Source organism: Heloderma suspectum, chromosome 4 (assembly GCF_057233095.1).
Source record: "Heloderma suspectum isolate Gila_16-S chromosome 4, 16-S_ref, whole genome shotgun sequence".
Lineage (NCBI taxonomy): Eukaryota > Metazoa > Chordata > Lepidosauria > Squamata > Helodermatidae > Heloderma > Heloderma suspectum.
Window position 1 is genome coordinate 200,499,863 of NC_139461.1, and position 137,638 is coordinate 200,637,500.

General features: G+C 41.9%; 1 protein-coding gene across 17 annotated transcripts; it reads left to right on the forward strand.

The window, feature by feature from the left end:
• Positions 1-1,076: 1,076 nt before the first annotated feature.
• ZNF644 (zinc finger protein 644) lies at positions 1,077-71,975 on the forward strand. 17 transcript variants are annotated; one of them, XM_084851958.1, is made up of 8 exons: positions 1,077-1,233; positions 2,591-2,654; positions 44,624-46,672; positions 47,102-47,648; positions 47,844-48,449; positions 51,327-51,449; positions 69,725-69,827; positions 71,062-71,975. In XM_084851958.1, exons 3-8 carry the CDS (start codon positions 44,660-44,662, stop codon positions 71,252-71,254), a joined length of 3,585 nt encoding a protein of 1,194 aa, XP_084708084.1. In that variant the 5' UTR covers positions 1,077-1,233; positions 2,591-2,654; positions 44,624-44,659; the 3' UTR covers positions 71,255-71,975. The 17 variants fall into 17 exon arrangements, with proteins under 17 accessions (XP_084708084.1, XP_084708074.1, XP_084708087.1 ...); XM_084851965.1 differs by lacking the exon at positions 51,327-51,449 and adding an exon at positions 2,796-2,892 and having other exon boundaries at positions 1,106-1,233; XM_084851952.1 differs by adding an exon at positions 11,999-12,058 and having other exon boundaries at positions 1,106-1,233; positions 44,624-47,648.
• Positions 71,976-137,638: the final 65,663 nt, after the last annotated feature.

The window sequence follows — 137,638 nt, forward strand, 5'->3', positions numbered from 1 at the left end:
CATGGATCACTGCCTTGTTGTGGCGAAGGGGCTTGCGTAACTCAGTGAAGCCATAAACTATGCCGTGCAGGGTCACCCAAGACGGACAGGTCATGGTGGAGAGTTCTGACAAAATGTGGTCCACTGGAGAAGGAAATGGCAACCCACTCCTGTATACTTGCCAAGAAAACCCCATGGAACCTAACACAAGGCTAAAAGAGATGACGCCGGAAGATGAGCCCCTCAGGTCGGAAGGTGTCCAATATACTACTGGGGAAGAGCAGAGGGAGTTTCCAAGTAGCGCCAGAAAGAGTGAAGCGGCTGGGCCAAAGCCGAAAGGACACTCAGCTGTGGATGTGTCTGGTGGTGAAAAGAAAATCCGATGCTGTAAAGAACAATATTGTTTAGGCACCTGGAATGTAAGATCAATGAATCAAGGTAAGCTGGAGGTGGTCAAACATGAGATGGCAAGACTGAACATCGACATCTTGGGAATCAGTGAACTCAAATGGACAAGCATGGGCGAATTTAATTCAGGTGACCATCATATCTACTACTATGGGCAAGAATCCCTTAGAAGAAATGGAGTAGCACTCGCCCACCCAGTGAACTTCACAATTGATCCACTGGTATTGACTCATCACTTACTCATTGTGACAATTGCCACAGGGTAGCTGTGTTAGACTAAAACAACAGAGTGTTGAGGCGCCTTACAGTACATATGAAAGATCGCTGTTAATAATATGATTGTTACTTTTTGCATTTAATGTCCTTGTAACCTCACTGTTCACAATTCTCTCCCCCCCCCCCGTAGTAGTGAATATAAACCTCAAACTCTCCACAATAGTCCATGCATCTGAAGAAGTGGGCTCTGCAGTCCAGGAAAGTTTATGCCAGAATAAATTTGTTAGTCTCTGAGGTGCCACAGGACTCTTCATCATTTATCCGATAAAGTGAGGAGTACAAGGAGTGTGTGTGTGTGTGTGTGTTTTGGAATGGGGGTGGGGGCTTGCGTGACACCTACTTGAACTGGGAGGAGAGGGCAGGAATTGGGCAGTCGAGAAAGGGGAGCAGGCAGATTAGAAGGCTACGCACATGCGCCGAACGGGGCGGAGGGTGTGGATGTGTGTGTGTATATGTGTGTGTGGGGGAGAGAGAGTGAGAGAGTCGGGATCCGAACGAGAGGTGGCGTGATGTCGTCATGACGCTTCACGCAGCCCCCCCCCTTGGTATGACGCACGCCCTGGCGAGCCTGTGAGTTTTCCGTTATGGTTATTATTATTATTATTATGGGGGGGGGCGCGTGTGTGCGTGTGCGGGAGTGACGGGGGGGAGGGGAAGGAGAATTCCGCGCGGCCTCGGGCGCGAGGACGGCCGAAAAGAGGCTGGAGCGGAGCGCGCGCGCGAAAGGGAGGAGGCAGAGCGGGGGGGTCTTTGCTCCATCCTGTCGCATCAGGGAACATGGCGGCTGCCGCTGGTGCGGCAAAGGGGCTCGACCAGGCCGGGCCGCGTCCGCCCGGGGTGAGTGGCAAAGCCGGGGCTGTGCGGGGGAAAGGGTGGTTTCGCAGCCCGGCAGCGCTCGCTTCCCTCAGTCCTCGGCACGGGGGAGCGGCCGGCCTCGTCCTCCTCCTCCGAGCATACTGCAGGTCCGACTGGGCCGGGCACAAAGAGCTGCTGCGTTGAGGAGGGTTTTGTTCGGTCACATGAAACGGCCTAGCCAGTGAACGCGGAGCGGGGAGACGCTGCTGGCCGCTGAGGAGGAACTTCGGGTGGAGGACGAGGGGAAGCCCGGAGGAGGAATAGTCGCGGCGACCCCGGCAAGGCCGCGCAGTGAATGAGGTCACCCTGGCAGCGGGTGGGTGACCACTGCTGTAAAGTAGTACGGGGAGCGAAGCGCGGGCCAGCTTGGGAGGTCTGCCCTCTCCTTCCTTATTTTTTAAGCCCCGGCGAAAGTATTTGGGTCTTGTTCGCTTGGACATGGTTGTATACTCATCCTTCGCAAGCCACCCCGAATATTGTCACCAAGACTTCAGCCCTCTCTACGCTTTAGGTTCGCGCTGCACGATTGTCAGTTCTGAGGCTTTTTATGGAGTTACAAGTGCTTTTTAAATAATGCAGCTCAGCCTCTTCGATGCCTGGAACGGAATGGTCTTTGCTGCTTTTCCCCCCCTCTTTTTTTTTTGCAGTTCCCAAACTTTCCATTCTGGTCACTATTGATCAGCAAGGCGGGCCTTGTGTATCGCCTGTTAGTTTTGCAACTTCCAAAAACGTGCCAGAGAGGTTCGTTCTTGTACATGCAAAATGCAGGAAGAAATACAAAATATGGTAATCGGTGGTAGGAACAATTACTATAGCCTCCAGATTGCCTAGGGAAGCATGTTGTGTTATTATGTACTGAAATGTTTTTAAGCTCATACACCTGTTGCCTTTCTCTTTGTCTGGTAGTTTACTTGCATAGTAAGAGGAGAACCGAAATACATTAGCACACACATCTTACCCAGGCTTTTGTGATATAACTTATGTTACAGGAATTCATAAGAATGTAACTACGTACAGTATGTTTGGATGGGTGAACTAATGTTTGGCATTCCTTACTGTATGTTTTTCCTAGATAGATGAACGATTCAAGATGTGAAAAAAAATTGGGACAGAAGAATTTTGCTGCTATAGCATAGGTAAGACTTCAGGAGATCACAAGTCTAATTAATTGCTTAGTATGGAAACAAAGAGGATTTGAACACGCTTGACATGAAATACTCTTGAATATAAGAAAAAAGCTGTCAGTTCACCAAAACAATTCAATTTTTTTCTTATAGGATAACAGTGCAAAGAAAAGTTCAGTGTGACAACCCTTTTATACCACCAGAGACGGTATTAGTGGCTCACTAAAGAGCTTTGGAACTAAGAGATATGGTTCGTGTCCAGGTCTCTTCATGAACTTGGGGGTGTAGGGCAAGTCACTATCCTCTTCAGATGTTACTTTTCTCTTAAGTTTATGTGTGTGTATGGTGCAGGCTGTGAAGTGTAGAGGAAAAAAGGGCTGAGAATGTGAGCCTGCATAGTGTCATAATAATCAGATGTGAATCTGACATTTGAAATTTGCCTGTCTTCTGAAGCTTGGAAAGGAAAAATACGTTTCTAGGTAGCCTTCAGTTCTCTGTTGGTAAAATGGAGCAGTAATGATTATTTCTCTCAGTTGTATTTTAAGGACGAATCTAATTATTATTGTAAAGCAACTAAGAGAGCAATCCTGTGGCCCATAGACAGCATCTGAGGCACCATATGAAGTGGTGAATCTCCTCTCCATGCCTGTAGACAGAACTATGAGAATGGAGGAGGAGATCTGATCATGGATCTTCCCTCTCCCACCCCCTTCTCCCTCCTAGCCCCTGCTCATATAAAGTCACAACAAAGTCTGAGAGAGAGAAAAGGGGGCATGCTAGTGGGCAGGCTGTGATATGCAATATCCTATGGGTTCTCCAGTCCCCTCCCCATCCACTGAAAGGTAAGTCAGTTAGACAGGCTTAGAGGCCCATCTGGCTACTTTCTGCATGTTAAACAGAGGAGTGGGTGTTGGATTTAAACTAGTCCAACATAGGGAGGCCTGGATTTGAACCCCACTTGGCCACATAGCTCAGTGGATCATCAGTCATTCTTTCAACCTACCCAACCTCACAGGGTTGTTTGAGAATAAAATAGGATAAGCCATGTATGTCTTGGGCTCCTTGATGAAGCAGATGGAAAAAGAAATAACTTTTAAAATGTGATAGATTCAGAAAAAAAAATTGAACTAGTGAAGGCAGTGGTCTGATGGGATTTGTTACTGATGACAGTAATGTCTCTGGAAGGTAACTGAAGCTGTTTAAGAATTGTAGAGATATGGCACAAATTCTCAGACATTTGGTTTACTGGTACAGTAGTGCATATTTGAAGTACTAAATAATTCAGTTAATGAGTAAAACGTCTCCAATAGTATGCTGCTTGCTAACTAGAAAAGCCTTTAAAGGAGGCCAAATTCCATGTAATGACAGCAGAAAAATACTTATGCCTTGAGGTGTAAGGACGAATCATTTAGGAATTAGCATTATTTAAATGTTTTTACACTTTTGGTATGCTTATGTGCCCAATGTGATGTGTCCCTCAAAACAGAAAACATGTGAATGCTTGCTTTTGTTATACATAAATTATCAATATTTATCAATAGTATATCAGAACATTGTAACAGTTTATACATGTACATTATTTACATTCAAGAAACTTGAATCCAAAGCTTCTGTTTCACTAATTCACGATTTGTTAAATTCATATATGGTGGTTTCTTATAATTCATATATGGTAGTGTCCAGACATCAGTTGTTTAGGATGCACTTTCATATTATTAGCATGTCTTTTAAAAATAAAACCTACATTTTTAACATAAGAATTGTTGTAGCTTTGGTAATAACAGTGTTTTTAGTACTGGTGCATATGTACTTAACTTGAAAACTGATAGTACACATGCAGAGGGAGCAATCCTGTGGCCGCTAGACAGCAGCTAGACAGCCATAGGGTATGTTGTTTTCTGGGAACCAACCTCAGAACCCGCACTCCGAGGTCAGTTCCCGGAGAACCAAGCTCCTCCCACTTCTGCGCTGCCTCCGAGGCAGCGCGGAACAGCCCCATCCTCCGCACTCACAAGAGGAGCACAGAGCGGCTGAAAAAGGGCGTGGCTGGGGGCTGTCTAGCCAAAAAAGCAGAGCAGGAGAAGCGCGGCGGGAACAATCCCCTCCGCGCTTCTCCTGCTCTGCTTCGGACAGGTGGTCGCCTCCGAGTTTGGAGGGGGCCGCCTACCTAGATAGGATTGCTCCCGTAAGTATTCCATTACTTTGAAGAATAAAGATAATTATTTTTCTTGATTATTTCATTTTAGAGAAGGATTATTAAAAAAAACTTTTAAGACATGGTATATAATTTTTGACAATGTTAAATTGTGTCAGTTTACTTAAATTTTCCTTAGTGAAATTAAGATAATACTTTACAAGTTGACATAGCTAGGAAATCAGTGGAAGCTCTTCAGAATGCCATTTAAAAAACTCCATCTAGAAACAGTTATTTACAGTTATATACAGATATTTACTGTATACTGTTGGTTGACTAGTTTTATTCAGTATGGCCAGGTTAGGTAAACAATGGGGCCAGAAGGCAAAGTTGTGGAGGAATGTTGCAAGAACCATTTCCTCAGGGAAGTACTGCAACACCTTGGTCCCTCTGCGGCCATCTGAATGCCTTGTTGTGCACTTTATTTTATTTATTTATTTATTATTAAATTTAATAATCGCCCATCTGGCTGGTCACCCAGCCACTCTGGGCGATGTACAGCATACAATAAAACAGTTTAAATAAAAACATTTTCTAAAATACCCTAACCCACCCCAAATGCCTGCCTGAACAACCACGTTTTTAATGCACGACGGAAGCTCATTAAAGAGGGGGCATAACGGAGTTCCCTAGGGAGGGAGTTCCACAGAGTGGGGGCCACCACAGAAAAGGCCCTCTCCCTCGTCCCCACCAGTCTACCTGTCCTGGCTGATGGGACAGAGAGAAGGCCATCCGAGGCTGATCTTGTTAAGTGGCCTGTCTGGTGCTGCTGGAGGCGCTCCTTAAGATAGGCTGGGCCGGAACCATATAGGGTTTTAAAGGTCAAAACCAACACCTTGAATTTGGCCCGGAAAACAACTGGTAACCAGTGCAACTCCTTCAGCACTGGAGTGATGTGATCTCGCCGGCGGCTGCCTTTAATCAGGCGAGCTGCCGCGTTCTGTACCAGCTGCAGCTTCTGAACCGTCTTCAAGGGTAACCCCAGGTAGAGCGCATTACAGTAGTCTAAATGAGAGGAGCCCAGGGCATGTACTACCGATGGGAGCAGATGGTCGGGAAGGAAGGGGCGCAGCCGCCGTATCAGATGGAGTTGATACAGTGGTGTCTGGCTCACAGCTGACACCTGAGCCTCCATGGACAGCTGGGAGTCCAAAATGACCCCCAGGCTGCGGACCTGGTCTTTCAAGGGTAGCCGTACCCCATTCGACACCAGGTCAACATCCCCCAGCCTCCTCTTGTCTCCCACCAAAAGTACCTCGGTCTTGTATGGGTTCAGCTTCAGCTTATTCCTCCCCATCCAGCCACTCACGGTCTCCAGACATTTGGACAGGGATTCTATGGCCAACCTTGGTGAAGATTTGAATGAGAGGTAGAGCTGTGTGTCATCCGCATGTTGATGACACTGCACCCCAAACCTCCTGATGATAGCCCCCAGCAGCTTCACATAGATATTAAATAGCATCGGGGAGAGGATGGAACCCTGTGGCACTACCACCTTCCTTGTTTTCCAGTTGTCTTTTTCCTCTATCTGTAGACTGGGAAAGTCTGGCTGTGTAGATTGGGAAAGGATGGCCCTGAAGTGCCCTGTCGGGCACTCTCCAGACATCTGCACGCACCATACTGCCATGTTAAGGGTAGAAGACACGGAGAGGAGAAAAGGATAGCTGTAGAATACACACAGCAGGCCATCTTCCTCCCAGTCTCCCAGGATAGAGAGGAAGAGATGCCAGCCAGACACCCAACCACCTTTCCTGTTTCCTAGTTCAGAATCACAGGAGGGTGCCTGGGCAGCTGCAAACCTCCATGTTCTCCCTTTCTGTTCCTCTGCCAGAAAATGCGTGTGATGCTGCCATTTACTTCCAGGCTTAGGTTTGTAGTGAACCCCTGTACAAGTCTCCAGAATGTATTTGCCTTTAGTACAAGGGTGCATTCGGGAGGCAGGGCCCTGGATAATTTCTCTCTTCCAGGAAGAGAGAATGCGGTCTTATGGTGTTGGAGTGCTAGTAGCTCTTCAGAGCTAGAAGGAAGAAGGAGGACTCAGCTGATGGCCTGGGGGCAATTCTTACTCACTATTGACAAGTGATTGTTACAAAGCTGTGATAAGGCAGTAGCAGCCACGGTACCTCTGACAAATCTGCAAAGCATCCATGCCATCAAAGCAGATCAGATTTTGATTTAAAAAAATCCCACTCTCTTTTGGGTATGGGGATTCATCAGCTCTCTCCTTCCAACAGCAGCTCCCTTCACTTTCTGACAAGCGCTCCCTGAATAAAAGTCAAGATAATCTGGAGGAGTGTCCCATGAAGGGCTGTTGCCAGAAAGGAAATAGGCAACCTGTGTCCATGCACGTGGAAGTTTGTATCTTGTGTACACAGGCTTCTGGATCTGTTCCACAGACTTTAAAGTGCAGAGGTGGTTCAGGTGCTGGGCACTTAACTAGTTCATCGCAAAACTTAATGTTTAAGCTTGTTTGTTTTAAAAGGTTTGGCTGTTTAAAATGAAGTAAATAAATTGTTCAGGGACATCCCGTTGTCAGTGGCAAACTGCTTTAAATTGCTAGGATTTCCTTCTAAGAAATGTCAAGCTTTATTAGGCAGAAGAGCTGGTCTCCACACTTATTTTTTCTTTGCTGTTGAGTTGTTGAAGCTTCAAGTTTCCTCCTGTCGGGGGGCTGGAAGGGAGCTTTTTACCCTTTTTTCTGTCTCCCAGCTGCTGCTAATGGATAGCAAGTGAAAATACATACATCTCTCAATTTGCAGATGACTGATTTGTGGAGGGAGAATGAATCTTTCTTGTCTCAGTTTCTGTCTTTTATGTAAATATCTGTGCTCTGAATAGCTCTAATATCAGCGGATGTTTCTCATAGTACTTGTAGTGGTTGTCTAACTGTGTCTGGATTCTTGAAAGTTTCAGTCAACAAAAATAAGGCATAACAGGTGCTTCTAGGCTAAGATGAGAGGGCTTGGAAAAAATGGGAAAAAGTTTTCCCCAATTTTTCAAAAAATATGGAAAAAGCAGGAAAAATGTTTTCCCCAATTTTCTGGTTTTTTTTTTTTTTAGCCCTTCACACCTGTATTCCAGACAAGGCTTTTATTGTCTAATCACCCTGCATCATTCACAGAATTTTACAGGTGGTCCAGATATCGTTGCCTTCAATTTGTAGCCCTCCTCTGTTTTCCCACTGCTTCTTCCAAATTTTTCTTATCAGAAAAAATCTGTTGAAGAAAAAAGCACGTGCCTTTTGATTGGTAGCATTAGGAACCCTCCATCTGGAAGCAAGCACGTAAAGTGTATAATGACTACTACAATCAGATGTAGTGATGACTTATGACACAATATTTTTGTTTATGAATGTAGACTTTAAATCATAGGATGGCTCAGGAATATGTGTTGCTGATTATGTATTTATTACAATTATTTATATCCTGCCTTTCAGGATAAAATCCTACCAAAGCGGTTTACAAGTGAAATTGTTGTTGTTGTTTATTCGATCAGTCGCTTCTGACTCTTAGTGACTTCATGGACCAGCCCACGCCAGAGCTTCGTGTCGGCCGTTGCCACCCCCAGCTCCCCCAAGGTCGAGTTCGTCACCTCCAGAATATCATCCATCCATCTTGCCCTTGGTCGGCCCTCTCTTCCTTTTGCCTTCCACTTTCCCTAGCATCAGCATCTTCTCCAGGGTGTCCTGTCTTCTCATTATGTGGCCAAAGTACTTCAGTTTTGCCTTTAATATCATTCCCTCAAGTGAGCAGTCTGGCTTTATTTCCTGGAGTATGGACTGGTTTGATCTTCTTGCAGGCCAAGGCACTCTCAGAATTTTCCTCCAGCACCACAGTTCAAAAGCATCTATTTTCCTTCGCTCAGCCTTCCTTATGGTCCAGCTCTTGCAGCCATAGGTTACTACGGGGAATACCATTGCTTGAACTATGCGGACCTTTGTTGTCAGTGTGATGTCTCTGCTCTTAACTATTTTATCAAGATTTGTCATTGCTGTCCTCCCCAGAAGTAAACGTCTTCTGATTTCCTGGCTGCAGTCAGCATCTGCAGTCATCTTTGCGCCTAGAAAGACAAAGTCTGTCACTGCCTCCACGTTTTCTCCCTCTATTTGCCAGTTCTCAATCAAGCTGGTTGCCATAATCTTGGTTTTTTTGAGGTTTAACTGCAACCCAGCTTTTGCACTTCCTTCTTTCACCTTCGTCATGAGGTTCCTCAGCTCCTCCTCACTTTCAGTCATCAAAGTGGTATCATCTGCATATCTGAGATTGTTAATGCTTCTTCCAGCGATTTTAACTCCAGCCTTGGCTTCATCAAGCCCAGCACGTCGCATGATGTGTTCTGCGTACAGGTTGAATAGGTAGGGTGAGCGTATACAATCCTGTCGTACTCCTTTCCCAATCTTAAACCAGTCCGTTGTTCCGTGGTATGTTCTTACCATTGCTACTTGGTCGTTATACAGATTCCTCAGGAGGCAGACAAGATGACTTGGTATCCCCATACCACCAAGAACTTGCCACAATTTGTTATGATCCACACAGTCGAAGGCTTTAGAATAGTCAATAAAACAGAAATAGATGTTTTTCTGAAACTCCCTGGCTTTCTCCATTATCCAGCGGATATTGGCAATTTGGTCTCTAGTTCCTCTGCCTTGTCTAAACCCAGCTTGTACATCTGGCAATTCTCGTTCCATGAATTTCTGGAGTCTACCTTGCAAGATCTTGAGCATTACCTTACTGGCATGTGAAAGAAGTGCCACTGTTCGATAGTTGGAACATTCTTTGGTGCTTCCCTTTTTTGGTATGGGGATATAAGGTGATCTTTTCCAATCTGTTGGCCATTCTTGTGTTTTCCAAATTCGCTGGCATATGGCATGCATCACCTTGACAGCATCATCTTGCAAGATTTTAAACAGTTCAGCTGGGATACCGTCATCTCCTGCTGCCTCGTTATTAGCAATGCTTCTTAAGGCCCATTCAACCTCACTCTTCATGATGTCTGGCTCTAGCTCACTGACCACACCATCAAATCTATCCCCGACATTATTATCCTTCCTATACAGATCTTCCGTATATTCTTGCCACCTTTTCTTGATCTCTTCTGCTTCTGTTAGGTCCTTGCCATCTTTGTTTTTGATCATACCCATTTTTGCCTGGAATTTACCTCCGATGTTTCTAATTTTCTGGAAGAGGTCTCTTGTCCTTCCTATTCTATTATCTTCTTCCGCTTCCGCACATTGCTTGTTTAAAAATAATTCCTTATCTCTTCTGGCTAACCTCTGGAATTTTGCATTTAATTGGGCATATCTCCCCCTATCACTGTTGCCTTTTGCTTTCCTTCTTTCTTGGGCTGCTTCCCATCTCTCAGCAGACAGCCATCTTGCCTTCTTGGGTTTCTTTTTCTTTGGGACGTTTTTTGTTGCCGCCTCCTGATCAATATTGCGAACTTCTGTCCATAGTTCTTCCAGGACCCTATCTACTAAATCTAGTCCCTTAAATCTATTCTTCACCTCCACTGCATATTCATGAGGAATATTAGTGAGCTCATATCTAACTGATCTGTGGGTCTTCTCTCTTCTCTTTAGTCTGATTCTAAATGGTGCAATAAGAAGTTTGTGATCTGAACTACGATCAGCTCCAGGTCTTGTTTTTACCAACTGCATAGATGTCCGCCACCTTTGGCTACAAAGGATGTAGTCAATCTGATTTCGGTGTCGACCATCTGGTGAAGTCCATGTATAAAGTCGTCTCTTAGGTTGTTGGAAGAGAGTGTTTGTTATGCACAGTGAGTTGTCTTGGCAAAATTCTATCAGCCTATGTCCCGCTTCATTTTGTTCTCCCAGACCATGCTTGCCTGTAATTCCAGGTGTCGTTTGACTACCCACCTTAGCATTCCAGTCTCCTGTAATGAAAATAACATTTTTTTTGGCGTACTATCCAGTAGGTGCTGCAGATCCTCCTAGAACTGATCTACTTCTGCTTCTTCAGCATCTGTGGTTGGGGCATATATTTGGATCACTGTGATGTTAAATGGCTTACCTTGAATTCGAATTGAGATCATTCTGTCATTTTTTGGATTGTATCCAAGCACTGCTTTAGCCATTTTATTATTAATTATGAAGGCTACTCCATTTCTTCTGTGGTCCTCTTGTCCACAGTAGTAGATCTGGTGGTCATCTGATGTGAAGTGGCCCATTCCAGTCCATTTCAGTTCACTGACACCCAAAATGTCTATATTTAATCTTGACATCTCCCCAGTAACCACATCCATTTTGCCCTGGCTCATAGATCTTACATTCCAGGGTCCTATGGTGTGTTGATCTTTAGAACATCGGATTCGTCGTTCACCACCAGCACCATCGGCTGCTAGCCATCCTTTCAGCTTTGAGCTAGCTGCGTCATCACATTTGGGGCTACTCTGTTCCTCCCCAGTAGCATTTTGACCATCTTCCGACCTGGGAGTCCCATCTTCCGATGGTATACCGAGATATCTCTGGTTGTACTGATCCATTTAGTTTTCATGGCAAGAATACTGGGGTGGGTTGCCGTTTCCTTCCCCAGGGATCGTATTTAGTCTGACCTCTCTGCCATGACCTTCCCTTCTTGGGTGTCCCTTCACAGTTTAGCTCATGATGTCATTGAGGTGCTCAACAATACATTAATAAAAACCATTTCAAACAATATGGAAAATAACTCATAAAGATCTTTCCCAAGGGCAGATAATAGTGGGAAGCCCTGTGGGTAAAGGCAGGGACAGTCTAGCTGGAGCAGGGGTCTGAGGTGGTCTTCACCTGCCTCTCTCTTTCTTCTGGGATCCTTCTCACAGGGCAGTTGGTGGTAATGGTGATTATGGGATGCAAAAAAGAGTAGGTTTTGAGTTGGTTTCTACTGTGTGGTAGAGTATTATTTAATGCTTTAGCTGTAGCAAATGTTTTCTATACAAACCATGAATCTTCATTGCTTGTTTCTAAAATGTAGATGGTTTGTAGCTTCAATCCTAAAGCTTTAGGGAACATTTAGATGTGGGTGTACCATTGATACAGGTGAATTATTTACCTCTCAAATGGCCAGATCATATGTAGTCCTGTTAATGACCAAATATGAAAAAACACGTGCCCATCTGCCTATTTTATTTATTTATTTAACAATATGTATTGTTTATATTAAAGGCATTTCTAAGCAATGTCCAGAGGACAAGATTACCTTCCTGGGAATGCCTGTTGGTAAAGGTATGTTTTTAGTAGGTGCCAAAAACCCAGAAGAGTTGGTGCCTGCCTAATTTGTAGTGGTAGGGAGTTCCAGACAGTGGGCGCTATGACACTAAAGGCACTATTCCAAGCCACAATGGACTGAACCTCTGAAATCTTGGCTATCCCCAGGGGGGTATCTCCTGATAAGTGCAGCAGCTGAGCAGGCTTGTAGGGGATCAGGAGAACTCTTAAGTTGTTTAGGGCTTTATAAATAAATACCAGAACTTTAAGCCTGACCCAGCAGCATGTAGGCAGCCAGTGCAGTTCCCTCAGCATAGGTGTAATATGCTGGTGATAAGCCACTTCTGTTACCAACCTGGCTGTGGCATTCTGTAACAACTGCAGCTTCTGGACTAACCCTAAGGGCAACCCTACATAAAGCACATTGTGGTAATCCAATTTTGACCACTCCATTACCACTCCATGGGCCACAGTGGTCAAACTATCCCTGTCCAGGAATGACTGTAACTGTCTTAAACCTGTCGGAACTGGTAAAAGGCACTCTTAGCCATTGAAGACACTTGGGCCTCCAGTGACAATGCTGGATCAATGAGCACCCCCAGGTTATGCACCTGCTCCTTCAAGGGGAGTGTAACCCCATCCAGAGCATGCAGCTGACCCAATTCCCAGACATGGGAGCCACTCATCCACAGTGCCTCCATCTTATCAGAATTCAGGCTCTATTTATTGGCTCTCATCCAGGCAATTGCATCCAGGAACCAGTCTGAGGCTTGCATAGCCTCCCCTGATTCAGATATTACAGAGAAATAGATCAGGGTATCATCAACTTACTGATGGCACCTCGCTCAAAATCTCCTCATGTCCACTTCCAACAGCTTCATATTGATGTTAAATAGCACTGGGGGCAAATAGTGCCCCAAAAGTACTTTCTAAGACTGACACTGCAGATAAGACTGGAACCACCTGAGAAAATTGCCTTCGATACCCATCTCATAAAGTCAGTCCAGGAGGATACTATGGTCAGTGGTATCAAAAGCTGCTGAAAGTATCCTCCCTCAGTAAAAGTCATCCCTTAGGATGACCAAGGTTGATTCATCCCCAAACCAGGCCTGAACCCAGACTGGAATGGGTCAAGTTAATTAGTATCCTCCAACAATGTCTGCAGTTGCCCCATCATGACTCTCTCAAGAACCAAAAAGGGGATATTTGTGACGGGGTAGTAGTTGTCAAGTGCCATAGAGTCCAGAGTGACTGAGCATTTGGAACACTGCCTCTTCCAAGGCAGCAGGTACCACCCCCCTCTCAGAAGGATACATTCACTACACCCAGGACCCACCCGGTCAAATCTGTGTCTCCAGTGACAATGCTGTATCGATGAGCACCCAGCACAGTCAGCTGGTTTTAATCAGTCATCATTATACTGATTTCTGGAAGGAAGGAGAGAGCTTCCTTTCAGTGGTGGCCAATGTAGGCGGTAATGGCTAGAGATGGCACTTGCTTGCCAGTCATCTTGATGTGTGTGAGGTTCTCTAATTTTTGCCATTGTAGCCTGCCTCTAGCTTTTAGCAGCAGCAGTACTCCACCTGCTCTGATGGGAATGGGTCTTTCTGAATGAATGAGTTGAGTTCCAGTATTCCCCTGCACTTCTGAAGCTTCTCTCAAGCCATTGGGAGAAGAGGAATCTTCTTGGAGGAGAGCAGCTACTGCCAGAGTAAGCATGGGACACTGCTGGTGTAGGATAGATATATGGCAGAAACAGAGTTGAAGTATCTGTCTTTGCCAGGAGTGCAGGACATGGTGATGGATAGGTGAGAACTGGAGGTGAATTCCAGCTTCTGCTATCTGGGAGGGAGCTTTCTTTCTTCTTCTAAAGTTGGTAATCCTTTATACTGAAGGTCAGTATGAAAAATCTGATGGATAAATAAATGTAATTCAGCAATTGTTCAGTAAAATTGAGGGTTATTGAATTTGCACTAGCAATGTGGTTAGATACATGTGCTTCCTCCACCCCAATTCATTTTCTATAGATTATTAGCAGCCAGAGCTAAATGACATTTCAAAAAGTATTATTAATTTCAGAATTTAGATTTTGATTGCAGAATTTCAAAATTTAACTGGGTGAAACGTAAATCTGCTTGATCTGGGGTAAAGGTGAAATCAGTCCCTTACTGATATGTCTCAGGAGATATTTCTGATACACAGAAACCAGTATTTGGCTTCATGATGCGTTAATTATGACATAGATTACTATACAGGAAAAACTATTAAATCTGGCTCTGTGAAGTGGGTTGATTTATTTTACCCTTTTCACTCTTAGAAGTTACTCATATGGATGTATTAAACTTATGCACTGGTCATTTATGGGTCTTCATTTCAGAAATCTGTTTTCTCTGAGATAAATGTTGGGTTTTGGAAATCACAGAAATTACTGCAGTGGAGATTAGGAGTATCATATGAAGGATAACAGTGCTCCAGGGTGAACTGATTGACCATGCTGGATGTAACACTAAAGTGTGGTTAATCTAAAATATAAGTGAAATGTCCCAAACTTCTTGCAGCTATGGTGGAGGAGGAGGAAGGAGCATGCGAGTCCAAGCTCATTCTCATCATCCTAAACTATGGTTTGGCAGGACATCAGAATGTAACCACTGAGTGGCGTTTGCTGGATAGATAGCTAGTTTTTGGTCCTTCAGTCTTGTTTCATAGCTTACAAGTAAGACGGTAAGTGCTTGAGAAGTATGGAATCTCCTTTTGCATTAATAATTTGGCCCTTTTCATGTTCAACTAGCAGTGTTGACATCCCTTGGAGTGAGGGGGGTCATTACAACAAAGAGCCTCTTGCTTTCAGCTACACAAAAAAGCACAAAGTACATGCACGTCTGTGTAGCATACAAGTTCTTCTGTTTTCAAGTAGTTACCACAAAGCTAGTATAATGTATCAGTCCTTTTGTTTTTCTTCATTGGGAGAGAGAGCAGTAGGCAAGGGTCGAACTACAGCAGCAGAGCTGTAGCTCTGCTCAGACTATCACGTAACCTACATGATAGTCTACCCATCGATAGCCTTATCTTTCATGAATTTGTTTAATCCCCTTTTAAAGTGACCCAAATTGGTGGCCATCATTGCATCTTGAGAAGCAAATTCCATAATTTTAACTGTGTACTGTGTGAGGAAGTACATCTTCTTATCTGTCATGAATCTCCCCATTCAGCTTCATTGGATAACTGAGTGTTAGCATTATGAAAGAGGTCTTCAACCGGTACATTTTCTCCACACCATGCATAACTTTATATACCTCTGTCATAATTTTATACCTCCTTTTCTCACATTTTATTTAAGCTAAAAAGTCCCAAACATAACATAGGGGTCTGTAAGTAAGGTTAAATGATTGTTAAAAATAGCACACATTTGGGAAGGGATAAACATCAAAGTGGGATGAAGTTTATTAGAACACAAATGCTAGTGATGGAATTCATTGCAGAACAATATCTGAGCTAGAGCGTCTTACTGTCTTTGGAAAATATGAAATAAAAGTATTTTCGTAGTGGTTTTTAAATGGCTCAAGTTGATAATTTAAGTCACAGAAGCTGGGCTTTTAGTCTTGTGTTGATAATATTTAGAACTAAATAAATTATATAAATATAAATGCTTTCCTGTAGTACAACTAGCACATTAGTTATTCTTAGGCTTTTCCTTCCTAATCATCTCCTCCTCTATTCTACTCTCCTTTCCTAATTTATGTTTATTTTAGATTTTGAGTCTGCCTGGTTTTTGTTTTGTTTTGTTGTAACTTAACTGCTTAGGGTTTTTTCCCTGAAGTGCTTTCCAAATAATAATAATAATAATAATAATAATAATAATAATTTTATTATTTATTTATTACTGCACTTTATAGCGTATTTAAAGCACTCCATATACATTACTTTAAAATTTGGGTAGATTTCTATCTTGTGTTAATTATCTGATAATACAAAATTCAGGATTTTTGTGCTCTTTTAGGGCACATTGTAGCATGCATTATGGCTGTAAGCCAATGACTGAGGTAATAAAAAAAGATTGTATAGACTTGTTAAAATAGTGCTTGCCCCTGTTCCCACTATTTTGGTGGGCTTGGAGGTGCTCCCATGTGCTTCCACAGCTAGTGCTATAGGGATGAGACCTTCTCCACAGCTTGGAACTAGGAAGAAGGGGTCGGGCCTCAACCTTGCAGTCATGCTGGGAATGTATGTACTTTAAGCACTTTGAAAGCTCAGTGTAACATCTGGTATAAGACCCTTCCTTGAAGAGGGAGAGAGAAGATTTTCAGTGAGCATGTTTAACTGGCTACTGAAGGTAGCTGAATTTGCATACCCCTGTTTTTGCTAGTTTCCTTAGCCAAAGAAACATGAACAAATTATAAAACTTGACATAAATATCTCAGTTTGTCATCCCTACTTAGCGACTGGCTGAACTGCCATGAACTCATGGAAGCCTGGAGGAGGAGGGAAATGAAGGTGTAGGATGGAGGTCTGTGTGGACTGGACGAAAGAAAGAGAAAGGTGTCTGACTGTAGAACCCTCCCCATACCTTCAAGACATTGGTTAAACTGAACATTTTGGAGGAGACCTCCCACACTGCTTAGAGGTTGATGGGCAGTTTGTTGCTGGTGGAAAGGTATTTGGAAACGCAAGGAGGCCTGAACTTAGAGGAAACTTTTCTGTTGACTTTTCCAGGCTTCCACTTGAAACATATTAAGATTTTTGTTGTATTTATGGGGACATATTGTAGCCTGCCCTAATATTTGGGGATGGATAAGGTAAATGGTTACCGCCATGTTTCTTCATTCGCTAGAAGGAAGAAAACTGATTTAATTTAAAAGCCAGAATAATCTTGTTCTGTAGTAGTGTGTAATTGAAATGCCAATGGAAGTTGCGTTAGACAGCAGTCTTTTTCAGTGTAAGCTATAAAAATGGGAAAGAGCATAAGTTAATCATTGCCACCTTCAGGTTTAAAGAGAGAGTGCAGTAAGAAATGCAGAATTGTCAGTGTTCGATAGAAAAAGAAAATGGCTACCAGAAATCAGTGCTAGTACAGTGACAATGCTTGCTGCAGTGTTTTCATGTGCTACTTTCCTATCTTTCTGATGTTTCTGTTGTAAATATTGAAAGAATTTGAGAAGCATCACATATTTTTATTTCAGTTATATATTGTAATAAAAATGACTTTGATTCTCCTGGTCTAGAAATATTTATGATGATGACAGAATCTCTGATTCAAATCCATTAATACATATGAAGTGCAAGGAATCGGTCCCCGCTCTAAAAGAAGCTGGATATCTGCACTTAATCCATCGTTCCAAAGTAAGCGCTAGATTCTGATCTGTTGGTCAGATTTAAACTTTCTAAGCATATTAGAAACACTAAATGTTTTTGGCACTATGTTAAGGCATTTCAAATGTATTGTTCAGCTTAGAAAATGGGGATGGTGAAAAATGAAGCCTATGGACATTATTATAACCCTTGAAGTATCCTCTTCCCTACTTGCACATGTCCTAAGCTACTCTTCAGTGCTTTTCCCTTGCTGGTTCCTCAGCCCAGCTGTTAGTCCAGGTATCACATTTTGTAGGGCCTGGGTGATAGAATATCTCCTTATCCTGAGTTAATCTGTTTCTTGGAGGTATTTACCTAATTTACTCATTCAAACAACCCCTTTTAATCTGTCCACACCCCCTTCAAAAACAACTGTATTTTATGATACTTTACATTCATTATTATGAAAGTAATTGGATCATGTAAAGTTATTTGCAATCTGAATTTTCCAGCATTGAGGCAACAAAGCATACATTAAGAAGGAAGGCGACACTGAGAATTATATGCCACTTTTTCATGGGGATTTTAAGCACAAATGTACAGAGCTGCATTCTGTACAGCTTTTGCCCTTTTCAGGTCAAATTTTGGGCAAAAGCTATAGTTTCTATGGTTGAGTTACCTAAATTGACCTGTGATGGATTGTTTTCAGTAATAGTCAGGAGGAAGCAGTGCTCCTTCAATGGGCATAATGAGATGATAGACAAACTACACTAAATGTTCTTTCCACATGTGCATCTATAACTTCACTCTATATCCTCTTTTTGCAGGAGTTCTGCGCCAAGTAGGATTATTTCTGATTCTCAGGATAAAGCTTTGAAGGGATTTTAATTCTGCTGTGGCCACTGATATCTTGGCTATTTTGTTATATTCTGAAATGTTTCACTGGGCCAGATCACATGTCCTGACAAGCCATTGTGGGTTAATTAACCCCTGGGGCACCACATTGTGTGCTGGCCACCATTTTGAATGCAAACCTTGGCTGGCGGTTGCTGTGGCTTGTCTTGTTGTGCAAACCTGGGCAGTGGGGATTGTGTGAGTGTTAAACAACTGTCACATAACCCTAGAACAGACCATGGGTTATGTGAGGGTTGTTTAATCCTTGCACAACCTGCACCACCCAGGTTCACGTGACATGACAAACAAGCCACGACAACTGCCGGCCAGCATTTGCATATTCAAAATGGTGGCTGGCACATGCTGTGGCGGCCCCAAGCATTAATTAACCCACGGTGGTTTGTCATGATGTGCAAATCAAGTCACTGTGTTTTCATGCCTAGCATTTGAGCGACTATAATTCTGTTCTAGTAATGGATTTCAATTTCAGAAAAACTGTTGAAAAGTAGTACTAATGTTTGTAAAGAAACGTGTATTTCTGTGAAGCAGAAGATAGGCAGGTTCTCAGGATATTTGAACACTCTCTTAATTACCACATTTCTCTTTAAAATCTAGCCATTGGAGATCTTGGGAGCAAAAATGCCTATATGGGGTTTATCATTAATGTAATAAATAAATGCTTAGGTATAAATAAACAAAACACATTATATGGTGGTTTGTTAATAAGAACAAATTGTTGTCTTATCTCCTTGTACAACCTGGCTACTAATCAAGAGTATAACAAATTGGCTTTATAGAATTTTTTTATTTACTGTTTGTAGGTTTGTCTTGGTGTTGGATGCAAACTTGCAGCTTGAAGGGGTGGGGTGGGGTGGGGTGGGGTGGGGTGGGGTGGGGAGCAAACTTAGGTAAGTAGCAAAAACTTCCATAGATTTGAATCTTAGTTGTAGTAATAACCAGTAACAATTATTCACAATGAAATACGTCATGTAGGACTGTAATTGCTCTTCTCCCTTATGAATACCTGAAGGAGCACCTCTTCCCATACCAGCCTGCCCATGTCTTAAGATCTTCTGCTGAGGCCCCTCTCCAAGTATCTTCCTTATTAGAAGTGTGTTATGCAATTGCAAAGGAGAGGGCTTTTTTCTGTAGTGGCACACCAGCTTTGGAATGTCCTCCTTAAAGAGGTGTGCTTAGCACCCACATTACAATTTTTTGGGTGCCAGGTTAAGACATTTTTATTTGCCAGGCTTTTAAATTTGTAATATCGTCTACTTTATGTTTTTTAGGGCGCAATCCTATCGGAGGCAACCGCCTATCCAATGCAGGGCAGGAGAAGCGCAGAGGAAATCTTCTCCTCTGTGCTTCAGCCACCCTGCATTTGTGGCTAGATAAATGATTTTGGCTGTCTAGCCGCAGGAAGTCGAAGCGGGGGCAGATGCCGGATGATGTATAGGAAGCGTCGGGAAGGCACTTCCGCCCTCCCCACCCTGCCTGCCCCCAAGAACGCCCCGTTTTCGCTGCTCCGCGCTTCTCTTCTGAGCCTGGGGCTGATTGCGCTGCCTATGAGGCAGCGCAGGAAGGGGGTGGAGGTTGGTTCCTAGGAACCAACCTATCCCATAGCCGTCTAACCGCTGACCAGTGGCCATGGGATTGCACCCTTAGTAGCTGTTGTTAACGTTATTGTATTATTGTATTCAGCCTTTGCCAGCTTGGTGCCACAAATGTTTTGGGCTACAACTCCCATCATCCCTGACATTGCCTATGCTGGCTGGGGCTGATAGGCATTATAATCCAAAACATCTGAAGGGCACCAGGTTGGGGAATGCTGTGTTATTGTACTGTGGTATAATTAAGTTACTTATACGGTGGTGCGCACCACTGTGAAATCCAAATTGAATGAAAGATGGTATATAAATGTGTTAAGCAAGTACATAATATATTCTACTGTAGATGTATACATTTCTCCCCATAAATAATCCTCAATGGAGAAATTAATTTACACAATTGAAAAGTCGATACATATGAAGTTTTCATTAAAATGAGTGTCCTTGCATCTGTCTTAATAAAAAGGTTTGTAATATAACTTGATCTACCTTCAGTTATTTATGTAGATTTTTATTTCTTCAGAAGCAGCTTTACATTACATTAACTTTGCAGATAAGTGCAAAACACTTCACCAGCCTGCAGCGTATCTGTGCATCACTGTAGCTTAAGGTGTGGGTTTGGTTAGCTACTTGGCTGGAAGAGATAGTTGATTTTCCTGCGTTGGCTGGTGAACTTTAAGGACCTATTAGTGATAAAGTTGTGCAAAGCATGCCTGAATTGCTAGGAAGAGCTATGTTTTTGTATGGTATTTCATTTCCAGACACCTAGCGTGCTGAAAAAGGCTGTTCTGTCTTAAGAGATGTCTCTAGTTGGAACATGCTGTGGAACTAACAATTTTACTATTGTTGCTATCCAGAAAAGCTATCCTGGGTGATTCTGCTATATTATGAGGATAAGGAAAGAAAATGGTTGGCAGTAACAATTTCTGGGCAGAAGGGAAGAAAAGGAGTTTAGGGAATAAATACCAGCCTGTCCATTGTGGAGTAGAGGTTGTATCTCCTAAAAGCAAGGCAGAGTTGGGTATGTAGTAACATGGGTTATGTGGGGCAGGTTTGAATGTTGGATTTGGGGCCAAATGAAAATGCGTAAGGGAACTAAGTTAGAAAAGAGCCCTTTAGGAATTCATGAGCATGGAGGAAGTCCTATGAGGTTTGCTTCACAGAGAGTGTTTTATAACTTCTGGGATAGGAACAGGCAAAAGGAAGATAAAACACATATGCTTATTTTAACTGTGCCATGTTTACCTGCTTGAGATCGTATTTTATTTATTTAAAATATTTCTACCCTAACTTTTGACCTGAAGGTACCCATGGTGGTTTTCTATTTAAAAACAATAGAATGAAAAAAATCAAAGCAGTCAGCCCAGAATACACAGAAGAGAGAAACACAAGCAGTATGATATAGTTTGATCAAACACCATTAAAAACCAAGGAAAAACAAGAGTTTTCACTTGGTGCCTAAATGTTAATAAAGTGGGAGTCTTGTAAGTAGACATGATAAGCATATTATCTGTTTGTGATGTATTCCTCTTTCTCCATATACTGGGCCCTTATCACTTCCTTTGCAGATTCTTTGTGTGTATTAGGTACACGAAGGTACACTTTGGAGTTCTTGATTGAAGCCTAAGATATGTGAGGGACTTCTGGGATCAGGGGAATAGAATGTGTGTGGCCTGTTGAGCTTCCCCTGTAATTGAATCCCACCCATTCATGTAAGCTTGGAACCTTTGAATCAGTATATAGAATACATAATTTGAATGAAATTAATACTGTAGAACTTTCCTACTTTCAGATGCTTGTATCAGTGGTACAAAACATACCTAGGAACTAGAGTGGATTTTATTGCAAGGTATTAATCACTTTGCTAGATGCAATCATGGTCAGACCAAGGATTCATCTAGTCCAATATCCTGCTTCCAGGAATGGCCAGTGAGAAATATTTTATTCATTTATTTAAAGTGTTTCTATGCTACCTTTCCAAAGTTCAAAAGTCACAGTATTAAAACAGAAGATAAAAACATAAACAAAATAGCAAACAATAACTATAAGAACAGTTTGGAAACCACTAAATGAACAAAAAGCTGCAACTTTTTTTTAAAGGTCTTATAAGCAGGCAACAGGACTCCTTCATTTTATATTTCCAATATTTGGTGTTTAGGGAGATGCTTTCTATGAACATGGACATTTAGGTGTTTATGGACCATCCTCCATGAATTTGTTTAACCTTTTTCTGAAGTTACCTACGCCCATCACGATTTCCTGTGGCAGTAGATTCTCTAATTTAGCTGTGCATTCTGTGAAATAGCTCTCCATCTCTTCTGTTCTGAACCTACTGCCCGTTTTTATTGGGTGACCTTGAGTTCTAGTGTTAACTAGAAGGGAGAAAAATATCTATCTACTTTCTTCATATCATTCATCATTTTATAAAATTTCTCCATGGAGGTTTGAGTCCTCAGTGAGCCTTGGTAGCTTTGTTTGTTTTTGCAAGAGCTGCCTTTTTGTGGGCTGTCTCCTACTCAGAGCTCCTAAAGCCAATAAAGGACAGACTCAAATGCCTGTACCTCACTGCTGCCTTCCTAGATGATCCCTCTGGAGATGCCATGCAGATACAAGAGAGATACTTAACCTCCAACAGGTGGCAGGACAGTATATAGTTGTACCACTGCAGCGTAGACTTTTGTTCCAAGGCTAACCTTACATCAGTTCCTTTCTTGGGTCAGAAGTGGTTTGGAGATTCCCTCAAAACAGTTCTGATTGAGACAAAGGACAAGAAAAAGACTGTTGTAGTCCACCGAGGAGGAGTAAAAGGTTTCTGAGCCAGGGGATTTCTTCTCTTTCTAGAATTTTCATAGCAAAAGGGGCAGAAATCCACAATGGTAAGTGTCTTCTAGAACAAAAGCAGACTATAGCCATCAGCGAGCTTGCAAGAAATCTGTCTCATTGGGCCAGTTCACATGATCAAACAACCCACCATAGCTTATTTAAGCCACAGTAAACTGTGGTATGTGCCAGTGGCCATTTTGAATATTCAGTGCCCAGCATGTCTCATGTAGTGTGAACCTGGGCCGGGGGGTGGGTGTTGTGTGAGGCCGTGGTGGCTGGTGACTCCAGTTTCGGAAGGGCTGTGATTCCAGTCAGGGTTTTAATTACCACCAGCCAAAACTCTAACAATGCGTCTGAAAGGTGATATCCAAGGTACTCAACCCTTGGGGGGAGGGGAGGGTTCAGCAGCTTGTATAGCACCTTTCATCACCTTGGATAGCACTGTTAGCATTTTGGCTGGCAGTAACTAAAATCCTGAATGGAATCACAGCCCCTCCGGAACTGGAGTTGCCAGCTGTCACTGCTGTGAGGGTTAAACAACCTTTACATAACCCAACAACAGACCATAGGTTATGTGAACATTGTTTAATCCTCACATGATCCCTGCCACATGGGTTTGCACGACATAACAAGCTGCACCTGGGTGTTGAATATTCAAATCCCACCAGGCACGTGCCGCAGCCCACCATGGCTTAAATAAATCATGGTGGGCTTTTTTGGTCGTGCAAACCATGTCCCCGTCACATCCTGTCTCACTTTCTTCTGGGACTCTCATTTTTGGCAAAGGGTTGGCTTTCAAGGTGTGCTCATATATGTGGTCACGCTCTCTGTCAAACGGGGTGCTGGAAATAACATAAATTCCCAGCGATCATTTTACCCTTCATCTCCCTCCAACGGTTCAGAGAAGCAGTGGTGCAACTGGGTAATTTCAGACTCTGAACTTAATGCTCTTCTGTCTCCCACCCTCTTTAGATGGTAGTGTGCGTTACTCCACTTAATTCAAAAATGAGGTAAGCCAGCCCTGCTCATTCTGCTAAGTTATGCCTTGACAGTACCACTGGATTTCTGCCCCAAATACTGTGATTGCCACCAGCAGATTTAGAGAAGGGAGTTGAGCTGCATAGGGGTCAAACATGAAATGAGCAGTAGAGTCTGGACAGAACACCCCATGTCCAAATTTACTTCCCAGAGACTTCAGCCCTGCAACTGAAAATAACTATTAGGACTTAAACATACATTACATTAGGCATTCCTTTTCAGAGGCTAAAGTTTTTCCAAACAGTCACCCAGATGGCAGATATATTTACAGACTGTCTGATTAGCTGTTTAAATGAGTATAGCCTCCACCCCACCCAAGCAAAAGAGAACAAAAATGTCTAACAGCTTATTTTATATACTTCTTTGCTGTATTCTTGAGAACTCAAATAGGAATTAGTTGGAACTGTTTAGCAAATAAGAGCCATGTTTCATAGCTGAGTGGAGATTTGAGCCTGGGTCCTAGCCCTACCCTCTAACCCAACAGAAGGCAACCTTTTTGGGCCAGGGGCACATCTGGCAATTTAAAAAACTGTCCTGGACATGAACCCAAAGTGTCTGCCATGGGATGCATGGCAAAGGACAAGTATACTACTTAAAGAACTGAATGAAAGACAGAGGAGAGGGTCTGAGTCCCAACACACTACACAACAGCAGCAACAAACCTATTTCACAGCAATCCCAGCTGCCAGAAAGAAAATGTGTTAATTGTATTTTTTTTTTTTTTAGTAGGAGGGGTAGGATGCCAAGAAAGGTATCCATGGGCACCATAATACCTACCCTTGCTCTGACCATTATTTAAAACTGCCTCACCCAATGTTACGTGGGTAATGATTGGTGGAAAAAACAACGGAGAAAAGGAACTGGAGAAATCCCAGCTGCCTGTAGAAAAAAGGTTTATTGTAGTTCTTTTATATTGGCCCCACGCGTTTCGGAAATATTGGTTTTCTTTATTTTATTTTATTTATTTATTTCGTTTCTATACTGCCCAACAGCCAAAGCTGTCTGGGCGGTTCACAAAAATTAAAACCAAAAAGCACACAGTAAAAAACAATATAAAATATAGAAACATTCACAATATAACAATACAACCAGAATAAAACCCAGCAGCAATGCAGAGATTTAAAATACAGATTTAAAACAGCAAAGCTAAAAGACTAGAAAGCTAAAATGCCTGGAAAAATAAAAAGGTCTTCTTCAGGGGCTACAATAAAAATATATACATACATCATCTTGGTTATTTCATGTTACTTTGGAACATATAAATACATCTCAAACACTCCTAAAATAAATTATTACTATAAAAATTATATAAATTTCACAACCAGTTTGACCTAAAATGAAATGTGGCCTTTAAATGTGATAAAACAGAGGCACAAAACTTTTTTGGCTTTAGCCTCCTCCCCCTTCAAGCACTGCTAATGGCATTGCTGCTTTCACACTGCCGTTAGTGGGATGGAAGCAGTGATGCCGGATGCTTCTGGTTCCCTGGTGGAGGAGATCTCCTCCCCCTCCCAGTGACCTTGGCCAATATTGATGCTTTTGTGCTGCCATTAATGACACAGAAGCAGTGATGCTGTTGGTGGGGAATTCAGCAGTGTGTGTGGGGGGTATGGGGGTCACACAACACAAGTCAGGGAGCTTCATTTGGGCTGCAGGGTGTGCAACCCTGCAATAAAACATCCCAGCAGCATTGTGAGGCTCACCAATGTTCTGCTGGGGAATTGTTTAATACCAGCTGGTAGCTACAGCTTGGCCCCTGCATCTGGCAGTGTGGACATTTGCAGGGTGTGTGTCATTTATATGTGTGTTTGTTAAGTTCCAGGTTCTTGGCAAAGCAGCAGCAGAGACAAGATTTTGGAGATTATCTACCCTGTCTCCCCCTCCCCTCAATCCCCCTGTCTTGACTAGTGTCTGATACTCTCATTTTTCAAAAGAATACGAGGGAAAGAGGGAAAGGAATCAATGGAGCTTTCTCCATTTGTTTTCCAACGTGTCTCCAACCTTGTGACTTCTTTTGACTGGAATGAGTGAAAGTGGCGAGATTAATATCTGGCTTGTGAGTCAGCTTATCTGGCTCAGATTGGAATCCTCCAAATCTTCCCTTATAGCTCACTTCCCCTCTCCAAAGGTTCAGCTTCCCTTCACCCCATGAAGTTGGAATCCTACCATCTCACCCTCAGCCTGTTATTGCACTCAGTCAACTTTGCAGGGGAGAGGTCCTACTCAGCCTCCGCCCTTTTCAAAATCGGTATTGTTACTGGTGGCACCACCCATGTGTTTTAAGAATATAGAGAACCCTGCTAGGTAAAAAAAAAAAGCTGTTCGTTATCTATTTCTACTGCATGTGCTTGGCTGCAGTGGGCAGCAACAGGCTGATCAAACATAATCCAGCTGTGGTAGCAACAAGTGGCTTCGCCTCCTCCAATTCTTGACTAGTCATGGTAGAGACAGGCTGGCAGGCAAGCAGGCACTCAGCCAAAGCAGTCACTCAGCTGGCAGCACAATCACCTTGCTACCAACAGCCCATACAAATGTGGCAGAAGCGGAGCACTGTGCATGTGTGCACATGCATTCTGTTGCTGGCTGCTGCCTCTGTCTCCTCACCTGTTCAAGTGCAAAGCAAGAGCAACAATGAAAATGCTGACCCAGTGTGTGGCTGCTGTGAAAAAGGCAAATTCCATGTTAGGAATAATTAGGAAAGGAATCAAAAATAAAACTGTCAAGATCATACTCCTGTTATACCAGGGGTCCCCAACCTTTTTTGGAGCCATGGGCACATTGGGAATTTGAGAAACTGCTGTGAGCACCACCACAAAATAGCTCCCATGGAGGATGTGGCCAGTCACATAATGGCTGCCACGGGAGCCTGGCTAGTCAAGAGGTGGGGGCAGGGGGGAGAAATAGCAAGGCTAGAGGCTGGAAGGGAGGGGAGAGATGGAAAAAGTTGCTTCCTGGCCTGCTCAGTCATCTTCTGTCCACAGATCTTTCCCTTTGTGTTCTTTTCCTATCTCTCTCTCCACTCCCAGCCTCTAGCCTCGCTATTTCTCTCCCCCAACCCCTTTCCTCGCTATTTTTCTCCCTTTCCTGCCCCAGCCTTGTTCCTTCTCTCCCTTCCTAGCTCCTACCTTGTTCTTTCTTTCCCACTTACCCCTTTATCTTGCTGTTTTTCTCCATTCCCAGCCTCTAGCCTCATTATTTGTCTCCCACCACCTCTTTACCCTGCAGTTTCTCCCCACTCATAGCCTCACTGTTTCTCTCCCCTCTCCCCTTTTGCCTTGCTTTCTCTTCCTGTCCACTGACCAGTGGTAGGTTCAGGAACAGGAAGGAGAACCTGGTCCCCTAATGTTTTACAGTGTTTTATTTTTAAAAAAAATTGTGAAGGGGACCCTGCTTTATACAATTCTATGGTGTGACTGCACTTGGAATACTGGTTACTGCACTTAAAAAAGATATCGTAGCACTGGAAAAAGTGCAGAAAAGGGCAACTAAAGTGATGAAGCATGTCCCCCATGAGGAAAGATTACAACATCTGGGACTGTTTAGCTTAGAAAAAGAGTAAGGGGAGACATGACAAGAGGTGTACAAAATTATGCGTGGTGTGGAGAAAGTAGATAAGAAGACATTTTTCTCCCTGTCTTATAATACTAGAACCCAGGGCCATCCCATGAAACTGATTGGTGGGAGATTCAGGACAGATAAAAGGGATACTTCTTCACACAGTACGCAGTTAAACTGTGGCATTTGTTTCCACAAGACATAGCGATGGCTTTAAAGGGGGATTGGACAAATTCATTGAGGATAAGGTTTTCATTGGCTACTAGTTCTGATAGCTATATGCTACTTCTGCATTCCCTTCTACAACATGGTAACATTCCTGAGTTACCGCCCATATTTACCACCCTTTTTTCCTTTGATCCTCTGTATATGTTCTAGGAGCTACAGGTTAGGAAGTCCTGCCTTAGGATGACTTATCTCATTCACACTGTTACTCTTCTCCAGAAACAGTTTTAGGCAGGTTTTTTAATTAGTTCACTCACTTTCTAGGGGGTTTATTTCTGAAATGTTGTTAGTTTAATTTAGGAGAAGTTTGTCTCTTAAGAAGTAGGGATGGGTAAATCTGTCTGTTTCTGTTTCTATAACTGATTTTTTTAGTGAAAGGTCCGGATGAACATACATAAACATTTTTGTATGCATTTCCCCGATTGTGGAAAATGTGTACAAAAATGCATACATTAGGAGAAATGCATTTTTGTACACATTTCTCCAATTGTATGCATTTTTGTGCACACTTTTTCCTAATGTACTAATGAACTCCCTGCATGTTCATGTTAGGCAGGCACTGATGTTGTTTTGCTTTTGGCATCTGCTGAAGACATCTTTATTTAGGCAAGCCTTCCCTGACTGACCAGCCAGTTTTATTGGCACACTTTGATTTTAAATATTTGGTCAGAGAACTGCATTGTAAAATTCGGAGAAGTTTGAAACAAGGAAAATTGCATTCCAGTTCATGTATTAGTTCAGGAAGTGCGAATTAGGTCAGTTCGTATTAAAATATGAACCAAATTAATTTCTTACCCATCCCTACTAAGAAGCATCATAAAATCTTGGCAGTCAGAACAATGACCCATCTAGTTCATTATCCTGCTATTCACAGGAACATCTTGGAGATGCTTTGAGGGCATTTATAACAGTATATAGCTATTGCTATGCTCTATTTTCTTTGCTGATATACTGAAGGTACTAGTGTTCATCCAGTCCCCATTTGTCATTTTCAGATTTTCATGATCTAATATTACAGGGCATATTTTCACAGAAGTACAATATGTCTGCTATATTCATGCAACTACTGTACAAATTATGTAAATAATAATTTAGAATTTAGCTGCCAATATTTACAGTGGTGGGGAAAAGTTTGTGAACCCCTTAGGATTGTCACAGATTTCCAACCTAAAATGTTATTAGATCTTACTCTAACCCGATAATCCTAGATGAAGAACAATAGATAACCTGATTAAACACACAAACATGATGCTGTTTCAACATTTATTTATCCACAACTGATTCAACATTAAGTACCCATTTGTGAAAAAGTCTGTGAACCCTTAGATTCAGTACCTGGTGGCACCCCCTTGAGCAGCAATTACTTCAAGTAAGCATTTCCTGTAACTGTTGATCAGGCTCTCATATTAGTTTTGAGGAGTTTTGGCCCACTCTTCCTTACAGAACTGCTTCAACTCACTGACATTTGAGAGCGTCCTTGCATGAACAGCTCACTTCAGGTCCTGCCACATTTTAATGGGGTTTAGGTCCGGACTTTGACTAGGCCATTCTAAAACACAGAAGTTCTTCTTCTGCAGTTATTCTTTTGTAGATCTGCTTGTATGTTTAGGATCATTGTTTTGTTGCATGACCCACTTTCAGTTCAGCTTCAGCTCATGGATGGATGGCCTGACATTATCCTCTAGAATCTTCTGATACACTGCAGAATTCATGGTTGTATCAATGGCAAGCCATCCAGGTCCTGAGGCAGCAAAGCAGGGCTGAACCATCAAATTCCCACCACCATGCTTGACAGTTGGGAAGAGGCTCTTCTGTTCAAATTCAGTGTTTGTTTTTCGCCAAACATAGGATTTCTCATTGAGGCCAACAAGTTCTACCTTTGATGTGTCTGTCCAGAGAACATTGTTCCAGAAGTCTTGGGGATCATCTATCTGATCTTTAGCGAACTTCAGATGGGCAGGAATGTTCTTTTTAGAGATCAGTGGTTTCCTCCTGGCTATCCTCGCATAAACACCATTCTTGCTCAGCCTTTTTCTGATCGTTGAGTCACTCACATTAGCCAAGGTGTAAGTGGCCTACAAATCCGTGGATGTTATGCTGGGCTGTTTTGTTTTTTAACTTTCTGGATGATGTGCCAGTTTGTTCTTGGAGAGATTTTTGGTAGGACGACTGCTCCTGGGTAGAATGACTGTGGTTTTGAATCTTCTCCATTTGTAGACTGTCTGATAGTGGATTGGTGGAGCCCCAAATCCTTAGAATGGTTTTGTAACCCTTTCTAGACTGATGAGCTGCAATAACTGCTTTTCTGAGGTCCTCAAGAGATAGATGTCTTTTGATTGTGGCATGATGTGTTTCCACACAACTGTGTGAAGACCAAACTCACAAAGTGTCTGATCCTTTTATAGGGTGGGGCTTCCCAAACTCACCCCTGAAGATATGCCTAATTAAACATCTGATTCTAGTTATTCCCTTTAATTGAGCTGATACAACCAGGGGTTCACTTACTTTTGCACATACCCTGACTCTTAAGTACTCATTGTTTGCCTAATTTACACATTGTTTTATTTCACAAGACATGGAATTGGTTCATAAACCCTATTCAATATTTAGAAAAGGACCGGTTTTCATTCAAAAAAGCTATTGTGGTAAAACTGGAATTTTCGTAATTATCATTAGGGGTCACAAACTTTTTCTTGCAACTGTAACTAAAGACAGCTGATCACAAGAGTCCTCAGTATTGAACTAGTTGCCAGCCCGAGTACTATATGTCACTATTTGAAAACTGAAGAGCAATTGGAAACTGAGGGGACTTTCAGAAGCAGTTTGATATGGCTCAGGAGTCTGTTGCTCAAAGAACAAAATCAGATATCAAATTGGACATGCCTGAGTTCTTGGACCTGCTTAAAGTAGTGCTTTGGACCCTGACCAATGTATTCAGATTTAAGCTTACTGTAGACTTAATGCCAAGTCAGCATATTGTGAGACAATGGCATACTTCAATGGCAGTAGTACAGAACATACTGCAATGTGCCCTTGCAGTATTTTGTGTTTTTCTGAAGTACCTTGTCAGAGATTTTGAACAGTTAGTGCTGGAGTGAAGACAGGACAAACATGCATATTCACAGAAAATTTATTTCGTGCTTGTCCACTAGAGCTAGAGAAAGTGAACAGAGTCAGCAGTGGTGGGATGTGTTTGGTGGGGGAAACAGACATTAGAAGAATAATTCTGTTGGTAAATTAGAGTGGAAAATAGTCCAATCTCAACTTGTAATTCTGTACTGAGGTGAAATTAGTATCTACTGACCAAGTAAATTTCCATCATTCAAGGTATTGAATGACACAGAGCAGGAATTTTAAATGTTTAACAGTGAAATCATATCAAAAGTGAGTATATGGAGTGCAGGGGACAGATTTCTCTCATTCTTATATGCTAAAATACCAGCATGCTTATTGCTTTAGAAAACTGTTCTTGGACACAGATCTTAATATTCTTGTGAACATTGGGTAATCAGTTTTGGTGAATTTTCAATCTTTGAGTTCTGCTTTGTGGGGTGGATTGAATTGGTTATCAGATACAGAACTTGACTACCACTTGGTGGCAGTACTGTGCTTCAAGACAAGACATATTAAAATCTTAATTCTGGAACCTGAATAGTGATTTGCACAGGGGGGAGTTGCATATAGGTTAAACCAAAATCAAAATATGTGTAAACTGCAGGATTATGTGAATTTAAAGGTGAAGTGTCATGCTTTTCCCATTTACTACCCTGGATATAAACACGCCAGCTCTAGATACAAGAGTGGAATTCTGACTTGATCGTCTGTCTTTAAGTTTTCCAGGTGTGGTTTCTGACTCAGTTGAACTACAGTTTCCTCCTGCTATGTGAAGCTGTCATGGTAGTGAATGGTTTCTGTTTCCAGAGGACTTGATAATAATATATGATCAGCATAGTCAATTCTGGTAGTTCTTATCTGTGGCAAGTTGGGATAGGAGGGGAACAAGTGGCCCCTCTTCTCTCCTTACCCGATCTTGACCAGCTAATAAGCTCCAAATGCAGCACATAGCATTTAGTTTCCTGCTCACTTCCTTGGATTGAGGTGACTGTTTTGAGCAAGGATGCAAAATGAGATTTAGAAGTAAATTATTCCCTTGGCTGGAACACTCATATCTCACCCACTCCTTTTTTTCCAAAATTCCAGAGATTTGATGAAACCTGTTTGGGTTTGTTTATCTAATGTTGATCATTATTTAGGTCAGCACTAATTTAAAAACTGCAGATCTTGTAACTGCTAACTGTATTAGCTTGTAATGCCAGTTTTCAATATCTGTTTATCTTGCACATGGAAGTAGTAGATGTATTTTTTTAAACTGAGAAATGGATAAAATAATAAGTCATTAAAATAAAAAAGTCATTCAATATGACAGATATTTGTTGTAGTTTTAAAGGGACTGGGAAACCTGAATATGCATGAATAACTGCAATTTGTCACAAAAAAGCAAGGTAGCAATAAGAAAAATTCAAAAATCCATGTTGGTGAAATACCTTTCTAGGGCCAACCAAATAACCAGATACAAAATTGCGCAAGCTTTCAAGATACCCAGATCTCTTCTTCAGGCAAGATATTATAAAAGGTGTATGTGTAGGTGGGAGAATGGGGAGGGAAACAGAAGTGACTGGATGGTGAAGTCACATTATCTGTAAGTTCAGACTAGTTGGTCCTAGGAGGGGACAGCTGGTCATGTGATGTTTATAGGAAGACTACTGCTCCTGGTTACACTGGGAAGAAGGTGGGGGAACATTGTATCCTTTTGCTATAATCGTGCATTAGAATGGCTGTCTCATGACTGTTCTTGCACACCAGTCTCTCATGTGTTCTCTTAAAAGCGAAGATTTTTAAAAGTTCAAATATATGTACACTGCTCAATGGCTGCAACATCAGTTGATGACTTGCATTTGTGATATTATAGCACAACACCACAAGATAGAACTTCTTCTATAGAAGAAGTTCTATCTTGAACTGAGTGTCATTAAATGATGACACTCAGTTCGAACTGATAGAACTGAGTGTCATTAAATGCTAAGTTACCAATTTTGTATAAATGTGTGAGTATTTATAGATTGAAAAGAAAACTCTTCCAAATAAGTTTGCTTAGTATTGTAGGTTTAGGATTGTGATGGAATCACAAAGATCTTTGTCCAAAAAATGAATGTTGGGCTTCACTAGACTAGCGAAACTCACTTGAATGAAAAACTGGATTGTATTCAGGTGTCCATTAAAAAAAAAATAAAAAAATATATATACACACACACACACACGCATGCACACACGCACACACATCTAAGCATCTAATCAAAATTTCTAATGTGCTGTCAATTTTCATTTTAGCAGATCAGATTACTTACACATTTGAAAGGGTTTTTCCCATTTTTACTTTTTTAGCAAACATGGTGTGGACAGTACTAAGTAGTTTTTTCCTTGTTCTGATCTTATTAGTTGTTGATACTGAAAATGCTTCTACCGTTTTGGATGTTTTTCAAATTAACATAAAATTAGAGTAACATCTATGGATATTGCCTTAAATTATTGAAATTTATACTAAACGGATCTCTCAGCAATAGTAAATGAAACAAAAATTGAGTATGTAATAAGCAAAAACTTGTTAGCAGCTTTAATGAGTGTTGAATCGCAGCTAGAGGAAGCTGCTGGTTATCTGCCACTGAAAAGATATTCATTTTAAAGATAGTCATGTGACAAAAGTTGCATACTAAGTAAGTTCTTAGTTCAGGAAACAAATTTTCTAGTTCTTGACATTTCACTACTCTAAATGGAAAACTCTATAGTGTTAATTTAGCTTGGGGCACTTTTACCTTTTACAAATAGGTTGAGTTTTTTAATGGCACATACATAATGCATGCCATTAAGGTTCAAAGAGAAGAACCCATCTTTTTATAGTTAAACTTTAAAGGCTCTGTTTTTGTTGGGATTTCAAGAAATTGTACTTTCTGTTAAAGAGTGCTTAACTTTGTTTTATTCTTCAGATTGCAGCATCAGATGAATTTTTTTCATGGTAACAGCTCTGGCAATTACAAGTGTATAGTCTCAGTTTTGGAGGACAAGGGAATTTGTTATGTATGCCCAAAGGGAGAAAATTAATTTTACAAATTCTCCAGGGATTTTTAAGTGAACTATATATTTTCCATGCTGAAGTACTTCTGAAAATGAATACTACGTTATGTTAAAAATCTTTATTTCATATTAATAATCGTATACTTAATTGGAACTGTCCAAACTAGTTCATGTTTTCAGTAGTTACCTAGCATCTTTTCAGAGCAGTTGAAAGCCATTTTGACTTATAGTTGCATGAAATATGCTACCATACTGTAGGTCAGCCTTCCTCAACCTAGTGCATATTCTCATCCAGCAGCCTTCTTCAACTTGGTGTCCTCCAGGTATGTTGGACCATAACTCTCATCATTCCCAGCCAGTATGGCTATGCTGGCTTGGTTGTAGTCCAACGCATCTGGAGGGCACCACATTGAGGAAGCAGTCCTGATATGACAACATTTTTAGCCCTTTTTTGTCCTAATATCTTGGAACAGAATCTTTAATCCAATCTATTACTTGGTACTAGCTTCACAAGCAATTATTATTCTTTATCATGCAATTTTAATCCAAGTGGCCTCGGTCCATTATCAGTAATTGGTTGAATGCCATGAGCAGTCAACTAGATATCTGCCTTTTCTGCAAAATTATTCTGTCCATGCTGTGTATAGCCAAAGGCACCAATGCCATCTACACGACAACCTCAGTTTTTTCAATCACAGTATCATTTAGAGCTAGAACATCTTCTGGGTCCTCTTGATTAAAGGGTTTTGACATTATAGTTTCTGTTTCTCTAAATTTCTTTGGCAATCCACTCCACCTTTCCTTGTCCAAATTGTTTTTTAACAGTAGATTTCAGTGTCACATAGCACCGTTTCATCTGAATGAGGAAAGCCATCTGCTCAAGCCTTTTTGCTAAAGGCATATCCAAATAACTGCTAGCTTTTCTATTTTCAACGGGGAACAGACATACTTTGGTGCAACTTGCGGTTTTTTAGTACCAAGCACAACCTCACCAAATTAAATGACTAGGTTTGAATGTTGCAGCTTGTCATGGGTTATTTATACAACCCTCACTTGGAGGTTGTTGTGTCGTGTGAGCCTGGCAAGTGTAGGTTATGCAAGGGTTAAACAACCATCGCAGAACCCTAAAACATGCCATATTCAAAATGGTGGCCACATGTGCCAAGGCCTCACCGTGGGTTAAATAACCCATGGTGGGCTGTTGTGTTGTGCAAACATCTCCATCATGTTCGCACGACATGACAGCCCACCCTGCAAATAAGCTACACAGTTCACGGAACAATCCAGAGTGCACCCAACAGACAATTAGGCTCACCATGGGTTATTCTCCCCCTCAGACCACCAGCTGGTATTCCAACATCCTTCGCAGCAGAGCTCTTCTTGTCTACCTGTCCTGTCCACCTTTCTCCTCGGGTTGCAACACTTTTTCATTCCCTCTCTTAAAAAAACAAACAAACTCCCACACATTTTGGCCCCAGAAATTTTTCGCAGATGAGGCTGCTGCTGCTGCTGTTATTATTATTGTGTTGGTCTTTTGGAAGTGCACAAGTGTGCACTTAGGGCTGCTCAATATGTATAGCCTTGCCTTGTCAATGCCCTTCTGTGTTTCAGCTGTCAAAGGGAAGGAAAGTAGGAAACATACAAAGAGATTGATTTGTGCACTATTGACAGTTATAGATTGAAAAAGTGGGGAAAGATTGGGAGAAGTAAGTGCACCAGAAAGGTATGGGGCGGGGGGAGACAATATCACTGACTTAGGAAACTGATCTTCCTCTGGGTCTTAGGTGTTGAACTGACCTTTTGCGGTAACCGATAAAGTGACTGCTCCGAATGGGAGCCGTGAAAAGTGGGGAGGGGAAGCCTAGATCTCCCCTTTGTCAAGTACCTGGAGAGTTGGGGAAGTGTTGAATGGAAGCAGGACACTGACAAGTGTCAGTTAAACACTTGAAACCTAGAGGATCACCTTGCTAAGTGGGTGATATTGTCTCTCCCCCCCAACATTTTTGGTGCACTTACTTCTCCCAGTCTTTACCCCTTTTTCCGAACTGTCACTGTCAATAGTGCGCAATTTAGCCTATATGCAGTCACATCTGGTCAATGTCCTTGTATATTTCCAACTCCACTTAGTTCCCTTTGACAGCTGAAACATATGAAGGCATTGACAAGTCAAGGCTATACATATTCAACAGCTGGCTATACATGTTCAACAGCTGTAAGTGCGCACTTGTGCATCTCCTTTAAGACAGACAAATAATAATTTTAAAAATTATAGCCCCATTTGTGCATATTTCTGGGGCTGATTTTTTTAAAAAAAATATTGCAGCCCCATTTGTACAAACGTCTGGGGCTGAAAAAGAAAAAAGGAAGTTGGCAAACGAGTGACAACCCCTCCACAGTGCTGTCTGGGCATCAGTGGAGGGGCAGCCACTGGCAAGGGAGGCTTGAGGCAGCATGGGAGGGCGTGATCGGGAAGAGTGGCAGGGTTTTTTGCTGCTCCACAACTCACAATAAAATTGCTTTCCTGGGTTCAGACAGCATGCCAACCCATTGTGGGTTAAATTACCCCTACAACAGTCCATGGGTTGACAGGGTGGCTTGTTGCTGAAAAATAAGCCATCCTGCAGGAAGTGGTCTGGGTTTGGATGATATGACAACCCACCATGGCTTGTTACCCACAATTGGTTGCCATGTTGTGTGAACCCAGTCACTGTGTTTAACACCTTTTCCATACCACCTGAAAATGATTACAAACTGCAAACTTGGCTTTTCATTATTCTGAGCAACATATGTTCTCCCCACCCACTCTTTTTAGCTTAACATCAAGCCCAATTGAGTCTTGATTAACTTTAACCCTTGCTCATGTATTTGACTTTTGGTCCTCATAAAGGTATTGTGCAATTGGTGCTTTTAGATTTTATTCTAATGGAGCAACATGTCTATCTGTGATTTTAGTCTTTCATTTGTGATTTATAGTGTTTGAAACTACAAGCAGACCTCCAGGACTTAAAATACTTAATTCATTGGCATCCCTATATTTGTTTAATTAATTAAAATTATGTCTTAGCACTTTTTAATGGAAATTGATATCAGTTGAAAGAGCATAATTTTATCTATTTCAGGCCCAGTATGGGCTGCATTCAGACATAATGCTAATCCATGATTTAACATTTCAAGAGCAAGCTGCAGTAGGCCTTGGGCTTGCATCTCTCCCATCCCCTCCAGCGCAGCTGTGAGGAAGAGACTGGAAGCTTCCACTTCTATTTTAGACTGACAGGCACTTGTCATGACATCTGAACCTTAAACTGTGGGTAATCTTACTTTATATCAACTAATAGTTCAAATACACCAGCTTCCTAAACTATGGTTTGAAGTTGGCTTGTTTCAACTAACCACAGTTTAAGATTAACTGCATTTAATCTTAACAGTTAAAATGTTAATTTGTTATTACAGTTAATCTAAAACATGAGTGAAAAATTCCAAACTCCTTACTGCCATGTGTGAACCCGAGGTTCACCGTGGCATCATTCTTACAGTGTTTCACATTATGTCCAAACGAGGCCATAGTTTCATTATCGTACCATTCTGGTATCAGTACCACTTGGTAGTACCTGTAGTCTTACTTATTTTAAACTTTTAAAATGTAGAGTTGGATCCAAAGGTGCCTTTCCACATGCAGGGAGTACTTTCTCCTAATGGAATGGGCGTTTTACCCCTCAACATACAGTATTAAGTAAGAAAAGTGAAACTAAATCAGTGATGATTGGTTTATTGAGGGATTTTTTTTTTATGGCATGAAAACAGCTATGGAACCTACATATTACAGCACTGTACATATTCCTTTACCAGCTCTTGCACAAGCTTTTGCAGAACAGTGCTAGTGGCTATTTTCCTTCTGCTCATGGTTCTTTGGATCCAACCCATAGTGCTTTCTAATTGAATTTGACAAATCTTTAACTGTAACTGTGCTAGTGGGCACTAGCATAACATTTAATTTGGTTATGTGGTTAAATGAGCTAGCATTTGAATGAGGACACTATTATAATTTGTATAACCATACTGCTTAGAAAAGGTTGCCATAATGAAATAGGTATTCAGTGAATATTAACCTACTTGTAATAGATACAATTAATAATGTACATAAAAGGAAAAAAAATTAAGTGCATCTAATCTCAAAGAATTCTTAATGAACAGAAAGTGGGCAGCATAGATATGACAGGAAGGTTGAATCTAATCTGAATTATGGAGTGACCTAGGAAGTTTGCTCAGAGGGGATTACAGAATAATTATGTTAATATGCAATTATCACCTCATTTCTTCTGTAGTAACCTCAAGATGTAGTGTAGTAAGGGTGTTATAGCAAGTGCTGATAGTTTGCAAAAATACTGATGTTTGAGATTTCTGAGACAATAAGACTAGCCTGAGGCATTTAAGTGATGATCTGTCATTTTGAAGACAGATCTGACCTTTGTGCTTCATTTCTTAAAGCTTACATTATATGGCTACAGGCATCTATAGCTGCAGAACTCATTAAGATTTTCCTAGAAAATGAAATATTTATGCAAAAATAAAAAGAGCGAAGATATTTTAGAGTGGTTTGTTTTTTAGTTTTTGAATGGGAGAAGAGAGAGAAAGGGAGCAATCCTATGGCTGTTAAACAGCGGCTAGACAACTATAGGATATGGTGTTTTCTAGGAAACAACCTTGGAGCCCATGCTTCAAGGTCAGTTCCCGGAGAACTGACCTCCCCTCACTTCTGCGCTGCCTCAGAGGCAACGTGGAACAGCCCTGTCCTCTGTGCTTGCAAGAGGAGCATGGAGTGGCCGGAAAGGGGCGTGACTGGGGGTGTTCTGGGGTGGGGAGAGCGTAGCTGCATGTACAACACATCCAATGTGTCATACAGCAGCCTCCTTCCCCACTCCGTGTCCTGCAGCTAGACAGCCAAAATCGGCTGTGTAGCCAAAAAAGCTGGGCAGGAGAAGCGTGGAGGGAATGATCCCCTCCATGCTTCTCCTGCCCTGCTTTGGATAGGCGGTTGCCTCCGAGTTCAGATGCAGTTGCCTATCTAGTTAGGATTGTGCCCAAAAATGATTACCTAAAGCATTGCTTCATAGAAACTTGGTTCACACGTCACACTAAGCCACAGTGGGTAGTTATTATTGGTGGTTGCAGGGTGGTTGAACCAAGAGTGTTTTTTCCATCATGGATTGTTTTTCTCAAACAAGCCACCCTGAGAACCTATAGTTGGGTGGCTTCTTCTCAAGGTGGCTTGTTGTGACATCTGGACCCTGGAGGGTGATTTTATTGTGGGTTGTGGCAAGAATGGCTAGAGAGCTGCCTGGCAAGAGCGGTGGGAACCCCTGCCGCCCCTCACAATCTTGCTAGTACCACTGCCATTCCCTGTCATCCCACCTCAGCGCCCTCCACCTCAGGATGGATTTTTCATTTTTATTTTTCATAGCAATATTGAAGAAAGGACACTGGAGAGTGTCCTGATTGCAGTCACATTTTTTTTTTAAAAAAAAAATTGGTCCTGTACAAATGTGCCCAGACTTGGAATTTTGCATAATTTCCCCCTCCATTTTACTGCTCTGTCTTGAAATTTGTGCAATTTTCCTCTCCATTTTACTGGTCTATCTTGAAATTTGTGCAATTTCCCCCTCCGTTTTACTGCTGTGTCTTGAAATGTGTGTATGTTTAGTGATCTGCCTTGAAATTTGCATATCTTTACTCACTCAGTCCCCACTCTGCCTTGACATTTGCATATGTTTACCAATCCTGCTCATTGCTCTGTATCCCTTGTGTTCATCTGACAGCTAGCAACAGAGACTAGTGGAAGGAACCGACAAGCACAAGGGGCAGGGGGTAGGTTAAACTGGCTGGCAGTTGCATAGGAGAAGGAGCTTTAGAGGTGGGTGTTATTACTTCAGTAGAACTTGAAGCAGCCTTTTAAAAAACAACAACATGGTGTTTGCTAGCAAGGGAAGCACTAAAGTGGATGATGAAATTGGCAAGGATATTGATAAGAGGAGGATATTGGTATGCTTCGCTAAATAGTGGACAGGCGGTCTTGTGATTTGATTTTTTTTCTTTTAATTGTTGCCACGTTCATAAAGGCTCATAAAAGTATTTACTTTTTGGGATCTGATGCAAGGGGTGGGGGTGGGGAGTTTTGCTGGGGAAGTGCCTAAGTGGAAGATGAAATTTACAAGGACACTCACTGACAAGAGGGGGATATGGCTATGCTGGGCTCAATAGTGGATAAATGGTCTTGTGATCCTGTGCACTTGCTGAAGACCCCTAAAATAAAAATGAAAAAAAAAAAGTTCACGAACTCATTCCTGTGTTCATAAGGACACAGAAACTTAGATCCTTTTGGAGATCTGATCTGGGCGAGGGGCGGGGGGAGGTTTCCTCATGAGCCGGCAACCCCAGTGGACCAACTGTAGAAAGGGTGCTAACGCAGGGAACAAAGAAACAAGGATTGCTGCCCTCAAGGCCCCCAGGATACGTGCCAGCAGCAGCTGGCAGGACTGAGCAGGACTGAGGGAGAAACAAATCATGGCAAGCCACCAAGCAGGCAAGCTGGCAATTGAGTGTAATGGACAAGCCATCCACCATGGCTTATTCTCAGGCTTAGCATGATGTGTGAACCTGCCCAGAGTAATCTTATACTGTAAGATGTCTGAAGTAATCTAGGCTGCTATCCAGTGCACACTTACCTGGGAGTAAGCCCCAGTGAAAATAATGGAACTTATTGCTGAGTAGAGATGTATAGGATTGTACTGTAAAATAACACATGTATGGGATTGCACTGTGAACAAGTAAATTCATATTCCTACTTGGTACAAATATGCCTTGGATATCTTTAAGATTTGAAGAGAGAAACTCTATACTTCCAGTACAGTGTATTTCTGGTATCATAGTTACTCTTAAATTTGTAGCTTTTGATTTCTAAAGAACAAAATAGGCTGGCTTAAATGAGTTTTAAATTATAATAGTGTGGTCTTATTTTGAAAGTATGTTTTACTCAAATAATGTTTGATAAGTATACTTCTACCAGGGCCGTAAATATCTTCAATTTTAGTGCGGTCATTTGTCACATAGAATTTTAGTCTTAAGTGTGTTGTGAATTCAAAATAGATTGAAGTGTTTATCTTTATAAACCCAGATGGAAGAAAGATAAAGCATATGTTAGAGCTTGCAATGTTACACCTTTGTAAATGTTCAGGAGGTTTTTTGACTTAAAAAATCATAATGTTATGTCACATACAGCCCCATTGAATACAATGGAACTTCCAGATAAATGTGCATAGGGTTTGGCTGCACACCATCTTTTTCCTGGCTTTTGTACTTGTCTGTCTGCCTTCATTTCCTTATTGTTCAGTCTCTGTAATAGAATCCTGTTCTGATGGCATCTCATTATTTCTTGTTTTCTTAAACACTGCAGTTCTTCGACAAAAATATTGTTTCTAAATCTTAATCCTAGTGTTGAAATAGCACATGATAGTTAGCAAGTCTGTACTGAATCCATTAATCTGCATTTTATTCTCTTGCTTTACCATTTCAGTTGTCTAATACATAGGGTTGTATCCAGCATTAGTCCTATGTAGAGTAGACCCATTGAAATGAGTGGGACTTAAATTAATTTCAGTGGGTCTACTCTGCATAGGGCTAACATTGGATACAACCCATAGTGCTTAATATTTGAGGGTTTTAGAATTACAATTGTCAAAGGATGTTTTTGAATAAAGAGCTTAATTTATGATTTGTGTGGATTTAAAAATGCAGTATATAACATAGTAAAATATAATGGATGTTAAAAGCTTTAACCCACTTTCACTGCTGAGAAAGTAGTATTGCTTTTACAAACACTGTTGTCATTGCAATTCTAATCTAGTGCCAGGATCTGCACAGCAGTGTCCCATAATCTATTTGGTGCTTCAGGGCACCATCAGAAGTGTTGGAAATGCCCTGTAAAAGGCACTAACATCATGAAGCCTGCCATTTGGATTGCACAGTCTATGCTTGCCCTCTCGGTCATTTGGACAAGGGGACTATGGGTTGAAACTTACGACCCATGTGGACAGTAAGGATTGGATGTGCTACATGAATGATCCTTGGAATAGGTTTTACACAGACCAGAAAAAACATCAATTTATCTTCGCTTCTAGATGTCTTCTTCTGACTGCTTCATCTTCAAAACATTATGTGCCTACAAGTAGTTTATTTAGATTAAACATCTGAATTAGTTGTAAGACTTCATTGCATGTGAACGAAATTGTATGTAGTATAGACAAACGTGTTACATTGCATAATTGCATAAAATATTATCTATAGTCACAATACAGCTTGTTATCTTCATGCAAACTTATGTAAGATTTTCTTGAAGTCATTCTGATAATTATAACTGCAGTCTCCAAGCAAATATGATAGTCTAGTTTACCACCCTGCTGTTCAGGGGGTACCAACAAAGTTGCTTTAAATGGGAAGCGTCTGTTCTTTTTCTGAACCCCTAACACCAGAACAGATGGGTGGAACATGGAACATGAAAGGTTTTACCTCAGAGGTGGCAACAGTGAAGCCACTCATTAACACTGAATTTACCACTTCGTTAGCAATGTTGCTTCCTGTTGAGAAAAGCTAATATAGACTCTCAAATTGACTGAGCATACATTTATCTACTTCTGTGACTGAAATAAGCTGGAAAAATCTTTTTACTACATAAACATCTAAAACTTAATTTCTGTATTAAGTTTTCAAAGATAAGGAACTTTGTTTTTTATTTCACTAACAATTTTGTCTGCTTTTTAATGTGTGTGTTGTGCCCATTTTTAAACCTCTGTGCATGAGATGTTCTAGCTCCTACTGGGTGCTGCATTATCACCATTTTAGGGTGAAAACACTGAATAGGATTGATTAGGAGTCTATTTTTATTCTTTTGTAATCTATTAATACAGAAATATAGTGAATACTAAAACTGGAAATAGTAGAACTAGATATGGTTGTCTAATTGTAAGGCTTAATGAAGGCCATAACATAGATGCTTCATCCATGTAAAATATTGCATCTTTTAATATTTTTGACTTTGTTTGAAGAAGTTTATCAGTATGGAAATACTGACTATTCAGTATTTAAAGTAGTCTGAAAGCATTAGCATGACTTTCATGAGCTAGTGCTCATGAAAGAGTGTCTGGTACTAACAGTACTGTTGTAAACAACCCTTACATGCTTCCGTAATTGCAAAATGAGTTAAGATGATTTTGCCAACTATAAATGATTTGTCTGTTGTGTAACAATATTTTACCTGGGGAGCCTTTAAATACTGTTTTATATAAAGGTTGTGGGATATGCGTTTAAATGGCTGGTAAACTGTTTAGGAGCAACACAATTTATTGATTAGACAATTTATATCTAACATGTCAGTCTTAAAATGTGTTGAAAACCCTGAACCTAGGTATATTGGAAGCTTTTACCTAAACTCTTAATTCACAGACTACTTTATTATAATATTCATATGGACTGGAAATCAGAGAGCCACTTTAGGTACAGCTGGCCTTGCCATGCAGCAGGATGAAGCATCCTGCTTCAAGGTGGCACTATAGTGTGTGTGTGTGAGAGAGAGAGAGAGAATAAGTGAAGGCAGCAAATGATGTCTGAATGCTGCAGCAACACTTTTTAAAGTATTGGTGTCATCCTTGTATTTAACAATACCTGGTAGCCATAGGCAACTTGGAATTCTGTGCAGGTGAGTGAGGGGGCTGATGGAGGACGGGGATATCACTCCTTCCAGAATGAGCACAGAAATGCGACTGACTGGTGGAGAGGGGATGGATCACCTAGTCCCTCCTCCACTAGTCTGCTTTGTAAACAACACGGTTTTGAGGCTAGTAGCCTGTATTTCTGTGCTGGCAACAATGGAGCCTACAAATGCATTCAAGAAACACAATCCTCAAATCCTTTGGGGTGAATGTAACTAAATACAGAATTTGTATCCTACCCAATATGTATCCTTTCCATAGTTAGCTCTACTCCATCTGTTTCATGTGTGTAGTGGCCCTGGATGGAAATTTCCATCCATAATAGAGCATTGTGATGCAGATATATTGATCAATAACATCTCTCCTTTTTCTTCTCCCCCTGTTCCATTGTAAAATGTATAAGCATAATATCAGGAAATCTTCCTAAATGTTTTCCTGTCTTATAGACACATTTGACTCTTTTGAAGTTTTCGTATGTACAAGCAATGTATGTATGTATTTATTTGAATTATACCCCACCTTTCTACCAAAAATGGTACTCATCTCCAGTACATGTGTGGGTTGGATCCAACAAGGGTATCTGCTCATGCAGCGGCATGTCCTTGTCCTCTCCTCCCCCTGCAGCCCCCCACATACCCCCTGCAATCTACTTTGGAGGGTTTCTCTGTTCTTCAGAGCAGATTTGAGGGGGCTGCGGGGGGAGGGGTAATCCCTTCTGCCAGCAGGTTCTCTTCCACTGGCAGAACAACACCACTGGATGCAACCCTATAGCTGAAAGTAATACAGCCTAAAATCTGGACTGTTCATCTTTACTATGGAATCTGAGGGCTGATTTCAACATGACATTTAAAAAATGCAGTACAGCTGAAAACATTGTGATGGCATTTTATGCAATTGCTTTAACATTAAAAAAAAGTTTTGATCTCGTTTGTTGACCCATGCTTGTGTAGCTTCTGCTTGCAGATGTGACTGCCCCCTGGGCTGTACATTGATGGGATGCAGATATTGGATGTGTACGGGAACTGGCTGGAACACTGGGTCAAACATGTAAAACAGACTTGATTAAATCATAAAAAGACTTTTATAATAATGAATTTTGAAATTTACCATAATTTCCCCTGAAATCATCTTCCTTCATTAATGTGTGCTTATTATATATCTGTAGTCTTCTCAGCCATGCAAGTGCTTTTTAACTGATACAAGTTTAAACTGCCTTCCTCAGGTACAAATAGAAATTCTAACAAGGGTCTCTTTGTTTTTAATTTTAGCATAAATGTGCTTAATGGACAGAGCAGACCAGCAATATGGATGAGACAGAGATCAATACCGAGATTATTGGTGCTAAAGGACCGCTAGATGACAGCAACTTCATCTCTGAAGAGAAGAGTGGCATTCCCAAATCACAAGAGACTGAAACGTCATTTCAGAACAGTACATTAACTCTGCCTGAAGAGCTATCAATGGACACGTCTGAAAAAGCCTTAAGTGGAGGCCAGACATCTATATTTATACACACTGGTGCTCCTACTGTTTCTAGTGAAAACTTTCTTCTGCCTACGGGAACTTCTGTTAATGGACCAGTTTTACACTCCACTTTAACTAAAACTTCCATTATGAAAAAAGGCAGTGTTTCGTTAACAACTACACAAACTGTGGGCCATCAAGCAGATTCTTGCTCAACTGTGACGGTGGTACATGATCTCCAGCTTCCCACAAAGACTTCAACCCAAAATTCAAGTCAACACCAAGTTTTGTTTTTGTTACCTGAAGCAGCACATGCTAAGAACCTGACACATTCCATGAAAAATCTACCTCCCTCTGCTTCAGTTGCTTGTGACATACAGCCCTCTATAGGAAAAAGCATAAAATCAGACAGCACTTTAGTAAGCCAAGTAGATATATGTGAGGATAGTAAAAGTTCAGTAGAAAAAGATGATGGTAGCAAATCTTTAACAGGCATTTCCTCAGGTACAGGTGACATCAGAACAGAAAGTGATGCAAACTGGGATCCACAAAAAGAATTCATAGAATTTCTCATGACAAATGAAGAAACTGTAGAGAAGTCACCAGTTCAACCTAACGTTGGTGTTCAGAAAAGGAGAAAAAGAAAGATGGATGTTAGCAAAATCACACGTTATACTGAGGACTGTTTTAATGAATCAAATTATATTCCTGATAACTCAGAATCACTAGATGTTGAGTTTTTGGAGCAGAGTGAGAATTTACAAGTAATAGAATTACAGAAATATTCATTAGCAAGAGTGAAGCCTGAATCAACAGATGAGGAATTGGAAGTTGTGGATGCCATCCAACAGTTGATTTATAATCCAAGTAATAAATGTGCAGATGATACTTCTCCTGTTCACACTAGCACTTTTCTTTCTAATACTCTATTAAACAAATGTGAACAAGATGATTTAGAATCACCATCTAATTTCAGTACTGATGAGCCATCGTTTTATCCCTGTACAAAGTGCAATGTGAATTTTAGGGAAAAGAAGCACCTGCACAGGCACATGATGTATCACTTGGATGGCAATAGTCACTTTCGTCATTTAAATGTTCCGAGGCCTTATGCATGTAGGGAATGTGGCCGGACCTTTCGAGACCGCAATTCCCTTCTGAAACATATGATAATTCATCAGGAAAGAAGACAGAAACTGATGGAGGAAATTCGTGAATTGAAAGAACTTCAGGATGAGGGTAGGAGTGCACGGTTACAGTGTCCACAATGTGTATTTGGTACCAATTGTCCCAAAACCTTTGTGCAGCATGCTAAAACCCATGAGAAAGATAAAAGGTACTATTGCTGTGAAGAATGTAACTTTATGGCAGTGACAGAGAATGAACTTGAATGCCATCGAGGGATTGCTCATGGGGCAGTGGTGAAATGTTCAATGATCACTACAGATATATCTCAAAGAAAAATACAGAAAAAGGCATTAGTGAAAGATTCCTTTATGGAGTCATCGAAAAAGTCAGCTGACTATATGTGCAAAATGTGTCCATTTACTACATCAGCCAGAAGCATTTTAAAAAAACACATGGAATACTTGCATCCAACATCATGCGTAGATCCTTTTGGTAGCCGTCTTAGATTAGAAAAAAGAAAAAGTCACGTTATAGAAGAACCTTTAGATTTTGGTAGTAGGACTAAACATTTGATCAAACAAGCATCTGCCTTTCCAAAGACCTCTGTTTTAAAACAAGATATAAAACGACCATTTGGCTCTTCATTCCAGTCAAGTAACTTTGCAAAACTTCACAAGAGACCCCCCAGGATACAGAAGGCTCGGAAAAGCGTTGCACAGTCAGCTGTAAGTGTGTATGGTCAAAGCTCTACAGACAAGCCTATTTTGAGTAGAAATAGCAGTGGCCAAAAAACTAAATATTTACATCATGCAGGAAAGCAAAAGGCTAGTGTCAAAGCTAGCAGTAATTATTTATATAGATACAAACATGAAAACCATAGGATTAAAAAATCTAGCATCCCTTATCTTTTACACTTAAAAAGGGAAGCTACGAGATCTGTCAGGCCCTTACCTTTATTATCTTCAGATAATTCTCATAATAGATTTATTATGGATTCTCTTAACTATGATGAAAAAAGACCAGGAGTCTATAAAGATAAGCATGTAACTGTAAAAAGATTGGTTAAAAGACCCAAAAGGGAAAGCTCTGTAACAGGAGATGATTTGGACAGTTATCCAGACTTTCTACATAAAATGACTGTTGTTGTTTTGCAGAAACTTGCTGGGAAAAAAGACAGCTATGAAACGGAGGATGAAAGTTCATGGGATAATGTTGAACTGTGTGATTACACTACACGGTCTGTGGAGGATGGCTCTTACAGTGATATTAATCAGGACCATGTAAACCTGTTCCCTTTATTTAAAGGTAAAATGGAAGAAGAAGCTGGTGGTAAATCCTCTCTTAGATATGAGAAAAATGATGGATTTTATTTTGAGTATTATGAAGATGGCGAAGGTAGCAATTACCTGCATGATTTTCAAGATCCTCATAATTTAGAAAACATAGGCACAACATTGCCAAAGCATAACTCAGTTTTCCATTGGACTGACTTATCGCTTGAGAAAAAAACTTGTCCATATTGTCCAGCAACTTTTGAAACTGGTGTTGGATTGTCTAATCATGTCCGTGGGCATCTTCACAGAGCTGGGTTAAGCTATGAGGCCCGCCATGTTGTCTCACCTGAGCAGATAGCAACAAGTGACAAAATGCAGCATTTCAAAAGAACAGTGACGGGAACCCCTGTTAAACGAGTTAGAAAAGGTAAGATTTTCCTTTAGTATCCTGTGCAGGGTGAAGGGGATGTAGAATAATGTGAATATAAAGCTGGTTTTACTACATCCTGACCCTGCTGACAGTTTTTAATTGCATTCTTGGTTGAAACTTTAATGAATACATTTTAGGCAAGCTGGGTCCCTAATGTCTGCAAATTGATAAACCAATCATTTTTCTTTGTAGCTATTGAGAAATCAGAAAGTTCTTCAGAACACACATGCCAGCTCTGTGGTGGTTGGTTTGACACTAAAATTGGATTATCTAATCATGTACGAGGACACCTAAAAAGGCTTGGTAAAACCAAATGGGATGCACACAAATCTCCAATCTGTGTTCTAAATGAGATGATGCAAAATGAAGAAAAATATGAAAAAATCCTGAAGGCATTGAACAGTCGGCGTGTTATCCCCAGACCATTCGTCGCTCAGAAACTTTCATCAAATGATGACTTTTTATCTCAAAATGTTATACCTCTTGAAGCATACCACAATGGCCTAAAGACTGAAGATATATCAGTGTCTGCATCAGAGGAAGAAGGGCTGAGTTTCCTCAATGAATGTGATGAAGCAAAATCAGTACTACATGATGAAAAAAAACCCCAGTCACTTACACTGATAGAACTTTTGAAAAATAAAAGGATAGGAGAAGAAAGAAATCTTGATACCTCCCCTCAAAAGATCCATAATCAAACTGCAAGAAAGAGGTTTGTTCAAAAATGTGTCCTTCCATTAGATGAAGACAGTCCTTTGATGTATCAGCCACAAAAAATGGATTTGACTATGCAGTCAGGTAAGCGGTTTGTTTATAGCCAGGTCTAGTATTCCATTATGATTTCAGTAACTAGAAAATATGTTATAGTATATGATTTTAACAGTATTCTAAAAGTATTTCTTCTCGTTGAAGCTGGGTATTTTTCTTTGCAAGGTTCTAGCTAGAGAAATAATAATGAAATTAATCTTTCATATGAAAATTGCCTTAGTTTTATACATGCAAATTGAGCTCTGAATAGAGAGAATATTTTGTTCTGTAGTGGTTGAGGATGCATATAAAGAGGAAATATGAACATCTACTTAACAAAATATGATGGCACTCAAATAGCTGGTACAACTGGGGTAACCCCTTGATGTTCCAGTGCTGAAGATATGTAATCTGTTCATATTGATAGGATTTTACTTTTATCTAAAGTAAGACTATGCATGTTTGCATAAGTTAATGCATGCCTGATTGGTTAACTGGTGATGTGTGGTCTGATCTACTTCTATCTGTTCTATCAAAGTAACTCTGGTAGCCATAGCCCTGTTTTAACTCCAGTTGTTGCCATCAGGGTTTTGATACAAAATCCCTAAAGTTTTATGAACAAAGATTTTCTTAGCAATTATGCCAAGAATTTTATTCTTTAGACTACTTCATAATTTGCAGCATAGTTTTGGAATATTATTCTTAAACATATCTTTCAATCTTGGCTGTCATGGATCAGGGAAGGTCTGCTGGAATTCTTTGACAACACTCTGTACAAATCTCGTTGCAGCTATCATTTCTCATTCTAGTTTGAGTAAATGTTTTATGTAATGTACTCTGCGATGAGAGTGCATGGTCCTACTTTATACCCTTTATCATTTTGCTGGTTCTTTCAGTACTGCAGTATGATACAGCACTCGTGCTTCAGCTCAGTTCTTGTTCACTGAGAGACATTAACATGATCAGCAGATTCGTGTGATGGCTCTGTTGCTGTGTTGTACCAATACAGACTGCAGGTGGCAGATCAAGTGTTAATATGGTTTACATGCATTTCACCATATAAAAACTTGCAATTATAAAAGTCTTTTTTTAAATGGGGAAACATTCAGACATTTGATTCTCTACCTGCAGTCTGAAGTTATATGGCACCAGGTAGAATGCATGGGATTGCTGATTGTGCTCCAGCTCTTATTTTTGTCTAGTTAGATACCTTGTCTTTACACCAAATCCTGTCTTAGGTGGCTGTGATGAAAAGATCAGTTAACTTGGTATTTATAAAATTATATATGGTCCATTTGAATATTCTGGTGGGTTCCTTTAAAATAGGAGTCTTCCCAATAAGGTTGGTCTCTTGGATAAGTTTCACATAAGCTTGGAAGATGCTGCTGAATAAATAGCTTGTTAAATATATAGTATTTTGTTGCTTTGCTTTAGTGCTGCTTAATGTTAGGTGGCATAACTTCTAGGTTTCACTCAGAAATAAAAAGCCACTTGTATAATACTAACCGTTATAAATAGAGTCCTTAAGCTAATAGTGATTAACATTGGATTTGATAATTAACTCACACTGCTGCTTCAGTTATTAAAACTTCTTAAGCCTGTCTCCAAGCAGTATTTTTTAATATATGCAATTTAGTTTTAGTGTCTAGTTATTCTTGAATTGCAGCATATCTAAAAATTATTTTTCCTCCCTCTGCTGGATGAAAAGATTTTCTTTTTGATAAAAAGGCTTTCAAAAAAACCAACAGCCCCCCTATGATTTCAAATATATTATAGGAAACTTGAAGTTATTGATTGTGTTGTCCAAGATATTAACACTCTTCAGGCATTCTACTTATCGTGTTGAAAGAATACATGAAGAGAGGAACGCTCCAGCCCTCCCCCTCTTGGTCATTGCAGCTTATGCCCTGTATGCATGTAGGGTGATGGTCTGAAGAGGAGCACCTTCTACATCTGTGGAGGTGCGCCACATGATGAAGAACTCTGAAAAATCAGGTTTCTTAACTGCGTGTAGCACCTCTACAGTTACAGGAGATGCCCCTCTTCAGACAATCGCCCTACACGCATACAGGGTGACAGCTGCAATGACAGAGGGGGTGGGGCTGGAGCACTCCTCTGCTCACATGTTCTTTCAACATGGTAAGTAGAACATTTGAAGAAGGCTTGTATGTGTCTAAGGACAGTGAAAACTTTTGTGTGTATGGAAGTAAAGCTGAGAAGAAACTATTTGTAATGGTTTCTTTGTCTGATGTAGTTTGGTATTGTTTCACTGTGTGTTCTTCCCTGTGATAACTAAGATGTTTGTTGATCATTTATTTAGCACAAAGATTTTAGCAAAAACTACAAATCATTAACTTTCATTATTGATTGCGCATTCAGAGTAATGAAGATAAAATGCACCGAATAAAATGTTTTGTCTAACAGCTGTGCAGTGGTGTGTTTTACCACCTTTTTCTCCCAGCCTTCATCAGCAACCTAATTTAGTATTGAGCCTTTTACAGTCTTGTGGGTAAAACACTTTAATTACCACTTTGTCAACTAGACTTTCTAATTCTCTTTATTGGGAACATTGCAAGCTTTCAAACTTCTTAACAGAACTGTGCTATTCAAATCGCAGAATTGTATTTTGGGGTTAGGAAATAATCTGTGTAATGTGAAGATCAGCAGGAAAGTGATAATAGGTGTTAAATTCAGAGAAGCTTAGGGATTCAAGTCACGCCTTCCATTTTTCTTACCAAAAAGCATGTTTAGTGCTAAATGCCACATATGAAAGTAATAGCCATGAGCCTGGATCCTTCTAGTATATGAAATAATTGCAGTGATGCAGTGAACATACTTAAGCAACTTTTAATACAGAATTTTTCAAAACGCTTTGAGAGTTTCACTTTTAAAGAGAGAATTGGATTATAGTTTTCTTTTGAATGATAGGTATGCCTGTGAAGCTTAGAACGTGTGTGCATTGCAATACGGCGTTTACAAGTGCTGTTAGCCTGTCCAACCACTTACGCGCTTATGCACGAAAGAAGAGTGCTGGACTTTTGACTGGGACAGGTATGTTTGTTACAGATGTAAAATCAAGTCTGTCTGTATACGTTTTCCTCATCAGACTTGACAAATCCATATGCTAATTCAGTTGACATTTAAAATTCTCTGAAACAAAAGTTGAATTTGAGAGACAGAACTTTAGCAACTTGTAAACTTAAGTTGCTATTGTCCATTTTTTCATGCCTGGCTTTTATTTTCATTTATTTTATTTTTGATCCAGCATTATTTTCATGTATGCAAACAGTTGAGAGCTGAATGCTCTTTGTTTTCTGACTAAATGCAAAAGGAGCTGCTGTTTTAAAGAGAGGGGTTTGCCAGCTTGATCCAAGTGCCTATATATTTTTTCACCTATCAGTCATTCATTAGGTGAATTAACACCATAATAGGGTAAACACAGGCAGTTATATGTGGTTTGTACAATTTTCAGTAATCATGTTCAATCTTGTTCAACTCAATTATTTTCTCCCTATTTATTATCAGTTACTTTCTTCTGTTTGCTGGTCTTTCACAAAATTAAATAGATAGTAACATAAAAATGCAGCTATATTTTGTGTCCTTATGTACTGTAACTTTGATTTTGACTGTACTTATGACCCCATGTGAAGCAGATCTATCCAGTTGAAGTAGTCCATAGTAGGAAAAGAAGCAGGAACAAAAGGATGATGTTATCAGAATACTTGGAGTTTGTGAAGTTGGGTATAAGGGGGCTGTAGCAGTCAAGCTTACAGTGGATAAAGAATCCCCCCCCCCAATGTGGGAATGCTTAAGATCACAATAGTGCCATCTAGAAAACTGTTATTTCTCCTCTTAAGTTTAAGTGCAAGCGTGCACTTAAGTGGCTTATAGAAACTGCTAATACTAAGACAAGCAGTTAAAATCATTAGCAGTTAGTCCTCAGAGTGACTTCATGACTACTATGTCTGCTCTACAGATGACTAAGCTAGGTTGTTTTCCTGTCTCCTAGCTTTAAATCCTTCACACTGGGTTTATTATTAATTTTCTTCATATCTTTTAAGATTTTCCTGCTGATTACAATGGAAAGTTTGAACTTGTGTTACTGTTCCATGGAAAGGGCAATACAGGTCTTTTTAAAGCTGCTGTAGCTTTTTGCCTGCTGCCCATGTCATTTTCCAACATGCACAAAGGTGTAGTACTGCAGTCTAGAAAATGTTTTAAGATTGTTAATTGGCACTAAGCGCTCTTAGTATATCCATGCTAAATTTAAGAGTCTATGCAGCCATAAAGCTTATGATCTTCAATCGTGCTAAAGCGAGTGGACTGTGATTGTGCGCTGTCCTACCCTGGCCATAACATGATGGGTTATGTTGGCACTGCCATTTATCATGGTTAATGAAAATCAGAGTTCACCTTTTTAACCAGAAATTGAAACCAGAGCTTGAAATTGGTTTCAAATACTTGGTTAAAGCAAACCCTGGTTAATGTTCACTATGGTTAATGGGAGAGTTTGCAAGTCACAGTGAGTGTGTTTGTAAACACTGCCCAATCCCCTCCCACTGCAAGCTTAATGACTACACCTTACTTAAGGGTAATGTGTGGAATTGGATTGCTTAAAAGTGGGGTCTGGGTACACATGGACCCATGACCTGCTCCTGATTGCTTGAGGGATTGGGAATGTTACATCTGCATATGTTCTAATGTGGCTTATGGAAAACACTATAAATGAGTGCTAGCTACTCCTTAGAACTGTGGTAGGCTCCTAATATTAAACTTGTATGAAGTCGTACTTAATCATTATACTTGCAAATTGATACACATCCAAAATTAATTGAAATTCTTTTAATTTACTGCTTATTTTAATAGTTTCAATACTACTGTAATCTACTCTCTTGTAATACTGAGAGGTGGGATATAAATACTGTACCTAAATAAATTAAAATTTGTATTGAAATGTTACAGTCCAGGGGGTGGGGAATCTGTGGCCTTCCAGATGTTGTAGAACTCAACTCGCATCAGCCCCAGCCAGTATTGGCAGTAGTCAGGGATAATGGGAATTGTAGTCACAACAACATCCGGAGAAGCACAGGTTCCCAAACTCTATTATAGGTTATTTGCAAACTTAGGAGGCTGCAACAGATTTTATAATAAAATTTTTAGATTCTACAAATCATATGCTCCCCCCCAATCCTGTCTACATAGTAGAAATAATTACCTTAAGCCGCTCAGTTGTAGTCTGTGCTTGAGCATTCAGTATGAACAATGCAAGTGAAGAACATTACTACCAATTTTCCTATGTAGATTTGAAAGCAGAATCCTGGTGTTTGTGTAGTTTAAGACTACTTTATAAATAATTTCAATATTGCCCTTCCTTTATCAGTTTCCCTAGAAGAGACATAGCTGCATTTAAGGAAGAGGATGTATTACTAAAATAATTCTATTGTGAAGAAAACGTAATGCCCCTGGGTTCATAGGTCATGCTCATTAGTGTACTATTTAATTTCCCCCCCTTCATTTCAGCTTTATTTTGAAATACCTTGCACTGTTTTTTGTTTCTTTATATATTTTTTTGAAGGGAATGCCATGCCCATAAATTCCTTTGAGCATTTTGTCAGTTTCTTGCCCTAGTTACATAATTGTATGCTTTAATGACCTTTATTTTTCTGTGTGACAATTGCTATGGGACTGTCTGTATTTTGAGTTTGAATGGAAGAAAGCTACCGACCTCACTGAAGCTGAAACATGTTTTCCCAGGGCTGTGTTAGCTTCTGGGCAAGACATTGGCATCTTTCACTAGTCTGTCTTTGTTTATCTAGTGGCTTGTAAAGAACAGGAATATACCTTTTCCTCTAATGGTTAGTTGAACCCAGGGGTCAGATAAAGATGCTGCAGATTTTAGGTCAGTGATGGCCACTCTCAACCTGGGACACAGCACTTGAGGACCAGACCCTCCATAATAATACAGACATTGCATTGTTTGGTGTTGGGAAGGGTGGACAGTGCTGAATGAGGCCTCTCCATTGGACAATCTCTGTAATCAGTAGATTACTCTAATGCTGTCAGTCATTTCCACTTTTGGGTTCTGTTTGGGACACCCTAATGAAGAGTTGCTATGGGACCTTTTGTATTTGGTGTGAATAGAAGAAAAACTTTCAACTATCAAAATCATTGAAGCTGAAACATGTTTTCCCAGGGCTACGTTTGATGATACGAACCTTTGTCGGCAAGGTGATATCTCTGCTTCTTACTATGCTGTCTAGGTTTGCCATAGCTTTCCTCCCAAGGAGCAAGCGTCTTTTAATTTCATGGCTACAGTCACCATCTGCGGTGATCTTGGAGCCCAAGAAAATAAAATCTGTCACTGCTTCCATTTCTTCCCCTTCTATATGCCAGGAAGAGGTGGGGCCAGATGCCATGATCTTAGTTTTTTTAATGTTGAGTTTCAAACCAGCTTTTGCACTCTCCCCCTTCACCCTCAACAAGAGGCTTTTTAGATTCTCTTCGCTTTCTGCCATTAGGGTGGTATCGCCTGCGTATCTGAGGTTGTTGATAATTCTCCCGGCAATCTTAATTCCGACCTGTGATTCATCCAACACGGCGTTTTTCATTATGTACTCTCCATAAGCAGGATGACAATATACAGCCTTGTCGTACTCTTTTCCCAATTTTGAACCACTCGGTTGTTCCATGTCCTGTTCTTCCTGTTGCTTCTTGACCCTCGTACAGGTTTCTCAGGAGACAGGTAAGGTGGTCTGGTACACCCATCTCTTTAAGAATTTGCCACAGTTTGTTGTGATCCACACAATCAAAGGCTTTAGTGTTGTCAATGAAGCAGAAATAGACGTTTTTCTGGAATTCTCTTGCTTTCTCCGTGATCCGCGAATGTTGGCAATTTGATCTCTAGTTCCTCTGCCTCTTCGAAACCCAGCTTGTACTTCCGGTAGTTCTCGGTTCACATACTGCTGAAGCCTAGCTTGTAGGATTTTGAGCATCACCTTGCTGGCATGTGAAATAAGCACAATTGTATGGTAGTTTGAGCACTCTTTGGCATTGCCCTTCTTTAGAATTGGAATGTAAACTGACCTTTTCCAGTCTTGTGGCCACTGCGGAGTGTTCCAAATGTGTTGGCATATTGAATGTAGCACTTCAACAGCATCATCTTTTAGGATTTTAAATAACTCAGCTGGAATACTGTCATCTCCGCTAGCTTTGTTGTTACTAATGCTTCCTAAGGCCCACTTGACTTCACTCTCGAGGATGTCCGGCTCAAGTTCAGTGACCGCACTTATCATGGCTATCAGGGACATTCAGATCTTTCCTGTATAGTTCTTCTGTGTATTCTTTCCACCTCTTCTTAATCTCATCTGCTTCTGTTAGGCCCCTGCCTTCTTTGTCCTTTATCATGCCTGTCTTTGCACAAAACATTCCCTTGATATCTCCGATTTTCTTGAAAATATCTCTAGTCTTTCCCATTCTGTTGTTTTCCTCAATTTCTTTGCATTGTTCATTTAAGAAGGCCTTCTTGTCTCTCCTTGCTATTCTCTGGAACTCTGCATTCAGTTGGATATATCTTCCCCTTTCTCCCTTCCTTTTCGCTTCCTTTCATTCCTCAGCTACTTGTGAAGCCTCATCAGACAGCCACTTTGCTTTCTCGCATTTCTTTTTCTTTGGGATGGATTTAGTAGCTGCCTCCTGAACGGTGTTATGGACCTCTGTCCATAGTTCCTCAGGCACTCTGTCTGTCAGGTCTAATCCCTTAAATCTATTCCTCACCTCCACTGTATATTCATAAGGGATATGATTTAGGTCATACCTGAATGGTTTAGTGGTTTTCCCTACATTCTTCAATTTTAGCCGGAATTTTGCAAGAAGCAGCTCATGATCTGAGCCACAGTCAGCTCCAGGTCTTGTTTTGACTGACTATATAGAGCTTCTCCATCTTTGACTGCAAAGGACATAATGTGATTTTGATATTGACCATCTGGTGATGTCCATGTGTAGAGTCGCCTCTTGTGCTGTTGGAAAAGAGTGTTTGCTATGATCAGCGTGTTGTCTTGGCAAAACTCTATGAGCCTTTGTCCTGCTTCATTTTGTACACCAAGGCCATGCTTGCCTGTTATCCCGGTGATTTCTTGACTTCCTACTTTAGCATTCCAATCCCCTATGATGAAAAGGACATCTTTTTTTGGTGTTAGTTCTAGACGGTGTGTAGGTCTTCATAGAACCGATCAACCTCAGCTTCTTCGGCCTCAGTGGTTGGGGCATAGACTTGAATTACTGTGATGTTGAATGGTTTGCCTTGGATTCGTACTGAGATCATTCTGTCATTTTTGAGATTGTACCCCACTACTGCTTTTCCCACCCTTTTATTGACTGTGAGTGCTAGTCCATTTCTTCTAAGGGATTCTTTCCCACAGTAGTAGATATGATGGTCACCTGAATTAAATTCGCCCATGCTTGTCCATTTTAGTTCGCTGATTCCCAAGATGTCGATGTTCAATCTTGCCATCTCATGTTTGACGACCTCCAGCTTACCTTGATTCATAATATGAACTTGAGCACACTCCGGGAGAGAGCAGAGGACAGGAAGGCCTGGCATGCTATGGTCCATGGGGTCACAAAGAGTCTGATACGACTTAACAACTGAACAACAACAAAAAAATTGATGATTTAAAGAGTAGAAGTAAAAATGTGTTTCTTCATTTTTCAGCTCTAATAAGTTTCAGCTATACGTTGCTCTTTTAAAGTGAAGGCTAAACAATGTAAACATAACTCTTAAAACTGAATTTCTGAGCATCTTAAGAACTTAAGAAAGACTGCTTTTCTTTGTGAAGAAAATGTAATCTCTATGTTTGTCTGCATGGGGGAAAGGATTTGGCTTTTCTGCCTCTGGCACCAAAATAATGTGGGCTTTCAGTAATCTTGACTTTGTTAGGAAGGCATTATTAATTCCTGATAACTTTGGGTATCCCTTTTACCCTTTCCTGTTTTCTTTAACCACATCTGTGCTGTAGATCCCCCGTGGTGCAGATCCCCCATATAGTAGTATGGTATTTTGGTTATTGGGCAATATCCTATGCTGCCTGTGCACTAGTGGGATTCGCTGCTAGAGCAATGAGAAGCAAGTGCTTCCTCAAGCATCTAGAAAGAGCGGAAATACTAGTTTCTGGAATGGGGCAGGTCAGCAGAGCTCGCAGAAGGGAGCTCTGCTGACCTATCCTGATCTAGAAATAAGTGTTTCTGGGGTTGCTTTCAGAAGCACTAGTGCCTGTTGCACAATTAGTCCTGCAAGACCTAATAGAGGCACAACAGCAGTATAGGATAGTGCCTGCTGGCTTAATATTTCCCCTAACATTTTCATTGCAGTTTTGATGGTGATAATACATTACAGTGATATTGAAGAGAGTTCTAGACTCTGATTCTGAAAATTATTTTCTCAGGTTGTTAGAACTAATTTAGGACTGAATGTGCTAAGTGTAGTTGGTTTTTCCCATTGCCCTTCATTAATTTCTAGCAATGTGCAATTGTGCAATTTGGTTGAGTGGCAAAACCAAATGAGTAACCAAAATAATCTGCTATTAATAATTCAATGAAGATAGAAGGAACATAAGTAATAGTTCTTGTAAAACTCTTCAGTTTTCACTTTTGACATCTAACAATGAAAAAACCATTTTGTAACTACATGTCTATAATCTGTGCAATTATATAATGTTGATATTAGAAATCTTTATTTGCAGCTGAAAAGTTTATTCAAATTCTACAGTTACCTTTGAAAGTTGGATTCCTTGAAAGGTTGTGCCAAATCACACAGCTTCTTTAAGGCTTTACTATGGCTTACTCCCTGTGGTGGTGTTCTGGTTGCTGTTACATTCCTGCACCATTGAAAATTAAATTTCTTTCTATATATTTTGGAGGAAGTGTCTCATTAAATCTGGCACATCAGTCTGTCATATTTAGAAATGGCAGGGAGGCTTCTCTTGTATCCTCAAATCTTGTATCTCCTGAGATCTTTGCCTTACTTATTGAGTTGCACTTAGCTATTGCCTCTTGGAATTTTTTTTTTAATGTCTAACCTTTAGCCTTCAATTTTCCTTCAACCTTCTTGTTTTGCCTTTGCCTCTTTAGTAGTTTTCATCAACAGAGGCTCCTTTCTTTCATATGTCTCTGCTTCTGTGGGTTGTGTTCTTGTAGTTGCTTCCTATGTTGATATAATGAGAGAAATAAAGATTAAGAGCAGATGGCAAGCCATAACACAATATTTTCCATGATTGATCAACCTGAAGATCATAAATTAAATGAAAGTATCAAACTCCTTGTTTTTATATATATATATATATATATATATATATGTGTGTGTGTGTGTGTGTGTGTGTGTTCAGATATTGATTTACTGTTTCTGTTTGAAGTATCTTACAGGTTAGTTTAGCAAGAAGTATGCAAATGCATTTAAACCAAAGGGATAATGCATATCTTTCACCTATAGTTCATTAATTCATTATTTCATAAGGTGCTGATTAATATTCTGTATAATAGTTGTCCTGTCATTGCAAGGAATCACTTAGTTTTAAAGTCCTTAGAAAAGTGAGGAAGCTTGATTTCTGGAGTAAACAGGTTTTTAGGATGCCATGGATTAGATAGTGTAAATTAGCATCTTTCTACTGCTTTACCTATGTAGTTCCAATCTGTTTGTTAGAATACTCAGATACGTCTAATACCATGGCTTGGATCTTAAGATAAGTTAACTTAGGGTGCAATTCCATGCATGTTTAGAAAGAGAAAAGGCCTACAACTCCCAGCATGCCCCAGCCATTTCTCTGTCTAAACATGCATAGGATTGCACCCTTAAGGAAGTTCATGTAAGGAAAGTTTCCTGTTCCCTCCTCCCCCCTGCAGCTACCTGCGTCCTTGAAAAGCCAATCCAGAGTTTGGGGTACCTGCTGAACAATGTGGGATGGGACAGAGAGGGCTGCTGGGGGAGGGTGGAATTACCCAAAACTGGGTGTAATTTTGGGGGAATCCATCCTCCTGCGGGAGGCCCCTGCATTTTATCCCACATTATTCAGGAGGGTTCCCTGGCCCTCTGGAGAGATGTTTTGAGGATGGGGGTGGGAGGGGAGGGGAAACCTTCCTTCTGGGAATGTCCTTAAATTAACTTATCTTAGGATCCAAGCCCATGTAATTACAGTTGCTCCCAACAAAACTGTCCTTGAAAAAGATTATTCTTGGGCAAGGTGCTGGAACATGTGGTGGCTTCTCAGCTACAGGGATTTCTGGATGAGATGGATTATCTAGATCCATTTCAGTCTGGCTTCAGGCCTGGTTATGGGACCAAGACTGCTTTAGTCACCTTGATGGATGAACTATGCTGGGAACTGGACAGTGGAAGTATGTCCCTGTTAGTTCTGCTGGACTTTTTGCTGGCTTTCTGTACCATCAACCATGATAACCTTCTGGGGCATTTGTCTGAGATGGGCTTGGGAGGCACTGTTAAGCTGTGATCCTGGTCCTTCTTGGGCGGGGGGGATCTCAGAAGGTGATTCTGGGGGATTCCTGTTTGATTCCGTGGCCATTGACTTGTGGTGTCCCTCAGGATTCCATCTTATCCCACATGCAAGGCCTATGATGGCCTTGTAGGACCCTTCCAACCCTGCTATTCTATGATTCTATGATTCGTGCTATTTAACATATACAGGAAACCGCTGGGAGAGATTGTCCATAGTTTTGGGGTTCAATGCCACCAATATGCAGATGACACTGAACTCCATCTCTCTGTCTAAATCCAAAGAAGCTGTTCTGGTTCTAAATCAGTGCCTGATGTTGGTAATGGACTGGATGAGGGCAAACAAATTGACACTTAATCCAAACAAGACAGAGATGCTCCTGATCATTTGAAAGGCAGATCAGGGAATAGGGGTTCGACCTGTGCTGGATGGGGTTACACTTCCCCTGAAGACTCAGGCTTGCAGTTTGGGTGTACTCTTGGACTCAGCCCTGAACCTGGATGCCCAGGTCTTGGCAGTTGTCAGGAGTGCATTTGCACAGCTGAGGCTAGTGCGCCAACTGCACCTGTTCCTAAAGATGTCTGATCTGGCCACTGTCATACATGCTTTAGTTACATCCCGTTTGGTCTACTGTAACGTGCTCTAGTGAGGCTGACTTTGAAAACTGTTCAGAAACTTCAAGTGGTCCAGTATGCTGTGACCAGACTGTTGACCAGGCTTGGTTACAGGGAGCATGTGACTCCCTTGTTTTAGCAGCTTCACTGGCTACTGGTCTGTTTTGGGGTAGAATTCAAAGGGCTAGTTATGACCTATAAAGTCCTAGACAGCTTGGGACCAGGCTTCCTGAAAGACTGCCTTCTCCCATACGAGCCTGCCTGGTTCTTAAGATCTTCTGGAGTGGCCCTTCTTTCAAGACCGTCACCATCAGAGGTATGTTTGGTGGCGACACAAGGTAGGGCATTTTTGGTGGCTGGTCCTAGGCTGTGGAACCCCCTCCCAAGGGAGGCTGGATTCCCTCCCTCTCTGTTGTCCTTCCAATGGCAGGCAAAAACCACTTCCTTCAAGAAGGCCTTTGGCTTTTAAGTGAGTGCTGTTTGTATTCTGTCATTGTTATATTTGTATTGTATTTTAGTGTTTTCTACTGTTTTAATCTATTTTAATTTGTTTCTGTAAGCCACCTTGAGTGCCATTTTTGGTAGAAAGGTGGAGTATAAATCAAAGGAATAAATAATAGCAGAGTGGTTAAGACTAAAATTGTGCATTTTTGGTTAAAAATATGAACCTTGGCACATTGTTACACTGACTCATACTAAACATTTTTTTTTTTTTGGTATGGAATCCACTAACCAATCCCCCTGGCAGGCAGGAGGCTGACAATGTGTTGTTCTGTCTTTTAGTTCATGAGCCAGGACAAAAAAAAATCTTACCCTATGTAATGTGTAATGCTGAAAGTGATTTTTTAGCAGGGTCTACACCAGGGGTGGGTAACCTGTGGCCCTCGGCCTAATTTCTTGTGGCTCTCAGCACCTTTTTGTTTACCCAGACATTTTAATTAATTTATTTTATCTGTTCTGTTGTATATGCTGTCTTCTCTGTTTTTATCACAGTTATGTGGTTTTAGTATTTTTATTGTATTGTGTATTACTTTAATCATATCCTGGTTATCTGCAAGATTGATGCATGTTTAAAATTGTTTTAATGCATAAATAAAATATATCTAAATCTGCAGGAGAGTGGCTGCTATGAGATGCCACTGGGTTACCTTTGGTCCAGTGCTTCACTGGGGTGCAAGACACTTTCAAGCATGGCATCCCCATGCAAATAATATTCAATGTATACAGAAATGAATATGGAAGAGGAGGTGTGCACCCCGCAATAGCTTTGGGCCACCCCAAACATTCAGAGGTGTATCCTTTGAGTGGCATATAATCCTGTCCTGCCCAGCTCTTTGGGCACAGGTCATGCAGAGTCCTATGTTCACTAAATTAGTTTGGGACACATGGAATATATTTCCAGAAGTCACAGCTACATTTCTGATACTGGCAGAAGTGGACACATACCCTTGATAATACTATGGTGCAACTTGAAAGGTTTGTAGAACTTCTGAATGATACAACCAGTGGGTTGTGTGAAGTTAATGAGGTAAAGCAGCATCTGTTTTCAATGAGGTTATGATTCTGGAGAATATTCCACTAACAGCACACAATGCACACAATCTATTAGGAAGGAACATATATGGGAACATATATTTCTATGAGGCCCAGTGTTACTAAGTTCTGCAGACTGGGTTTGGGAGAGGAAAGGTGGATTGCATGGGAAGTGGACAAATTTTGGCCAAGCTCAGGAAATGTGCTATGAACTGATAACCTGTAATTGTAAGAAGGCATGCAGAGTCCTATGCTAGTACTGCAGTGCTACCCTTAATTGCATTGCTCTTTGCCACCGTGAAGGAAACCGTTCCTAGGAATAATTTAACTCAGATAACAGTTGTGATATATACTTCACAAAGTGAACTTACGCCACAAACAACAAATATCTAGGTTTCCATTTGAAGTTTATCTATAAAATAGGTACATGACCTTGATCATATTTATGTTACATATATTGAATTATGTCCAACACAGTATTTTGTTTCGTTTGACAACATTTTCTAGTGAACCACTTGCGTGTATACTTATTTAAAGATATGTTGTAGGATTCATATTACATTGTGAACATGTACACTTTCTTTTGTTTGTGTACATACATTCAGTTTAAAATTGTCATCTGATTCTATTGCGACCTTACAATCACCACTGGAAACATTCTCTTGATGTAGAGAATATTTATAAGTGAAAATTATACAAATCAAAACTCATTTATTTCAAAACAGGGGTACATGTGAGGAAATCAGGAAATGTTTAGGCATTACCACTGCATGTCCATAGCAAGTATGATGCTTTTAACCCAAGGTGCACAATTTGGTCAGAAATTCTTGCTCAACCATTCTGCTATAATCCTTTCTGGCTCCAACTTGAACTGAGCGTGTTTATTATCCTGCCATCTTCATCTCTTAGTAGACTGTTTTCAGTTGCAATTATAATGTAAAATATTATATTTAATGCTTAGTATTCTTTGGAAGAGTACATATTTGATGGTTTTTAAAAAACGTGTAGATGAATTTTCCAAAGTTATTCAGTGTTTTTGTTTAAACAAGTGAGTCATCTGTAGTTAGGATTGGAACTTGTAGATATAAAGCCTTCAGTTGCACAAGACAGAAGCTGACTTTGTTATTTATTTATTTAGAAGTAGTTATTCTTTTATTGGAGGCCAGACAACAGGCCTCCAATAAAAGAAAAGTAACATGCAATAATCTTTCCCCCCCAAATAAGGCAGAAGTTACTGAAAAGGATATTGCACCCCAACTGCTGCTCTTCAAGTATTCCACAGTGACCATTTGGGAAATACCCCCCTCCACATGATTTGGTCCCTGGGGATGGGGCACCTCCTTTTGGGCAGCTGCATAATCAAGCTTATTTGTTGTCTTGCAATTGGATTCCAAATTGATTCACAACAGATTCACTATATAACTAAGATCATTGAACAAGATACTCAAAGTTAACAATCACAGATCAATACAGTACTTGGCTCCTAACAACTATACTAGAACCAGTGTCACTACAATGTCTTAGCTCCTGCTTTTCCCAGAGTCAGTGGTGAAATCGTCCCAGTGATAACTGTCCTCTCTCCATGTTTGTTGTTGCTCCCAACTGCTGTTCTTTCAATAGGCCCTTCCCCCATTTGAAGTGCTCTACCTAACAACCAGACAGGTACCACCAAATGCTTTCATCCCTGGGGATGGGGCATCATTTGGGCAACTGGATAGTCTGAGGTTCCTGGCTCATGAGAATTTGGAAGGTGCTGAGGGGGAGGAATAAATTGAAAGGTGTTTCACTTTCTTGCTTTCTGTTTTAAAACTCTCTATGAAAAATAATGTCTAGAAACTTTTTAAATAAAGGCTGAGCCTCTGGGAACTATGACGTTGCTCACTTTTGATAAGGTGACTAAAATTTACTATCTGTTGTATAAAGATTTAAAAATAAGATGGTCTCTATTCACAGGCTTACAGTCTAATACAGTTCAAAAGGAATGGATAAGGAAGAGAAAAGCAAACATATCCAGGTTCCAATTCATAAAGTTACGTAATCTTATAGTGACCAGCTGGAATGGTATTAAGGAGACAGTTCTGGGGGAGGAAGAGCCAAAATGGCAGTTGGTCGCAGGTGACATGATCAAACTGGCTTTACGGTTTTGTCCTCTCCTTCAGACATATTGCCCACTTTTGACATAGTGTCAGGACAATCTGAGCATCTGCTCATGTCTCAGATCCTAAGATAAGTTAATTTGACTTCAAAAAAGAAAACTTCCCCCTTCAGCCATTTGTGCCCCATGAAAATCCTCTCTGGAGGGTCTGGGCCGCCTCCTGAACAAGGTGAGATGGAATATGGGGGGCTGGCCTGGGAGGGGGAATTTTCCAAATTCAAAGGGAAGTCTGCCAGTTTTGGGAGATTCTCCCTTCCCCCAGCAGCCCCCATGCACCCCATCCCTTATTGTTCAGGAGGGCCACAACCCTCTGGAGAGGCTTTTTGGGTGTAAAGATGGCTACAGTGGAAGGATGAGAAACATTCCTTCTGTGAATTTCCTTAAGCTGTGTGAAGAATGTGTTTGTCTGAAGAATGGTGAGTTTGATCACGAGAGCTTTAAACTGAATCTTGTGGGGGATGAAGATGAGATAAGGACTACAGATCCAGTTCCTGCTCAGCCACTGTGGCAGGAACTTGGAGAGCATTTGTAGTGGGGCCTGTTAAATCTGTTAATAAAAATGCTGGGAGATCATTGTAGCATAAAATTCATGGCTTTCAGTTTCTTTTTATTAATGCTTACAGTATGGGAAATAAACAGGATGAGCTTGAACTCCTGATTCAAGAAGGTAAATATGACTTCATAGGTATAACAGACTTGGTTGGATGACTCCCAGGTGTGGAATATACCAATGGGTAGATATAACTTGTTCAGAAAGAACAGAAGGGGGTAGGAGTTGACCTATATGTTAGAAATGTACACACGTACACAGAAATTCAAGATAATGAACATAGTGGCCCAGTTGAAAGCATTTGGGTTTAAATAAATGGAGGAAGGAATACAATACTGTGGTTGGAGTCTACTATCAACCACCCAACTAAGGGGAAGATGTTGCAAAAGCAAATTATAGCTATTTCAAGGAAGCATGAAGTACTAGTAATGGGGGACTTTAATTACCCTGATATCTGTTGGGATCTAATCTCCATCATGGTCTCTCCACGAAAATCCTGACTTGCCTTGCTGACAGCTTTCTCCTTCAGGTAGTGGAAGACAGAGCAAGGGGATCACCCATCAGCTTGAAGCTGAGTGTAGTCAAACGTGTACCTTGGACTTCAGGAAAGCTGATTTTAATAAACACAGAGTAATGATAAGTAGGATTCCATGGGAGGAAAACCTAATAGGAAGAGTAGTTCAAGAGGGATGGGAGTTCCTAAAAAAGGAGATACTAAAGGCGCAATCAGAAACAATCTAAATGAGGAAAAAAATGAAAGACTACAGAAGAAGCCGATGTGGCTACATAAAACGCTTAGCTGACAGGTAACAAAAGGTGGAACTGCTCAACTCCTATTTTGGCTCAGTCATCTCCCAAAAGAGGATATGTGTCCCATCTGGCAAATGTGACAAACAGGCTGAAGTGTTGGAGTGCAGCTTGAGGTTGACAAGAAATATCTAAGTACTTTAAATTAATTTAAGTCCCAGTCTACACTGTGCTGGTCAGACCTCACTTCACATACTGGCACAGTTCACACATAATGAGAAGCCACCGTGAGTGAATTTCCCCATGGTGCGTCACATTGTGGTGGTGGCCATTTTGAATATTTGAGGAGCAGCAGTGGCATGCCTTAGCTTGTCGTTACGTGCAAACCTGGCAAGGGTGAGTTGTTAACAAGTCGCCCACAACCCTAAAACAGCCCATGGGTTCCGGGTGGCTTGTTAATCACCCCAACAGCCCACTCTCTCCAAGTTTGCACGTAACAATAAGGTAGGGCATGCCTAGGCCGTGACTTGAATATTCAGAATAGTGGCTGCTGCCACAGTGAGAACCGCTGTGGGGAAATTCACCCTTGGTGGCTTCTCGTTATGTGCCTCATTATGTGTGCACCAGGTCACTATGTCCAGTTCTGGACGCCACACTCTAAGATGGATTCAGATAAATTGAAACGATGATCAGGGGACTAGACACTATGAGGAAAATGGAAGGAAATGGGGATTTTTAGTCTTGTGAAGAGAATACAGGGGTGGAGGGGGGTATGATAGCACTTCTCAAGTACCTAAAAGGTCACATAGAAAAGGCCCACAACCTGTTCTCTATCCTGTAAGACTGTAGGACATGAAACAATGGGCTTAAGTTACAGGAAGGCAGATTTTGGCTGAACATCAGGAAAAGCTTCCTAATGGTCAAACAGTCAGACAATGGAACCGACTGCTTAGGTGGGCTTTCTGTTGCAGGATGTATTCAAGCAGAGACTGGGGAGCTATCTGTCAAAAGTGTTTAAACTGGATTCCTGCGCTGAGCAGGGGCTTGGACACTGTGGCCTAAAAGGCTACTTCCAACTCTCTGATTCTCTGATTCTAAATTAAGTTTTCCAAGCCCATGTATTTCAATCTTCATGGTACCTAAAATGGGAAAATTCTGTATAATTTCAATTTATCCAGAAGGAGTGGTTTCTGAAGGCACCAGACAAAGTTACTTTTTTTTAGGCCATTGGAATAGATCTGCAAGTGAAAATGAGAGGACTTGGATTGTATCTTCCATGTCTTCTGGATCTTTTGAGTTCTGTTAAAGAAGTTATTTGTTTAGAAAGATCCCCCCCCAAAGTTGCACAGAAAAATAAAGGCATGAGCTGCTGATCTTTTTACATTTATTCCTGCCATGTAAGTACTTCTATTTATCTGCTCCAATCAACCATCTGCCCATCTTCTCTTGCTGTTTATTTATTCCCTGTCACATCATCATAGGTTGGAAGAATATTGTACTGGAAAGCATACAGAGACAGAGATAGGAAGGTTAGTAACATGGTAGCATTCACTGTCCCAGTTATGATTGTGCTGTGCTGCTCTTTACCCATCCCGAAAGAAAACTGCACAGGTACCCTGAATGCCTATCCTAGCTATGATAGACTGAGAAATGTAGCCAGGATAGTATCACAATGTTATGTCTGTTTGAGGAAGAGTATAATGGAAGGTGGAAAACTAAGTGGAAATTGTACCTCCTTGACTAAGGTATACCACAGATTACTGGTTTTTAAAAAACATAATTCAAGGCTGTATTCAGAGTTACATGAATGGAAGTAACTCTGAAATGGTGATTCCGCCCTGTGCACCTGCCAAGCCTGAGAGTTGAGGGACACTTAGTGAAAGGCCTGAGATGTGGAATGGGGGAGAAATGAGAGAAAATTGGGCAGAGGGAGGTATTTGAGTGGCACAAAATACTGCACTGGGGAGGAAGGGACAGGAAATCCCAAGTTAGCCTGTGGAACTTTGGGTACAACCATCTGTTAATTTCTAGTGATAACGTACAGTATTGTAGCAATTAATTATGTGAAAGTAAAAATATAATATATATTGTTTTAAAGTAAACGTCTTTACATATATAGGTTGCCAAATTAAAGTAACCACCACAGTGATTGATTCATTTTATGTACTTCTCAGTAGCCACTGGATAGAAACATCTACTGTTATGGCACAGAGATTGCTATATAATCTTCTCTTTTAACTGCACAAATAGAAGTACATCATGCAAGTATTTCATGGAAACATATTACTCCCATGGTGCTTTGTGTCTTAAAAACAACCTTGTAAGCTTCAGAAACAGAGGCTATGTTTGTCCTATCTTTATAGTCACACTTAAGCAATTAAAAAATGCATTTATTCTTAGGGAATACTTAATACCATTATCCTGGTTTCCCCTTATTCTTGTCTGCCCCCCCACAGAGTTTATTCTTTAAAAAAGCTTGTTCAGAATTTCTAGATCACTAATCTAATGACGATAAGGCAACCCAGTATCTATAGTCTGTGGTACACAAGAGAATGATGTGCCCTGCACATTGATCAATTACTTTTGATTTTATAAACCCAATTGCTCAGGTCCCCGTTTACAGCCAGTTGGATTGTAGGGGACTATGAATGCAGAATATGAGCTTGTGATAGTAATGTCTGATCACTTGGCAATACCACTTGGCATTGCTTGTTTGACATCAGGTTCTAGTTCTTTTATCTTTGAGCCTTGCATAAGCCTGGTACCAAGAATCATTACTGTTCATGGCCAGCTTTCTTTTAGAGTGTATAGAAGCCCACAGAATCATTTTGGTATAGTTAGTGTGTGGTGGCACCTAAAGTTTTTGTCTCCAGGAGCATATTTCACATTAGAGTACCAGAACTATTTTACCTTGCAGTAATCTGTGTAGGAGATGCTAGCATGAGAACAGATAGCTGGTATAATTTTAACCCCTGAGAGCATTTGCTTGTAGCAGAAGTCTAGTCATTTGATGAGGACTGGGGAGAAGGGTGGAAAATTTGTTTTCTAAGCTGGCTATCTTGGGAAATTAAGTCGAAGAAAAGATTAGCACTGAATCAGTTTACAGTAGTAAGATTTCCCTCTATTCCTGGCTCTGTTGTCCAGATAGGAATGGTCTTCAGTGTTCCTTCAGCCTAGTTTTGCTTCTTATCCTTGAGACAAATCCATGGATATAGGTGCTTTTTGGAACTGTGCATACTTTAACTTTAGCCAAAGTCTATCCTTCAGAAGGTGGCCAGAAAATACTGTTTGTTTCAATAGTGTGGCCTCTCTTGATTCCAATGCAATTCACATTGTTTCATTCTGAAGGAGAAATTTGCTTGCTGATGCTCAGTGTTTTGAGTTCACACAACCAATACATTTCTGTTTTCCTGTATCTTACTCTTTCTTATCATCTAGGAGATGGTAGGAAACACCTTGTCCTTTCAGGCAACATCCTCAGTCTAAGGATTTGTGTTTCTCTCAAAGTTTCACTTTTTGAAACATTTGAGTTACAGAAATGTGCTTGTCATTAAGGTCTTTAAAGGATATCTTGACTCACTGGATTTCACCATATTTGTTCAGCTGAAGGGGTTCTCTGAACATTAGGGTTTGGTAGCAGTCAATTATAAACTGCAGCCTGGTCTGCCTCATATCTTTCTCATGTCATAAGTGCCTTGGCAGAAGAATCTAGTTATATTGTGTTGAGAGCATTTTACTATATCATAAGACTCCTTTAGCATACAGAACAGAAAACGCTTCAAAATAATCTATTCAAAAGTTCTAGTTATGAAGTTTGTCAAAGCATACTTTACATTTAATCATTGATCCTTTTGAGTTATGGCTGCATGATAAGAACAAATGATCTTGACATTTCAAATGCAATAGAAAGCCTCTATATTGATAAAAGTCATAAGCAAAGCATGATGCTTGTCTGATCAGTTAGGTAGAATGGCTGAATAGTATGAATATATGGTTTGGTCATCAAAATATACATACTGTAAAAAAAAAAGCTTGAACAGTAGCTGTTAAGCATGCAAGTTTATTTTTGCATGGAACTTGCATATTTTCAAGTTTTGAAATTTAATATACAAAAAAAGAGAACAAAAGGATCTTCTGCATATTTCAAGGGGGAAAAGATGTATCAAGGAAAGTGCTCAGTACTTATATCTCTATATACATATATATGAACTTTTTTCTCTTAATAGCCATAGATTGTAAGCAAAAAAAATCAAGATCAAGATCTGGGAGCAAGAAAAAAATTCTGCCATTACCTCATGGTGCTGATGAAGTTTACATACTCCGGTGCAGGTATATGTGGGATTATAATGGGTAAACCAAAATAGCAATAGCCATTTTTGTTTGTTTGTTTGTTTGAATAGTGGATCTGTATTCTGTGTGTGTGCCTGAGACAAATAAGAGTATTGATGAAGAACTGTGTTTAAATGAAAATCTATGTTACTTTATATTTCAGAATTTACAGAAGTAGACCTACAACATAGTCCTCCCATGATATTATTGTATTCTGTCACCTGCATAATGTCCCCAAATTTCAGCCACTTAGGGTGCAGTCCTGTGCATGTTTAAACAGAAAATAGTCCCACAGCATGGCTAGCTGGGGAATGCTGTGAGTTGTAGGACATTTTTCTGTCTAAAGAAGTATAGGATTGCACCCTAAGAGATGGGCTGCAGCACTTTGCACTAGCATGTAATAGTTGTTAGTCCTACAAATTGTGGTTGTCATGTTCTTGCTCTCAAAGCTCTCTGTGTAATTGCTAGAAAGCACTCTTGGGGCCATATTCATTAGTGACATTCCGCTATGAAATCTCAAATCAGGTACAAGTCTTTCCCAAATGGCAGGGCGAAAGTGTTGGTCAAGTATTACCCTGACCAAATGATCTGTCACTGTTAAAGGGTGCCAGGAAGTGGGGGTGGCTTGATTAGGTGGGCAGGGAAGTACCATTTTCATATAAACGTAGTATAGCCTTTTACACTTGTTGCCTTCTCTGTAGATGGGAAGAAATACGTGCCCAAGTTCATGCTGAGTGAGATTTCTTCCCAGATCGTAAGGAGAAAATAGGCCCATAGATAAAGCTGCAATTTAGCATTCTAATGCAGGGTCTAATTCCACGACTCCCCAGTCTCCAAGAAACCGTGTTCTGCAAGAAGCCCCTGTCACGAACACTTCCATCTTGTCTGGATTAAATGTCAGTTCAGCTGTCATGTTTTGGATATGTCTAAAGGAGGAAAGTTTTAGGGAAGAAAGCTTGTTAACTATCACCGGTAATTATTCATTAACCATAGTATTAAATGTATGATGGTATAACTTGTGATGTAAAATTTTAGCCTTCTGTTTCATATGTCTAGAGCTATTTGAAACTATCATAAAATATAATTGGATTGACACTCAGGAAATCTGTTAAATTTATCATCAGTATGTACACAAAGGCAAGCTTTTCTTATAGTTATTTTGCGAACTTACTATACTTAAAGCTGTTTAGCAATGCTAACATACCTTGTTTGGATGATTTTAAAAACTGCACAGGTTTTGTGGTCTGGTATTTCGAGGACCTTTGTCTGTTCAAGAAGACTGGATAAAGCACCTGCAGCGCCACATTGTCAACGCAAATCTTCCTCGGACTGGGGCTGGCATGGTGGAAGTAACATCGCTGCTTAAAAAACCTGCCTCAATTTCTGAAACTTCATTTTCTTTCCTGATGGCTGAAGCAGCTTCATAGAACATGGAAACACGTCACATTACATTGGATGTACATTTGAAATACTTTTGTTAGTTTTTTTAAAGTTAAAATAAATTATCTGTTTATAAAATCTGAAGCCAGAAAATGGGGAAAAGAATGACAGTTAACATCCAAACAGTTGAGTACTTAAAACAGTTACAGTAAGTAGTCTTTATATTTTATATAGGGTGGAAGATGTGTTTTTAAAGTTTACTATGTTTTTTGTCAATTACTGTGTTCACTATTGATACAAGCCCATCACATGTAAGCAGCTGTTTTTAAATTGTTGCACATGGGTACTTAAGATAGGTTTTATGAAATGAAAACATTATTTACAGTGTTACCAGAATCAATGCTCTGTTTATTAAATAAAACAAAAACCCTTGCTTAGTAAAATATTATATTTTGTTTGTATGTATGTAGTGTTTTGTACAATACCAAGAAATGCTAATGCAATTTACTCAATTTAGGGCATTAAATATCATGTACTCCATAGTTCAAGAGACTGTTCCATTCAAATAGGGCGATTAGTACTATCTAGCTGTGTAAGTGTTTTTTAATCACACAAGACTTTTGTACTAAAAGTGGAGGGATACTTGTTAAACAAATTTCTAAAAACTATGTACATAGTACTGGAAACTATTTGTGGTAAGGAAATATTCTTTACTTCACTTGCATTTCTCACTGACAATAAATGGTGCATCCATGCTACCTCCAACTTTGTCAGCAGTAATGGTATTTACCCTTTCCATTTGTTGCATCACACACTCACAATTTTCTTTATTGTAAAACATATTCTTTTGTTAACAAGTCTGTCTTTTTATGCATTGCTTAAAGGTATGAGTTGCTTCCAAGACATTTTTGCCTCTTCTTTTATTTAATGCTATAGAAATGGACTAAGAAGCATTGCTCACTACATGGCTTAGCCTAGATTTTTCATTTGACAGTTAAAAAAAATCATAACACCATTTGGACACAAATATAAAAGTTTCTACATATGAAGAGAATGTTTACAATTTGAATTTTAGAACTTGTTTTGGATGTAATTATATGTATGAAAACTGTAACACTATGCTCATGCTAAGGACCTATTTACAGAATTATTGAAATAAATGTGCTGTGGGGATGGAAAACTATGGTGCAGGTGTCTTGGTCACAATAAATATTGGCTGTTGACAAAAATGAAATGTCACTTTTCAACAAATAAGCAAATTCCTCTTTGAAAACTGGTTCTGTAATGCAAGTAATATTTCATTTTATTCATGTAGGGTGACTAATACTGTAGTTAAGCCAAGGAAATGCATTGATATTGTTTTGCGTGTAAATAAAGTTATAAAAGCAGTTGAGATGTGAGGCGTATTTTGGTGGAGAATATACATACCTCACAACCAGTGAAATTGCTTTCCTCATGGTATATCTCCTTACCAAGAATATATCTCTCTAAATAAAAAGGTTAAAAGAAAACATTAAAATGTCTGTAATGTGAAGTATTTCTTGTTTTGCTTTATCTGCAAGATACAAAGTTAACTTTGTTTTGTCTGTTTTATAAACATTCAAAAGGATATCAGGCAAAATAATTTTGATCAAAATGTAATAATTAGTTCACACATGAATAATTAGTTCACAGAAATATATCTGCCTATTCTATACAATATGGCTGTTTGCATGACATGACAGATCACCGTGGGTTAAAAACTGGTTTTAAAGCCACTGCCAAACTGTAAAAGATTGCGTTTGATCCAGAAAGAACCCTAAATCAATGGGGCAAGTTAGTCATGACTAAATTATATCCCATCGATTTCAGTGCATCTGCACTAAGCATGACTAAGTCTGGATCCAACCCATTGGCTGGGTTGGTGTGCAGCCACCATTTTGAATATGCAACCCCCACTCAGGGGATTGGTGAACCCAGAAAGCATGGGTTATGCAAGGGTTCTTTAACCATCACATAACCCACGCTTGCCGAGTTTGCATGACATGACAACCCCTGAGTGGGTGTTGCTGTGCAACCTGACACCTCTGGGTGCTGTTGTTTGTCATGGGTTAAATAATTCACCATGAGCCACAAAATGTTGTCCGAATCTGGTCAGTGGGTTGGATCCAGACTTAGTCATGCTTATTATAGACACACTGAAGTCAATGGGATTTAATTTAGTCATGACTAATGTGCCCCATTGATTTCAGTGCATGAATATGTCTGGATCCAACACAGTCTTTACAGTTTGGCCGTGGTTTTAAAATCAGTTCAAAATAATCTATGGACTACTCCCTTTCATGTTTGAGCTGTGGAAAACTGAAATTCTGGCAAGTCTTTCATGTGTTTGTGGTTGGGTGGTGAGAGATAAATATCAGGATTTTAACTGTGCATGATTGGTATAATATACAAAAAACTAGTAGTTTATTCAGTGGGCTCTGGCCTGATCTACTGTAGCAAACTGGAAATTCCACTGCAACCATGGATTCCTGTAGGGGAAGGAAATGTTTTGTCTGTAGAAGGCAAGGCTTTGTCAAATCCGCATATCATTAGGTTTTATTTTAGAAATATCAGAAATAGATCATAAGAGTATGTGCTTTTCTATGTATAATATACCTTCATGCTAGATAACATAAGGTCAGATTACAATATATTTCATTATTAGCACTTTATCCTGCAGTGACTCTTGAAGTTGTGAGCTGGGGGCTGTCAATCAGATTCAGCCTCTGCTTTTTAACTAGCTCTTGCCAAAGTGGAGAATTGCAGGAAGACTAGCCACCCCTAGGTGGCCTCCTTACACCAGTGGATCAACCTCTAGAAAAGGTTCTGCCTAACTTGCTTACTGATCTAAGCAACTAGGAAACCTGTGTTTCCTAGCTGCATACCACTTTTGCCTTGGTCCACCTCTGTCTTTGCTTCTCTCTGCCCTTATGGCATCCATAAAACTAGCCACTCAAGTAAATTGAGATACTGACTTGCCCAATTGCCAAATAGGTTCTAACGCAAGTCTGCTTGCCCCAACATTACATACGCTACACACACTGGATCTTGAGCTTTCCCCCCCTAATGAGCGGGAGAGACGGGGGTGTGTGTGTGATGCATTAGAAATAGGCCAGAATTACATGCCCCTCCCTAAAGAGCATGGGTGGTATACTTGAGTCAGTCCAATTTTATTCTCACAGCAACCCCATTTGGCAGGTTAGGTGGAGAGAGTGATTTGCCTACAGCCAACCAGGCAGCTTTCAGTGCTGAGCAGTGACTTGAATCCCTGTCTCGCTGAGTCCAAGACTCCCATCTTCTACACCACATTGGCTTCCATGTCTTTGGGACTCTCTCCTTGTTTGCTACTTGAAACACGGTTAATGCATACCTATTGAGATACCCTTGTTGATACTGAGTAATGACTCAGTAATATTATTAATATTAGTAATATTATAAATGAATATTAAAAAAAATTGGACCAATAGTGCTTAAGAAGGCTTTCATCCAGTATGCACAATCACAGCTGGGGAAATAAGCCACGGTGGTAACAAGCCACCCAGAATCCATGGGCTGTTGTAGGGATCTTGGTGGCTTGTTACCCATGGCAACAGGCCACCTTGGCCAGGTTTGCATGACATGACAAGCTGTGCTGCCTAAGGTAATTATGCTAACCCCCACCTGCATGCGACCTGCATGAACAGGGTGGTTAACAAGCCACTGTCACTTATTAACCACCTTGTGATTGTGCAAACTGGGTCATTGTAACTGATGGTTGAGGATATGGAGACATAGTTTCAATCCATGTTCTCTATCCCAAAATTCTTTGTTGTTGTTGTTGTTGTTGTTCAGTCGTTCAGTCGTGTCCGACTCTTCGTGACCCCATGGACCATAGCACGCCAGGCCTTCCTGTCCTGCGCTCTCTCCCGGAGCATGCTCAAGTTCATATTCATTGCAAAATTCTTTACTGGTTAATTAAAATTATATTTTAAATCCATCCAATAGCAAGTATTGTCTGGGTAGATTACAAAAAGCTAAAACAATAGAATACAAAACAAGCACAGGAATAATTCTAAAAAACAGCCAAACCATATAAAATGTACATTCTAAAATGCCTGGGATTAAAGGAAGATCTTTGCCTGGCACCAAAAAAATTGGTGTAGGTGCAAGGCGAATATCCTTCGGGAGGGCATTCCATAAAGTTTCATCAAATGGGCTTGGATGATGTATGATTGTCTAGTGCCTGCAAGTAGAGTGGGCATCCAGGGCAATTTGTATCAATAGAAATGGAAAAGAAGTTAGGCAAAGGAGAAAAGTTTATTACAATAACATCATCAAAACCTAAGCATAAACTTTATTCATACATTCTTAATTGTTCCTTAAGGTATTATAGAAATGTAAGACAATTTTCTCTGAAAAAAATGCAAGTTTTAATGTTCACAAAACATGAAATTGAACTTCCATTTTCCACAATTTGTAGGACAGGTTCCTGTATTCAAAGAAGTGTATTCTTCAGACAAACTTCCATTACAGATGTCTAACATTATTAGCTGTACAGATGAGCTTTGTTTTGGAAGACGAAATCTGTCTTCTGATGTAGCAAGATTCATGCTAGTTTCCTTGATCAGACTGACGTTATTCAACCAGAATCGAGATTAATGTAGCAATCTTACATATGTTAAGACAGTTTCCAAGCAGATGGTAACAGTGTTTTGTGGTTACTTTGCCAGGAAAACCAAATTCAAAAGTATTTGTGCTGGCATACAGTTCTTCCCCCATACACATGTGGTGGCTGATCATGTGAGGAAGTAGGAAATACCACTGTACAGCTGTTTAGTGAGCAAGGGGGCTAGATTTGGCACATTCAATGCTAAATAGCTCATGGGTGCAATAGTTGATTCTCCGTCATGGCTAGAGGGGTGCACTAACCACAAGATTTTACTCAGACCCCGATTCAGTGCTTTGGAAAATGGCCCAATTCTGCTACTGAGTTGAGGGACCTGAGTTGAGATTTGAAAATCTGAGGCTTCATGCCTCCTGTTGATTATTAAGGGAAATCAAGAAAATATATAACTTTTTTTTCTGTTTTTCAGACATAGATGAGATTGCCAGGCATAGTAGCCCCTTAGGAGGGGATTACTCCTGCCAGATTTCAGAAAAACAGGTGCATTGGTTTTTGTTTCATGCACCGTTATATTTTGATTTTATTTTAAAGGGAACTGCCCATAAGGGTGTTTTTTTTTTTTTAATTTCTTGGCAGAATTGGATGAAATTTGCAGAGATAGTTGCCCCTTCTCATGGGATTAAGTATGTGTAGTTTCAAATGAATAGGTACAGGGATATTTTTGCAACAGCAGCCTTTCACATTTTGAATGTATCGAAAAAAGGACATGCTTATCCCCCTATGTTCCTTGTGGACCATTCTTTGGAAAATGACAGACAGCATAGAGGTGGCCCCAAGTAAGAAAACTGCAAAGTTTCTGAAGGATAGGTACAGGAGCTGGGTTGTTGTGATGACTGAAAACAAGCTTAAGGCTTTTTTCATAGTGAAGCCTGGTAGTGTTGGAAGAATACCCATCTCATGGTCCCATCCATGCCCTCCCCCAAAGCAGAGCGATCAGAATGCCCCTGGTGAAATGTGTCCAATGATTAGGAAGTGTACCTGCCAGTCACTCAACCCCACTCTCTCCCTTCCCTTTCTTCAGCATTTAAAGAAATGAAAGGTAAATACATAGTTTATGGAGACATGGTCTCTTCCTTTCTGAAGCCAAATTGCGAATGAAGCCTTGTGCAGGGTCCAGCTTCAGTTCTGGTCACTTCAGAGGGAAGACTGCCTCATGGAGCATCAGAAAGGGCCTGATTTGGCTTAAGCTCTGGCTGAATCTGATGCATATCCCTAATCATGGCTATGCACAAGCACACAGTTGACTGGGGTCAGGAATTGGATATGACACAATATTGTCAGAACCTCCACCTGAAGGGAACCTCAGCCGTGGCCCTTTTCAGTAACTGGCCTAGAACCTTATTCCCTGAGCCACCACTTCTCCCTTCCAGACCTTGTACCTCCTTGGCTGAGATATTTTGTTCTGCCTTGCTCAGTGTTAACACTCGTGTGCCAATATAACTTTCCCTTTCTGCTTGCAGTGCAGGTCAGGTAAGTTGTTGCTCAACTCTACTTTGCAGCTATCAACTCCTTTCTCCTTGGCTGTATCCTTGACCTTGCCCAGTTTATCCATGCTATTTGACCACCTCAGTCCTGTTCCTTTGAACAGAAAATGGACTCGACTTTTGCCAGTTCAATGGAATAAGAGTTTTCCTAGATCTGTGGCTAATAAGATGTAGAGATGTAACCTCCCTCACTGAGCCTGCATCTACCACAACATATTGATATGTAACATGACTCAGCCAAATAGCATAAATTGTAGGTGGGTTAATCAGTTAAAAAAAATTATAAGATAGTCCGTTCTATCATTGGTTCTTAAGACCCAGTTCCGATAATCACCTATAGTGATTATACCATGATTTAGGTGATCACAAATGAGCTACAGCAAGCCTTAAGCGTGTGCATGCCCACCCCCTGCCTTCCTCTATGAGGATGAAAGTGCATATTTCCTCTTTCATTTTAGAACAAACTACAGTACTACATTATGTATAAATTCAAAGAACTGGTTTGAACCAAAGTTAGTTAAAGCATAATCTAAGCCACAGTTTGGTCCTGGTTTTGTTTTAAATTATTTTGGTTAAAGAGGAACAAACACAGTTTGTGTGCAAAGGGGAGGCGGGGGGGAGCATAAGAGCCCAAGACTTGCTGTGGATTGTTTGTGATCATGTAAACTGTGGTGATTATATGAACCAAGACAATGCGTATTGTAATATGAAATGAACAGTCCATTTTTCTCACAGTTGAATTGCTAGAGTATGATTGTTTCTTTGGTGGATGATGTTTAATGAAATGGGCATCTCTAGCATTTTGGGACACTCCTTGCTTGTTAAAATTACCAATATTGGGCAATAAAGTTATAAAATAAGTAGCCCATCCAAATAATTAAACGGCACAGTCAATAAATCAGGCCTGAAGTTGACTTCAGCTGTTTGACCTCTAGTGTTTGAGACTTTTATATCCAGTATGATGATGATTACATCAGAGATGGACAAACATAGTTGCATGAGCTACAATTGAGAATCTTTGAAATGTTTAGATTACATTTGTTCTGTACACATGCATAATGACTAACACATTATCTATCTATCTATCTATCTATCTATCTATCTATCATCTATCTATCATCTATCTACCTACCTACCTACCTACCTACCTTGAAGAGTTACTCAAATATTTGAGTGAAAACACTCCATGAGTAGAGATGAACTGCTTTAAAGGCACAATAGTGGACCCATGCTGGACAAGGTTATAGAAATAATTACATTTCTGATCACTGGGAAACCTAGAATAGATGTTCATATTATGAACATCTCTGGAGTGTGGTAGGTAAGGATTCAGAAAGAAGATGGAAGCACCCATAGTTCTACAGAATCTCTTTACTCCTGGAAGTTCATTTCAGAACATACAGCGTGCGTTGTAGAGTCTGTCTACATCACTTTAGATATGTTATTTTCAGGCCCTGAATCAGTCATTCCTCAACACTCAAAAGATTTAAGATGTATAAAGGCCAACTAATGTTTAATTATATCTTTGCTTGGTCGGTGCAAAATATGATGAAGAAATTTGGTATGTAAAAAAAGCATACATTTTAGAGGAAACTTTTTGCTGATCTTTTTGTTCTAGAATCTTGTTACAAGTGTGATTGTTCTTTAAATATTTAAGGTAATTACACTTCCATATCTCTTAACCAGGTACATACACAAATCATGTATGTCTGAAATGCAATGCAGTGCAACTAGGTAATACCTTATGTCTGTGCTGCAGTAGGAACTGCCACAATCTTGATTTCTTTTGCTCATTCTGATGAGTATAACAGGAATGACTGACAAAGCAGAGTATGAGTAAACAAGATTAAACTGTATTTTACCTGCGAAAGGAACTGCATGTCAATGTAGTGTAGTGTAAGTACTACTTGCTAGTAAAGCCTTTCATCTGCCTTTTTCTATGAAGAAGCCAATTATATCATGTAAAGTAATGAATGATATAGTGTATCTGCTTATTTGGATGTAGAAACTGCAGGGAACAAAAGAATTTAGTAGAAAACCAAATGAATAACAGAAAATAAGGTACAACGTGCACACTGCTACTTTGATTTGTCTTCATTCATTGCTCTTTGTTAAATACCAATGCAGGTCATATCCTCCTTGCTAATGGCCTTGAATTTGATTCAGCTGGACATTACTGGAAGTTGTTGCCTAGTTCGCAATGAAAATGCTAAAAATGTACCAGAAACTCTAATATTGAGTGGCCAGAATTTCTTGCTTACTGATTTATTTTGTATAAGGTGAGCAGAGTCTTTGTGAGTAGACATTCCTTCTCTTCCTTGTGTAGCTTCAGAATTGTTGGCTGCCATGATTAATCAAGGAAGAACCAAGACAAGCATTTGAGCATCTGCCTTGCCATGGACAAGCATCAAACTTGAGTGTTTCTGTAAGTGCACAGCTGATTAGGTTCTTTACCTAAGGTAAGATTTTTTTTCCTAGAAGAAAAACTAAATAAAAACATCTCCGATACAAACATACTGAAGGCCAAATGCAGGGATTTCTGGTTAATCATAAATGCAATAGATGTCACAAAACTTTTCATACAAAATTAAAAGGCAGTTTCTGATTTTACTTGGAAACGTTCCAGATAAGCTCGAACTATCACCACTAGAAGCAAACAAATTAAGCAACCTGCAGGCTAACATAATTTGCAGTACAGAGCAGATGGCAAATGATTTAATTAGGGGTGAAAAAAGAGCTGGCTTAAATTTCAACTTACTTAAGGTGCTGTTCTATGGAATAGACTGGTGCGATGTCAAGCTAATGCAGTTTTAGATTTTGGCAGTTAATAAAATAAAACGAGTCATGTTGCAAACATTTTCTACCAAAAGGAGGCATGATATAGTTAAGTCTAGGCTACCTGCTCTATTAGTTTTATATAATTGCTCATACACTGTCCTAAGCTTCACAAGTATCTACTGCTTCTACAGTTGTATTACAATAAAACTTCTGAAGTTGTCTAGAAAATCTAATCTAGTTTTACCAACTTTTATTAAAAAGCCATAATGAAATGAGAGCCTTCCCTGACACCAATTTTGCATTCTGAATCACTATGATCCCAGTGTTCTGCTATATATGATCTGTGAAAAGCCAGAACAGTGCCAGGGGGAGTAATCCTATGGCTGCTAGTCAGTGGCTAGATGGCCATAGGATATGTGGTTTTCCAGGAACTGACCTCGGAGCCCATGGTCTGAGGTTGGTTCCCAGAGAACCAACCTTCCCCCGCTTCCACGCTGCCTCGCAGGCAGCGCGGAATGGCCCTGTGCTCCACGCTTGGAAGAGGAGCATGGAGCTGCCAAAATGGGGCATTCTGGGGGGTGTTCCGGGGCAGGGAAGGTGGAAATGCTGGTATGACATCCTACGTGTTGTCCGGCAGCCCCCCCCTACTCCGCCTTCCAAAATTGGCTGTCTAGCCGCAAATGCTGGGCACGATCTCCTCCGTGCTTCTCCTGCCCTGCATTGGATAGGTGGTTGTCTCCGAGTTCGGAGGCGGCCGCCTATCCTCGTATGGTTGCGCCCTAAGAAAACCACCTCTCTTATGGTGAGTAGTGTAGTAGCACTGGATGTTTCGGTGAGGGGCAGCAGGAAAGTATCATGGTGAGTATTACCACTGTAACACTGGATTCAGCCCCCTACAGCAAGTAGCCAGCACTGTTAGAGATGACCACCATCTTTTAGGGCAGGGGTGGGCAACTTGTGGCCCTCCAGATGGTTTGTCTTATAATTCCCATCATCCCTCACCATTGGCTGTGCTGTGTAGGGATGATGGGAGTTGTAGGCCAAAATATCCAGAAAGCCACAAGTTACCCACCCCTCTTTGGGGGGATGTGCTGTAGATCCAAGCCAGCAAAGACCTGTATGCACTGGAAGAAGAATGTTTTATGCTGTGTAGCTTGTAGTGAATCATCTGTTCAGTATTGCACAGTTCACCCTTAATGAATTAGGGCAAAAATGCCACAGTAGTTTTCTGATACAATTTATATTGTGGAATAGAAAGAAATGATAAAAGACCTGATGCATGGCTACAGGTCCAGTATTTCAAGAACAAAGAAAAAAGAGAACAGACAACAGCACCGCACTGAAACCAGCAATGAGTGTATAGCCAGACTTAATCACAAGGGGGAAGCAGTATAGAAATTTTAAAGGGCTTTAATGTGATACGTACACCACGACGAAGTTGCATCTAGCAACAGTCTGGTCACCAAGCATAATGTGAAATCATTCTCTATGGAGATGTGGTCCTACAAAATACCTTACCATCAGCCACTGTGTTGGGAGTGTTCTTCAAACTACAACAGCGTTGCTTACCAACATATTTCTTTTGTTCTCTGTTCTTCTGTTGGAGGAAGATTCCTTCCATTACAAGAAGGGGATCTCTGGATCCCACCTGTGGTGTTTTCTTGTTCTTAGGAGGAGTTAGTAAGCTATATTTCCTACATATTGGATGGATATGGGCATCTCTACATCAGCCTAAAATCCCACACTTAAAATGGGGCTTTCTGCTTCCGTTTTAAATGCAGGATCATGATGGATTCCCTTTACGTGCACTTCCTTTCCTCCCTTCCTCCCTCCTTTCCCCCCTTATCTGAGTCTTCCGTATGTTTCATTATACAGCCGCTAGATGGTGCTGTGCTCTAGCTCTTACTGCGGCTTTTCCTTTTTCACAAGGGCACTTAAGCAGAACTCAAGTACTGTAATTTTATAGCTCATTATCTCTTTTAAAAAATGGAAAAAGGTCATTTAGTGCGGGAGACACCCTGGAGGTTGACAATGTTATCTAAAGGACCCGCAAACTTCTGTAAGTAACCAATCTCAATAGCAGAATAAAAGCTCAGTGTGAAGAAGCCCTATAAATCATTCACCCGTAGGAGAAGTTGGTTAAAGAAAATGATTTTTTATTTACGGTATTGCTGCACTTAAAAATAAAGACAATATAGAACTCACATCTCTGGTTGTGCATGGGTTTCATTTACAGAAGTTAATATATGCTGCATAGATTATTATTATTATTAAGATTATTATTATCATCAAGGACACAAGATACTATATGTTATGGAGCTTCCTCGGACCCTAAAGGAATGGTTAGGTGGGTTATGTACAATGGGGAACCCTAAGTTATGCCAATAATAACATTGAGAAAGTTCACCTTTAATCCCTCTCTCTCCCCACCCCACAAAATTATAAAATCTCTTCCCCTTTCAGCCTCTTGTCTGGATGGAAGAACAATAAAATGTCACATGACTATCTGACACATAGGAGTAATTGGACCAGTACTGGCAGTGAGCAGAGGCCTCCAAGTCATTTCTGTGGTCTCCATCTACTGACTTGGGACTTGGCCAGCAGACTAGCTAGGCAGCAGGAGTTGAAAAGTAGTGAGCCATATGCTATTAATAACCAGATCTAATTGACTGGTGGTGATATCAGTGATACTTTTTGATCTCGTAGGTAATTCCTTATATTCAAAAAACTGTGTTCCATTTGCCACTCTTCTTTCTCAACCCCACTACCAATCAACACTTCAACTAGTGAAGAAACATAGCCCACAGCTCCTGACTCAAAGATGGATGTGCCCATGTGCATAGACATGCGTGCTTATTCTCTCATTCAATATCACAAGATTCGAGAGCCATTGTTTTGTACCATGATACCTCACTGAGCACAAGCAACGTATTTAAAACTAGAAAACTAGGAGTTTTGTTTCTTCATGCTAGAACTTAGTTAACACTTTTTATAACATGAAAATGATATTTTGGGAATTATGTTGGCTTAGGAAAAAGTATGCTTTTCGAGATATGTTCCCCTCAAGGGCACTACAGAGAATAGAGCAGCTTTCAGTATTCAAGAGCAAATACAATAACCCCACTCTTACCCCAATTTTACTTTACTGATGACAGTCTTAACAACATGCCTCCTTTTATGTTGGATTTTTGGTCTTATGGTAACTTTTTTAGACATCTAATGTTCATACAGATGACTAAGTGCACAATCTTATGCATGTTTAGACCGAAAAAAAAGTCCTACAACTCACAGCATGCCCCAGCCAGCCATGCTGACTAGGGAATGCTGGGAGATGTAGGACTTGTTTCTGTCTAAATATGCATAGGATTGCACCCCTAGTTAATGCAACATTCTAGAGTGAAAAAGCAGCAAGATTGGGTGGATTTCTTGTCAAGCATCTTGACAGTTCTAAAATAAAGTTGGATAAATAAAAAGAGGTGATAGTGAAATTTAGATGCCCCTTTGTTCCATTTATATGGAAATGAAATCAAATAGGTTGATAACAAACTTGGGCTGAATCTTTAGGGTATTAAAGGTGCAATCCCATGCATGTTTAGACAGAGAAAAGGCTGGCTGGGGAATGCTGGGAGTTGGAGGATTTTTTTCTGCCTAAACATGCATAGGATTGTGCCCTTAGTCATCTGTATGAACATTAGATGTCTAAAAAAGTTACCATAAGACCAAAAATTTAAATAGGGTGCAATCCTAACTAGATAGGCGGCTGCCTCCAACCTCGGAGGCAACTGCCTATCCAAAGCAAGGCAGGAGAAGCACAGGGGGATCATTCCCTCTGCACCTCTCCTGCCTTGCTCTTTTTCTCTAGACAGCTGCATTTGGCTGTCCAGTGGTGGTCGGGGGGGCAACCAGGAGAGGAAGCTCCCGTACGACACATTGGATGTGTCGTACGCACAGCTATGCTCTCCCTGCCCCGGAATGCCCCTCAGCCTGCCCCTTTTCAGTCGCTCTGACTAGTCTTCTGAGTGCGGAGGACGGGGATTCTCCACGTTGCCTCCAAGGCAGTGTGGACAAGGGGGGAGGTCAGATTTCCAGGAACTGACCCCATAGCGTGGGCTCTGAGGTTGGTTCCCAGAAAACAGCATATCCTATGGCCTGCTAGACAGTGTCTAGCAGGCCATAGGATTGCTCCCTAAATTACTCAAAGACTGGAAGCAACAGCTCACCAACTACAGCTCATTTACTGTTTGTTGTAATAAGAGTTATGGAAAATTTCCAGAGCAGATAGTCAATATTCATAGATTTATGTGTCTGAATTGTTCTAAAATCCAGTTAGAAGCCCTGGTATGCTAAGGATCCCTTGCCATATCACTTGGATAGCAGTAAAATGTAAAAGGTCCATGGCATAGTGTTCACGCTTCATTTTCCCTCCACTTTCTTAGTGTTCTGAATTACCCATTTGGCTTGTCTTAACATAACTTATGTAAGATGAAGATGATGCAGTGGAAGCATCTGATAGTCTCAAGTGAGGCTAAATTACATGTGCCCCATGTGAGGAAGCTAGCAGATGTCTTGGACAAGGATTTTCACTAACTGATCAACCAAAAATGTAGAAATTTTAAAGTAATGTCTAGAGGCCTTCCACTGACTTATCACAGAAGAACATAGCAGTTAGGCTCTCGGGCCACTTTCCTTTAGCAAGACTTGGAAATGCAATTGTAACATGTCAGTAGGAATTAAACCAAACTGCCAACAGATAAGGCAGTCAGTCAAAAAATTATTCCGCCATGTTAAATGAAAATCAGGGGGGTGGGTTATTCTAACCTTAATAAAATTGAAAGGGTTTCACCAATCTTCCTGAAAATTGCACATGCCAGACAGAAATGTCTATTTTGCATAACCTGAACATTTCAGGAAGATTGGTCAAAGGTTGAAGGGGAAAGGAAAATTAACATAAAAAATAAAATAGTCATGCCATTTTGGCACTGAAAACGTGTTGGAAACCATTTGTGTCCACCATTTGCCAAAAGCTGGAAGCTATATATGAAAACCATATACATTTTCCTATTCCCTTTCTATTGTAGTTGGTAGAATGGAATTTCTTTTTTAAAATTCAATTTACTTATTTTTAAAATAATTTTTATTGGTATAATGAATCCCTATGTGATTTCATAAGCTGGCATGTGGAATGTGGAGGGTGTGTGTGTGGGGGTGAAATAACTGTCGTCTAGAGAAAAAGCAGCAGCAGCAGCTAACTGACTTTCTAGGTCCTCTCTGTGTGTGCACGCAGAGAAGCAATCCCCTCGGCGTGACCAGACCCCACTGCTTCTGTTTACTGGTCTGCACTCCCAGCTGTTCCCCTTCTTCCTCTGATACACCCCTCTCCTAATTGTGTTACTAAGGTCCCTTTCTGGATTCGAGTGCTGGGAACAGAGGTTGTAGAAGAAAGCCATAGCATGGAATGGGAGTGAAACTTTGCTTCATGAGCAGGCCTGTCTTTCCTTGAGGGCAGAAAGTTTTGCTGCCTGGAGTTTGAGAAGCAAGCAATCATGCTGACAAAGCTGTGCTCAAGCCATGGAACAATGGAGCAGTATGAGAAAAGGTTACATTTGTTACTCCCTGCAGCTAACAGCTCCACAAGTCTGGAGTGTTCCCATGTATCCTGATAAGGTCTAGAGTAACATCAGCTGCCTAAAACAATGAGAAACTGCCCCTGGAGGTTTCTGCCCTCCCCCCATAGGTCATTCAGAACCCAAGCTTCCAGTTGGCAACTACAGAAAAGAGCCAATCAAAAAGCAAAAAATTAAGGGCTGTCAGGGGTTTAAAGAAAGCAACAGCACCCTGTGAAAAAGACAAGAACCACGTTTGTTCCAACCTGGCTTGCTTGATTTTTACCTTTTGCTTAACTCTGAACTTATTAGCAGATTCTGATTTGTTTTGAGAGCTTTTTTGGTTCTTGCCTCCCTTTTGGGAGAAGAGTCCTCTTTTCAAACATGTGTTCTCTTGGATTTGAGACTATTTTGGGCTATCTTCCCCAAGCCAGTTTCTCTGAGCCAGCCAGGCACCTGCTACTTGAGCAGCTTGGTGTAGTTTTTGCCCACTATTTTATTTTGCCCACTCGTAAAGCATGGGCTTCACAACTCGTTCTTCTCCCTTTCTCATGCTCGTTCTTCTCCCTCTCTCAAACTACTAGAACCTGGGGTCGTCCCAGGAAGCTGATTGGTGGGAGATTCAAGACAGGTAAAAGGAAGTACTTCTTCACACAGTGCATAGTTAGACAATGGAATTCGCTGCCACAAGATGTAGTGATGGCCTCTAAATTCATGGAGGATAAGGGTATCAAGGGATACTAGGCATAATGGCTATAGCTACCTCCAGTATCAGAGTCAGTATGCCTATTTACACCAGTCGCAGGGGAACATGGGCAGGAGGGTGCTGTTGCACTCATGTCCTGCTTGTGAGTTCCTTGTGGGCAGCTGGCTGGCCACCATGTGAACAGAATACTAGACCCTTGGTCTTATCCATGGCTCTTCTTACATTCATATTAGAGATAGGACCTCAGTGTTCAGAAGCACTGCACCTCTGATTGCAAAGAGAGAGAGAGACAGACAGAGCGGTGTGTGTGTGTGTGTGTGTACCCCCCCCACACACACACCTTGGGGAGACATTTGCTTTTCAAAAACCGAGGAAATTCAGTCATCAAAAAACCTGCTGGTTTAGAAGACCAGACGATAAGGCTATCTAACGTTGGTTCAAACTCCACAAAGCCAGGAAATTGAAAGCTAAGGCTGATGCCTTATTTGACATTCCCTGTGGTCAGTCATGACGTTGTGCAATGTCACCTCCTTGCACCCACACTTTTTCGGGGTCTTTCAGTCCCAAATCCAGATTGGGAGGATGGAGTGCCTGGGACCAGCAAAGCTGCTCTACGTGGTCCTGGTCCTGTATTGCATGCTGTATGTGACCCATAGATGAGTGCTGGCAGTGCTGGTGAAGTGCTCATGTGTGCCTGACAATGCAAGGGCAAAAACTGATTTAGCCTATTGTCAAGCCATCATGATAGGCCTGTCTTCTGGGTAGTGATGAGCGCAATCATTTCTGTTTTGTCTTTTATGTACCATGCCAGGATTTTGCATTTGTAGCAAAACAGGTTGAGAAAATGAAAGCACAGTAGTCTTAAAAGAAGAAAGAGTATGCCCTTCAGCTGCTGGGCATGTCTGTTATCCATTGGCCTGCCTGTGGACTGAGATAATCATTTGAGGCCCTTTCAGTGGTGGTGCCCTGTTGATGGAATTCTCTCTCCCCGAAGAGGCTTGCTTGATGGCTTATATCAGCTTTCCCCAACCAAATGCCTTTGGATTTCAACTCCCATCAGCCCCAACCAGCATGGCCAGTGGTGGTGGATGATGAGTTTTGCAGTCCTTGCTTATTTTGCTATCTCTCCAGTGCTAGACGAAGGCCTTTTTATTTCCCCAGGTTTTTAATTGCTACGTGAATGCTACCAATGTTTATTTTCTATTTTATGTTTTTTTAAAATGTTGTTATTATCTTACGATATTTAATTTTTGTGTGTAAGCCACCCTGAGAATATTTATATTAAAGGGTGGCATGATTTAAAATGATAAATAAATAAAGGAATTATATTTGTTATCCAGTAGTTGAAGTACTAGCCACAGTTCTCAGGTGGCTGCAAGCACTGGGTTTCTCAGGGTTTTTTCCCTCCATGTATCACAATCCTCTTTGGTATTTCCTTAAGCCTATTTTCGTCTGTTACTTGGATCTGATAAGTTGCTTAGTTTGGACTGATATAACATGGCCTCCCAACAATAACGAGTGTGTGTTCAGTAGCCCATTAGTGATGGGTCTAGCATAGGATAAGGGTTACCCCTACTTGTGCATTGTTCAGATTCTTCTCTAGAAGGCCCAAGGAAGAAACAAGGGTTGGCACTTTCAGAAAAGTACAGTTTATTCTGTCATGTTCATTCATTTCTGTGAGATAATTTATGCGAAGAAGCATTCTGTCCTAGATTCTCAGCCTCCTCTGGACACCAGCTGCCAACAACAGTAAAGCTGAACTCAAATCCCCACCCCTGCCCCACTCAGCCCCACATCCTAAAAATACTCTAAGGCTAGAGCAAGCAGAATAAACTAAAGACAGTATTATACAATCTACTTCCCCATGATAGAATGTTAGAATTTGATCCCTTTTCTAATCCACAAATCCAGGACAAGACAGGAATGGTATTTTCCACAAGGTAGAAAATTTGTGATAAAAATGGCTACTAACCTCGTGTCTATTGACTGAGAAGTTGCTACTTCTTTTGTCAATAAATGTTGAGGCAGCACAAACATGCGCTCACACTGGGCTACATCCAGATTTCATCCCATTTAAATTAGACCCATTGAAGTCAATGGGACTGTAGTCATGATTTCAGTGGGTCAGTTCTAAGTATGACTAAGTCTGGATCCAACATATTGCTTTGTATTTAACGTCTCTCATGTGTTTCTTAAAAAACAAACAAACTTTACAAACTCATAGTCATTGTATAGATGACACAGATGCATGACTCAGTACTTCATGTTGGTCACTGATGCTAAGTTAGCAAAGTATTCACCAGTCTGCATGGTATGTGTGACTTACTGACCCAGTACAGACGCTCCAGTGTCCTGACCTTGCATGAGTGCAGGAGCAGGTAACACAGGGGGCATCAAGTCTTTAAGAGTTCACTAGGCAGCAGCAAAGCAGAGTCTCGCAGGGCAGATATACCAAGGCTTGGCTTTGGGCACAGTGGGATGGAATGAGGAGAGGTGTTGCATCAGTAAATGGTCTATTCAGTGTACAAATTAAGGGAATGAATGGCTGCAGCACCGTAGATGTAGCTCTTGTACTTGCTAGGGGGAAGAGCCTGCTAAGGAGATGGCCAACTCCTGAATCACAGTTCTGTGAGATCCACAAAGTGGATGTGGCCTGACAGGGACGCACTCACTCGCTCTTCGGCCAGCAATGCAGCATTTTGTTTTATAAAACTTGGAGTATTGGCAACTTGTTTTTATGTATGCAGTGTTCACTGAGGATGCATAGTAGGCCAGATGTTTGACTTTGTAATTTTTGGCTGATTATTAAGTTCACCATGACTGTAAACCAAGAGCTTCTGACGGCAGTTCTTAATATAATCAAGAGCAACAAGGCTCCTTCCATTGCAAAGCACCTGAATATCAAGCATTTAAAGCTAAGAAATAACATATATTTCTATGGCAGAATCCAATGGGGTGTTTATGACCCTGCCGATCGCTTTACGCCCTGATGATTCCCTTCTGCAAGCAGTGGGTCCTGCTGGTTCTGTTGTGCAAGTGGGCCTCACTGCTTGCACAGGGGAGATTTAGTGCTTCCTAGGGAGAGCCCCGACATGAGCGGAAACACTCATTTCTGGAAGGAGGCAGGTTGGCAGGTTTCTACTCATTTGGGGTTGCCTGGGAAATGCTAAATCGCTGTTGTGCAAGCGATGGGGGCTGCTTGTGTAAGAGAATTGGCTGGGGCATAAGTGCCCTATTGGATTCTACTCTCAGTATCATCATTCCTAGGAATGAAGTGGTCATTAAACAAATGAACAGCCTCAGAAAACAAAGATCCCTTAATTACTGATATTATATTATATTATATTATAACTTATAATATCATAAATTATAATATAATGGATTGCATCCAGATTTCAGCTGGATCAAGTACACTGATGGAAGTGGACTTCTCCGCCCCCTCCTTCCCATGGTAGCCTCTCCAGCTCCTGAAAAGACTACATAGAAAGTCAGGAGACCCTGTTGAATGGGGAGCTGTGGTGTGAAAGGAGGGGTGATTCCCCCAAATTGGGCAGAGGGTCCTTCCACAATTGGAGTCTTTCCTCTTGCAGAAGGCAGATCCTAGATCCAACCCAATAAATTTTATAATTATAGCATAATATAAAATATATTATATATAATAAATTACAGTGAAGAACTAAGCCAATGTGGTAACAAGCTGGACTGCTAATACATTTTTATTTCTTTTGAAGATTTTCATACTGATAATCTCAGGGTAGTTTACAATAATGAAAACAAATACATAATTACAGTAAAGATCTTGACACAGATAGGCTATACATGCAGTAATGAGCAAGTCCCATTAAGTAGAGTTGCAGTTAGCGAAAGCTAGTGTGAATAAACTTTAAGAGTAATGCACAATTTAAGTTGTGTGTAGGATCCAAACCTCCATTACTTTCTCCAATGTGCATATGTATTTGGCAATTTCCAGCAGTAGACTATTTGTTCTATTTAAAAATAACTTCACACAGCTTGTATTTAAATACTGTGTTCTCAAATGCTCCAGTTTAAATTAATCCAGTTTATCTTGTCTAATCAATGGGCTCCTTCACATGGAGCTTTTATCCTGCAATTGAGACTGCTCTTTCGTTGAAGTTTGTGGGCTCTTTACATGATGCCATGATCATTAAAGGCGTCTCCTGCACTAAATGCCCTTGTTCCATTTTTAAATGGATCGCAGAGCTATCAAATCACCCCGTTGTGTTCTGCTTCAGTTCCCTCCTTGAAAAGACGAAAAGCGGCAAGAGGAGGAGCGAGATCAATGAAAGATAATGGAAGACTCAGATACAGGGAGGGGGGAAGGGGAGGGGGGAAAGGAAGCAGGTGAAAAAGGGAGTCGTGCGATCCTACGTTTAAAACGGAAGCAGAAAGCCCCGTTTTAAATGCAGGATTTTAGGCTGGTGTAGAGATGCCCAATATGAACACCATGCCATGGTAGATTCATTGTTTGAAAGACTTGTCTTTTTGCCCACTGCACTAAGCAATCGTGTTTCTACTTGCTGAATGTTACATGGGAAAACCTCCGCTGTTTGCTTGCTTGTCCTTTGCAAAAAGTAATGTGTGACTTCACCCTTATTGTTTAACGAGGGACTGATTGTTCTTGATTTATGTCTGGGACAAGCTGATAAAGTCTAGTTTGTGTTTTTCACCAGCAAACTGTCAGGCCAGGCAGAAGATCTTTGGTTCTCTGTCTATCAGACTGCAAGGCAATTGATGACATTACGTTGGTCGTTCATTTCAGATCTGCTGAGCCCCATAAAAATCAATAGTTTTCCATTATCAGGTCTGGCTGGGTCACTGGTCTGTCAATGAGCTGTTACAATTGCTGTACAAGGGTGAACCTGACCAGTCAATTGCTGCTGACAAGAGGAAAACATGCTGACAGCCAATAGAACAAGTCAGAACACAGATTTGCACTTCACCGAAAGAGGCTCAGAGCCAGGCCATTGACGAGATGTAGGGTACAACAGTTGCTGCTCCATGGTACGCAGTGGTGTAACCTTTTCAGGGAACTAAGCCCTGGCCTGACGCAAGCTATGCACAAGCAGACAGCTGGAACCAGGGCTGGGCGGTGGGGATAGTTATGAAATAGGGGTTTTCATCAGGGACATGGACTCCTGCTACTTGATCTCTAGGACACATTTGTCATTGCATCCAGGGGATGCTGCCCTTCTGGGATGTTCTGGCCTGAGGTGAGGCCTGGTGGAAGTCTCGCTACGCCAGTGAAATCATGGGCTATAAACCAAAAGGTTTGACATCTCATTCTGCCCAGCTCTCTGTGTTTAACACTGACTTCCAAGTTTCTCAGCTGCCATAAAAGTTAAATGCATATAAATTATCCCAATATTATGATATTCAATTTTCAGCCTTTTATTAGCTATTTTCAAGTATTAAATCCCAGACTTTTCACATATTTATGCTTTTGGTCCTGTTTGATTATTCCAGATTTCAACATTCGCTTGTGTTCTCCCAGCAAACAGCAGCGAAAAAGAAAAGTCAACACTGGAAGCCAAATTAGCTAGGGTGGGGGAACATATTTCCAAAAAGAAACCTTGTGGTCCCCCCCTTCTCCTTAAAAAGGAAAATGGTCTTTAAAAAGCAGAACTGAGTAAAGCTGCCTTGCTTAGGAAGAGTCATAATGAGATGAAAAGCAGCCACATGCCTTACAGTGTTAGGTAGCTCAAAACCTGCATCAGATCCCTTATTGCATTAATTAAAAATAACTTTTTTAAAAATAAAGTGATATGCGGTTTAGACCTCCTCTCCTCTTCCTCCTCCTCCTCCTCTCCCATGTGAGTCTGTGGGCTGAAGGGAATTCAGGTTAATATGTTGACACACTTAACAATGTAGGGTCATGTCGCACCGTATGCTTGACTGCTTTGCTTGAGCGTCGCCTCTGACAGGTTCCTAATCAGCCACTGCCCTTAAGGCAGAGGCAAAAGAGAGGGATTTTAATTACTGCTCCAGCCTGGGCTTTGCCAGCATTAAATTGAGACATAATTAGGCCTCCAAATTTTAATAATTGTCCTAGCTAATTGGGCAGACAAGTGCGTTTCAGCAGCATGGCATGATTAGATAATTAGTATTTCCAAATGACAAAATTGGGCTCTTGATTACAGAGTTGAGAGAAATGAGTTAGGGGCAGGGTGCTGGTGCAGAGGGAGAAAGAAAAGAGAGGACAAGGTAGCAACTCTTTATGAGTCTATAAGGGGAGAGTTTAACGCCACGGGTGATGTGGCCATTCAAAGATGCCCAGGACAACGTTACAGGGATGCATTTCAAAGGCAGAGGACAACTTCACTTCAGAACTCCCTACTTTATTTTAGAAGATGATGATCTTCCCATTGTTTCCTTAGCATCCATGAACATGTTAGTTGGTGATGGTTTGTCAGGCCCTCACCTGGAGTCGGTGGTTATACCTTTAAATGCTTTGAGACATAAAGAGAGTGTGCTGCTGTTGTATCTTCTGCCCTTTTTCTCACCCACCTTCTTGCACTGCCATCTGTGGCCAAAAGGCCTCTACATTGTTGTTCCACAGCAAATAGAAGGGGGTTAGACAAGGACAAGTGTTCCAGTGGCACAGGATGGGAGGCACAGCAGCAGTATTCCGCCCTGGAACGCTTAAAGGTCGAGATACCGAGTTGGTGTCAATGACCAGGGGCTCATCTACACCAGCTGTTTACTCTGGTTCTGCCCTGGTCCTAAGTTGATCATGTCAGATGACATATGCCCCTCCCTGTAGCTAATGCGGCATTTCTTGCCCTAAATCTGTTTTTTTATTAACAACAACAACAACACTGTGGCGGGTTTTCCAGTCACAGTGGCTTCAGTGCGGTCTGGGAGTCCATGTGACCTCAGCTGTCTTCAGCTGGTGGAAGCAGCGCTGATTTGCGGAAGGGAAGAGTTGCATGGGGTGGGAGATCATGTCTACCCAGGAGTAACTCATTGCCTTAGGGAAGCCTCCTCGCTTCCCTGCACCTGCCCATTTGATGACATTCAGTTCTACTCATTTGCCCCATGCAAACACAATTTTTTTTTAAATGCATACCCCACATTACTGGCTACAGTTTGCCCCGGGAGGAGCTAACCCAATTTCATGAAAATCCGTATTTAAATGGAACCACCTCAAAACCTGTTTTTATGTAGATTGGCTCCTGGTAACTTTAGTTGAGAGTCCTTCACACACAGCAGCCACAAATAGTGATTCACAAATGGGACTTGCAGAAAAATATCGCTGTGTAGTGCACCCATTGGGAGGGGAAGCAGTGGGCAGATCAGAGAGCCTCCGTGGGTTCTGCATCCCTGCTTTGTAGAGTACTCTTTTTTCAGAATGCCAGCCAGCCATGGAATGGAGAAAACACCATTCTATTCCCCTCCCCCTTTCCCATCCTCCTCAACAGTCAGCACTCCATGTCCACTGAGCATGCCAACGCCTCACTGAGCTATTCCCATGGCTTCCCTTTCCCCCATAAATACTCTTGCTCCAAAGCCTTGGCGTTCCTCCAAGTCTGCTGATGCCTCCCTCTTATACAGGGATGGTGCCGTTTTGGCTATGAAGGATCCACACTCAGGGAATGAGTTTACTATTAGTTTATATAGGATCATGTTTGCACTGGACCGTGTGAGCTGTCTGTGTGGATAAGCCATATTCATGATGAGCCTACAGACATTTGTCTGGCATAGATGCAGCAGTCAATGATAATCCGTCCACCAAGCCTTCCTCCTTCAGCAAAAAGATAAAGTAAGTTACAGTAGACTCAAGGCCTCATCATGTGTTTTCTCCAATGCACGAGGATTAAAATGAGGGACAGGGATCAGGCTGCACATGCTGGCCCCACCCTTGATGTCTCCATGCATGCTGGCCCCACCCATTCAGATCTCTGACCTTGCCACATTGAGCAGGCAAAGTGTGCAGTGGAGTTCTATTCACATCTCAGCGCAGGAGAACTCTGCACGGTCGGGGACCCTGAGGGTCAAGCAAATATGAGTAGAACTCCCCTGCAGACCTTACCACTCAACATTTTTTATTGTAAATTTTCAACAATACAAAACAAAACTAAATTGATAAAGGGAGAAAAGAAAAAAAATTGTGGCTACATAAACTTAAATATATCAATTTCAATACATGCTTATGCAGTGTGTGTGTGTGTGTGTGTGTATACATATATGAAAATGTGGCTTTCTAAGAATTATACATAAACTTCAACAAAAGCAGACCAAATACCCAAATATCCATTCACAGGTGGCATCTATATACCACCCATTCAAATGTAAAAAGTGTTATAAGGTCCTCAGTCCATTGCATTATAGGAGGTGAGTGTTTATCCTTCCAGTGTTGTAATATCAGTCTTTTAGCAGTTAAAAGGGCACAGAGAATCCATTTGTGCTGGCCGTGTGTTAACTTCCGGGAAGCAGGTAAACAATTTAAGAGGACGTGCACATCTGTAAATATCAGAGTGTTCCAGAAAGAGGCAACTACTGGGCACTGCCAAAACATATGGTTAAAAGACACATTAGTTGTATTACACCTCCAGCAATTGATTCAGACAAGCCCTTATTAAAGAGACATTGTTATAAAAGAGTTCTATTCATGTTCGAGCACAATAGAACTCTGCGTGGTTGGAGAGCCTGAGGGTCAAGAGACTCAGCAAACCTTGCCACTCAACATGGTGAGGTGAGGGATCTGAAGGGGTGGGGGCGGCATGCATGGGCAGGTTGGGGGCACGACTAGCGTGCACGGCCCTCTCTCCAATTTTAGCCCTCATATCTTGGGAGGATGCAAGAAGGAGCATCTGTGAAAGAAAGAGCACCACTTTCCTCTTCCTCCAGCATGGCACATGGTAGTGAACGAACACTAAAACGAACACTATGTTTTAAAACATAGGTGGCCAGCTTGGACCCTCCAAATGATGTTGGACTGCAACTCCCATCATACCTCACCATTGGCTATGTTGGCTGGGGCTGATGGAAGCTGCAGTCCAATAACATCTAGACAGCTACACGTTCCCCACCCCTGCTTTAGTACAATACTTCGCAACGCTTACTATGTGGCTTCCACGTTTTGTGCCTATATGGGCAAACCATGGTCTTCCCATCTCTAGGCGGCAGAACAGCGCACAGAATTCCCAAGCAAGCACTTCTAAGCCTATTGCCCTGCGCTGCAATGGAACAGCTTGTTGACTCCTCTCCTCTGCTTGGTCTTTCTTCTGGTTGAATAGGCAACACAATGGCAAATGCAGCTCAATGTAAGTAAGTGTGAAGTGATGCCATTGGGGCAAAAAATCTGAACTTCATGGGTTGGATCCAGGTTTATGCTGGATCAACTGCACTGATGGAAGTGGACTTCCCTGCCCCCTCCTTCCCATGCCAGCCCCTCCAGCCCCCTCAAAATACTACATAAATGGTGAGGAGGTCCTGCTGAATGGGGTAAGCTGTGGTGTGGGGGGCAAGGACCCCCCCCAATTGGGTGCAGGTCCCTGTCTCCCATGGAGGGCCGATCCTGGATCCAACACCATGTTATGTATAATTTATAAGAGTCTGAACTGGCACTAATCAGGAAACAAATCTTGGGATCGTGATGGATAGGTCGTTGAAAATGTCAGCTTGGCGTGTTGTAGCTGTAAAAAAAAGTGTGTGTGTGTGTGAGGTGGAATTCCTTGGTAGGAATGACTAGGAAAGGGACTGAAAATAATGCTAACAGTGTTGTAATGCCTGTACACAAATTGATCATGCAGTCACTTTTTGACTGGCCCATTTCCAGACAGGACACCTTAGAGATCTGACTGGTAGAGGAAGGGCCAACAAAAATTAGCAGGAATTTGGAAAATCTTTGCTACAAGGAAAGGTTAAAATATTGGGGGCTTTTTAGTGTACAACTAAAGGGTAGTATCCAGTTGGGGCCATGCATGCATGGCCAGCCATGCTGTGCCCCAGTCTGCACACGCACAGCCCTGCCAGCCCAGGTCCACGTGTGGCCGTGATATCGTGCTTCTGGGGGCAAGCCCTACACACTTGAAAATGCTTGTTTCCAGAAGGGGAAGGTCATGCCCCTTCTGGAAACAAGCATTTTTTGCACGTATCGGTGCTTGCTTCTGGCATTAGGGCCGTGCGCGGACCCGGGCTGGTGCGGCTGGCTGAGCGTGCACGGTCCCTATTAGATACTATGAATTGTGTGTGTGTGGGGGAGGGGGGCACAAGATCGAGTTTTATAAAATAATGCACACTCTGCAGAATGTGCACCACAGGATGTAGTGATAGCCACCAATCTGAATGGCTTTAAAAGGGTGTTGGACAAATTCATGGAGGACACAGCTATCGATGGCTACTAGTCCTGATGGCTATGTGCTACCTCCAGTGCTGGAGGCAGTGAGCCTCTCACTATGTATACCAGTTGCTGGGGAACATGGGTGGGAGGGTGCTGTTGTGCTCATACCCTGCTTGTGGGTTCTCAGTTGACAGCTGGTCGGCCACGGTGTGAACAGAATGCTGGACTAGATGGACCCTTGGTCTGATCCAGCAGGGCTCTTCATATGTTCTTATGTGGATAGAATACTAGAATTTGGGGTCCTCCAATGAAATCAATTGCCAGTACATTAAAGACAGACAAAAGGAAGTAATTCTTCACAAAAATTTTAATTAAGGTAGAATTTACTGCCAAGAGATTTGGTGATAGCCACTAACTTAGAGGGCTTTAAAAGAGGAAAGTGAAGTTTACTGAAGATAGACCTATCGAGCACTGTTAGTCATGATGGCTCTGCAGAACCTACAAGTTCAGAGGCAACACCGGTCTCCAGGGACTGGGCTACTACTGCCAAGCCCTACCTGTGTGGGGATCTGGTTGGTCACTGTGGTGATTGGTGTAGATGGGCCATTGGTCTGATCCAGCCCTTCTTATTGGTCTGATCTAGGGCCCTCCTTATGTCGTATGTTCTGCTGCAGTTGCTCATGCATCTTCTTGCAGAAGGGAGTTGATGTTGCCTTAACATCTTGCAAGATACTAGATAAAGGTGAAGGTTTGCGTTTGCTGTCGTTGAAGGGACACATTGAAAGTCAAGCAAAAGCAAAGCAAAGCAATGAGGATGAGAGTTTCGTGTTACTTTCTATTCATCAGTTTAAGGGCACCTTTGGAAAGAGAGCTGTACATAAGACATGGAACATGTCAGTAAGAAAAGTGCCTGCCTGTTTTGTTGGGGCAGCCCAGACCTTTCTTTTACACAGCTTTGAGCACCTGAGCCAACAGGACCCCATTCCCACAATGGTGTTCAGCAAGGAACTGCATCCTAGATACGTTTTCAATGTTCTATTCTCCCGTTCCCTTGTTCATTTCTCCTAGGACTGGTTCACACATGCATGCTATTATTACATCATCTGCTAAATGTACACTGGCTGACTCAGCTAAATGTGTGAACTCCGTTCTTTGAAAAGTGATACGTGAGTTAATAAGATAAGGAAGTTCTCTCTCTAGTGTGTAATCTGTGATGGCTCGTTCGCCCATGCAAGTGGCCATGATGTGATGTCAAGTGATATATGTATATGTATTAACTGGTCCTCAAGATACTTGGTTCATGGTTGTTGGATCTAACATATGTGGTAAGATCCGAGATCATAGTAAGTGAGCCATCCTTTAGTGCCGGCTCCCGAAAAACAATACATGCAAAGGGGGTGGAAGCTTGAGAGAGGCACAAGGATTAGGAAAATCATTGCTTTCTGCAGCACCCCTGATTGAAATTATACAGATTGGACACAGTGACAACTGGAGTAATGCATTAGTGGCTGGACAGAATATACTGCAGTCAATCCCCTCCGCCTCCTATGCTGTGGTGGGATCAAAAGTTCTGAAGAGAGGCACAGCAACGCACATTTGAAGACCCATACTCTAAATAAACCACCTCACCTAGTGTTAAAAAATAAAAAATGCCAGTCTCAAATGGTTTACTTCAGAGCTGACACTCTCCCATGTCTTCAGGATTTACGGCTGTGGCCTCTGGTGATCATCAAAAACCAAGAACCACGTCTGAATAGCCTCTGCTATTCAGTGATGCTGTTGCAAATGTTCCCTTTTGTTCCACCTGGAACACAGTGTCCTGTTGTTGGTGGGGTGTGTATTCCATTTCCCTGTTGTGTCTTTAGGTTCTTCCGTTGTTTACCAGCCAAACCATATGTACAATTGGATTAAATGTGTTATTAAAAGATGCTTGTTGGAGCCCCAGATTACTACTTTGGGAAGGGGAAATGGTTGGCTTCGGGCGCCAGTTAATTCTTCAGTTGACTGACAGCCTATTTTTTTGACTTGTAAAATATTGTGCTATTGTATGTGGCTGCCTGCCTTTTTATTATGTCATGGTGTCCTCTGAAAGGAAAGGCAGGAGTGAGCCCTCCTCACTCTGCAACCCTGAAGGATTCACACAGACCTTGTTTTAGGAGGAGGTGCCCACTGCCCTCTCTGTTCCCAGTTAAACCACATTACCCAAGTTTTACTAGCCACGATTGGGATCCATTCCAAAGAGCTAATCCAGGTACACAAAGGGCAATGTCCAACGCTGGTTGTCTGCCAACGCTAAACACGTTGCGCCAGTGAAAATTAACGCTGGCACAACGGGGAGCTCGTGCTGGCTAGTGCAACCCCAGAAACTAGCCCAAATGAGCCCTTCCAGAATGAGGTAAATCAGTGGAGCACTAATTTGGGTGAATTTCCGGTTGTGCCAGTGTTCGTCTTGGCTAGTGCTGTGGCAGCATGGGATACTGCCCAAAGGGGCCAGGTCTACTGGTGGGATTTATGACGTTTCCCTTTTAACATCACACACGCATCCAGTGCCACTGCGCCTCATCACAGATGGCTTTTGCCAATTTCAAAAACCAGTTTCCATGTGGCAGCAGACCACGTGGTGGCTGCTGTTTGAGAAACAGTGTGTACAGCTTGTTGTGCAATTCTCTGGATCGCAGTATGCGTGCATTGCAACTGCAGGCACCTCTGAATAGGAACAGGGACTACAAGGGGTGAGAGGCAAGAAGCAAAGTCAAATAGTCATCCTGGTAGCACAGATCATGGCTAACCTAGAGGAATCAAGTTCATCACATCTTTTTTGGCCTGGTGCTCTGTAATGCTTCTGGGAGGAAGTGGGCTCTGCAATCTTCTAGACAACAGTTGTATTTCTAATTAGCAAAATTACCTCTGTGCTTTGTTATTGTTCTAATATTATTTATTTATTTATTTATTAAGTTTATATCCCACCTTTTTTCCTCCTTAAGGAACCCAAGGTGGCATACATAATCTTCTTCCTCTTTTCTATGTTATCCTTACAACACCAACCCTGTGAGGTAGGATGGGCTGAGAGTCTGTGACTGGCACAAAGCCACCCAGTGAGCTTCCATGGCCAAGTGGGGACTAGAACCTGGATCTCCTGACTTCCAGTCTAACACTCTAGCCACTACACCACACTGGTATTAAACAAATACTTGACTATTTGATAAATATGAAGTGATTGAATTTGGGGTGTTATTGATGTTTAGACCATATAAATCCCAAACCTAGAAAAATAGGACTAGTTTGGCCTTCCCTGATCTGGCTGGGGCTGATGGAAGCTGTAGTCCAACACATCTGGGTGGCGGGCGAATTGGGGAGCTCAAGAGACACCTGCTTTTCCCGAGGTATCTGTCTTCTTGAACAAGAGTGGATCAACTCAACTGAATCTCTTCAAAAACAACTTTTCCTTCTACATTGTCTTGAAATGTCTGGAAATCTCTATTTGGCAGTAGCTGGGCTCCCATTCTGAGTTCACTTTTGCATTCCACAGATAAAATCTAACACCCACTGAAGGAAGGTGTAATATCAGATTGTCACAAAGATTTCGCCTTCCTGTACACAATGCTAAGGCTGCTTCTTCTTTTCCCTCCCCCTGCTTTTTTTTTGTTTGAAGAATTGCTTTTATGACTGATCACTCAACACCTTGTTGGCTCTGATTGCAGAAAATGCACCTTATAAATATATGATAACCACCCTGTAATAGGGAGTGTGACAATTTACTTCACAGTGCGTTTCAGGCTGCTAATTGATCGTTTCAGTCCAGGGACTATGCAGAATAAATTACAGCCATCAAAAGGATATCACAGTTCATTTTTTTGTTGAATGCTGCTGTGTCGCTTCATGTTCCTCTTTTGTCGAATAAGCCACATTAACCCGATGTGCTGTGGATCCACTGTTATTATTAGCTATAGAAACACGACTACTCAGACAGATTTGCAAGTGGCCACAAGGGGGTGCTCAATTTGCATCCTTTAGCAAAAGCAGGCGCTTGCTCGCCTTTTAGCTGAATCAGGGTGCGTCTGAATTTGAAACCCTACCTTGGTAAGATGCTGGATCTTTTGAGGAAGAAGAACAGGATTATACAAGACAGTGACTACTGACTGAGCTGTACTATTTTCCAAATTAGCAGGAGAAAAAGCATTGAGATTTTTTTTCCTCTTCAATTTTTAATTCCTTCTTTATTGAGCGATCAAAGACCAGGAGAGTGGGTAAGAAACTCATCCTGGGCTGCTAACCCCTTTAAACAGTTAGAGAGAAACTGTTTTGGTTTCCTTCCAGTCCCTGTAATTATTTCTGCATAAATGGTAATTAAAAAAACATACCACTAAGGATGACCTAAGGATGCCGCTTCAAACCAACCACATGTATTTTCACAAAGTGTGTGAATCTGATCTAATACCCAAATAAAATGCCAGAAGATGTGCTCCATTTGTAGACATTTCTCCCCCCGTTTTAAAAAAAGCATATTAAAAGTATACTATCTGTACAGAAGAATTGTTTATGACTTAAAACTTGATGAGGAAATCATTCCTTCCTTAAATCACTAAATGGATGTATATGAAGTATTTTTTCAAAGGATACTTGTTTATTGGGGGTTTTGCCTTTAGTCTATCATCCCTCTCTGGAACTGAAGAATATACTGGACCAGAACTGGGTTTAGCCAAACTGTTCTGTCTGTCAAAGGATGAAGTGGAGAGTTTTTGAACAGCTAGAGATGATGAGGTCTAACCAATAAATATTTCAGACATTTGTTTGGACAGCCGTGCAAAGACCTAAAAAGACAGAGGTCTTTCATCAGTTCAAAAAAGGCTGGGTGTGTTCCTTCAGCAGAAATCATAGAGGATTTCTCTCTCTAGCTTGGCCTAAGTTGATCTGTTGTTAAAACATAAGTTAAGCCAGTTTTTCTCTACCAGCAAATCCACCTGCTTGTTTTGTCTTCCAGACCATACTCCCTCTAGGCAAAACTGTTGTAAAGGTTATTGCACCTGATCCTGTACACTCTGGGGTGAGAAGTAGTGCCTGAATTATGGGGGACTGTGTGTGTGTGTATTGAACCCCAATTCCTTTGGACAGCATGAAAGGGAAGATGCCTTCAGCAGCAGGATGGGGCACATACACTGTATTTTGAGCACTGTTTTCTGAGCAGCAGGATAGGTCCAGTGTGTGTGGAGAATTTCAACGTGTTGGGTTAGCTCAAGGCTTAGTTATGCTTTGAGTTGCCCCACTGAAATCAATGGGACAAGATAGGCATGGCTAACTTAAATCCCACTGATACCAATGGGGCTTTTCTATGTATATCTACATCTGGATTCAGCCCAGATATAAGAATGTCTGAGCTGGCAGCAGTAATCCATAGTGCACCGACACATCTTCATGTTTTACTCATACAACACTCTCACTGACTTAGTGTTAACATTTACTTCAGTCAAAAGACTGCTGTTATCTGTATGTATTGCCAAGATACATAATTCTGTCTCTGATTATTCATGCTGTGCTAATGAGAAATTATCCTTCTCTGGAATGCAAGAACCTCCAAGGCAGTGGTTTCAGGTTTTTTGTCAGTAAAATGCCCTGAAGATTAAAGAAACTATATACATATAATTTTACACTAATCAAATCTGTGTCTACATTTTGTGTACAACTGTAATGAGACTGGTTTGAAGAAGACGGAAATGTAGAAATCTGACTGTCGATAGTACTTTTTTTCCCCCACAGAAGGGAGCTATTTTGATGCATTGTCATGAAAGCTATATATGCCTGGATGTGTTGCATCTTGCTATCATTTTCACAATATCTATGTATGTATAAATATTGATCAAATATAGTTTTCAATCCAGTCTCTTCTTGTCTGGGCATATATTCATATTCGTTGAATGGTAAATTACACCTAGGTAATACTACAGATCAAGACTTCGGTATTTGCAGTTCTTACTATTAAGGATTGGTGGGTGCATTGGTATAATTAAAAAGGGAAAGAGATGCACCCATGTCCCCCCCTGTTTCATTAATTAATTGGCGAACCTGAATTGTTCGCCTCCTGAGCAAAAATGGCCTCCTGAAATTCTCCATCCTATTTGCAAACAGCAAAACTGGAGGGCACCATTGAGCCAAATATTCTCCGTGTGAAAGAGAAAATTCTACAGCAGTTCCTTGGTGTGTGGGGCCCGCCGTCAGCAGTGGCATGGCTTTTTGCTGGGGTGGGGGGAGGTTTGTGCAGCAACTGTGTTGGCAGGCTGGCAACCATTTTACATCCACCACAATGCCCCAAATTTAGCTTTGAGGGATTATGGGGAAAAAATGGTGGCTGACATGCACAAGAAGGAGAAAATATTCAGAGAATATTTGGCAATATGGTCCTCCTTTTTGAGGAGGGGAAAAGTTCAGAAATTTTCTCAGAAAAATCTCTAATGAACAAATTAGGCTTAGCTCTAAAATTCTTACAGCTTAATCACTTCCAGAAATGTGTTCCATAAAAAAACAAACAAACGAAAAACACAGAATCATCCAATCCTACTCTCCCTGCACACATCCTAAACCTAAAATGGTGTACTGGACACGTATACATTGTTTTCTTTCTCTTTTGTGATCTCAACTCTCCTGTCCTGACCAAGGAAAGGAGAGTTTACAATGTCAGCAGTTTTATTCCAGAGCTGAACTGCACATCGTTAAAAACATCTTCCTAAGGTTTACTTGCTGGGGTTTAAAACCATAATTTTCAGGTCTTTAACTTCTCTTCTTGTTGAAAAAAGGAAATGGAGTTTTCTTTAGGACTGGAAGTAGACTCCCCGCCCCCCGCATTTTTCTCCTTCCTCATTTTTGACCCAGATATTACATGGAGGCTTGGGAAACATCTGAAACATTTTAATAATCTGTAATTCTGATAAATATGTGTGTCATATTTACAAAAGGTCACAATGACATGGCATTGTTTATGAGACACAAGGGCATGTCTGCTATACTGTCTTGGGAAATACAGTTTCGTGTATATGCTAGGGATCTCTGACAAAACATTCTCAGCACTTTTGCAGAACGACAGTTCCAAGTTTCCTCTGGGGGAAGCCATGGCAATGAAAACAGTTTTCAACCTCGCTTACATTGGCAGTACAGATGTACAGAATATTCCCTTCCTCCAAGGCTTTGCTAAAACCCAGTCCAAGTTGTCATTTAGAGGGTATATTCAACCTTGATAGATAGATAGATCGACCAACCAACAGACAGACAGACAGATGGAAGGGTGTTTAGTGGCTGGATATGAGTGCAGTTTTATATTAACAGCGTGTTAATTAAAAAATCTAAAACAAATTGAAAACACAATTTCGTAAAAGCCTTTTCACGCTGCTGCTACTTGCCCTGTGCATCCTTAATGATGCGGTGATTCAAATGTAAAATAAATACATAACATTTGTATAGCTTTGGAAAATGGGTGCAATGTCTATACTCCTGTAATAAGGGCAGTTGTATCTAGAGACAACAATACATGTACAAATATACATCAACAACATTCTCCTGCTACTTTCTCTCCCAAGTTCTCTTGAGTACCCCTGTTGCTTTCAGCAATTTTGTAAAACTGTTCAATGAGTAATTTTAATCCTCCCATCCCTATATACATATTAACTACTCTGGCTGCAATCCTATATTCATTTACTTGGGAGTAAGTCCCATTGAACGCAATGGTGCTTAATTCTGAGTAAACATGCAGAGGGTTGCACTGTAAGTTGTTTTACTAGGAGTTCCAAAGATTCAAGGAAAGATGCCCTTTTCTCTTTTAAAAGCACTGACGATAAAACCTGTTGGATTGGATCCGGGATCTGCCTTCAGAGAGAGGAAGGGCTCCATTGGCAAAAGGTCCCCCCTCCCCTGCACACCTCAGCTTACTCCATTCATCTCCTTATTCTCTGCGAAGCATTTTCAGGGGGCTGGAGAGGCTGTCGTGGGAAGGAGTTGGAGGGTTCCACTGCTGCCAGTACAGTTGATCCAGCATAAATCTGGATTCAACCCTTTCAGTTCCAGGGGGTGGCGGGGGGGGGGATGTTTCCTGGAAAGCAGAACTAAACCTGATTGATCACATTCACAATGGTTCCCAAGGCCTAGTAACTAGTTAGTCCACATGGGACTGGGTGACACTCCATGTAAAACAAAACCAACGAACAAATCCCCATACACAGAAAAGTAGATGTGAGGGAGAAGAGTTCTAGCTGAGCTTTCTCTCCAGCGTGCTAGTTTTCTATGTGAAGGGGTTATTTATTTATTTTGGGTATGGAGGAGCATTCAGTAAAGTAAGCCTCCACCTGCTATCTGAACTACCATATGGGGCCAGAGACACAACATTATCACCTCATCTGTTGTTTGGGAGAACGAGGCCTTACACTCGTAGAAATGCAGTTGTAAAATTTCTTCTATGTTCAAAAGGACTACACAAGACATTTTATTTTTTACCACTAAACGTGCATTTTGAGCGCCCTTCTGTTTGCTCGAAATACAGCAGTACATTCCACCCTGGTTGCTCTCAGTTGTTCCCAAGAATTTCTCATTCTGCATTAGTTTTTCATTTTGAAAGCCATCCCTGCCTCACAGATTGGCCAGCATGTTCTGTGGACATTCTGTGTAAGCACAAAAATTGGAAATGGGCGCCAAATTTAGCATCCAGAGAATCTTTTTTTAAAGTTTCTAGTCCTTAAGGCTATGAAGCTAGGTTTGAAAGTAGTATAGACAAATGCCTGTTGAAATCACAGCAGGGCTGGCAGCGTTTCAGTGCTTATTGTAGCTCTTCTTCCTGCCCCCATCCCATGAACAGCAGAAGCAGAATAATTTATGCAAAACAAACAAAGATATGCAAACGTACATAAGGTTGTAGAATGTAGCTTTTCTTGACTCATCACACAGTATACAGAGCTTAGGCTATAGGGACATTCTATCAGCCATAGAGGAATGCACAGAGAGTCCCTTGTCTTCTAGAAAGTTCTGGAGAAGGCATCATTGAGGGCAAGGTTTCACCTTCACTGCAGAGCTTTCTGTCCCACAAATTGGCTGCCCTGGCAACGCCTGTTGACCAGGGGTGCCTCATGCTGGCAAGGGAAGCCAGTGGGGTGAGTTGGTCTCTGAGTTTCCTAAGGAACATGGATGTATGGAGAGACGGCTGATGGGAGCTAATTGCTTTAATTGGCCACTGCTCCATTAAAATTTCTTTTTGTAATTAAAGGATTAAAAAAAAAAATCTTACGTGAGGAGGCAATTTCATCCCCCCCCCCGCCCCCCGGAGAAAGATTGGGAGACGTTTCCAGCACTTCCAAATAAATTATTCAGGCTTCTCGCTTTCTCTGCACTCCCCCCACCCCTGATCTCTCCCGTATGTACATTCCCCTCTAGCTCCCCACATTCAGGCATGGAGAGCCCCCCAGCCAGCGTCTCCTCTTCCCTCCTGAGGCAGAGTGCAGACTCTGTGGGGGGCTAGCTGCGGAATGTTGCTGACAGCATCCCCATCCTAATACCATCACCAAGGCCTGTATCATGCTATAGCTTCTTCTAATGGGAATGGTTCGTTGACCTATTATTGAAGAGCTCCTGTTGCCTCCAAGCTGAAGGTCTGCTGCGTTCCCCACAGCTGCCCCAGGGGCTGTTGCTGTGCTCACTGCTTTGTGGGGGAGCCTTCTCTGCTGTGGCTGCTCTCCTGCCCAATAGTTCTGTTTTAGTGTCTTGGATGTGCAGGTCTCTGTGTTCACGCGTGTGTTTGCATTCCCACTCCTTCTACTAGCAGTTTTAGTGAATACAGCCCAACTCTAACAGCCAGCTGGGTCAGTAGCTACACCTGTCATTTTCTATCATTTATACCAAAGCTATTAAAAAAGGCTTTCCCTGTAGGAGAAAGTACTTTCCACTCCTCTCTCTTATCTGGTGTGTGTGTGTGTGTGTGTGTGATGATGATGATAACAAAGGGCTGAAACTAGGGAAGATGAGACTGAGCATTGTCTGTCAGGAAAGGAAGATTTGGGGTGCATCCAACGTGGGAGAGGGCAAAGAGCGCATAAAGCATGATGTTGCAGCATGGTTGGAAGTGAAATGAGACTGTGAGAACAGCCAAGGCCTGCAAATAAAGACAGGAAAAGAGGGTTTTGCAAAATGGGAACCAGCTTGATAATGCAATGTGTGGGGTATAAGTCTGCCCCTCCACCCATCATTTCAGTTTGTGGCATTCTCTTATTTGAATGGTACATTTCACATACCATATTCCATTTGTGGGGGTCGTGCTGGGGAATTTGGGGTTACAAACCCAAATGATGAAAGATTCTAATTTTTGTTCCCAATTTTTGGCTCTCTGGGCCAAATTCTGGATATGCCAAGAATCCATACAGCTTTGCCTAACTTGGTTCTTTACACCCTGATTAAATCTAAACATGAAATAAAATCCAGGACTACTCATGAATCGTAACATTCCCCACACAACCCTGCTTGTGATGATTCTGATGAGAAAACACAGTTTCCTTATTACAAAGGAGGAAGTAAGAGCCGCTGGAAGGAAATATTGCTTTGGAAGCTCTGCGACTTATTTTTATTTGTAAAGATTTATGGACAGAAGAAGAAGGTAAAGTTTAATACTTCACAGAAGATGACGGCGGCAAAAGGGACACTAACAAAAGAAAGTGACTGAATAGCAAATACACTTTATGTGAGGGGAATTATTCTTTAAGCATAAAGAATAAAAGACATGGCAATCAGACGTCCAACTCAGTTGCTTTCTGATTGGGATGCAAGGGTGAGATCTTGCTAACAACACACAGATCTGTATATTTAATTGCAACCTGGTTGTATGTTCCTGTTGAGGGAGGATGCAGATGACAAGTGTGAGATTATATATATATATATATATATATATATATATATATATATATATTTGACAAAACGAGGAAGGAAATAACTGACAGATGAAAAGACAGCCAATGCTGAGCTAACAGGCAAACACATCAGTACAAAGTCACCTGCTTTCTGTGGGGAGCAGGAGTTTGTTTTTATTCTGCATCTCCAGAGTTTTATCGACTGTCTATGTGACGGGCACAGGAGAGAGAAAAAGGGAAGAGCTAATGTGCCCAGTTTAGGATATAAACATGCAGATGAGATCAGATATCTGACACCGTGTTTCACACAGGACTTTAAGTAGAGGAATAACGTTATCCCGCTGTGGAAAAAGGAAAACAAAAAGGGAAAAGGTGGTGTCATTAAAACAAAAACAAACAATCCCCCGCCCCCCAATTGCAGCCTGATCCTATGCATGGTTACTTGAAGAACCCACTCCATTCAGTGAGACTTTCTGCCAAGTACATGTACACAGGATTGCAGCCTGAAAGGCTTTTGCATATAAAATGCATGTCTCTCTCTAATGCAGAAGGGTTATACATACACTCTCTGGCACAGCTACTCTGGCTATGGAATGCATGGCCTATCTTCATATGGGCCTACCTGTATGTTCAGAGCGTTGGTGAAGGACCTTTCGCAGGTGCCCTCGCTATCTGAAGTGAGGCAGGTGACTATGAGTGTCTTCTCAGTGATGGCACCCCAATTCTGGCCTTTTCTCCCCAGAGAGGCCTGCCTGTCATAAGGTGGCCACTTGTGCATTGCCAAAAAAGAGGACATGGTGCATTTGTATAAAATTTGCATATGCTGATTGATATCAATATAGGTGAACATTTGGGAAAAAATGTTACAATTTACATAGAAATATAATACATCTCACCATAGTGAAGACTGCTGCCAGGTGATCTGTGGGTCTGCATGGACCGCTATCCAGGTACTAACAACTGTTGATGGGCAACGTCAAGGTTCCTGTAGGCTCTCCCTTCCTAGGGTTCTTTATATTTAACCTGGCCTTGAACTGGACAGCCCTTCAAATAGAAGACCCCTTCAAAATAGGGGACTGTCCTCTAATAGCCCTTCAACTAGAGGACCGTCTTCTGTAAAGTAAGTCACATGGCCACTCTAGCCTAGGTCCCTAATTTGTTGTTTGGCACTAGGCAAAGGCCTTTTGATTTTTCTTTGCCCCGGTCTTTTAGACTTAGTTTTAGCTCTGCTGATTCTTTTTCTGTGGCTTTTAATATCTTGTTGACTCTGAGTCTTTGTTGCTTATGGTTGTTTTGATTTGTATCCTCTGTATTTTAACTGTTTTTGCATTTTCCTTTTATGTAAACTGCCCTGGGAATTCCTATTCAAGGGCAGTATAGGCGTCTCTATAATAAATAATAGCTGAGATTAGTAGAGTTATAGTACTTCTCTTATTTTATAGCGGGCCCCATCCTGAAGGCATAGAGCCAGTAACAATAATTAAAAGTGTAAAATATTGCATTCAAATCCAGTAAAACCAATTTAAAAGCTAAAGACAATGTTAAATATTATCATGTTAAAATCTCCACTTACTGCCTTTAATCCCCGTGCCCCCAAAGCTTCCAAAAGAACATAAGTCCATTCCCAAGATGCCCTCACACAAGAGACATATTCACTTTGTGGGAGGGCTGTCTGTGTTAGAGAGTATACATACACACGCATCAACAGCAAAGACAGTTTGACTTTACAGGGAGGGCTATAGACATGTGAATATGTGTACATGAATGTACACACCTCATCTATATGTGTAAGCCATATCATTGTTTCCAGTGTTTAAGTTCTTAGTAGGGATGTCAGAGAATTTCTCCACGAATCTCCGGGAGGCCGAATGCCAACGCATTCGGCCCCCTGAAATTGGTGGAGAAACGGTCCGCCTCCCCCCCCCCCCCCAGGATGGGACTTACCTTGCGCGAATGTCCCTGGCGCTGGCAGCTCCCGGCGGCGGTTCGGCGGTTCGGCGGCGGCAGCGGTTTGGCAGTTCAGTGGCGGCCGGTCTTCCGACCGGCTGCCGCCGCCACCATTTCCCAGTAAAAAAACAAAACAACAAATGTGATAGGCTACGTAAAGATTTACGTAGCCTACCACGGCTAGATTTTCAAAAAACACCATGATAGGCTATGTAAATCCTTACGTAGCCTATCACGGCTGACTTTGGGGGAAAAAAAAAAGCACGTACGCAAATGGCGGCACCTATGGGCGCCGCCATTTGTGTTCCTTATTTGGGCACGTGTAGTCTATGTAAACATTTATGTAGACTACGGCGAAAATAAGGGCAACACAAATAGCGCCGCCATTTGCGTACGCGCTTCCCCCCCCCCCAAAGTCAGCCGTGATAGGCTATGTAAGGATTTACGTAGCCTATCACGGCTGACTGCAGGGATGCAAATGGCGGCAGCTACGGCTGCCGCCATTTGCGTCCCGGCAGAAGACGAGATTCGCGGCCGGAGGGACGGGGCACCTCCCCCCCGGCCAGAATTTCGGCCAGAGGGACGGGGTGCCTCCCCCCCACCATGAAGCAAGCTGCGGGATAAGGTAAGGGACTTTCGTCCATCCCTAGTTCTTAGTGCCATTGCTTGTGGACTCAAAAAGGTACCACTCACGCATGAGAGGAAGCAATCCTAGTTTTTCAAAAGAACAAAAATCCTTTAGGAAAAAGAAGAGACACCCAAAGGGGACAACCTCAAACAGCTCAGTTGGGACAGAGCATGCTCACTGGCCAAGGAATGCTGACTGTTGGGAGCAGAGAATGGGAAACTGGGGGAGGAGTAGGGGAAGAATGGAAAGGGGTGGATGGAATCCTGGAAAGGGAGCTTTTCACACTGCAACATTCTGTTGCAGGCTCCACTTATAGGTATATAAGCAATGGGTCTGGATCCTTATGAATGGCCCAAAAGAGGAAGTGTATCACCAAAAGAGGACACCGATTTGCATAAAATTTCCCTATGCTACTTTATATGGGTAGATGCAAATTTAGAAATAATTGTTGTAGTTTGAAGAGAAATACAGTACATCTCTCCATAGCGTGGAGAACTGTGACCAGGTGACTCAGTCTGCTGTCCAGCTGCTGTTGGGCAGCTTCAAGGCCCGGCTCTTCCTTCAGATGGGTCGCTATCTTTAAGCTGGACTTGGACTGGACAGCCCTTCAAATAGAGGGCGCCTTCAAAATAAAGGACAGTCCTCTGGCAGCCCTTCAAACCAAGGACTCTCCTCTGTAAAAGAGGAGTTGCCCTTATACGCATTATATGTGGCTCCATATAGCGGAGGTAGTTAGAGCTCACCTGCACCGGAAGGAGCCTTGTTATTTCTGAACAAGCATCCTGTGCTCTGTTTGAACCCAGATGAGGTTCCAGTGGGGAGGCCTTTATACTTCCAGCTCTATGAGAGGGTGGGTGAGACCTCACCTCAGCTCTAGTTTGGGTTTGGCTTAAAAAAAAAAAAATCACATTGGCTTCTTTGCCTATTTGCAAGGCAATGAGTGGAATTAGGAGGCGTTTAACTTTTTGCCAGGCGCTTTCAGTGCGGCTTTGCTGTTTGTCCCTTTGCTTTTAAGGAAACTAATAACATTCTCAGTGAGGGGCAAATCCTGTTAATGAACAAATTAAACTTCAACCTGTTATTCAAGTTCACAGCGATGGGCCCCTCTCACTGCTCTTTTAATCATAAGAGTAATACATGTTACCTTCTTCCCCCCACCCTACCCCTTGATTAACTTTGTCAAGCTTTTCAGATCCGTTCCTGTGGCTAGAGCAACGGCTTCCACCAAAGCCTAGATGGAAAGGGGCCCTTAATCCGACCTTCATTTGGCAACTTTTGTAAAACACATAAAAGCCTGGGCGCAACTTTTGTGCACTCAAATGACTCCATCAGAGCCAGGCAGACCCACAGGGAGCTTCTCGCCCTCCCAGAAAGTTCATGTTGCCGTCTAGCCAGCTAACTCTCTTTGGGTTTGGGAATGAGAGAATCCGGTTTACATTATACAGATGTTTCCAAAGGACGCGCGGGGGGGGGGGGGTAGGAATGTCCATGAGAGGGCTGTGCTGCAAAGGAATTTAGGGCTGACCTCAGCAAAGAAGGAAAGAATGTTGCCCTCTGCACAAGGTTACCCCCCCCCCATTTTCTCTATCCTTCTGTTCTGATTTGGCTTCAAGGCCCGTCATCACAAGTCATCTGCACCAGGCCCTGTAATGTCTACACTTGCTGAATGGAGCCTCCATATCTTCCAATGGCCACTAAAAAGTAAAGTGCCGGCATGGAGATTCTGAATGGGATGGCAGGGCATCTCATGGTGAGTGCTTGGCCTGGCTGGGCTCATTTGCTCAAAGGAGGTCATTTGTGGTGGCAACCTGATGAACATATGCAGCTGCCTTAAGTCAGCCCGCTCACAGGGTGGCCAGGTGTCCTCTTTGACACCTCTATTTGAAGGGCGCTTCTGTTGGGCCAGTCCAGTTTAAATATAATGGACTGCTGCCCATCAGCAGCTACCGACTGGTCATGAGGCTGAACAGGCATGCACACAGGCCACCTGGTCAGAGTCTTCCACACTATGGTAAGATGTGCTGTATTTCTTTTAAAATTATAACTATCTCCAAATTTGTGTCTGTCTGTCTATCATCCATCCATCCACCCATCCATCCACCCACCCATCCATCCAAATTCACATATGCAGACAGTATGCCAATCATTACCCTCTTTTTATCCTCCTTTTTGGTGATTCATAAGTGGCCCGGTGGCCCAGCACTGTTTACTCTGGTTGCAGTGGCTCTCAAAGGCCACTCAGGTCATTCCCAGACATTTTGATGTCAGGGATTGAATCTGGGACCATCACCATGCCAAGCATGTCCTGTGTGACTGAGTTTTGGTCCTCCCCTTGCAATAAGGACTCTCGGAATGTGGCTGTGACCATATCCTTGTGGCAACTCTGGCTTGTCCTTCTCCAGCCCTAGCCTAGCATGCCTGATTTTGGCATCTGAAATCTGACCCAGCCTTCCAAGTCTGTGGGTTTTAAAAAAAATTATTTGGAAAGCCTACATTCTGGTCCACTTGGGGAGTCTCCAAGGATACAGGGGGCTCTTCTATCTAGACACTCCCCTTCCAATCGTGACAAGGGGGCAGTCAGGCTGGGAGCACTCCTTCTCATGTGTTGATTTTAACCCCTTTCTGAACACCTCAATAGGGCTTAGGGTGTTTTCCTTTCTACAGAATGAACCAAATAGCACTAGCTTGGTAAGAATATGACTGTCTCTGGTCTGGCCTGTTGATTGAAAGGAATTAGTTCCAGCTCCGGTAGTTAAAAAAAAATCCACAGCCTTACGTCTGTCTGTATTCATTTTATTTTAAGAATTTTTTAAATGGAAGCTATTTTATATGTTATATGTTTTAATAATTTTGTTGTAAGTCATCTTGGGTCTTTTTAAAGAGAAAGGCAACGAAGACATTCAATAAATCCTCCTCCTCCTGTGTTTAAGGGTGCAATCCTATGCATGTTTAGACAGGAAAAAGCCCTACAACTCCCAGCATTCCCCAGCCAGCTGGCTGTGGAAGACTGGGAGATGTAGGACATTTTTCTGTCTAAACATGCATAGGATTGCGCCCCAAGTTGCTTATTGATGAACTGGTGGATATTGGCAGAGAAGATGGTTTACTAGCATGCGTGACCCTTCCTGCCTCCTATTGTTTCCTTGGACGCAAAGTATTTGGATCATGCACTTTGTACCAATCAGGGTCAAGGAAGCAGAAAAAGCCTCTGCCTCAGAGTATTCCTTCCTCTCCCCCACTCTGCAGTGAGGCCGCAATGGAACCTTGGCCTCCAATTCTTCTTTTTCCTAACTTAAGAAATGAAAGCTCTCTAAAAACTGTAGCAATGACAAACTTGGTTAATGGTGATGATGATAGTAGTAATTATACTTAGCACTAATATAGTGTTTTTCAAGTGATCAAAGTTCTCTGCATACATTATTGATGCTGTTATGTTTTCATGCTACTCTTCCTTCAAGGAGCTCAGGATGGCACAGTCTCTCGCTTCACCCACCCTGCCCAGTTTTATCCTCGCGGTAGCCCTGTTAGGTAGGTGAGACTGGGAGAGAGTGAACAGGCCAAGATGAGCCAGTGAGCTTTATGCCTGAACAAAGATTTGCATCCAGGTCTCCCAGGTTTGAGTTCAGTGCTGTAGACATTACTTCAACACCAGCTCTCAGGCATGCTGAGAAACATCTTGTAAGGTAGAACAGTACTACTGCAGTAATGGCATCAATGGCACTTAATAATGGGCTGGATCCAGACTTATGCTCAGTGACGTTCTGCTCATATTGGAGGAAGTGGGGGGGAGAGGCAATTTTCTCTGATCCCCACACCCCTGTGCCCCTCCCAAAACCTGCTCTGAGGAATCAGTGGCCCCTCTGTAGCAGCATGAGGGGTGGCAAGCTGGGCTGTAGAGAGAAGGGGGAACTGGTGAAGATCATCTCCTCCACCCTTCCTTCCTCTAGTGGGGAAGACTGTGTGGGGTTCCTGATCATGTGGAAGACTGTAAACACATTCAGCTGAACATGGTTACCATCTCTCTTCAGACCTTCCCAGATGATACAGAGAGGTTGGAGGTTGAAGGGGCAAGGAGTGTGTTCCTCCCATGTCCCCTTCATGCTTACACTTCCATCAAGCCTCTATAGAATCAACATCTGACATCATCAGCTGCATCAGATTACTGTCTGAGGCCCAAAACGTGTGTGGGCCCTTTAAACGTGTGTTTAGCAGCTATGTCTCTCTCTCTCTCCCCCCATTTTTACTCTAGAGTAGGTGCAGGACTCCTGATCTGGATAGGGACCTGTGTGTGTAGGCATAGGGGGCTTAAAGATCTGGATTACCCCCTGCACCTACTCTAGAGTAAAGATGAGAAGAAAACACAGCTGCTAGCTAAACATACATGTAGAGTAATGTATATTTTGGCCCTTAATGTCACCAGCAGGAGTAGAGGTAACTGCTATGCAAGGATTGTTACCCCCTTCTTGAAAGGAATATCAGCAAAAGAGGAAAGAGACTCCTTTCTAAGTAAAGAGGTTGACTGTTTCTGAAGAGTCTTCAGATGGTGGTTCAGGAAAGCTCTTCACCTGACACAGGGCTCTGGCTAGGAACAGTTGCTTTGAGGCTTCTTTCATGGACTTCCCTCATCTTTTTCAGCTCAGGTTCCTCCTTGCTCTGTCCTGCTCGTTGCAACAACTCCACTCCCTCTTCTGCCAGTGGCGAGTTTCACCCACAAAGGATATCTAGGCAAACATGAGACTTCTGGTAGAGAGACCACTTGCTCTTTCCCAGACATGGCAGTCTTGAAAATCATATCAGCAATGTTTGCAGTATACTGGTTTGAATATCATGCCAGTTCCACCTCAATTGAATTCTTATCCTCAGTGCCCAATAATAACAACAAATGTTCCTAAAGCAGATTGTCTTTTCATAATTTAATCTTAAACTAGTTGTTTGGTTTGTCCCACCACCGCCCTTAAAATATCGCCCAGGGCCAGCCTACAACATTTTGCTGACTGAAGTGGAGCAGTACATAACTCCCCTCACCAAGTCAAGGTATGTAGTAACCAAGGCCAGAGCAAGCTATTGTGGCACCTGAGGCAGAAAATCTCACAAGCACCTTTCCCCCACTATGGCAATAAAAACACAATAATAATAAATCAAACAACTAACAACTTGCTACTCTTTCATGATACCTAAAATCAGCTGCCTGAGGTGGCAGCCTCAATCTGTATCATGGTAGGGCTGGCCCTGAACCTCTACACAATGTTATTCTAGCTCGCAGGATGCAGCTTTCTACCCTTCCCACTGCCAAATCTTCAGAATTCAGAAGAGGTGTTGGGGCTGAGAACCTGTCACTCACCACTTGAACACCCTCTCCTCAATCTTGGTTTAGCTAGCTGGGCCATTAAGTCAAAGGGCAAGCCCTAGTACTTGTCATCTTTAGAAACCAGCTCTTTCCTGGGCCAATGTGTGATATACCCTGACAAAAATGGGGGAAGAGAGGCCCCTTAGAGAAACTGTGGCTTGGCTGGAGGGGTAGGCTTGGAAGTAATACCCTCTTTGGGGCAACATGGTGGTCTTGGAGGAGTATAGGGAGCTATTGTGGTGGTCGGAGAGTCCCGCACCACATGCACACACACCACAGCTGATCTTGAGGGGATTGTGCAGATGGCCTGCCTTCGTCCCAGCTTGTGCATTGGTTGCATTTTTTAGGCCCCCAGACTGCAGAGTAGCTTGATATAATCACCATGACAACCTGCCATCTATGAGCATACAAATCATGGAGATGAAATAGACAAAAGATTAGGCTGCCCTGAAAAGTACAATAAGTTTCTTATTTAGCATTTAGATAACTGCCTTGCCTTTCGGAGCAGGCTTCAAAGTTGAACCCAGTTTAGACCAAGAGGATTAATTCTTTCTCCCACATGCTTCATTGAATCTCTCATTACCAAACTTTGTCTGTATTGATGTAAGATTTGATTGAAGATTAGAGCATTTAGCAAATCTTGCTTTTCTGCATGTATCAGGCCTTTTCAAGCACAGCCCAGAGTTGCCCCAGTGGTCAATACCCTTACTTTTATCCAGTGTCTGCTTCATTTAAACTTAATCAACTCCATCAATGAACTGGAACATGGAAACATCCCTATGGTAAGAATGCTGCGCTCTTCTTAGATAATTCTTTGCTCCCTTTCCTCAATCTGTTGGTGTTAAACCCAAAATTGCACTCTGATGAACTTCATCAATATGATAATGACAGCTGAGCCTTGATAGCTTTCCTGGGTGTGTGTGTTTGCATGTTTGTGTATGCATAGAAGGAGGGAGGCTCAATGTGAAATAGGTACAGTGACTTGGACCTATTGTTCCTACTAACTTCTCCTTGGTGCGTGTGTATGTACAGGTTATCTGAAGTTATTTTCTTTTCCCCCCACCAAAATTTCCTCTGTAACCTTGGATCTTACTTAAGTTGGAAATAATCTTTTTTGGTAGGCCTTAATTTGAGGGCTGGAACATGGGATGTAGTAATTTTTTTTTTAAAAAAACCAACAATACTCTTGAGTATTTTATTCCAGACAAAATAGTACTCATGTGGGTGTAAGGGACTGTGACGGCCATGTAAGTCAGAGGTCCAGTATTAGGGCTTAAACTAAAACAATGTTGTTCTGTTTGTTTATTTGTTCGTTCACATTTTGAGTTGCGCTATAGCCAAAGCTCTCAGGGCAATATATATAATACAAGCAAATACAACAAAACCAATGATAAAACACACAAATTCTTAAAAACAACAACAACAATTCAGAATAATTTAAAAGAGATAAATAACTGAGAAGTGAGCGGTATACTTTGGGTGACCACTCTCCTCCCCAGAAGTAATAAGAAGGAGCTTTGCAGAGATATACAAAGTGCTTTGCCCTCACTACTGACTAACTGCAGCCAGTTTCTATTCTGAAGAAATGCAACCCACATGTGTTTCCTTTTAGAAATTAACTACTGACTAGTACCACCTTTACCTAGAAAAATGAACCACCGTCTTTAGGGAAGAGGATTTGTAGCCAGGAGTCCAACTGGGCAGGTGCATGAGGTGGCTTGTTGCCTTGAATTATTTGCAAACTTTCTTTCCCCTGTCAACAAGTCTGTCTGTGGTAGAGGACAGATCAATCAATGCTGACAGGGTGCATGTGAAGCTTTTACTGTGTAAATCTGGACCTCTTGTCCGGGCCCCGTTGCTGCTGCATCTGTATATCATTTTTATACGGCTACCAGTAGAGCAATTTCCAAAGTATTTGCAAGGAAAATGGATGTCCCCATCTGTTCGCAGCATCATAAATGTGCCACTTTTGGAGGCTTTTCCCTGGTAATCATATCTTTAATGATGAACAAACTTGTGATATATACCTTTCCATAAAATGGGGTTTTCTTTCACTTTATTGTGATTGGCTGGAATAAATAGCTTTTCCATATGTTAGGGAGATAAAATATAAGGATTAGCAAAGCTCATTTGCCAGATCGTAAACAAAAGACACAATTCATCCCAAAGACTCCTTAAACAGAAACAAATACAGAATTGAGAGGCGTTAATGAGGGAGATCGGGTGGCCCCAGCAGTAAAGGAGGAAAGACATTAGAAGAATGACATTTGAAAGGGAGAGCTGAAGATGAGCACATTTCTGTAGCTTTCTGATACAGTACAGTCAGTCCTTTTAAAGACTGAGTCATTATAGTTGAAATGTTTTTAATATATTTCTGACCATTAAGCTTTATTATATTTTTGGTCTTTGAAATCTAGAGATCAGGTGGCCACTTCCACATGGCCAAAAATGAGGAAATGCATCGTCAAGAAAGAGGACAAAGGAGGACACTGATCTGCATGAAATGTGCATATGCTAATTTATCTGTAGAACTGCAAAATTAGAAATAATTACTATAATTTGAAGAGAAATACAATCCATCTCATCATAGTGAGGAAGACTAACCAAGTGACCTTTGTGCCTGCTTAACCTGCTGTCCAGGTGCTAACTCTTGATGGGCAACTTCAAGGCCACTGCGCTCTCTTCTTATGGTTCTTCAGCTTCAAACCAGACTTGGACTGGGCAGTCTGTCAAATAGAGGATGCCTTCAAATAGAGGGCTTTACAAAGTGGGACACCTGGCCACCCTATGCACCACAAATGGTTGTGGTGTAAGAATGTTGGACTTAGACCAGAGAGAATTTGGGTCATATACCCCACAAACTATGACGCTCACTGGGTAATCATGTGCCACTTATTATCTCTAAATGACCTCACATGGTTGTTGCGAGCAACGCTGGCCCAGAACAGTTCTCTGCCTGAGCAGCAAATGGTGCCCCTCACCCAGCTAAGTCAAGGTGCACAACGTCCAAGATAAGGCAAATTATTTTAGCACATGAGGCAGAAAATCTCACTAGCACCTCTCGCTATCCTTGCCAGTAAAAATACAATAAGAACCGATTAAATAACTAACAATGTTAGGTATTTCATGATTCCAAAAATCTGCTGCCTAAGACAGCCACCTCAGTCTACCTAATGATAGGGCTGGCCCTGGTTGTGAGGCTAAAATGAGATGGCTGCTCAGTGATACCCTGAGCGCCTTGGAAGGTGGGCAAGATTTACAGATATGATAAATAAAAAACTACACACGTGATGAAACCAGGCTACCCAAATTCCAGAGGAGGTTTGGAATGTCAGGTCTTCAAGGGATCTGTTTATATATACAGGTGCTTCCAGTGGTGAAGCCAGGTAATTTTAGACCCTGGACTTTGGGCAGCGTTCTTAGAAGGCCATGTTATATTACTTCAGTTGTGAAGCACCCAACTAAGATTTCTCTTCCCCACCTCCCCATTCTATATTTTCCAACAGCTTATAGATTAAGATTTCTAATAAGTTTTAGCACACACCCAAACCCAAAATGCCAGCCCTGATGAAAACATACATAACACAGACTTTTGATTGGTTGATTACATTTTTATATTGCCCAACAGCTGTAGCTCTTGGGGTGGTTCGCAACAATTAAAACCATAAAATACAACATGTTAAAATACAATGTAAAAGTTTAAAAGTACAGTATAAAATAAAAATAAACAAAATAAAACCTAGCAATGCAAAGATTTAAAATACCATAACAGATTTAAAACAACAGAAACTGAAAGACTAAAATGCCTGGGAAAATAAAGTCTTTAGCTGGCACCAGAAAGAGTACAACGTAGGCGCCAAGCAAGCCTCTCTGGGAAGCTCATTCCACAACCAGGGTGCCACAGCAAAAAAGGCCCTCTTATTAGTAGCCAGCCACCTCCAGGAAAGCTCTTGGAGAAGGACCTCTGAGGACGATCTTAGGATCCAGGCAGGTATATATGGGAGGAGACGATCCTTCAGGTAACCTGGCCCCAAGTTGTTTAGGGTTCTGAATGTTAATGCCAGCTCTTTGAATTGGGCCCAGAAATGGACTGGCAGCCAGTGCAGGTGGGAAAGTACTGGCATAATATGATACGGCCACCACCATTTGCGTTCCTTATTTTTGTCCATCTTAATCTATGTAAATATTTATGTAGACTATTACAGTGAAAATAAAGGGGAACGCAAATAGCGTAGTGGGCGCTATTTGCGTTCCCCTTTATTTTTGCCGTCTTAGTCTACGTAAATATTTACGTAGACTATTATGGCAAAAATAAAGGGAAACGCAAATAGCGTAGCAGGCACTATTTGCGTTCCCCTTTATTTTCGCCGTAATAGTCTACGTAAATATTTACGTAGACTAAGATGGCCAAAAATAAGGAACGCAAATGGTGGTGGCCGTAGCCGCTGCCATTTGCGTACGCAGTTTTTTTGTTGTTTTTTTACCCAGAGCCCTCTGTGGCTGGAAATCCGGCTGCGGACAGCTCTGGCCTGGGCCTGGCCAGCTGCTCCGTGGAGCTGCCACGGAACACAGTCGGCCATCGAGGATTCCGGGGGGGAGGAATGGATCGCCTCCCCCCCAGTCGAGGATTCTGGTGGGAGGGATGGAACGCCTCCCCCCCGCCCATAAACATAATCCGCGGGAAGGTAAGTACATTTCATACATCCCTACTTGGGAGTAAGCAGCATTTTGTCATATAATTTTATTAAATCAAAATAATCACACGAGCACCTGTAAACAACGTGCATGCCCAGCCAGCTGCCCTCGACTAAAAAATGTTTTTAAAAAGAAGGAAAAAGAAAGAATTCTGCGGCAAGCAGGGTCTGGCCTAGTGGGCCCTGGCATGCCAATACTGGCCCAGGGGCTGACGCAGGCCTGTTAGCCCCTCTCCTCATCATCTGCTGCTCTCGGGGTGGGGTTTGTGTTATCCCCCCCCCTCTGCAGGGCCCTAGACTTCAGTCCCAAAGTGCACCACTGCTGCCTTCTCCAGTTTGTCTAACAAGTTTGCAAGGTGCACCCATTGACTTGTAGCAGGAGTGACTAGCTTGGTATTTGGCATCTTTAAAATTTTAAATATACATACCATAAATTATAGACAGGTTTTGTCAAGCTTGTGGTTTATCGGCACGCACAAGCACAACGCTCTTTGTGCCGTTTCCGACGTGAGACTAGAATTTGGGTAGGCCGTGTGCACGCTCCAGAATTCACGGAAGCCAGTGGCTGAACCAGCACTGCTTTAATACATCTGGCTCAACCCCTGCATGAGACAATAGGGATCACAACTTCAACTCATGTAAACTTATTAGCAGAGGCACCATGTACACTGTTGAAAGAGAGATGCTGATGTGCTGGGAGCATGCTGCCCCCCCCCCCGGTTTCCAGGTTTTAGTCTCTTTTCAAAGATTCGTAGAATTCCAGCTGTGGAGATCCTCAGCTCTTCCTCCTTTTATATAAATGTTGTAGATCCCTCTCTACAAGTGGAACTGCAGTTTATCATCCTTGGGCAATGTAATGATGAACAGCAGATAATATCTGTGTTCTGTTCTGAGGACCACCCTTTTAAACTATATTTTAAACACAAACTACACCAAAGCGAGTTCATCCTTGCCAGATAACGCAACTGTTAGCAGCACCAAGTGTTAACAAAATCACAAAAGAGCTCCTCATAATCACAAGACCAGTTCAGAAATAATGCATTTTGCATTGCAAACCAATCTTTCGTTCAGCTTTCAGAGCTTTCTGGGACACCATCAATAAATTTGGAAATATTTCTCCACAACTATAAATTCTTGCCTTCTGTCAAAGAATCATGGGGCATCTAACAGCAATTTCCCCGGGTACCTTTGCCCCAATCCGGCAAATTTGCTGCAGGCACAAAGCCTCCAAAGGACAGAGGAAACTCCCTGGGAAATGACCCATTATGTCATCCACAAGAGCATCTCTATGCACACATCCCTTTCCACATGCAGAGCTGCCCCTTCCCATTGAAGTGGATGGGAGATCCTGCATGTACAGGAGTTCCGTGACCACTCCAGTGTTCATAGGAGCTCCTTTGTGACTGGACTGCCCTCTTCATTCCAGTGAAGGAGAAAGCTCTGTGTGTGCCAACAAATGCACACACAGAGCGATGTATGCTTGAAATATCACATACGTTATCCTAGATCAAGATTCTGATCAAAGTTAGAGAGTCTTCCTATCCCCGATTGACCAAGCAGCAATATTGGATAATTAGTTTTAATAATTTTTATTTATTAATTATTAACATTTATATAACTCCTTATCCGCTAAAACGCCATCAAGGCAATGTACAACAATAAAAAACAAATACAAGCCCGCAATAATGAAAACAAGAGCTTTAAAAACTGTAAAAACACTAAAACCTGCACATTTTAAGGGCTAAATTGAAAAGATGTGTCTTTACACCCTTTTCTAAAGGGCAAGAGAGTGGAGGGGGGGCAATCGTAGTTCTTGAGGGAGCACATTCCAGAGTTTGGGGGCAAGACAGGAGAAAGCCTGCCAAACCAGCCTCTGTGGGTAATGGTTCCCTCAAAAGGGCGTCTCCTGCATATCTTCATTCTTTGGTAGGTTTATAGAAAGACAGGCGGTCCCTTAGATAATTGCGAAATATTTCTTCTAATTAATTATTGCAGCTATAAATAACCTCAAGCATTGCAAGGACAATAGTAAGAATACATATATCAAAGATTGTATTTTCCTGGTCCCCTTTGTGTGATTTGTAGGCTAAGAACATGAATGCTATCTTTCAGGAAAATGCTGCACGGTGCTATGTAGGATTCTCTTAGCATTAGACCAAGTACTGCTCTTTGTGAGGGCCTTTGGAAAGCATATCATGTCATATCTAAATCCAAAAGGTATTTATACAGATCCACTAACAATTGAAGGTGGAATCCTATGCGCTAGCCTTTCCCAACCTGGCGCCATCTAGATGGGTTGAACTACAACTCCCATCAACCCCAGCCAGCATGGCCATAGCTATTCTGGCTGGGGGTTGATGGGAGTTGGAGTCCAGCACATCTAGAGGGCACCAGGTTGGGAAAGGCTGCTATACACACTGATCTGGCTGGGAACAGGTCTGACCCTATCATTAGGCTGAGTGAGGCAACCGCCTCAGGGGGCAGATGCTAGGAGGCAACAGCGGTAGTCCCCCAGCCATTCTACTCTCTTAGGAGGACAAAGCCCTGTGTACCTCACAGCCTGTCCTACATCCCCTAAACTTGCCTGCTTCCTTCAGGTGTGATGGAGGACTCTATCCTGTTGCCAGTGTTGAAGTAAGGTTCAAGTGCTAGTCCAAGTGGTTTCCGTACCTAGAATGGAAAAGGGTGCCATTTTGCCCATTCCCTGAGGCACCAAAATGTCTTGGGCCAGCCCTGGTCAATGGGGCTTGCCTCTGAGTAGACATGTACAGGAATGTGCTGTTAGGTGCCTCAACTCACCAAAAGTTTATTTATTTATTACATTTCTGTATGGCCCACTAGCCAAAGCTTTCTTGGCAGTTCACAACAATAAAGTTGTACAAACTATGCTCATGATCTATATCTCCTGTTACTGGAAAGACTAAAATAGTAGGCCACAAGACAAAATTTACTCCTCATTTTTCATACTGATCTACCAATGTAGGAAGTTGCCTTATGGCAGGTCAGACTATCTGTCCCTCCAGTGCTGTATTGCCTATTCTTATGGGCAGCACCTCTGCAGAGTCTCTAAGGGCCTGTCTTCATGGATGATTTGCTGTGGATTGGGACCATTTGGTGGTCCTTTGCGGCACAAGATGTCATGGCCAGTCCGCAGCTACCCTGGAGTTTACCTGGGGGGAAGCCACATCTTTGCAGAGTACTTTTAGTCCATTGATTTTCTATAATTCGGCTCCCCTGTGGTTCAGCTGCTATGTGCCCATCCCTCCTCTCTGAATTCAGTATGATCGGGCATTCCTAGGGTGTGTCTTTCACCAGGCTGTGACCTCAGTAACCTAGGTAACTAGACTAACTAGCCTGCCTTTCCAACTCATCGAAGCACTAGAGAGCTCTTCTGTGCCTTCAGAATCGGGCTGTACTTCCTTTTTGCCAGTGGGAGTAACTTCCCTCCATTTTCCAGCCTGTCCCCCTTGAGAGCCTTCTCTGATGCTTGTGTAGCTTTGCTTCTCTGATGCTTGTGTAACTTTGCTTCTCTGATGCTTGTGTTACTTCCCCAATTCTCTGATGCTTGTGTTACTTTGCTGCTTCTCTGTATGGAGGGAAAGGACTGTCTGGATTTACCTCCCTCTGCTAGCACTGCTGCTGCCTCTGCTGGCTGCCTCCTCTCCTGCATTTTTTAGTTTTCACTGTATTGCCGTATTGATACAGTGAAATCCTGGGGCTGCAGGCTCTGGCTCCTCTGGCCGCCTCCTCTCGCTAGATAGCTAGTACTTGAAAAAGCGCGGCTCTGATTTTCTCAATGGGAAAAAGACACTACAGATTCTCAATGGGGGGAAAGCAGGCAACAGAGGCTGCAGACTGAGAATTGGTGAAGCAGTGAGATTGCTGTATTTACTCCCTGGAAGTGTGCAACTGGGGTTTTATAACTGGGCAACACAGGCTGCAGACTGTCAATGGATAAAGCAGCTAGATCCCTGTATTTACTCCCTGGAAAAGGAGAAAGGGGGTGGGAGCTCTAACTCCCTGACTGTGGGCTGGAATGGGGCAAAATTATGCTGTTGGGTTGCTCTCATGGGGAGCCTTCAGATACTTCCGGGGATAACAACATGGTAGCCAGGGGGAGCCTGGACAGGGCAGGAAACAAGCCTCTCTCATTGGTTGAGCAGCACCTGCTGGGTTGATGATGTTCAGTTCTACTCCCCCCACCTAACCTGGAAGTAAGCTGCTTTCAAGTGCTGTGTGACCTGTGAAAACCAGATTTGAAAGGTACGGTACACTCAGCTTTTCTTGCTTCATGTGTCCGCAACAGACCAAAGCTGATTCCATGAAAATCTGGATAATACTCCAATGTGCTTCTCATTCCGTTGTCATGTAGATCCCACCTGAGTCTTCCACATCACCTGCTTACCTGATCCTTTTTTAACTGGAGAGGTCAAGGATCGAATTTGGGACCTGCTGCCTGCCAAACATGTGCTCTACCCCTGAGCTACAGTCCCTCCCCAAATATAGGACATCCATACAGCCTGTTCCCATGCATGTTCCCTTGGACAAAAAGCCCACTGAGTTTAGTGGGACTTGGTCCTAAATAGGTTTATATAGGATTGTGGCCTAAGATTGCAAAAGTGACATTATTCATGAGACAGCAAGCAGGGCAGGGAGGAAGCCAGAGAGAGGGCCCATAGAATGAAAGGCTCACCCAGGGCACAATGCTGTCTGTTCACAGAAACACATTGCAACTTGCCTGCCCCCACTCCCCATCCCTGTGTATGCCCTGTCAGTGAAGTCTGGTTCCCCCAGATAGGTTTTGCCTCCAATACAATGGTCTCAGAAAGCAGCTCGTTTCTCTCACAGGAAGAGAATTGTATCGGAGCCAAAACCCACAAGAGTGAGTGGACCTCATGCAAGCATTTTCACTTGCATGGGAGAAAGTGAAGGCGTGCATCCTTAGTGAAACCACTGTGGTGGCAGCTAAGCCAGCCACCTATTTCCCACTGACCCCTCTTGTGGGGGGCAAGGAAGGAAGGAAGGAAGGGAGCAGGATTCATTCTTTCTGCTAAATGGGAGACAATGATGAGTGGCCTGAATGAATATGTCTGTGGGGAGAGCTCAAATCCCCATTGGTTACATAGGGGTAGTTGTGGAGCATTAATGCACATAAGAACATAAAAAGAGCCCTGCTGAATCAGACCAAGGGCTTATCTAGTCCAGCAGCAGTGGCTGACCAGCTGCCTGTGGGAAGCTGACAAGTAAGACCTCCCAGGTAAGCAGGTGTGCAGAAGACGTATACTGCCTCTGATACTGGAGGTAATATATAGTCATCATGATTAGTAGTCATTGGTAGTCTTATCCGTGTTTGCAGGGTTTGTGCCATAGGTCTTTCCTTTTTTACGCTTGATGGATCCTGAGTCCCCAGTCAGTTATCCCAGCTCACACAAAATCAAGCTGTAGAAGTGCAAATCATAAAACTGTATGACACCTAGGAAAATGGTTTCATAGGCCTCTTATAAATGCAATAAATAAGAGATTTTAAATGCAGTAGGATATACAGTGCAATACAGTAAAATATATAAAATGCTTGTGTTCCCATTACTGTCTCCATATTCTGTGATGTGTTTTGGATATGATAATATCCAAATAATATGAGTATCTCAGAACTCAGTTACATTGCACAACTTAAATGTGGGAGCCCCATTCACGAGGACTGTGATAATGGATTCCTTAAGCTGCAACCCTATACCCACTTACATGGGAGTAAGCCACACTGAAATCCGTGGAACCTTTCCCCGAGTAGACATGAATAGGATTACTCTGTTAAACTTTCGGAAGTTCAGGAGCTAATCCTAAAGCGCTAGTAAGGCAAACCTCAAAGCAAGTGAGCTCAAGACTGCATCCTGAAAATGTGGTTCAGTTTATTCTCATATAGCCAAGGGCTGGTTCACATGCGCGTATTTGCCACTTGATGACTGTAATGTCAGCTGATGATTTCCATGCCTGAATGAGCCATCACAGATACAACTGTTATATCACACCACAATACAAACACAATGCTTTTCAGTGGAGTCGGTTCACACCGACCGTTCACACACTCAGTCATGAAGTATGTAGAGAATGCAAGTGATGGACATGCATGTGCGAACCAGGCTCAAGAGAGACTTCTTCAGTTCCAGTTGGAGTCAGAGAGTAAGATCCAGTATAAATATGGTTCAGTAGTTCTTGCTAAAGCAAAAATTCCTGCAGTAGTGACTTCGATATATTGTTTTCCTGTATGCAGGATCGGGCCCCAAATCTATGCCAAGAATGACATGTTAAAAATAAATCTGCTATAGCTCTTTGAATGTAAAGAAAGCACCACCACCAAATGTGTGAATGTGTGAAAATGCCTTATTTTTCACTTCCCTGGGTCCAATCCGATCATTGCCAAGCTCCCACTCACTTCCGTGGCACATCTGAAGAAGCTCTCCCCTTTTAAAAACGAGCAAAATAGAATATTTATTTCTGTCTGTGCCAACAACTATAAAAGAACACCTTTCGGCTGAGAAGACATCTGGGAAATATTAGACCACAGAGCTTTTTTCCTTCCCTGTAAGAATCTGCTGTAATTAAGCTTTCCTAATGAAAGCCTGCCACCTATTTATCACCCAGAACTTAAAACCTTGTCCACAATCAACGCACAATTCGGCTTTATTAAGAGTTTGGTTTGCAGGGATCTGGAGGGAGAAGAGGCAAGGAATTGCTAATTGTAGGCAAGTCTTAAATTTCTGGGTGTTAAATAGAGTAAAAGGGATAAATAGGGTGATAAATAAACACTTGCAATGCATTACATATAAAAAAGAGGAAGTTCAGGCTTTGTTTTTAAATCGGGTGTGCTTACCTTGAATACATCACTGGTCAGATACAGGTTCTGATGCACACACACTTACATGAATAACTGAAATGTGCCTTGTGAGATGTGTTGCATTTCATATGAAAAATCATGCATCCTGATCTAGAGAAGGATGCACCTGTGTGGTTGCTGATTCAGATACGCGTCCATCAAACTAGATGGATGCATCTGGAAGCATACGTCCCCATCTGGAGCTGCTAGTTGTTTGCATCAGAGCTCAACTAGAGATGAATCGGGACAATTATCTTTAATGCTGAGTGAGTCAAGTAAAAGTGACACTATTAGAATAAATATGCTATACATGCGAGTTCACCCTATCTGTTTTGAAGGGTCCGTTCTGACATTTGGCATCTATGGGATAAAATGCTGAAAAGGCTGTCATGCATGTTTTGTCCAGCTAGATCCCCCATCACCATGAGGGTATATTACAGTGCAATCCTAGGCATGTCTACTCAGAAGTAAGCCCTATTAAATTCAGTCATGGTACTTACTCCCAGGTAAGGGTGCATAGGATTGCAGGCTCAATAATGAGCCAGCTGGAAATCTAATTACTGCAGTTCAGAGTGAGCTAGCACACAAATGGGACCATGTCCAAAGTCCATGCGTCAAAGACTGTGGCTGAATGGAATATGCACCATATTATACGTGGAAAAACTTATGCATTTAGTATGGTTTAGAGAAGACAGGGAAGGGGCAGTTATCATTCAATTTATTTTAAGCTGTAATTTATTTGTTAATTTTTGAACTTGCACGTACTATAACTATGGATGTATTACATGGGAGGGAGGATCTGGTGTATAAGGAAGAATTGTGTTTGAATTGTTGAAATATTTATATCTATTATTTTTGCATTACAATATTTTTTTAAAATAGATCACCCATGCAACTTGCTGACAGGGAGGGTGGCCATGTGTCCAACTTTACAGAGGACAGTCCTTTATTGGAAGGTGTCCCCTATTTGAAGGGCAGTCCAGCCCAGGTTCAATTTAAAGACAAAGAACCATCAGAAGGAAGAGCTGGGCCTTGAAGGTGCCCATCAACTGTTAGCGTCTGGACAGCGGACTGAAGAAGGCGCACAGCTCACAGTCTTCTTCCCTAGGGGAGATGTATTTCTATTCAGATAATGGTAATTATTTCTAAAACTCGCCTGGCACCCACACTGCTATCTTTTTGGTTCCAGTTTAAGGCTTTTCTGTTATCTGTATTTTGGAATTTTTAGTATATAAGATGTACTATTTATGGTTCTAGTGTTGGCATCTATATGATACACTATGATACACTAACACTATAGTTGTTATTGTTGTTATTGTGATTTGATTGTATGTATTATGTTTTACCTTTATTGTACAACAACTAGAGACATCTGTTTTAATAGGCATTTAATACATTAAATAAATTAGCATCTGTACCTAAAAATCAGCATGTGCAAATTTTATGCAAATCAGTGTCTTCTTTTCTGGTGATATATTTCCTCCTTTTTGGCAGTGCATAAAGAGCCACCAAATAGTCACAGGTGAGGCCAAGATTCTTCGCAGCAAATTATACAACGTTTTATCTATTTATTTATTACATTTATATCCCACCTTTTTCCTTCTTAAAGAACCCAAGAAGGTGGTGTACATGATCCTTCTCCTCTCCATTTTATCCTCGCAGCAACAACCCAGTGAGGTAGGTTGGGCTGAGAGGCTGTGACTGGTCCAAAGTCACCCATTAAGCTTCGTGGCTGAGTGGGGACTAGAACCTGGATTTCCCGACTCCCAGTCCAGTGCTCTAGGCACTACACCACGCTGACTCTCAGGAACACTGATTACAAGCAAGCTGTGTAGTGTGAATAGCTGTGCCATCAATTTTATTTATTTATTTAAAACATTTGTAACCCTATATCATTAAGATCTCAGGGAGGTATACAGATAAAATCAATTTATACAGTTTGTTGTTGTTCAGTCGTTAAGTCGTGTCCGACTCTTCGTGACCCCATGGACCATAGCACGCCAGGCCTTCCTGTCCTCCGCTCTCTCCCGGAGTGTGCTCAAGTTCATATTCATTGTATCGGTGATGCTATCTAGCCATCTCATCCACTGCCGTCCCCTTCTCCTTTTGCCTTCAATCTTTCCCAGCATCAGGGTCTTTTCCAAGGAGTTTTCTCTTCGCATTAGGTGGCCAAAATATTGGAGCTTCAGCTTCAGTATCTGTCCTTCCAATGAGCACTCAGGGTTGATTGCCTTTAGGATTGACTGATTGGACCTCCTTGCAGTCCAGGGGACTCGTAAGAGTCTTCTCCAGCACCACAGTTCGAAAGCATCAATTCTTCGGCGCTCAGCCTTCCTTATAGTCCAGCTCTCACAGCCATACATTACTACTGGGAAAACCATAGCTTTGATTAGACGGACCTTTGTCGGCAAAGTGATGTCTCTGCTTCTTACTATGCTGTCTAGGTTTGCCATAGCTTTCCTCCCAAGGAGCAAGCGTCTTTTAATTTCATGGCTACAGTCACCGTCTGCGGTGATCTTGGAGCCCAAGAAAATAAAATCTGTCACTGCTTCCATTTCTTCCCCTTCTATAAGCCAGGAAGTGATGGGGCCAGATGCCATGATCTTCGTTTTTTTAATGTTGAGTTTCAAACCAGCTTTTGCACTCTCCGATTTCAACCTCAACAAGAGGCCCTTTAGATCCTCTTTGCTTTCTGCCATTAGGGTTGTATCGTCTGCGTACCTGAGGTTGTTGATAATTCTCCCGGCAATCTTAATTCTGACCTGTGATTCATCCAACCCGGCGTTTCTCCTGATGTACTCTGCATATAAATTAAATAAGCAGGGCGACAATATGCAGCCTTGTCGTACTCCTTTCCCAATTTTGAACCAATTGGTTGTTCCATGTCCGGTTCTTACTGTTGCTTCTTGACCCTTGCACAGGTTTCTCAGGAGACAGGTAAGGTGGTCTGGTACTCCCATCTCTTTAAGAATTTGCCACAGTTTGTTGTGATCCACACAATCAAAGGCTTTAGCGTAGTAAATGAAGCAGAAATAGACGTTTTTCTGGAATTCTCTTGCTTTCTCCATGATCCAGCCAATGTTGGCGATTTGATCTCTAGTTCCTCTCCCTCTTCGGAACCCAGCTTGTACTTCTGGTAGTTCTCGGTTCACATACTGCTGAAGCCTAGCTTGTAGGATTTTGAGCATAACCTTGCTGGCATGTGAAATGAGTGCAATTGTACTGTAGTTTGAACACTCTTTGGCATTGCCCTTCTTTGGAATTGGAATGTAAACTGACCTTTTTCAGTCTTGTGGCCACTGTTGAGTGTTCCAAATGTGTTGGCATATTGAGTGCAGCACTTTAACAGCATCATCTTTTAGGATTTTAAATAGCTCAGCTGGAAGACTGCCATCTCCGCTAGCTTTGTTGTTAGTAATGCTTCCTAAGGCCCACTTGATTTCACTCTCTAGGATGTCCGGCTCCAGTTCAGTGACCGCACTATCATGGCTATCAGGGACATTCAGATCTTTCCTGTATAGTTCTTCTGTGTATTCTTTCCACCTCTTCTTAATCTCATCTGCTTCTGTTAGGTCCCTGCCTTCTTTGTCCTTTATCATGCCCGTCTTTGCACAAAATGTTCCCTTGAGATCTCCAATTTTCTTGAAGAGATCTCTAGTCTTTCCCATTCTGTTGTTTTCCTCGATTTCTTTGCATTGTTCATTTAAGAAGGCCTTCTTGTCTCTCCTTGCTATTCTCTGGAAATCTGCATTCAGTTGGACATATCTTCCCCTTAGTCCCTTGCTCTTCGCTTCCCTTCTTTCCTCAGCTACTTGTAAAGCCTCCTCAGACAGCCACTTGGCTTTCTTGCATTTCTTTTTCTTTGGCATGGATTTAGTTGCTGCCTCCTGAACAATGTTACGGACCTCTGTCCATAGTTCCTCAGGCACTCTGTCTATCAGGTCTAATCCCTTAAATCTATTTGTCACCTCCACTGTATATTCATAAGGGATATGATTTAGGTCATACCTGAATGGTTTAGTGGTTTTCCCTACATTCTTCAATTTAAGCCAAAATTTTGCAACAAGAAGCTCATGATCTGAGCCACAGTCAGCTCCAGGTCTTGTTTTTTACTGACTGTATAGAGCTTCTCCATCTTTGGCTGCAAAGGACATAATCAATCTGATTTCGATATTGACCATCTGGTGATGTCCATGTGTACAGTCGCCTCTTGTGCTGTTGGAAAAGAGTGTTTGCTATGATCAGCGTGTTGTCTTGGCAAAACTCTATGAGCCTTTGTCCTGCTTCATTTTGTACACCAAGGCCATGCTTGCCTGTTATCTCGGTGATTTCTTGACTTCCTACTTTAACATTCCAATCCCCCATGATGAAAAGGACATCTTTTTTTTGGTGTTAGTTCTAGAAGGTGTTGTAGGTCTTCATAGAACCGATCAACCTCAGCTTCTTCGGCCTCAGTGGTTGGGGCATAGACTTGAATTACTGTGATGTTGAATGGTTTGCCCTGGATTCGTATTGAGATCATTCTATCATTTTTGAGATTATACCCCAGTACTGCTTTTCCCACCCTTTTATTGACTATGAGTGCTACTCCATTTCTTCTAAGGGATTCTTGCCCACAGTAGTAGATATAATAGTCACCTGAATTAAATTCGCCCCTGCCTGTCCATTTTAGTTCGCTGATTCCCAAGATGTCGATGTTCAGTCTTGCCATCTCATGTTTGATCACCTCCAGATTACCTTGATTCATTGATCTTACATTCCAGGTTCCTAAACAATATTGTTCTTTACAGCATCGGATTTCCTTTTCACCACCAGACACATCCACAGCTGAGTGTCCTTTCGGCTTTGGCCCAGCAGCTTCACTCTTTTTGGCACTACTTGGAAATTCCCTCTGCTCTTCCCCAGTAGTATATTGGACGCCTTCCGACCTGAGGGGCTCATCTTCCGGCATCATATCTTTTAGCCTTGTGATACGTTCCATGGGGTTTTCTTGGCAAGAATACTGGAGTGGGTTGCCATTTCCTTCTCCAGTGGACCACATTTTGTCAGAACTCTCCGCCATGACCTATCCATCTTGGGTGGCCCTGCACGGCATAGCTTATGGCTTCACTGAGTTACGCAAGCCCCTTTGCCACAACAAGGCAGTGATCCATGAAGGGGAATTTATACTGTATAAAACAATAAATATTTTAAACAGCTAAAATATATTAAACCATTAAACAAGCTAAGGCCAATTAATGTCTAAAACAATAAAACAGTTTGCAACATTAGGAAATGCATTTAGCCCTCAAAGGCTTTGGTGAAAAGTCATGTTTTAACTTGGCAGTGAAATGAAACCAATGTACGTGCCAATTGGGCCACCAAGGGGAGGGCATTCTACAACCAGGGTGCCACAGCAGAAAAGGGAAATACATCTAGGGAAACACTTATATTCACCCAAAGATGTTCTCTGGATAAAAGATGTTACCTGTTCCAAAAAGAAGACTATATGAAATTGCCCACGATCAGGACCAGTTAGAGTTTGAAGGGCCCCTGGGTAAAGTACCCCCCGGAGAGTGGTGGCAGGCAACAAGTGCATTCTGAGCAACACTGGGTGGCTACATCTAGCCATCATTTTCATTTCCCACAATGCCACTACATAATGTTGCTCTGGGATATTGTGGGACATGAAAATGGTGGCTAGACCCAGTTGCCTGGCACTGCTTGGAGCTCCAGGCCAGGAAGAAAAAGTTTAAAGCAGGGAGTTAGCCAGGGCAGTGTCGGGGTGGGCCATAGCTAGGTACTGGGGGCCCGGCAGCTCCCCAAGGGTGCCAGGTGCTGATGGCAGTCCTGGCCACCATTCTTGACCATTCCTTCAATCTACTATGGTTTCCAGGTTCAAAAGGCCTGTCCCCTGGGCTGCCATAGGCTGGAATTTGAGCATGTGGGTTTTTTTTTAGTAGTTAGTTTGCTCAAATCTGTGGGCAGTAAAGAAGGCTTCCAGGGGTAGAAAGGCTGACATAAATGTTACTAAAATTAACCTTGACTGAAGGACCATCGTTGTTGTTGTTGTTCAGTCGCGTCCGACTCTTCGTGACCCCATGGACCATAGCACGCCAGGCCTTCCTGTCCTGCGCTCTCTCCCGGAGCGTGCTCAAGTCCATATTTATTGCATCAGTGATGCTCCCCAAATATAGGTAAACTGCGAATGCAGTGGTTTTCAAACATTCTACCTTCAAGGAAGTCTTTACACATTCGTTTCTATTCCGAGGATTTGCTGCAGAATCCATGGACATTGCAGAGGAGTCTGGGTCATGCTCAACCCCCCTGGTTGCTTGTCCCCAGGATGCCTGCACCCATTTGACCAAGGGTGAAGACCCTTCAGCTCGGGGGCTAAATCCAACCCTCCTGAGGTCTCAGTCTAACCCTCCAGGGTTCCTCACACAGCCATGCCCCCTTCCCCTTCCCCTCGCCTCATCTCCTTTCTCCTGGCCTCCAATTGTTTCCCAGCCTTTGTGCAATGTTTTCACCATTCCAAAAGGTTGAAATGCCTCTCCCCAGGCTCAGTTACTGGCAGTAGGATCCTGACGCTAAAATATGCCTGTATTTTTGGCTCCACCCCTTTTGCCATTGGCCACGCCTACCACTGGAATGCAGTTCCAAGAGCTTCTCCAAAATGGCATTCGGCCCTCAGGCTGAAAGAGGTGCTGCACCCCTGTAGTAGACGTACTTTTGCCTCTGAAACCCTGGAGGTTTAGGAGCCAACCTGTGGCTCTGGTACCACAGGCAGCTGGGTATGTAGCCTGTCTGGTCAGGAGCAGGAAGTCCCACAGGCTTGGCTAAGGCCTAGCCAGGCATGCCTCCTTGCCTGCTTCTCTAGCAGCTGTCCTGCTGCATATACCCTTGCTCAGCAGACTACAGGCAAAGCTACACAGCAGACTAGAGGCAAAGCCAGAAAGTGCTGCAAAGAGTATATGAACATAAAAGTGGCACCACCTTATAGTTTGGACTTGACTTGTGGCATGCTTCCCACAAAGGTGAGCAACAACAGCTCTGGAGACTCCCGACAAGACTCAACAGCATCACCATGCCTCTTACTATTGGTTAAAACAATGGAGGGGGACATGTGGTCCTCCAGACGGTGTTGGCCTACAACTCCCATCATCCCTAGCCAGCACAGCCAATGGTGAGGGATGATGGGAGGTGCAGGCCCACAACATCTGGAGGGCCACACATTCCCCATCTCTGGTTTAAAAACATGTTGACCTTACAACTCTACTTGCCTGGTTCTCTCCTCACCTGCCTTCTCCATGTAGACAGACAGACAGACAGACAGACAGAGATACCCAAGCAAGAAGAGTTGTAAGATCAACATGTTTTTAAACCAGAGATGGGGAATGTATGGCTCTCCAGTTGTTGTTGGCTTGCAACTCTCTCTCTCTCTCTCTCTTCAACCCCCCCCCCCAAGGAAGAGTCTTTGAAGTAATTAGGCACTACCCAATTATTTGTGTTTTGAGCTTGTCCCTTGTGTGTTGAAATTATTTGGCTTGTTGCCCTTGGCTTGAATTTTCTCTTCTCTGCCTTTTCTTTATCACCCTCATTGGTTTGCATGTGCTACATATTATTCTGTTCTATTTCTGTATTGATGTTCTGCCTGGCTGTATTGTGCAGGTGAAACCCTATTTCTGCTAAAGCTGTGTCACTGAGTTCAATGAAGCCAGGATTTATTGCAGTGGTTCTTCCACATGTTTCCACCGTGCCCAGCTTGATCTTGACTAGGATCTTTGGGGAGTTAACATAAATAATAACAATGATCACAATCCCTCAGAAGCAACTCAAGGCTTTGTTCAGCATGGGCTTCAGTGGGAATTGCATGCACTTGAGACCTCTGAGTTAGTGACTAGGCTCAAGATGCAAAAAAGTGTCCCTGAATTTTAGTTGCCTGACTGTTTTCTTTTTCTTGTCTTTTAGGATATCCTAGACCTGAACTTGGGGCCACGGTGGCTTAGTGGTTAAGACGCTGAGCTGCAGACTGGAAGGTCGGCAGTTCAGCAGTTCGAGACCCAAGTACTGTGTGACGGAGTGAGCTCCCGTCTTCAGGCCCAGCTCCTGCCAACCTAGCAGTTCGAAAGCAAGAAATTGCAAGTAGATAAATAGGTGCCGCCTCGGCGGGAAAGGTAACAGCGTTCCGTGCACCTCGGTGTTCAGTCATGCCGGCCACATGACCACGGAAGCGTCTTCGGACAGCGCTGGCTCTTCGGCTTAGAAACGGGGATGAGCACCGCACCCTAGAGTCGGACACGACTGGTTGGGGACACCTTCACCTTCAGACCTGAACTCACAGAGGTGATAAACGCCTCCCATTCATCTAATCATCTTTGAAGATTCAGCCATGAGGTCTTAAGCTGTGTTCTTAGTTGTTGTTGTTGTTGTTGTTGTAAATGTGTCTTAGCTTAGTAACCTGGCACAGATCTTTTTTCAAAGATTTTTTTTCTCCTGCTGTCCTCAAAGAATGTGTCAAACCCCCCTAAACTGTGATTCGAAATACATGTACATGGAAATAAATTCCCTTGAAATACATGGGGCTTACTTCCAAGTAAACTTGGATAAAATCAGTTGCTGTGTTTGACAGTGACATTCTAGAAGCCGGGACTATCCCTGTAAGACTTTTCCCAGCATGGAGATGGAGTGATAAGGGAAAATTGGAGCATGGAGATGATTGAAATTCAGCTACAGATGTTGGATTTCTGCCAGCCCTGCAACTCTTAAAGGTACAGCACCCCTTTCTGGGAAAAGCTGGCTAACTTAGTGCAAGGAAAGACCACATGGGCTCCAAACTCCTGCTTACAGGTGTCTAAAAACAACATATTCCCTTGCCATTTTTTGCACTTTTAAAGAGTAGTTGTATTTTTATATTTTAGTCATCTTTAGTGGTGTGCAGCTTCCCAATTTTATCACACAAGCATGAGGGCGCTACTGTCTTCCCACACCTCAGCAATGCCCTCAGCATGTCATAGACCCTTACCTTCTTTCTTCACCTCCTCCAATGCTGCAGCCCTTTTAAAAAAGAAAGAGCCTTGGCAATGTCATCCCTCCACTTCTGATAACAAACTCCATTTAGTACAGGTTATATGCAATATGGCTATCCTAATACAAGATTTTCCCCTCTGCAGAAAGACATGCCCTGTTTCTGTTTAGATGGTGCCGGATATACCACAATTAGGGGAATTGTGGGACAGTTCCACAAAGGAAAATAAATGGGTCTGGGCAAAGTTTGCATGATAGTTTGGATAAGACTTAAGATTGAAAAAAACACCTTTGCATGTTTTTTGGTGGCAGAGGTAGCAATTATTCAGAGGAACCATGTGTTAAGCAAAATTATGTGGTAGAGAACTTTGTGACCACACTAGCTCAGATTGCAGGTGAGGGAATTACATACACCTTGCATGTAGAAAATGCACACAGAATTAAAATGAGCACAAGATTTAAAAAATGTACCTTACATGTAGAAATTAACACAGGAGAGAGAGGTTCGTACCTTTCTTCCCATCTGATATGCTCTCTTTCTCTGTAGAAGGATTTTGGGTTGGTTTTTCTGTTTTTTTTTTTTTTAAGGAGTACCATTCAAAAGCATCATCACCCACCTAAAAACTGAATCAATATAGTTCCAGAAGGATTCTACCACATGATTTTCTACCGGAACAGGTACCTCCCTTCTGAATGTCTGTATTTTAACTTTGTTGCCATCTTAAGTAGTGTTTATTCACCACAGGACCAGGGCTGGTCCTACCATTAGACAAAATGAAGTGGCTGCCTCAGGTGTCAAATGCTGGGAGGTGGCAGAAAGGTGTTGGAGGAAAGAGTTGTGTGCTACACAGCCTGCCCTGTAACCCCCAAACTAGCCAGCTAGCTTATGTTTGGTGGAGGATGCTATCCCATAACCAGTGCTGAAAAAAGATTCAACTGCCAATCCAGGCAGCTTTTGTACATAAAATGGGGTGGGGCAGCATATTCTTCACCTCAGGGAGCAAAATATCTTGGGCCAGTCCTGTATGGGACAATATGGATTTCCAAGCAGCCTTGGCAGACCTTAGCCTTAAAGATTGATTTTAGGTTGTTGTTTTTCCTGACAGAGATCCTGTGCCATTAACTACCATGTGACAAAAATTCAACAGGTGTATGCAGCTTCCCCCATCACTCCATCTGTATGACAGGAAATATAGATGGAACCATCCCATTTGAAAAGCAGCAACTCTTAGATAGAGATCACCTACATTTTCATTGTACAGATGGCAAACTAATAACTCCCACAAGGCTGCACAGTAAGGCCATAGTGGAACAAGGCTCTGAATCCAGGTATGAGTTCCACAGTTTTGCCATTGTGCACTGCTAGTTTATTTTATTTATTTATTTTATTTATTTCATTTCTATACCGCCCAATAGCCGAAGCTCTCTGGGTGGTTCACAAAAACTAAAACCAAACAACACACAATAAAACAAATTAAAATATATAGAACATTAAAACCACAATATAACAAT

Bases quoted from the DNA above. Each gene is read 5' to 3' on its own strand.
- ZNF644 (XM_084851948.1), top strand. From the start codon at position 44,660: ATGGATGAGACAGAGATCAATACCGAGATTATTGGTGCTAAAGGACCG. The intron at 47,649-47,843 runs GTAAGATTTTCC...TTTTCTTTGTAG, and splicing joins TGTTAAACGAGTTAGAAAAG to CTATTGAGAAATCAGAAAGT. The intron at 51,450-69,724 runs GTATGTTTGTTA...TTCTCTTAATAG, and splicing joins TGGACTTTTGACTGGGACAG to CCATAGATTGTAAGCAAAAA.